The sequence below is a fragment of the Gracilinanus agilis genome, chromosome 1 (assembly GCF_016433145.1).
Source record: "Gracilinanus agilis isolate LMUSP501 chromosome 1, AgileGrace, whole genome shotgun sequence".
Lineage (NCBI taxonomy): Eukaryota > Metazoa > Chordata > Mammalia > Didelphimorphia > Didelphidae > Gracilinanus > Gracilinanus agilis.
The window spans coordinates 544,837,065-544,967,370 of record NC_058130.1 but is presented as its reverse complement, the minus strand read 5'-3'; the positions used below and the strand labels follow the sequence as shown (position 1 = coordinate 544,967,370).

The window sequence follows — 130,306 nt, the reverse complement described above, 5'->3', positions numbered from 1 at the left end:
AGAGAGAGAGAGAGAGAGAGAGAGAGAGAGAGAGAGAGAGAGAGAGAGAGAAACCTGTACCATCTACAGTGTCTAGATCTAAAGGTCATACTGGTTAAAGAGTGCTGAATTTGGATTCAAAAAGACTTGAATTCAAATCTTGCCTCAGACATTTACTAGCTATGTGATTCTGGACAAGTTATTTTCCCTCAGCCTTAGTTTCCTCATCTACAAAATGGACAAAAAAAAAAAAAAAAAGCTTATGAAGTTTAAGAAGCCCCCTACCCTGCTTATTTGTGAATATCAACAGAAGGATATCTTGCTGAAGTAATTAATGAATTCAAAAACTGGAATAATGTTTATATTATAATCCTGGCATGCTGAACAGAATGTTAAAGGTGGACTATAACAGACCTGGTTATATAACAGACTATAAATCCCACCTCTGACACTTGGCTGTATGACCATGGGTATCTGAATGTCCTTGGCTGAATAATGAAAGGCTTGGAATAGATGGCCTCCAGGGGTCCGTGGAGCTCTAAATCTATGATCCTGTAATCTTATAAACTCTTTAGAAAGATATTACTTGTAATGGTGAAAAGAGTTATTGGGGAAAGACCCCAATTGTTGCTGCTGTTGAAAAAGAAATGGTCTTCCAGAAGAAGATATGTATATAGAGGATTTGGATTGGTGGTAAAAAAAATCCAACTAAGGACCTTCCCAGGGTCTTTAGTAATTTTTTTAGCTGTTTTTGACTTTATAATCCCATTTAGGGTTTTCTTGGCAAAAACAATGGAATGATTTGCCATTTCCTTCTCCAGCTCATTTTACAGATAAGGAAACTGAGCAAAGTTAAGTGACTTGACCAGGGTCACAGAGCTAGTAAGTGTCTGGTGACAGATTTGAACTTGAGTCTTCCTTATCAGAGGCTCAACACTCACCAACTGCCCCACCAAACTGTCCACCTACCTGATCTGTACTTTATCTCAAATAAACAAAATTTACATGTATAAAAAAAAATGATGATTGTTTACACAAAGAAAAAAGTCTGTTTACTTGATAACTATGGATTGCTAAACTGATTTAATCAGTCCTAAAAATTCTACTTATGAACCTGGCTCATTAGGTTGTATACATCAGTTAAATGCCTGTAGAATTTCCATCTCATCTTCTTTGAAGAAGACAACCTCAAGTAGGATCTTATTTTAACAAAGAATAATAGCATGTGCATTTAATATACTAAATTATCTTCCAAAATGTGTCATAACTATATTTTATAAGCTAATGCAGTAGTTAACATATAAAATGAGCATTAATGAATATTGCTTTGCAGAATCAGCTGCATAAAACAAATCGTTTGTATGTTTCTGTGTTGTTTTCGGAAATTTCACAATGGTGAGAATTTTTATATTGTTTTAAAATTTTAAGTAATTGATGAAAAAGTGTTTTCCTTAATGTTTGGCACATATTATCACTCTCTTCCATAACCCTCATAACCCCATGGCCACATCTACTTTTAAACAATATTTTCTCCTTCTTGAAACCTCTTTTTCCTTTTGCTTCTATGAATTTGTATTTTATCTAGACTCCTACTTCATTGATAGAGCATAGATAGATATATTTCCTTTGCTATTTGCCTTTCTGTTATTCTCTAAGTCTAGGATCCCATAAGGTTTTGCCATTGATTTTTCCATTCTTTTCTATATACAATATTTACTCATACCTTCAACTATCAACACTTAAAAACTACATATATTTATTGTATATTTCAATTGCACTTATATATTATAAAATAATTATGAATGTAGACTATATGTTATACTATTACATAGTATAATTATAATAAAATATACTCATTATAAGTATATGATATTGTTATATAATAGTTACAAATATACAGTGTTCATTCTTATTCATAATACATAATATTCTAAAAATGTATAATATGCAATTATATAATATAATTAAATATGTGATAATTATAAATGCATTAATTATAGGTTATATAATATTTTAATGATATCTAATTAGTTATGAGTCAAACATATTATATATTATAACCATTGTATTACACATAATATAATTATACTATGTAATAGTTACAAATATTATATGGAAATATAATTGAAATAGTCAATAAATATGTATAGTTTTAAGAGTCATTTTTATAGAGACGATAGTGATATGATATATATGTATAGTGTGTTTTCCTGCTTTCTTAACCTATACTCTGGTCCTATATCATCACTAAAAGACATTTTCATATCATCACCTCAAAATATCCTAAGAGGAACTCATCATCTTCTTTCCATAAAGGACTACCTTATCCCACTACATAATTTATGTCAGTGGTACTATTCTTCCTAGGTAAAAGAAAAAACAAAACAAAACAAAAACACTGATTCTCCCATCTCCTTTATGTCTTCTATTTAAAGTCACTGGTTTTTCTTTCATTGCATACATCTTAAGACTCCTCTCAACCACCATTCCACTGCTATTGTTACTTGTATAGGCATTGGTAAACACATTTCTAGTTTTATCTTTGATTTTCAGACTCTTTTCCCATCCCCAATACATTCTGCACGATAATGCCATGCTGATGTTCCTAAAACATTGTTTTCATCATGCTATTTTCCTTACTCGGGAAGCTAAAGTGACATCTAAACTCCCCTGATTAGTTTCCATGGCCTTTCAGAATCTGATTCTACTCTACCTAGTCACACTTAATTTTCGTTACTTTCATTCTTTGCTCTTTCTACTCCAGGGAGGCGATTTTTAAAAATATCTTTTGTATATGATATACTTAATTCATGTCTGTTATTTGCTCTGTATCTCCCTTTCCTGAAATGTTCTCTCTTCTTTATCATTTTTTTCAAATCTGGTGTTCTTTAAAGCTCCACTCACATTCTGGCCTCTTTCCTTCTCTGCTTCTTGAGCTATACATGATTTTTTCCTTTCTATGAACTCATTTTGAGGTTTCTAGATGACACCGTGGATATCTGGCCAGGTTTGTATTTAGGAAGTCTTGAGTACAAATCTTTTCTCGGGCACTTTAAAAGTTGTGAGACTTTAGGCAAGTCACTTAAACTCTGGTTGTCTCAATTTCTTCATCTGTAAAATGGGGGATAATAAAGCAACAATCTCGTAGCGTTGTTAGGATAAAATGAGATATTTGTGAAATTCTTTGTTAACAATAAAGTACTATATAAATGTCAGTTATCGCGTTATTTTGCACTTAGAGTCTGCACATGGAATTGAACACTTGGAACCAGAAGAAAGCTTGGAGATCCTCATCTAATCCAAACTCTTCCTTCTAAACATGCAGATACTGAGAAAGCGAATGCTAAGGTAAAAGGTCACAGTGGTAGTAACATATACCAGCAGGAGGACAATTTCATCTCAATTCCAAATCCATGGCTCTTTCTATTACAGTTTAATTGTTGTTTCTGTGTTTGCTTTGTCTACTTATGAAAAGACCATTGTTTAAAATCATTTTACTATATGCCCTGTTCTGTTTTCATTCAGTCTTAGACTTGGAGCTAGAAAGAACCTCAGAACACGTTTAATCTAACTTCCTTAATTTACAGATGAAGAAAGTGAATCCCAGGGAACTGAAGGGTCCAAGTTCAATACACAGGTTGTAAACCAGAGTCAGGATTCATATTTCAGGCTCATATTGCAAGAATCTGATTCCAGGTTAATTATTTTTTCATTGTAAAGGTGGGGTAAGTGAATAAAGTAAAGAATAGAAAGAGAAACTAAAACCTGGCTAAAATAGTAGGGATTTATTAAGTAATTAAGTTTTTATTAAGTAATTATATAACTTTCTAATTAAGATTGCTCATATTAGGTATTTCAATATTTACTGAGTTGAATCGAATTAATGGTTGAAGAGTTTAAGTAGTCAGGAACTATTCAAAAAAATTGTCTTTCCATTCAGGTTTGTTTTTTTTTCTTTCCTTTTGACAAAGATTGTGACTCGATTTCCTAGTAGGAACCACCAAAGACTTTTTCCCCTTCAGGTTTGGACCTGCTTAGACAGCTGCCAAAGGCACTTTTAGCGACTTGCCCGTGGTCAGTTGGTGTTTTTCAGAGGCATGATTTACTTGAGCCTGGTCCCTCCGATATCAGCAACAGCTCAAATCTGTCAGTACTCAGATTACTATCTGACACTACCCTGGAAAGGTGCTAAACTGAGTATCAGAAGACATGTTTACTTTTTTTTTTTTTTTTTTTTTTTTTTTTTTTTAAATTTAAAAACCCTTACCTTCCAGTTAGGAGTCAATACTGTGTATTGGTTCCAAGGCAGAAGAGCAGTAAGGGCTAGGCAACGGGGGTGAAGTGACTTGCCCAGGGTCACATAGCTAGGAAGTGTCTGAGGCCAGATTTGATGAGTTTGCTTTAACTTGGAGTCAGCAGAGGCAAGTTTTTTGACCTTTGATTATCAGTTTCCTCTTTTGTAAAATGAGGCTAATACTATCTATTATATTCCCCAGACAGGTTTGTTGTGAAGCTTAAATAAGATAATATACTTTGCCAACCTTAAAGCACCGTGAAAGGCAATGTGGCCCCAGGGAAAGAGCCATAGATTAGTATCAAAAGACCTGAAATTACATACTGCCTTTGCCACTTACTACCAGTACTACCTCTGACCTCTCATTTCATTTCTCTAGGCCTTAATTTCCTTATCTGAAAAAGGAGGGTGTGGAAATATGTCTCTAAATCTATGATTCTGTGAGTCTGAATACATATCAGTTATTATTTCTAGCTGTATGCCAGGTTACTTCACCTTGAAGTCTCAACACACTCATCTGTAAATGTGTTATTCTATCATAAACCTTGCCTCCTACCAAGGGCTACTGTGAGATTCAAATGAGACACTAGATCAAAAAGTGTTTATAAGTTGTAAATCTTATGCAAATATAAGTTTTTATTATGATGGGTTATAGTTTCAACTCCAGATAGATTGGCTCAGTGGGTACAGAGTACTGGAGTTGGAGTTAGGAAAACCTGAATTAAAATCCAATCACAGGCACTTATAAGCTGTGCGATCTTGGGCAAGCCATTAAACCTCTGCCTGCCTTAGTTTCCTCATCTGTAAAATAGAGAGTCACTGAAGTTCCTGCCCACAGGGTTGTTGCAAGGATCAAATGAGATTATAATTACAATTACAAATGAGATTACTTGACAGATCAATTGACTTATATGAAGGGCTGTCCCTTTGCATGTCAACTGATCTGTCAAACCCTGTTAAAGGAACTCAAAAGAAACTTTTGAAGTTATTGTTATAGTAGAATTCTTTTGTACTGAATAGGGTTAGGGATTCAACCAGTGATTTCATGATATCTGGAACTCTTAAGAGGGGTGTGTGTGTGTGTGTGGAGATTCCTGATTCCAATCACTCCAAATCTTTGCAATTTATAGTTGACTATCTAGAGCAGGGGTCAGCAACCTTTTTGGCCTTGAGAGCCATAAATGCCACATATTTTAAAATGTAATTTTGTGAGAGCTGTACAGTGCTCACAGAGCGCACTCCTGTAACAGTGCCTGAAAAAAAAATTGACTTTATGGTTCCTGCAGAAAGAGCCAGATATGGCTCTTGAGCCATATGTTGCCGACCCCTGATCTAGAGCAATGAACAGTCAAATGTTTTTCCCAGGGTCACAAAGGCAGGACCCAGGTCCTTTTGGTTTCCCTTGATAACTAGCTATCCACTGTGCCATGTTGTCTCTCTTTGTAGTGAATATTAACAAAAATAAGAGAATTTTTTTAAGGTTTGAAAAAGCGAATTTATATTTTGTTACATTTGTTGTGGTCTACTTAAGAGTTAGGATATTGTACAGGGCGAGGGAAAGAAGCAAACAAGAAAAAAAGGATTATAAGATTCTAGAGGAAGCTGGGTAAAAGAAGCAAAAAGAGCCACTAAAAATAAGTAGTATGGACAAAAAGAAGGCTAGATCTTTGAGTCTTGGAACCCCAGAGTGGACCTCTCCATTTCTTAACATCTTGTTATATTTGGAAGACAGTGATCCAGAAAACAAAAATAAAATCATACTTTCTTACATGCAATTTTCTGCTTTGGTTCAATTAAAAGTCAGGGCCAAAAAGCCACCGCTCTCTCCTGGAATTTATATTCTAGAACTAATCATGTCCAACTGGACCAGTTACCATCTCTCTCTTTTTTTTTTTTTTTTAAACCCTTACTTTCTCTCTTGGAGGCAGAAAAGTGGTAAGGGTAGGCAAAGCGGGTTAAGTGACTTGCCCAGGGTCACACAGCTGGGAAGCATCTGAGGCCACATTTGAACCTAGGACCTCCCATCTCTAGGCCTGACTCTCAATCTTCTGAGCTACCCAGCTGCCTCTGCTACGATCTTTAATGAAAAACTAAAACAAGAAATTTACACAAATAAAAGTGAAAAGGGGTAGGGAGAAGCCTTAAATCAAGTAATTCACTTGTTATTTTTACTATTTGAAAGGGAAAATCTCATCTGGCTAATTCCCTTTGTTTCTGTGTATGTCTAACTTCTAATCCATTTTATAAACCCATTGAACTGATTTCTTTTTTCAATCTTTGAGCTTTCTTTCCAAGTTCCTAGAATACACTTAGGACTACAATTGGACATTTAGTGTATTTGCTGGCCATTCTTAACTTCACTTTTAAGAAGCACACACAAAGGAAACCAGCAATCCCGCACGATTCTAGATAACCCTGTTTGAGAGGAAATACAAAGAGGAAGTCAATCCTAAAGCCCTACAGGAAGGGCATAATTTCGCTTGAACAAGACACAATATTCATAGAAGGTCGGAGCTGGAAGAGACCCAGAATGGATTCTTAACCTTTTTTGTGTCACAGACCACTTTGGAAGTAGGGAGAAGTTTATGAATCTTTTCTCAGAATAATATTTTTAAGTGCATAAAACAAGCAGGATTACAAAGGAAACTAATTATATTGAAACAGTTCTAAAATATGTATTTTTAAAACAAATTCATGAACGCTGAGTTCCTGCCCTAGAGTTTAACGACTGATTCCACCTCCCTCATTCAACTGGGGAGGAAATTGAAGCACAGGGAGTTTCAGTGACTTAAACAAAGTCACAGTTATTTGTTCAGTTGTTAGAATGGTAGCCGACTCTTCCTGATCCCATTTGGGGTTTTCTTGACAAGGATATTTGGAGTACTTTGCCGTTTCCTTCTTCAGCTTATTTTGCTGATGAGGAAACTGAAGTAAATAAGGTTAAGTGACTTACCCGGGGTCACACGGCTGGTATCACAGTTATAGTAAATGCTTATGCCGGCACTCCAACTCAAGCTCTCCTAAATCCTAGTTTCTAAACTAATTTCTCGGGGCTACTAAAGCGATTAGGAGTCAGAGGAATAGGCGGAGAATCGAATGACCTTGGACGCAAGCCCTTTTGCACCCTTCGATTGTGAAATGTGGCTACAGGTGAGGCTGGATCCCTGCTCAGATCCCTTCTAGAGCTGACCTCCTCTTATGATCCCTACTCTAACCTTGGACGACCTCGGGGAGACACAGGACACCTCCTTCAGGAACCTGCACTTCCCGGGAGCGCCAGGGGAGAATTTAGAACTTCCCGGGCAATTGGCGCGCGGACACGCCAGCAAGCGAGCGAGCGAGCCTCGCGCGAACGCGAGACCCTGAGGAAGGATGGGCCGGGCCGAACCGGTGCCCGGCTTGGGAAGGGGTCGGTCTGAGGCTGGACTGAACCGCACGCAGTGTCGGGGATGGGGGCGCGACGAGTGCTTGGGGAACGTTGGCCGAGGACTCGGACTATAACGCCCATCTGCCTCATCTGGCTGGGCTGAGAAATTTAGCTTCGCGGACAAAGGATGGAAAAGCTTTGGGCCGAAGCGCAGGATGTTCAGGATGCGTTGACTTCAATAAACACCCCCCCCCCCCATCCGGCCCCGCCTCAACCCACCCTCTCACCCCGTGGCGACTTAAAGCTTAGGCTCAGAAGAACCACGAAGCGGCCCAACGAGGGCAAGGGAGGGGCTAAATCAGTTCGCCTCATTTATTTCCCAGCGGTTGCTTAAGGAGCTCAGTCCGTCCATGGGTGCGCGATTAGGGGGCGGGGAAAGAGCGGAGTGGGGAGGGGGGGGGGCTGGAGAGGCACCTCCTTTACTTGGGTTCCTACTCATCCCCCCGGGAAACCGCCCCGGACCCCGCCGCCATGTTTGATCGGGATGTGTGACATGGTTTTGGCCGCGGCAGAGTCCAGGGAATTGCAGGGTGGGGCTGCCAAACAGCCCCAACCCTTGGGGAAGAAGGCGAGAGGCGCGTGACCTCGGCCACTGAGAGGGCACGAGGGGGGGGAGGGGTGTCCTCACGGCGCTGCTGGGGGCCGGAAGGTTGGGGTCCGAGAGCAGGGTGGGGAAGTGCGGGTTCCGGTGTCCTCGAGGCCCCCCTTACCCCCCGCGCGCAGGTAGTCGCCACAGCCGAGGAGAAGGAGGGGCGGGAAGAGAGTAAAGGAGGCGGAGCCGAGGGAGAAGGCGGGTGGCTAAGGGGAGGAGAGAGGAGGTGGAGAGTGAGGGCCAGGGGTGGGGGGAGCCCGGGAATTCCCTCCTCCGTGAAGTAAGGAGTCTGAGTCTGGTTGCTGCAGCCACCGACCGGCGCTCACGGAGGAGGTGGAGGAGGCGGTGAGGGCGGCGGAGGGAGAGGGAGGTCCCGCTGCCCGTCCGGATCCCGCGGCTCTAGCCTCCACCTAGCTTTCCTCTCCTCTTCATCTTCCAACCGTAGCCACCACCGCAGCCGCCACTCATGTGAGCGGACAAGAGCAGGTAAGGACTCAGTAGGGCCTCACACCCCCCAGCTCCCCAAGAGAGAAGGCAACCGAGCCCCGAGAGCGCTAGGCCCCAGCAGCCCTCGGAGGCCGCCTCCTTCCCCTTCCCCCACTCGGCGCCCCCCTCTTTGCTTCGGGCTCCGCGTCGGGAAGTTAAGGAGAAACTTCTCTCCCAGTAGTGCCCCTTCCCCGGTCCGGGCTGGGGGGGAGGGGCCGCGCTACGCTCTGGCCTCTCCCCCGCCGCTCTCCCCTCCCCCAGCGGGTGTGTCTCGCTTCCTTCCAGGTAGACCGGGTCCCCCTCCCTCCCCGGCGCCCGCCGGGTCGGGGCGGAGAGCTTGTCTCCGGCAGTTTATGCCATCGGAGCGGTGTAACCCTTAAACCTTTGCGTGTGCCCTGTGCTGCCAACCTGGCGGACAGAGGAGGGTGTTTTCTAGGCGCTCCTTTCCCACCTTGGTTCCTCGGCCGAGTCGGGGCGGCCAAGAGGGAAGCGGCGCTCCTGACTGTCTTGCCCCCTGGTCGGGGGACCTGTCTGTTGGCTGATGCCTGGTGACAACTGTGCTGGGTTTGGAGCGAGCCTCTCCCATTGCTGGGGTTGATTGAAAACCTCAACATGCAAAAGTTTTCCTTTGTTTTGGGCTGAGGGCTGGCGGCTGTCTTTCGGGAACCAGTTTTCTCAATATTGTGTCCACTTCATTTACTGTTAGTAGTTAACATTCTCTGCACCTATGGGCAGTAGAAAACTTGTCATATTTGGGGGTTTTTTTGTTGTTAATTGTATACTTGGATGTGTTGTTTAGGGGTAGGTGCGAGTGATGTTTTAAGACAATATTCAGAGATCGTGTATGGTTTTTTTTTTGGTTTTAAGTTTTGACCCTTTTATATTTTAGCTGTTTTGATTGGTGGTCAGAATACAGCACAGCTTCGTTCTTGGTTGAATGATCTTTTACGCATATTAATGCTCCCCCACTCCAAAGGCACCTGAACACTACTTTTGAGTTAATAAATTAAGGTAATGAAAAGGTAGAGCTTTAGCTATAAATGTAATTCCAAGAACTTGTGCCATATGCATTGCTTTGGCCGAATACTTGAGAGCAGGGACTGGATCAAATATGATTTATCTCAATTACCTTGTGCACATCCTAGTTCATGGAATATATTAGGGATTTAATGTTCATTGAATGAATACTTATAAAAATAGTCACAGACAGGCATGTTGTACATTATGATAATAGTATTTATATTTCTGTAGGCATTGAAATGTTAAATTGTCATTAAAATGTGAAATGTGTGCATATAAAACTGCAGGCATCTTTAAATGGATATTCACTAAAATGGAAAAAAGATAATTACTTTGGATTGATGCTTTAAGTATTAGGAATATTACTTGGATCATATATAACATTCCCATGCTAAAATTCTCTTATTAATAAACCACATTTGTAAAGAAAGTTCAGACACCTGTCATTAAAGATTAAGGAAAAGTAAATGTTTTTTAAATTTTATTGGATTTTAATTTTTGAATATTAGAGAAATCTCCCTGGGGGTTTTGTCTGCTTGAATGAATAATTCAAAGGGATTCAAATGTGAATTTACCAAAATTAACCTGGAAGAAAGTTTTTGGTCTTCTTTGGATTGAACCTGTGAAATTTTAGCTCATGGGGGGGGGGGGAGAGTGGAGGGGAGGTAGAAGAAAAGTTTGACTTATTACAAAAGTGTATCTTTGGCCAAAATTACCATAATGTTATAACATAGCTTTAAATTTGCACAGTGTTTTTGCTGACTTCATAAACCACAAATTGACTCCTTTCTGCTCAACAGCAGACAATTCCTGAAATGAAATTACAGCTTTGACTTCTTTTTTGGGGGATAGGTGGAATTTGTCTTATGGGTGAAGTATATGCTGTTGTAAAATTGAAAGGAATTTGTCAGTTATAAAGCAGAGTACTGTAATACACTTAATTCTTCCCTATATCTGTAACATTAAAAGGATTCCTGCTGAAATAATTTAACTCTAACCTGTTTTGAGTAAAGCATTCATAATCCATGTTAAAAAAAGACTTGGTTGTTTTACTCTTTCAAAATTGGGAGTTTTTAAGCAGTAATATTTCATTAATGTACATGATTTATTATATAACATAATGTGGCATCTGTTTGGGTGATTTGTTCAAATATTGGTACTCCTAGTGGTGAGGAAACAAAAAGTTGGTCTATTTCTCTGTAATAAAATGACCTTCTTATGTGTATACACATACATATATATGATACTTGCAAATAAAATTGGAGGTCTTTCAAACCTAATATTTTTCTTTAAAGTGGAATTCTCCCTTTTAGACTTAAAGCTGAACAGTTCAACCTTCTGACATCCCATTTTACAGATGAGAAAACAGAGGCCCAGAAAGCTTATATGACTTGCCCAAAGTCAACCTAGTAATAAGGGGCAGAGTCAGAATTTGATCCCAAGCCCTGTGTTTCCAAAATCTAGTACACTTCTTGCCATGAAAGGAGTAGCTTTTTAGAATAGGCTATTTCACTGACAGAGAGAAACAGTTTCCTTTTAAACTAGTGTAAGTAGTAGCATTGGAAAATTACAATTGTCATATGCTTGTCGAATTCTCAAAATTTTGTCTTATGTACCCAGCCCCCCACAAGAAGATACCTGACAGCCCTAAATGGTTAACTGGTTTTCTGCAAATAAGTGTTCATATGCATGTACAACATATATTCGAGAATCAGTGATGTTGTTTTATTGTCAACTTTTGTTTCCCTCGTTGTAGCCATCATGATACCCTATATGGAACATATATAGTAGGTACTTGAATGAATAATCCATAATGAATATATAGCTTCAAATTTTGTTTTCCTTCATTTTTGTAGTATGAGGTGTCATTTGAAAAAATTAAATAGTGTCCACCAGGAATTTTTTTTCTCTTTTAACAGCTGTTTTTATATGAAAGGCAAGTATAACCATTATGTAATCCCTTTAGCCCTAATTTAAAATGTTTGTGTATATATCAACAAGGGTCCCATATACTAATTTTTAGAAAAGTGAGTTGTGTCACAAAAACAAACATAATTATAGAGTGCTTTAACTCTAAAAAGTTGGGGGGAAATTGCATTTGGTTATTGTATACAAAGCTGCCTATGGGAAACTACCTCATTTTACTTATACTACATATGGATCTGACATATTTTTCTTATTTCTCAGTGAAAAAGGCTGGATCATGTGTGTATGTATGTGTATGTGTGCATGCTATATATATGCTGAGAATTATATATGTTGAGTACATTCACACACAACCCAGCCTTTTATGCTGAGAATTAAGAAAAGGTGGTGTAGTTGTCAAATGATCGTGTCTTAGGAATTTAAAATCTTTTTGTGTGTGTGAAGAAGGTGCTGTTTGTGGTACTAGCTTTTTAGTGACTTCTTGCACAATAGAAAATGTAAGTAAATATTTTTAATTTAGTATATTTGATTAAATTTACATAAATAACTATTGATTTCATGTCTTATTAATTCACACTTGAAATTTTTAGCCTATTCTTAGTTTGAACATATATCTGGTTCTTTCCCCCCTCATATGTATTGTATATGTTCCTTTTATCCTTCTTAGCACAGTAACCACATATACTTAATTTCATTTGTATGGCTCACAGCTCTTTTTTCCATGGAATATTTAATAAATGTTTTTCAGTGTTGCAATTATTCTTCATTTGTGTATACTCTGAAATTTTGAATTTACAGAATTTACAAATAGGGAGGAAGTATTATGATAATTTCAGTCTTGTAACTAAATTGTTGTTTGAACTGTAGGTTCCATTGTCCATAGGGCCATTTGCCTCTTATCTCTCTGCTTGGCTGCACTTAGACCAGAGGGTAATTCTATGCTTCCACTCCTTCCCTAAATTTTTTTCCTTTTCAGAAAAAAAAGTTTTTTAAAAGTCTTCATCTTTCTGTTAATTTGGCTAGGTCATTTTTGCAATGTGTATCAATTTCAAAGTATATTTTGTATATTTCTTTTCTCTCCCTCAGCTGCTCTAGGATTGGGGGCCTTCAGTTCAGCTGCAGCTGCTGGATGACTGGGACAATATCTACCTTTCTAATACAGCTCCGAGAAAGATTTAGCCAAAGAAGCTGTAAAAGTAGCAGAAAGGAAAAGGAAACCAGTTGTTTGGGCCTAGTATTGATTTAACTTCTTTATGCCTAAAAAAATCATTGGTTACAATGCCAGTGTTGCTGCTTTAGAAGCATTATATTTTTTAAATAAAATTCTTTTTTATTATGAACCTAACCAACATGAACATTTCAATATACAAAGAACAAAAAAATTGCACATGAAACCAAACGATTTATAAAGTTTTTTAAAGTGTATATTAAATTTGTAAGCATTGCAATCACTTTTTTGGTGTGGTTTCCAAATTACTTTCCAGAATGATTAGACCAATTCATAGCTCCAGCAGTGTATCTTTTTCCATTGTTCTTGCAGCTATTTCGCTTTTCATTTGTTATTTTTGTCTAACCTGTGGGTATGAGGTGTAGACTTTAAGGTCTTCATTTGCATTTCTCTTATTAATGATTTGGGGCAATTGCTTAACTTTCTTTAGAGAATTGCCTTTGTTTCCTTTGGCCACTTATCTTTTTGGAAATGGCTCCTGTTCTTATATATTTGTAGCAATTTCCTAAATATCTTTGATATCAGAACTTTATCAGAGACATTTTCAGAAGCCATGGACTTTCTGGCAATATACCGTGGCCTGAGGTTGGGTGTAGAACTGGTGTGATTCCTTAATCATGCTAAGGAATGAGATAGACACTTATAAGATACATGTGAGTCACAAGTAAATTGAGTTCTGAGGGTTAACTGACTTTACTCTTTATGGACTATTCCTGATACTCCCCCCCCCGCCCCCCCATCTCTCCACCACCTTCTCAAACCCCTCATTCTTTTCTGGTTAGATATATTCTTTAAGTTAGATCTATAGCTGTAACTTATTTATTTTCTCTCTCCCCTTTTGGGAACACTCTCCTACTGAAATGAGCAGTTTTAGGTTTCTTTCATGAAGTCTAGTGGACTTTAGAATGGGGTGGGATGCATGCACAAAAAACCCCCACACATTAGAATTTTTATCTTAAAAAAAATTTTAAGCTTTACTAACCTGATATACAGGTTGACACTGACCCCTTCACTCCTTTATTAAATCTCTTTCAGCCCAGTGATATATTGTAATTTACATGTGCCTAGTTAAGGGAATTCATGGATTATGTTATTAGATTTTAACATAATTAACTGAAAAATGGATAATGGCTTTAAAAAATTCTTGCAAAGAAATGGGATTGAGGGTAATACTAATAATGAAGTAAAATTTCAAATCTAGCAGGAAATCAGCTAAAATAGTTTAAAACCTTAAAATATTTAAACACCAACCTTTTAACATCACCAATAAAAACTCTCGTCTTCACAGTTCAACTGCCCATTGAATCACAGTTTGAGTTCAAGTTCTTCCTCTGACATATACTCACTATGTGACCCTGTACCAGTCATTTAACCAGTCTCTCAGGGCCTCAGCCAAATCTCTAAGACTACGATTTGCCAAAAAATGATACCATTTGCCAGGAAAGCAAGTTCCTTAGCCAGAACCCTCCCCAAATAGAAGTAGCAAATCCTGTTCCCCACCTCCCAAAATGTAAAAAGAGCTTTATAATCTGTACAGAAATGTAAAATTTTGCTAAAAATAAAAATACAACATCTTCCAATTGTAGTTTGCAGGCACTACAACTGATTGGCTTCAGCTAAGGTGGTGTAATTATACTAGCCAGATTGTGACAACAAACCTTTGAGAATTGTTGGATAAAATTGAAAAAAATGAGTATCTGGTTTAGTAAGTACAGCCAATGGTGCACTTTTTAAGTTTTGAGCTATACATTTTGAAACTTATTGATATGGTTTTTAGATTCATAATCCCAGTGAATCATTGAATGCATTTCTTAAACTGACAATCATAGAACCAGACTTTTCAATCTCTGTTAAACCAAAATTTAAAAAATCATTAAACGCATTCAATCATATTGCTCTCAGCTAATATATATATGTATATATACACACATAGAATATAATCATTACAAAAATAACTAAAATATTTATTCATAAAACATTACTACTTTAGTAAGAATAAAAAGGTTTTTTATACTCTTAATGAAATGTTTTAAATATTATTTCACTTTTAGCCCACCCTTTGTTAATATTTTGTATACATTTCATAATGTGCATGATATATTAGTACATTAGTACATGTATAACATTTATAAATAAATGAACAGCTCATGTGTATGCTTGCAAATTTTTGCTGTTGTAGTATCTGAACAAAAAAAATCATTTGAAGTGCTGCCATTGCTATATGGACTGCAAAGTTTATAGATGACAGAACTCTAGTAGCCAACACCTTAAGATTTTCCTAACCACAGCCAAGAAGTGGAAGTCTCCAAGAGATACAGTTCCATTTCCCATCCTGTTGTAAATTCCAGTGCTTGCTCCCATCCCAGCTCCCCTTCTGTGTCCAAATGTTCAAACTCTAACCATAGGCTTTCCCTTTTGTCTCAAAGTCTTAGAGGTAAAGAAAAAAAGAATACTACTAATTTCTTAAAAATAATGGAAGGATAGTAGTAGTATCTTTTGCAAAAGTTCATAATTGTGAAAGCATACATTATATTACATTTTGTAGCATTGTCAAAAGAGAAAAAAAATGTATAATTTAAATACCCCAAAATATAATAATTTGTCTAGTAGACTGTAGGGACAATATTTAGTTTTTGTTTTGCATTCTTATGCTAGGCACTGAAAATACTTATGCGAAATCTATGTTGCAGGTATTTCTTAAATACTGTTCAGTTAAACTGGAGAGTGGAGAGGATGGTCATCATCTCTTTATGGAATGGTGCCAACCATATGGTCAGCTCCAGACTAAAAGATGCCATTGGAAAACTGATACTTTTGAGATGATACTGCTATTAATATTATAAGTGTAGAATCCTTACTATGTGTGAATATCCTAAGTCAACCTCAGCATTAACTCAATCTGTCTTTCTCCTTAAACTTTTTCCTGCTATAATTGACCAGACTATATAGTCCTTTTGACTAAATCTGTCTTTGGGACTAGGTGGAGTGAGAACTTGGGACTAGAGCTGGGCTGGTACAATGTTGAAAGGGGACAATATTTAATCTGGTAAGAGCTGAAAGGAAGGAAGGTACACAGATGAGAACATCACATAGGCATAGTCAGTGTTGGTTTTAAAAGATCTTCCAACTTTAGTGTACATTGACATAAATATAATATATTGATATTGATGCCACAGACATGTTTTATGTAGGGATCCATTTGCCTTTTCATGATTTAAAACTTTCTTTTCATGTAATTTTTCAGGCCAAGTCTGATATATCTAAATTTTAAGAGACTAGACAAATATTGTTTTATTGGCTAAAGTCGAAGCATATTAATAGCCTAGGTTTGCTATAAAAGCTAAATTCTTTGATTTAGAATGAGTTTGCAAAATATATTCAGACATTTTTGAGAGTTTTGAATCTAACAACCATGTTATTGGTATATAGAAATCTAACCTTAAAAAAATCAGTGTGGTTAGTCTTTACTCAGACTTACTTCTGCCCCTTCTCTGTTTCCCCTATAAAGGAAACTTAAAATATTGAAGTATGACCTTTATTTGGTAGTGTAAAAATCTGTCAGTATATTAATAAAGATAAGCCTATACCCTTTTTTTAAAAAAATATTTTTTAGGGGAAGGAAAGGAAGCTTTTTAAATTTTCTTAATGAGGATTAAAGGGGAGTAGATGGAACTAGAAAAGACAGGAAGAACTGGAAGAAAGGATTGATGACTGAAATCTAGAATAAGATTAGTTGTCTGTTCTTTTAAAGCTACCTTATTGAAACCAGTTTTTTTTTTTTAAATCTAGCATTGCTTTCTTCAACTTATACATTAGAAAATTTTATTGGCTAAGGATATGATAGAAGCTTTTACTTTGAAAGTAGATTCTTATAAATGGTTCCATATTATTGACTTCTGACTTTTTAAAACCCTTACCTTCTATCTTAGAATCAATACTGTATATTGGTTCCAAGGGAGAAGAGTGGTAAGGGCTAGGCTGGGGGTGAGGATTGGGGGGAGAGTGACTTGACCAGGGTCACACAACTAGGAAGTGTTTTGAGGCCAAATTTGAACCCAGGATCTCCCCCTCTAGGCCTAACTCTCAATCCACTGAGCCATCCAGCTGCCCCCAAGGCATGTTATTTTTGAAGAGAAACACAAGTTTTTTTTTTGTTTTCCCTTTATAATTTAGCATAAATGAAAATATTTAAAAGTAGGGAAAAAGGCAATATGATGTGAATAGAGGTGGCATTTGGGTTCAGTTTTGTGTCTGCCTTCATCTGACCTCACTTTGTGAAGATGTTCAAAAATACCTTCCAACTTTGAAATCCTATGGCTTCGCATATCAATTTTTTTTTTCCTAAAGCACACTAATAAATGGTATGAGGAGACCTTCAGAAATTTCAGATTCTTTCCAAAGTAGTAAGAAAGTAAGCAAGATGTTATCAAATCTGAAAATTAGGTATCAGATGAGTTAAAATTATAACTAAGAACTTTGATGCATAGAATTGACTTTTTTAGGCAAATAGGTTATCATTTGATATATTTTGGTGGGAGCTGATCTAAATTCTGTAGGTTAATAAACATTTTGGCAGGTTTATAGATTATGTATTATAATGGAAAATCTGCTAGATGGTTGGTAGAGCTGTGAATTGGTTCATCCATTCTAAAAAGCAGCTTAGAATTAGGGAAAGAAATAACTAAAATATCCATTCCATTGACACAGATATTCCATTGCTATGCTTATATAATAACGCTAGAAATATCTTATATATCCAATCCTTACATATCAAAACATTTTGTAGTAGCAAAGGATTGGAAACAAAGCCAATTGCCCATCAGTTATGGAATTGCTAAACAAATTGTGGAACATGAATGAAATGGGGTACTATTCTGTAAGAAATGATGAATTATGAAAAATACAGAGACACATGCTAACTTTAATATAAAATGATGAAATTCTAAGTAAGTACAGTCAGGGAAACTACTTAATGACTAACAATGCAAATTGAAAGAATCACATTGATGCTTTGAAAATATACTTTAAAAGTATAGTGGGGGGGGGGGGGCGGCTGGGTAGCTCAGTGGAGTGAGAGTCAGGCCTAGAGACAGGAGGTCCTAGGTTCAAACCCGGCCTCAGCCACTTCCCAGCTGTGTGACCCTGGGTAAGTCACTTGACCCCCATTGCCCACCCTTACCAATCTTCCACCTATGAGACAATATACCGAAGTACAAGGGTAAAAAAAAAAAAAAAAAAAAAAAAGGATAGTCACATTGAAGAGATTTGAGAAGGTGCACCTCTCTCCTCTTTCTTTGCAAAGGGGTAGAATGATGGGCTTGGAACATTGCCTATGATGTTAAGTTTTTTTTACTATGTAGTTTTGCTTAGCTGGCTCCTTATTATATCTTTTAAAAATTCTTTTAAATAAGGAATGGCTCTCTGTGAAGGAGTGGAGTTTGTAAAGGTACAATGGAAAGTGTGATATAAAAATAAAAAGATCAGCTAAAACTTAAGTTCAAAAATGAATGAATTTGTTGACATTTAATTCTGAGGGAATGTCATTATAAAATTTATATATGTGGTTGTCTAATGTTTATTTAAAATTAAAGCTATTTTCTTTTTTTCTCCCTTAGCAAAATGGTGAAAAATCTCCTTTAGCATATGGCAGCATTTCTATACTGCAAATTATTCTAGGAGGGGAGGGAAAGAGGACTCCTAGTTTACAAATATTGTCAAATGAATATGTATTTCTATATACCACTAAGATGGCCACAGATCCTTTTATGTAAGATTGCCCACAGATATTAGAAAATGCTTTATTTGGCTTCATTTTACAAAGATCATGGTTCTTCTCCAGAAGTTTGCCCCCATCACTTCAGTAATTAACTATCATCATAAAGGATTGCCCATTCAACCTCCCTCCAAATCCAAATGTTTTAAGCAGCTGTATATTTGTAGACACAGTGAACCTAAAGATGCATAAAAAGTTGACCAAGCTTTTGCAAGAGCAGTATCTTTTCTTTGAATGTTTATTGGCAAATATTTGAAAATAACTGAAAAAATAATCATGGCAGTGTGGAGTAGTGGGGGGGAAAAAGAACCTGTTTCAAAGCCAGAAAGACCTAGGCCAAGTGCAATCTCTATCCCATACTGGCTGTGTGATTCTGGACAAGTTATTTAACCTTTCAGTGTTCTAGAAGACTCACTAAGATTATAAATTGCAGAGAAAGTGCTGATCTCCATATAGCAATAGAGTTTCAAAACTTTGAGCCCTGAAATCAAGACCAATCTCTGTCCTTCAAAATCTCATGTTGTTGGATTTACAGATATTTCTCTAAGAGAGCATGTTGTTATATTGAATCTCTGGGAGCTTGAAGATCACTTTTGATTGACAAATAAGTCAGTTGGATGGAATGTTCCCAGGGAGTCATGCGAGAGGCAGGAGGAGGGGCAGTTGAGAATCCTGAAAGGGTTCTGGGTCTTTTGACCTGTGCTGAGGCTGGAGATCGGTGGATCCTGGTCTTGGAGTGAGAGTGTGCTAACATCTCTCTCTGCAAACTCTTCCTGTACTTGAGATACCGTGCCAACCTGTACCTGACCATCGCCTTGGTGTCTACTGCCCCTAGATATTAGGAATTACATCATCTAGATATCTAGGTTTCCCAGGGCCGGGGAGGGATCCGGGAAGTGGGCAAGAGACGAAGGGGGTGGAAAAGGGTGGAAATAACTCAACTGTAAGGCTGAAGATCTATTGAAGAAGAAGTCAAAGATATTCCAATAGTTTACCTACTCTGGTTTAGTCCTGGCCAGGCTGAACCAGAGGGAAGCTACATTGATTCTTCATCTGCCAGCAGTTGAGATTTCATTAGCAACCAGTACAACCAGTAGCAACCTTTACCCTTATCCTTCTTGTTAATATAAATTTTAAAGTACTTTCCTAAAGCAGTGCCAAACTTGTTTTGGGAAGGGAGAAATCGCAGTCAGAATATAAGGCGTTATCCTAGCTAAAGAGCCCAAATCAATATATCAATTAACCCCAGGTGGGTCCTGAAGGGATATACTTCTTAGACCTGAAGGATCCTGCCTGGGCAACTGTTATAAGGGAGAAGGGTCATCTTATTCTCTCTGAACATCAATTTACAATCTCAAACATATCAAGAGACTTCCAATAATTATAACAATATCCCTTTTGGATATGGAATCTGCTAATGTTTATTTCCTGCTTACTATGTACCTAGTACTGTGCTGAGTGCTCCTGTGTGTCCTATAGTGCCTATACATGCATGGAAAGATGCTCAGTAAAATAAATTAGACTTCATGATTATAACTTGACCATTGTTGACAAAAGCAATAAAATAAGTATAAGCTACAGTAGATATTCTTTTTTTTAACCTGTACCTTCCAGATTATTTAACACAACTCCTCTTTAATATAGTCACATTTTGAACTAGAAGCCATTAAATATTTATTAAGCAATTGCAATGTACCAGACACTGTTAAACACTGGCAGTACAAAAAAAGGAAATGGAACAAAACAATTGCACACATAAAAGCAAGCAGCAGTCCCTTTTCTCAATGAGCTCTCATTCTAATGGAGAAGACCACATGAAAACATTTACATATAAACAGGTAATAAATGAGATATCTTGGAAATAACCAATAGTAAGAAGGCACTAGCATTAACAGGATTGGTAAAATCTTGTAGAAAGTGGGCTTTTAAGTAGGACTTGAAGGAAACCAGGGAGGTCAGAAGATACATATGAGGAAGAAAAAGATTCCAAACAGGAAGTATTTAAAATATATCTGTGAATGATAGTTTCAAAACCATAGAATTTAAGAATTGGAACAACCATTTGGTCCAAGTCATGCTCAGTATGAATTTCAACTAAATTGGATCTGATTGAACTTCCAGTGAGTGAATATCTACTGCTTTTCCAAAGTATTTTTTGATAGATTTAATTGTTAAACATTTTTTCTATCTTTCACGAGGCAGTTCTTTAAATACTAGAATAAAACTATCAGCACTTTCTGAGTCTTTTGCAGACTAAGTTGAGTACAGTTCTTCATATGAGGTCTGACTAAGGCATTATACAGAGGTCCTATTGCAACTTTTTTTTCCAAACGCTTACCTTCCATCTTAGAATCAATACTGTGCATTGGTTCCAAGGCAGAAGAATGGTAAGGGTAGGCAATGGGGGTCAAGTGACTTGCCCAGGGTCACACAGCTAGGAAGTTTCTGAGGCCAGATTTGAACCAAAGACCTATCTCTAGTCCTGGCTCTTAATCCAATGAGCCACTTGGCTGCTCTAATATTTGTTTAATATTTCAAAAGATTTTCAATTTTGCGTTGATGCTCACACTACCAATGCAGATTATGCCTTTTTCAAGCCTTACTAGTTGGTTACATGAGTTTTTGTAGGCCCCTTCTCCCCAGAAATTGGTCATCTGGTGGCCAATCCTTTGGGGAGAAGCCCCTTAATTTGTTACTCTTGCAATAGGCACATTGTCAGGCTTGTATTTGAACTTTGTATTTAATAGCTATTGTAGTCGCTATTAAAGCATGCTTCATTGTCATTGTATTTGTGAACCCAACTCATCTCCAGGCTCTCAAAAGACATCAGTAAATCTGTAGAGTATAAGACAAAATCACCAATCACAGATTGGAAGGGAATCATAGTGACATTTCTAGCCTAACTCATTAATGAAAGAAATCTCCATCTAGAGCCTTCTTGAATACCTCCAAGAAGGGGAAACCCATCACCTTCTTTAGGGCCAAATAGAACAAATCTGATCTTTCCTCTCTACAACAGCCCTTCAAATTCTCAGAGATGTTCTTTCTGAATCTTCTGTTCTTTAAGTTAAATACTTTTCCTCCAGGGGCAGCTGGATGGCTTAGTGGATTGAAAGCCATCCCTAGAAACAGAAGGTCCTGGTCCTAGGTTCAAGTCTGGCCCCAGATACTTCTAGCTGTATGACCGTGGGCAAGTAACTTGACCCCCATTGCCTAGTCCTTACCACTCTTCTTCCTTAAAACTAATACACAGTATTGATTCCAAGACAGAACGTAAGGGTTTAAAAAATAAATACTATTCCTCCAACTAATCTTCTGATGTTTAAGATTCTTGGCTGTTAATGTTTGTCTTTCTCTGGACATTCTTCAGCTTTTTTTCTGAATATATCCTAATCTTTCTACATAATATGCAATATATCATAGCATCTTTTGTAAAATGCATAAAGCCCCAGAGAACATACACACAGTAAATTCTCATAAAGCCCTCCATAACCTAACCGTTTCCAGTTTTCATGTGCTTTGCTTGTCCCTACTCACTTTGCCATCTAGTGACACTGGTCTTTTTGCTGTTCCTCTATTAGATACTCTTATCTCCTGACTATGAGCATTTTCTTTAGCTATCCCCATTGCCTGGAATGTTCTCACTCTTTACGTCTTGGCTTCCCTGACTTCAAGTCTCGGCCAATCCCACCCTCTTTCTAGAAGCCTTTTCTAGAAACCTTCTTGAATTCCTAGTACCTTCCTTCTGTTATTTCCAATTTCTCTTGTATGTATCTTGTCTGTACATAGTTTACATGTTGTCTCCCTCATTGGACTGTAAGCTCTTTGAGAACAGAGACTCATCTTTTACATTTCTTGGTATCTTCAACATCTGCCATAGTGTCTAACATGTAGGAGACACTTAGTAAATGTTTGATCGACAAACATATTCCCTGACAAATGTTGGAATTTTTATATGCGTTTTCCAGAAACAATAGTTGAGTGCCAACAGTTATTTTGAACATTTTTAAGCAAAATACTTTAAAATCCCTTTTCTTGATTAATTTTCAGAAGCATTGTGAATCAGTAATGGACTACACAGGAATGATGGATACCAAGAGCTATGAAATTGTTGAAACTACTCTTATACCAAATGTTCCTGGGCTCCAAGCTTTTTTAGTTCTTGGATTTGTTTTTCATTATGTTATTTCATACATTTTTGTTTGAGTGTCTGCCTCAAGCAATCATTTTTATCCTCCCTGAACTTTTTTTATACTCTACTTTTAATCTCATGAGAGCTAGGAAGTCACAAAGTTTATGAGAATTGTGTATAAAATAAAAGCAGCTTTTTCATAAGGGCCTCTATCTTTTCAGTGGACAACCTTGTCTCATACTTAAACCAAAAAAATTTTTGGCCATTTACATATCTCTCTCTTCTCCTTTCTTCATTTCATATCATTCAGGCTTCTTTTGTCACTGCCATCTTTATTCTGGTGCCCAAGACGTAATTTTTCTTCTTGACAAAGCCAGCTTCACTTCATGCACCATTGATCCCATTCTTTACTCTTCTCCAGCAGATAGTCCCCATTATCATTATCTCTCTATCATTATCTCCCAATCTCCTGGCTCCTTCTCTACTGCCTACAAACACTTTTCCCTTCCCTAGTCTGAAAAATCCCTCAATCCCTAGTAGCTATCATCTTTCTCTTTTCCCCTTCCTGGGTAACTCCTTTGAAAATCCTGCTACTCATCATCCGCTTCCTTCCTTTTTTTAAAAAAACCCTTACCTTCCATCTTAGAATCAATACTATGTATTGGTTCTAAGGCAAAAGAGTGATAAGGACTAGGCAATGGGGTGTTAAATGACTTGCCCAAGGTCACACAGCTAGGAAGTGTCTGAGGCCAGATTTTCCTTTCTTCTGAAATGTCTTCCATCTGACTTCTGACCCCATCCAACTGAAATTTGCCCATTCTAGTAGCTTTTTCTCTGTCTCAGCAGCATTAGACATTGTTGATTGCCTCTTCCTGGGTCTCAACTCTATACATTTTAGTGAAATATACAGAATTTACTCTCCTGGTTCTCTCCACATTCTTGTCTGTCTGACCACTCATCTTCGGTCTCCTTTCCTGATTATTCATCTATGTCACTTTCCCTGACCATGGATATCTCTTAAGGGTCTATTCTGGGCCTTCTCTTTCTACGTATGGTCTTATTTGTTGGTCTCCACATCTCCCATGGGTTTAAGTATTATTTTCCAGATCTAGCTCTGCAGCCCTGTTCTCCTGAGGCTCACAACTGCCTTTAGAATATTCAAATTGGATGTTTCATAGGCATCTTAGACTTTGCATATCCAAAACAGAACTCATTCTTTTTCCCCAAACCTTTCCCTCTTCCCAACTTCCCTATTTTTCTTTTCTCACCTAGGCTCATAACCTAGCTGTCCTCCTTACTCGTCATCCTAATCTTACACACCCAATTCATTGCCAAATCTTGTCTCTTCTACCTTTATAACATTTCTTTTACATGTATCAGCCACAACACTAGTTCAGGCTCTCATCATCTGTCATTTTCAGGTTGGTCTTCTTGCCTCAGTTTTTTCTCCATTGCCTTCCATCCTCTATACAACTGCCAAGATAATTTTTCTAAAGTGTTGCTTTGACCATGTCATTTAGTGACCTCCAGTGTTTCACTCTTGCCTCCAGGATCAAATAGAAAATGCTCTCTATTTGGTATAAAGTTCTTCATAACTTGACCCTTTCCCTACCTTTGCAGTCTTGCACTTTTCTCTCCTCCATGCATTCTGCATTCCAGCAATACTGGCCTATAATCCATATCCCGTCTCTGTGCCTTTGTACTAGCTGCCTCCCATTACTTGAATGCTCTGCTGATCCTCACATCCTCCTATTAGTTTTCTAGACTTCCTTTCAGGCTCAGCCTTTCCCTCTTCCCCGAGCTATTAATGCCTTCTCTTTTTAAAGTGCCTTTTATTTCCTCTACATAATTTACATCTACCAAGTTGTTTACATGTTGTTTTCCCATTTGAATGTAAATTCCTTGAGGGCTAGGACTATATTTTTTTCTTTTATATCCCCTGTGCACATTACCTAGCATGTAGTATGGGTTTCATAAATTATTTACTTTTTAGAGACGTGCTTTGTAAACCATAATTGTTTTTTATCAGGGGTATCAAACTCATTCAGTGGGCCTAAGCCAGATTAAAATATAATTGGGAAATATTTAACAATAAAAATATATTAGAGCATAGATAATGCTAATATGTTCTTTTTCCAAGTCAATGTTCAGAATGCAAGGAACCTTATGTACACTTTAGTGACCTGGTTTCCATTTGAGTTTGGCATTACTAATCTACATAAATGTGATCAGTTTTTATTTTTATCAGAACAAGATATTTCAACTTGCCCAGGAAACAAATTCTGAATAAATTTAATTCAAGAAATCTTTATTTCCTGAATTCTTTTAGGTACCTCCTATGACAGAACTGGGGAAATTCAGAAAGTTTAGGTTTATTCCAATTCAACAAATGTTTCACTGTGCTAAACCCTGGGACAAATAAGAAAGACAGTCCTTGCCCTCTGGGAGCTGTTATAGCCTAATGAGGGGAGATAGTTGTGGTGGAGTGGAGGTAAATTTGGGCTTGTTAAGTAAATTCTACTAGATTATAAACTCTGTGAAGGCCAAATAACTTTTCTTATTGCTCTTTGTTTTGTTCACTGTCTCTAACACAGAGCTTTTCTGATAGTAGACATTTAATAGTTGTTTGTTGAGTTAAATTACTGGTTCAAGTGGTGATCATATAGAAGGAACCTCAGAGGTCTATCTAGTTTAATCCTCTTGTTTGAAAGATGAGATTGAGGCCCGTTGAGGTTAAGCAGTCTGCCCAGTGTCATACAGGTAAAATTAGCAGAGCCATATTTTTTTAATGGTCCTCTGATTCTAAATGAAATGCTTTTTTTCTCTAAACCCTGTTGCTGCCTTCAATTTCATTCTAGGTACTTTGCCAATAGTTGTTATAAGCTGTTAACCAGGTTCATTGGCTTCTAATCCTTCTAATCAAATCCTAATGATTTGACTTCCCTTTTATAGACTGAATATATCTATTATAGAATATATCTATTCATTTATTCCTTTACCATAAATTGAAAAAATTCAAACTTCATCATAATAATGAGGCAAAAAGAGGCGAGGAAATAAGCATTAATAATAATAAACCTAGCTAAGATTTAAGTAGCACACTATAGACAGGCATTGTGCTAAGTGTTTTACAGTTATTTTGATACAATTCATTTGATCCTTACAACATCCTTGGAGGTATATGCTATTAACCCCATTTTACAGTTGAGAAAACAGGCAGTTTAAGTGACTTGCATAGGGTCACATATAGTAAGTGACTGAGACTGGATTTGAATTCAGGTCTTCCTGATTCCAGGCTTAATGCATCCACTGAACTACCAGTTGGCATGAACATATTAAGTTAGACAAAGTTCAAGAGGCAAAACTAGTTTCCAGGATAACTGAACCTCACAAATCCTTGATTCAGTGGCAGTTTTTTCATTTGCTTGCTCAGGTGCCCAAATTGACACTACATCCTTAATGATTAGTACCACACCAAAGGGAGCCATGCTGTCTAGCCTATTTGCAAAAAAAAGTGTGCACAGAGTATGGGGCCAATCCAATGCTGAGTCTAGTCTGGAGGCAAAGGAAGAATAAGAACAAGAATGAGAACAGAAGAGCCCTGGGAAACTGGAATCCAAATCTAGTTTTTCCGACTTGGAGGGTAGCTTTCTCTATTAAGCCAGGCTTTCTCTCCTTCTGATAATATCTGCTTTAAACAGGGCTTAAAATTATGAAACCAAACTAAATACAAATGGAACAAAGATATAAAGTGATTTCTTGAGTTATTAAAGAAATTGTTCATTTATGGTAGCAGAAATCTTGTTTGATTTCACTGCTTTCTGGCTGCAGATTGAAATTACATTATAGTAAATCCTCATTGACAAGGATAATGATGAAGTGGATGGAGAACTGACTTCAGAAGTGAGGATAACCTAGGTTAAGGTTCTATCCTCAGGTCAAACACAATATGCTGTTGTGTAACCCTGGACAATTCACATTTCTTCAGGCTACTTTCCAAGACTACTAAATGTAAAACTGTTGATTTTTTTTAAAAGGTAGATGGAATTTCTTAACACTAGTAGGCATTATCCTTACTGATAGTTGGGTCTTCTCTCTCCTCTATCTTGTCTCTCTCCTTTTCCTCCTTTCTTTTTTACCCCCTCTTCCATTTTCCCTCTCCTTCAACTCTTTCTCCTCCTCTTCTCTTTCTCTTCTCCTTGCCACTCTCCAGTAAAAGGAAGGAAATATGCATATAGCACCTACTCTATGTTGGGCACTGTGGTGTGTTAAGCTTTTACAAATATTAACCTCATTTGATAGTAGAAATGCCTGGGTGGGGTCCAGGATGTTACTATATTTGTGATTAGTATGTCCTAACAATAAATTATTTTGGCTGGGACACCATTATACATCATATGCCTTGGAGCATCTAGGTGGCTTAGTAGATTAAGAGCCAGCCCTAGATGGAGGACCTGGTTTCAAATATGGGCTCAGACCCTTTCTAGCTGTGTGACCCTGGACAAATCACTTAACCCAGGGGTTGGCAACCTTTTTGGACGTGAGAGCCATAAACGCCACATTTTTTAATTTGTAATTTTGTGAGAGCTGTATAGTGCTCACAGTGCATGCCTCCTGTAACAGCACCTGAAAAAAATTGACAAAAAAATTGCTCCTGCAGAAAGAACCATATTTGGCCCTCAAAAGAGCCAGATAAGGCTCAAGAGCCATATGTTGCCGAACCCTGACTTAACCCCTATTGCCTAGCCTTTACTTGAGTATATATGTAAAAAATATGAGAAATTAGTTTCTTGCATTGCTGAGGAATTTTAATTAAGAATATAGTGAAGTTAAATTAACTCCATAAATTTAAAATATTTTAGTTATACATAATTTCCCACATACATTCTGTTGTATTACAATGACAGATAACCTGGAATCTGCCTTATTTTGTACTTCTTCACCTATAATAGTTTTTTTCTCATTTAGCTTCAGCACTTATTCAAATCCTCTTAATGTTCTGTATGTGAACATTTTCCAGCTCTTTTCTCTGACCTAAGAAGAAAAAACAAAACTACAAAGAAGCAATAGAAAGAAATAGCCATTCTTTATAGACTTTAAGAAGTCAATTAAGAATCTCAAAGATTTAAGTAGTCACTAATGGATACTTGGGGCAGCTGGGTGGCTCAGGGGATTGAGAGCCAGGCCTAGAGACTGGAGGTCCTAGGTTCAAGTCCGGCCTCGGACACTTCCAGCTGTGTGACCTTGGGCAAGTCACTTGACCCCTATCGCCCACCCTTACCACTCCTGGGCTAGGGATGGTCCCTAGCCAGGATGAAAAAGGAGGAGGGTTGGGCGTGGGGCTAGCAACCCCACCCTGTAAAAACTACATCTGCTAAAGAAACTGCAACCTAAAGTAGGGGCAGCTGGGTTAGCTCAGTGGATTGAGAGCCAGGCCTAGAGACGAAAGGTCCTAGGTTCAAATCCGGGCTCAGACACTTCCCAGCTGGGTGATCCTGAGCGACTGTGTGACCCATTGCCTACTGGTTGTGGCCCTATGCTCCTAGAATGGAGTCCCAGGATAAAAAAAAAAAAATGGATACTTAGTTAAATACCAAGAGACTTGAACCAATGTGCTTTTTTGGATCTGTTTTTAAAGATACTTTAAAGTCTAAATTAGATTTTTGATAAATATACAAGTCAATAGGTGAATATAATACATTACTTCATGTAATCTGAATTTATTCCATCTTTTCCTGGAAGTGAGTTTTCTTGAATACTTTGAAGAAAATATGAATCTTTAAGTGTAGATATTGCACTTAAATGTTTAGGTGCAAAGAGTTATTAAAATTTATCAGAATAACAATATATGTATACTCTTGATGTATAGACATTTTTTTGGTTTTGTCAGTTTGGATAAATTGGCTCTGTGTAGGGGTCCTGTGCTCAAATGAGTTCTCGATCTCATCAATGTGGACTCTCTTTTTAGCAGTGCAGATTGTAACCCATATTACCTCCCTGTCCTGAAGGACTCATGTTTACTCACAATTTCCTGAATGGAGAGCACTTAACATTCAGGGTTACTTGGTCACTTTCTCTCTTTTTTTAATTGGCAAGCCTCAAATATGTGCAAGTACTATTTTTCCAGTTAAGATTTTTCTGCAGTGTTGTATAGTTGTAGTCCTAATAGTTTTCTGTGTTTGTCTTTGGAGATGAACTCCCAAACAGTCCTAGTTATTTTTGAATACAATTTCTCTATCACTTGCCTTTGAATTTGTGACTAGAAAAGCTTATGGTTTATGTGTTTTTTATTTCCTGCTACTCTATTAGAGTTATTGCTTCAGGTAATTTTAGTTGAATCTTTTGAGTACTATAAGTAGACCATATCATCTGCAAAGAATTATAATTGTGTTTCTTCTTTGCTTATGTCCTATTCCCTAAATTCTCTTCTTAGCCTTATTGCTATAGATAGTTTTTCTATATCAAATAATAGTGGTGAAAATGCTTTCCTATTCACTTACAACCTCCACATTCCACTGAGATTGCTCTTTCTAAAGTTACCAATGATTCTTTTTTTTTTTTTTAAACCCTTACCTTCCATCTTAGAATCAATACTGCATATATTAGTTCCAAGGTAGTAGAGTGGTAAGGGCTAGGCAATAGTGGCATAGCTATAAAGTGTCTGAGGCCCACTTGGACCCAGGACCTCCTGTCTCCAAGACCTGGTTCTCAATCCACTGAATCACCTAGCTGCTCCTGGACCAGAGATCTCTTAATTGTGAAATCTAATCTGTTACTCAGTTTTTGAATTTTTTTCCCTGCTCTGGAGCCTTTGATACTGTTTGGTCCCCTGTTTTTTCTTGATACTCCTCTCTTCTTTCTAGGTTTCTTGGACACCAGTCTATCCTGGGGTCTCATAAATATCCAACTAACTTTTTAGGCCACTTTGCCATATCTTCATTTAAATCAAATTTGCAAATCAGGAAGTTTGTCCTGGTTCAAATTCTTTTCACCCTTTAAATTTCTATTTGGACATCTCATTAGCTCCCATTATTTCAGTTATCATCTTTACATGTTGATTCTCAGAACCACTTACTCAGCTCTAACCTCCAGTTTCCTATCTTCTAGCTGCCTAGTACAGGTCCTCATCATCTCACTACTGGACTATTGCAGTAGCCTGCTGGTTGATCTCCCTGTCACAAGTCCCTTCCTACTCCATTTCATCCTCAACTCAGCTTTCATATTGAATTTCCTAAAGCAGAGGTCTGAACATAACAATTTTTAAGATGAAATATAAAATCCTCTGGCATTCAAAGCCCTTCATGGCCAGTTTTCCTGCCACCTTCAAATCCTCTCTTTCCCCCTTCAATTCAGTAACACTAGCTTCCTTACTGTTCCTGGAACAAGGCACACTATCTCCTGACAGTTTCACCTCACCATTGTATTCTTTGGGCTTCTGGGTCTTTCCATTTAACTTGAATCTAAAACTTCTTCCATGTGTTGTTATTCCCAACTGTTGTGAGTTCCTTGAAAGTAAGGAATATCTTGCTTCTTGGCATTTAGTAAGTCCTTTTTAATGTTTTATCATTTGTTCATACATTCAGTTCTCAAAATAAACAGCCACAGTAGACAAAACTACTTTAGAATTCAGACAGTATTTCCATTTTCTTTTTTTGAAAATATATATTTAAACATTTTAGCTTTAAAAGAGAGAATAATGTGGAGTTGTCTTGGTTGTATTTACTAATTTGAGTTTATCCAAATAGCAATATTTTGTTATTATTTAGATACCATTTTATCAAGCATCTGTAACTTTAAAAAATATAACCAGTTCATTTTGTTGTCATTAATATCAAAGGATTCATAAAAACTAAGTTATTGTTTTCAAGTGATGGGTAAATTAAACAGCCAAAATTCTATATATCCAGGGGAACTAATACATTAAAATTTTCTAAACAAAATAATAAGGAATGTTTATTTACCCATACTTAATGAAAATTGTTCATGTGAACATGGAAATAAGGTGGAACAATCAATTATCACTCTTTCTTGGATTCCTGCTTATCGGCTATTTAAAGGCATATACAGGTGTTCAGAAGCTTTTCCTAAAGATAGCTAAAATTCTTGGTTCTTAAAGCTTTTTTCAAAATTTGAACTAAATTAATTACAAAAATCTTAAGATTAAAATCAGTTTAAAATTTCTTCATGATGATGAGACTAAAATGGTTTCTTAAGACTTTAAAAAAGAAGACAAAATGACTTAAAATAGGCGTTTCAACTGCAGGGTATATTGTTAAACAAATGCAATAATATTTATCAAAAGTTATTTCAGTAATGCTAATTATATAGGTCTTTATAAAAAATTGGGAAATGAAAAATGTAGTACAAGGAGGGGTGGCAGCTAAGGTTAACACTAATTTTAGAATAAATATTTCTTAAATGTGACTTTGCTGCAAAAAAGTAGATTTTATTTTCTTATTATTGTAGTGTGTAGAATTATGTATTTTAATAAATGTTTTTCCTTAATAAAAAACCAAGTTTTTGCTTCTACAGCTGCTAGAAAAGCATTGCTTGTTTTTTGTTTTTGCCTTTCTGCCATAGTTATTTTCCTAAAGATTAATCTTTTCAGAGGGAAAAACAGGTTACTTAAATAAGTTGTACTGTACACATCATGAAATTATACTGGCATTGATTTTAGATGAGAATAGAGGTAAGAGAACTTTGTTATATATTAAGTTATGGGCCAACAATAGAGTATGATGATCAACTAAGAGTGACTTGACTATTATCAACAAAGCAAGGATCTAGGACCATTCCAAGGGATTCATGATAAAAAAGGCTATCCACCAAATAGAACAAACAAGATGGATTCTGATGCAGATCAAAGTATACTATTCTTCACTTTGTTTGCTCTGTGAATTTTTTTAGTGTAATTAGTGTAAGCCTATGTGATTTATTTCACAGCATGATAAACATGGAAATATGTATTGTATGATAATACATGTACAACCTATCTCATATTACCTCCTTCCTGGGGGGGGGGTGAATAATAGAGGGTAAGAACATGGATTGCAAAATGTCAGAAAGGAATTAAAAATTATATGGACATATCTGGAAAAAATTAAAATGAAATAAGATAAACTCATGGGTCATCTAATGAAGTCAAACTGATAATCAGAAGTTTCCTAAACTTTGGTTATTTTTTACTATTTGACCCAATTAAGTTTTGGAAACAAATTTCATCTTTAAGTAAAATTTCACCTAAAATGTATTTAGAGAAGTCTTAATTTGCATAGTATAAACAAGAAGCTCACAATTTTTAAATAAAACTTTTTTTTACATTTTACTTTTTTCCTTTTCTTTCCTTTTCCTCTTGGAAATAGTAGGGATGAAAATAAGAATACCCTTAAAGTACTAATACTTATTAAAATAAGAAAACTAGATTGTGGTATAGTATATAAAACATTCTTGAAATCAAAAGACCTGAATTTTAGAACATGAGTTCCGTTACTTTTATGTATGTAGATGCCTGTACTGTGGTGGTTGCAGTGCTAGAGAAAGGAGTAAATCTGAGATATATTAAGAATGTAAATTAGATGGATCCTGGCAGGAGATTGGATATGAGAGGTAAGAGAGAAAGTTGAGTTTAGGGTGATGCCTAAGTTTTGAGCCTGGGTGACTAGGAAGCTGGTGGTACCCTTATCAGTTACAATACAAATGCCAAAACATTGTTTTTTTAGGGGATGGGATTAGATGTTTTAGATAGGGCCTGTATCAGAAGCTTAAACTGTTTTGGGAAGGCCAGCAGAACTAGTGTCAGTAGGTTGAATATGGTGTGACAGGCTACCAGACCCAATCCAGGCAGAGGTAACAAACACAGATCAATATATAACAGGGATGTTTTGGTTTATTATAACAAGGGAAGGTGAAAAAGGGAATTTGGATAACCTAAACTAATTTTTACTACCTAAACCTCCTACAAATCTAAAGTTGTTCCCTCATGGGAAGCCTTCACAGAAACTGAGCTACTCTGATCCTTACCTATCTGTCTAAAGATGCAGTCCCTAATATAGATAAAACCCCAAACCCCCCATTGATGGTAATAGAGGTAGTGAGTTTGGGCACTTAGGCAGGACAGGGCCCAGGAAGAGGTTCTGGATCCACAAGGACCCCAAACCTAATTCTCACAGACAGATGGCCAAAATGGTTCAGGATTACACCAGGAAGCTCAGTAGGTATAGCAACCAGTCAGCAGGGAAACAGGTAGATGAGAATGACAAAGTAGAAAACAGCCACAGGGAAATTGCCAGTCTCTTCTGGTCAAACCCCAGAGAGCAGACTCGGCACCAAAACCCAGTAACTGTCTCCTCTTTCACACCCACAATTCTAGAACCTTTTCTCTGCCTCTGCATCTCCTCTGCTGATCTTGCTCATATGCTCAAATCCTCTCCTTCCTTATAACAGGGAAGTTAAAGAGGGAAGATTTGAAGGCTTTTAACATTAGTTTGTTGTTTTTTTTTATTCTATGTAAACATAAGCCAGAAATTACTTATCTTAAAACCTTGGGCAAAAAATGTTTTTTAAACCATAAGCATATTTATATAGCTTAGTCTCTAAGAAACTACCAGAAGTTCATAGTTAGAAAAATTATTTTCTTTCTTAAATTGGGGGCAGGAAGAAAGTTGTATTCTTCTATTTGCTCAGACATACTTTATAAAAGACTTTAAGGATATTTGTAATATTTCTTGAATACCTACAGTGTACATTGTAGCATTCTGATAGAGATTGTAGCTGACAGACTTCGGGCAAGGCCATGTTTTCCTTCTAACTTTTACTACAATAGATTTACCTATGTTTATCTATTTGGAACTTAATTTGATGTGTGGTGTGAGGAGTTAGTCTAAACCTAATTTCTGCAGTCTGGTCCTGTTTTCCCTGACTTTTAATGAATTCTAACTTTATTAAGTGCTTTTTGCTGTATTTGTTTACCTCTTTATGTGGTGTACCCAATTTCACTGATCTACCTCCCCCATTTTTGACCAATACCAAATCATTTTAGAGATTACTATTTTGTATTATAGTTTTAAATCTAGTACTGATAGGCCAGATCCCCTCCCTTCCTTTATACTTTTTCTCTATTCTTACCCTTGATTCTTGACTTCTAGTCCTATATTTTTATTTCATTATTTTTCTATATCTATAATTCATTCTATGGGGAGTTTGATTGGCATGTTGTTGAATAAATGAATAAATTTAAGTAGTATTGACATTTCTATTATATTGACCTACTCATGAGCATTTCATGTTTCTCTAATTATTTAAGTCTGTTAAATCTTCAAAGAATGTTTCATAGTTTCAAAGAATGATTCATATAATCATTGGGAAAATCTTGTTTTTTCATTTTATAAGGGAGGGCTTTTTGGGAGAGTGGTGAGGGAAGAATATGGGAAGAGTGATTGGGATATGATACTGAGAAGATTAAATTGACTCTATTTTCTTTTATTGATCCTATTTACAGTCAATGGATTTTGTCATATAACAGCCTAAAGTCGTGAATCTTTTTCTCTGAACTTAGTTTAGAAATACAGTTGGCCTATAATGAGTTAAGTTTAGAAACTCAGTTCTTCTGCTAATCACAGTTCTATTTCCTCAAAGGAATCTGCTATCTTTGGGGAATGTAGGTAGACATCAGGGAGTCTGGTCTAGTATATTTACTAGCTATTCTTCAAGCTATCCAAAAGAGGTCTGGATCATTATTTCTAACCTAAGTAGATGAGCTCAAACAATGAACTTTTCTGAGTCACAGAAGGGAAGGAGTGGATTTGTTGCTAGCCCCTCATTCTGTAAGGGAGAAAAATTGGAGTTTAGTTGGATGAATATTAAAATATTTGGTCACCAAGGAATTGAATAAATATCAATTCCTAATGAAAAAACTTCAAGTCAAAATGACTTTTATGATAGTTTATTTACAAATGAGAAGAAAGAAAGTAAGAAAATTAGAGAGGATAAGTTAAGATAATTAACCTAATCCGTACTAAAAATTTTGCTCTGGCCCCTGGCTCAACCCAGGGAGGACTAACTAGTCCTTAGTCAGAGAAGGCTCAGCCCCGAAAGCCAAAGGCCAGGGATGAATGAGGCAAAAGCTTTGGTCTAGAAGCCTCTCTTGAAAGGAGAGTTCCTTCAGAGAAATCCAGGAAAAGCCAGTTTTTGCACTCACCATGTGTAGTTCTAAGAGAGAGATTTAAGAGCAGTCTTACCATGTCCAAAGTCACAGCCAGACAGCCAGAGCTCCTTCAGGTCCAAGACACAAACAGAAAGAAGAGCTACAGGAAGTTGTCACTCCCTTTTTAAGGCACTTTTTTGCACCACTTCCTGTGCATTCCTTCTAATTTACATGCCCAATCTCTTGGGAATACCCTGGGGGCAGTCAGTTAATTCTGATTTGTCACCCACTTTTGCACATGTGGGTTACAGGCTTCCCCACGTGTGAATTAAGTAGTGTTTACATCTTTGGTGATTAAATCTAAGAATGGACAGTGTATATTTAATTTCATTATCACAATTCCCAACCTCCAGCCATGTAACTAGTCTTCTTGTCCTCAACTTCATGTCTCTAACCCTATAGCTAATTGTATAATTTCTTTACCTATACTGTTCTGATCTTTGTTCTAATATTATAAAAAACCAAGTTTCCCTGAGGTAGTCATTGTTGTATTTTATTACAGGTAGTGCCCCTATTAATAAAATATTACATTGCTCAGAGAGAACATGACTCAGTCTGCCTTTTTAATTTCACATGTGATGATACAAGACAAGGTAGCAATAAAATCCATTTTAAAAGGTAAATAGTTTATCTGGAAAATAGGTATTTTAATGTACTTCAAGCTCAATATGAAATAGTATTGTGCTCTGGCAACAAAGAAATCGAATGTGATTTAAGCTGCCTTAAGAGAGGATTAGGGGGACAGCTAGGTGGCTTAGTGGTTTGAGAGCCAGGTCTAAAGAGTGGAGGTCCTGGGTTCAAATCTGGAAGCTAGTTTCTCAGTGGATAAGAATACCAGGTGTGGAGTTAGGAAGACTCTTCTTCCTGCTTTCCAATTTGACCTCAGACACTTTACTAGCTTTGAACCGGGATGAGAAAAATGATTTTTGGAATTACAGGAGGACCAGCTGCCTGCCTGACAGATTAGTCACAGACATCCTCTTGCTGGGCAGTGACAAAGTTTATTGATTTGGGATGCACAATTTATAGGGACTATAACATAGCCTGAAGGATTAGGTAAGCCTTTTGCAGGAACAATGATTGGTAATGATGTACATGATGGAAACAATGGATATAGATTGCCTTTGTGGCTCTAAGCAGTGTTTCCTATAGGATAATAAATCATGTTAACATATCAATATATGGCCCAATACTATATGTTCTTCTCACAGAACTCTTGTATTATTATTTTCTTGGCTGGACATCTAGTATTTGGGGAGAGAGAAAGTTTGTTCTTCTTGTGCTGGGGAGCAGACTACAAGTGCTTTGATTTCTAGCTGTTGGCTCTGATTTTATTAGCCCCTGATCTCACTACTTGGGGCTATGTGACCCTGGGCAAGTCTCTTACTTAATTTCATTATCTGTAAAATAAGATGGAGAAGGAAACAACAAATCATTCCATTATCTCTGCCAAATCCCTAATGGAGTCTCAAAGAGTAAGACTATTGAAAAATGCCTGAATAACTGTTCTTCCATCAGCTAGTTCTTCCATTGTAGTAGGCACTCTTCCAGGTGCTGGGTGCAAAAACAAGAATCACTGCTTTCAAGGAGTTTGCATAGAGATCATCAAAGACCCTGAAATGAACACATGCCATAAAATTATTGGTTGACAGAAAAGACTTAAAGGGTTAGATGAGCCAGTATTGGATATAAGTAATAAGAAAAGTAGGAAAAAAATAGGAAGAATACCATTCAGTTCTTCTGCTTATCACTGTTCTATTTCCATTATGGAGGCCTCAGGAATTTCTCAGGTTCTCTAAAGGCACCTAAGTGATGTGGTATGGAAAGAGCACTGGGCTCTTGGAAGATTGAGTTCAAATCTAGCTTCAGCCACTTAGTTGTGTGACTCTGTACAAGTTACTTAACATCTGTTTGTTTTCAATTTCCTCATATGTAAATTGGGTACAATAATAACAACTAACGGGGTTTTTGTGAGGATCAAATCAGATATTTGTAAAGTGTTAAACTTTCTTTCCACCTTGATAATCCTTTCTATAGGTTTTCAGGATACCACTCTCCCCTGGTTCTCTTCCTACCTATCAGACTGCTACTTCTCAGTCTCCTTTACTGGATCTTCATGTAAATCATGCCATCTTATTATAGGTTCCCACAGGGTTCGGTCTTGGACCTCTTCTCTCTCTATCCTACTTTACTTGGTTAATCTCATCAGCTCCCATGATAACATCATGTTTAATATCATCTTTATGCTGATAGATATATTTATCTATCCCAACTTAATTTTTACTGACCTCAAATCTCACATTTCCAGCTGCCCATTAGATTTCTCCAATTGTCCAGTAGACAACTTAGACTCAGTATTTCCAAAACTGAACTCATTCTTTACCTTTAAATTCCCCTTCCCATCTTCCTTCCCTATTACTACTGTGGGTATAACACTATCCAGTTCCTCCAGCTCTAAACCTGGGTGTCAGCCTCAATTCCTCACTAAATCTTATCCTCCCTTCTGTGATAATTAGATTAAGTCTACACTGCCCATCTTTTGATTTAATCACCAAAGGTGAGAACACCTCTAATTCTGGGAGGTCCTAACCCACTTGTGCTAGAATGACTGACAAATCAGAATCCACTGACCGCCCCCTAGGCGGTCTATGAGAAGAGTATATTGTGATTGGACATGCAGGCTAGGGGAAGGCCCGGGAAGTGGCACATACGTGACCCCTTTAAAAAGAGGGAGATGAGTGAGAAAGCTTCTGGTGAAGAGGGCGGCTGATGAAGGAGCTCTTCTGGTCTGTGAAGGAGTCTTGAGACCTTGGTGAGACTACTTTAAATATCTTCTTTTGAATTCCACCTGGTGAGTTTAAAGACTGACTTAATCTTCCTGAATTTTTCTTAAGAAATTTCCTTTAGCAGACTCTGTGAATGAAGTTTTGCTCTATTCACCTCCTGGCCTCTGGTTTTATTTGCATTTCTCTAATCAGAACCCTTGTTCATGTGCTTATTGATAGTTTTGATTTCTTCATGTGAAACTGCCTATTTCTGTCCTTTATGTGTCAACTTTTTCTTGGCTATTCTTTCCAATACTCATCATATTTTTGCTTGTAATGTCCAGAAAATCATTAGTGGCGGTATAGTGGTAGCATAGTGCTTGGCACACAATAGGCATTTAATAAATGTTTATTGATTGTGGGGAAGTTGAAATATTCCTTGCTCCCCATTGCGATTTACAAATGTTCTTACTACCTCCATCTCTCAATAACTTCATTTTTTATATTCAGTCCTAATTTGTCAGTCAATCAAAATAATGACTGATTCACAGTCTTTTTCTCCTCCTTAACTCCTGTCCTCCTTTAATTCTTACCCATGTACTTAAGGATACACACACAGTCATCCTTTGCTTTATCATGGTTCACTTATTGTGGTTTCACTGTATTTTGTGTGTGTGTGTGTTTAAGTCTAATTCTGTATCGTGGAGTTTTCCCTATACATGGGGTTTTGCGGATGAATACCATACTATACACAATGGAAATGCAGTATGCCACCACCTCTTGTGCAAGTTTACCAATGCAAGATTGTATATGGCACACTATTGGCTGATGGAATGAAAGGCAATCAACCACAGTGCTGTGTTCCATATCCTGGGCACTGATTGACTCAGTTACTGTGTGCTTTCCTGCACTGTTCTCATATGTTCAGCATTTCTCCTTGTCCACTTTACATCAGCATCTGATCACTGTGCATAGAGTTGCTCTGCGGTGTTGTGTTTTTTATAAAGCTTTTGTAAAAGTTTGAATTTATTTCAAGCCCTATGCCACCCAGACATTCTGTGCCGGCTTCTGGCAGTGAGTACCCATATAGAATTTTATATGTTGTTAAAATTACATAGGTTTAGGAGTGTAGAAAGTGTTTAAGAGTGTTAAGAGTATTTATAAGAGTGTTGGAAAGGTTAATAAGAGTGTGGAAAAGATTTATAGGAGAGTGGGAATGGTTTATAAAGCCTTAAATATACATAATTAATAAATACAGGGCCACTACTTCGTGGATTTTTACCTATAATGGGGGTCTCTGGAGTGTAACTCCTTCAATAGATGAATAGGTGAGGAATCAGTGTGTGTGTGTGTGTGTGTGTGTGTGTGTGTGTGTGTGTGTGTGTACATATATTTTTTTTCTCCCTAAAACATTCTTAACTTTTCAGACCCTCAACTTAATCATTTCCCTTGGACCTATTCCTCCATTCCACTTTAGCCACCCTCAGAAGTAGTTATGTCCTTTATTTTATCACCCATAAGTGATCTACTCAGTTCCTGACCTGAATTTCCTTTATTTGATCATAATCTTTTGTCATTTACCTTTCCTTTATAACCCCTACTCCTGTTCTTTGTACTCATGACTTCTGATCTCTTTTTCTCTCAGTTCTTTCCCAAGCTAACACTCCATCCAGTGACTCCATTCTCTAGTTTCCCCTATTTTAACCCTTGAAAAATCAGTCCTCTTCTGTCTAGTCCCTTTTCCCCCTTAGTTATTACTAATCTTGCCCTGCCAAGTCCTAGCCATCCATTATTCTCATTCCTACTAATGTGATACTGAATAGAACTTGAGAAAAATCACAAAACTGTGCTGACTGTCATGGGCACTATGTGTAGACTGCCACGGTTCCTTCTGGGGGTGAGGGGGGGAGAGAGAGAGAAAGAGGGAGGGAGGAAGGGAGGGAGGGAGAGAATGAATTAGATAAATTAAAGAGATATCAAAAACAAAGCAAGGGCCAGATGGGGAGGCATGGTCTCCATGAATTCTGTTTATTGTGACAAAAAGAAAGACTTTTATAGAGAGTAGAATTCTAAGCATTACATCATTATTGGAGGGCGTTACTTTCCAACAGAATATGAAATACCTTCACACAAGAACATTACCAGGGTTCCATTACAAACATAAGCAAATTGAGAAAGAGTGACAGCTAATCTATTCTGCGCAACTTAGGGAAAGGAAAGTCCGGTACTTTCAGTCAAGATATAGTACAAAGACTTCTTTGCTCTTCAGAATGATGAAAGACCCAAAGTTAGATGATGACCATATTAGGGGAGGAATCCTTTCTTATCTGAGTTTCAGCCTAGAGAATAGCTGTGGCTGTGAGACTGGCCTTGCCAAGAATGTCAAACTTTCAGGCATGTCTTTTCTGGCTGTTTTCCCTCAGTGGTCCTGATTTGTCCTAGGTATCTCCATATATCTTCCCTTTTTATTAAAAGACTATTTCATGCACAGTAGTCTTGACATTGAGAACAATAATCATAGGAAAAAGGAAAAGATTATATATATATGTACATATATACATATATATATAATGATTATAACAAAAACAAATGATTTGTTCTAAAATCTGAGACAGGTTTCCAAAAGGATTAAAAGACTTAAAAGTCCTGAGTAAGAATCTGTTATTTTTGTGTTTGCTTTAAGAATCTTGCTATCTTCAACAAAATGTATTACTATAAATAAATCTTGTATATCCTTTGAAATGTTACAGGAGTGCTAGACTCCAAGAATCACTTAATATATCTTCAATAGTTATAGAATGGAGTATGGCAGCAAAAGCTTCTCATACCTTCTAACAGAAAATTTATAAATCTTTCACCATATTTCAGCTACAGGTCTTCTATCACTGACCCTTTTTGCCTTGGGCTTTAAACAAAGTTTTGGTATATATTCTTGTGCAGCTAAGCAAATAGGGGTCCTGGTGACTAAAGGCAATAGATTTTATGTCATAGTAGTCTAGTTATTATGCAATGTATTAACTTGTATTTCTCATAGCAGTAAAGAATTATCAGTCATTATTGTCAAAATATATCAGGGGACTTAACCAAGATGGAAAAAGGTAGGTAAACCCGATGTTGCTTGTGTCCCTGGCATGCTTAACAGCACAACCATTGTCAAAAATACCATTTCAAGTATCACATTAAGTCCTTAAGTCTGTATCATGTGTACAGCTCTTGTGTGCTAGAGCTCTGACTTGGTCCCAGGTGGGCATCTCTGTTTCTCTTGTCCTTTTGCTTGCTGATCTTTGGATCTGTGGCATCTTCTTGCTGGCTGGTAGTCTCTCAGTCTTTCTGTAAGATGAGGCACAGGCTCGGACATTTCTCCAGAGTGCCCACACTGGCTTCTAAGCTGCCTCTGGAAAAATACAGTCAGCCCCCCTGCTCCAGGTTAATAGTGGATTGGAGTCTTGTCATTAAAGTATCCTTCCATATAATATAGTTCTCACTTCTTTTGGAGTCTTGAAAATGAGTCATAGCAACATTTAAATTGTTCTTAAAAAAATTAAACGTGAATATGACATTGCCTTTGGGGGGGATAGTTAAATCTTCCCCCTTTTAACTTTTTTTGAAATATCCCAGTAGTGTGGTTCCCATAAACCTTTTTTCTTAAATGACCAAAAAAAAAAATCTTACACATTACAATTGAGAGAAAACCTGTTCTTATGTTCTGATTTCATTCATATAAAATCCATAATCTCAAACAACCTTTCTGTTTTTAGCTTACTTATTCTGATCTGCTTTAAGTGACTGTATTCTCCTTCAGCTTCTATATAATAAATGTCTATTCTGTATTCTTTTTATTCTATATCTTATTTATTTTTACCTTACCATGGTAATCAAAAAAACTTTGTCTTCCTGTCTTAAATTCTTATTAAAATTATTTTATTCCTACCTATTACTTCACAAACTTCTGCCAGAGCTCGGATCTTTTTTGCTATGACTGTGAAAAAGGGAGGGGTAGGGTTTTGGGGAGAGACTCTGATCTCCAGTTTTTTGGCTTATTATCAAGTTCTCTTTCTTTATACATTTAAACAATTCATTAGTAGGTACTACTTCAGTTTTATTTTTTGTCAAATCCTGCCTTATCCCTCATTTTACTCTGTAGATTATTCTGTAAAAAAACAAACTAAAACTACTTTATAGTTTTATCTAACTCTTTAAAACATTTCAAAAAGTTTTCCCTTATTTCATTACCTCTTTTGCTATTTTAGTTCTTGCATTTCAGCAAAAAATAATTATAGTCAGGAAAGAGTTATAGTCTTTATCTTTGGTTTTGTTTATATTACTGAGGAATCAGAAAAAAATGCTTTACAAACAACCTTCTCTTTTTTAACTCTTTTTACTTATAGAACCTATGTGTTTCAAAACCTTCACACTACATTTCTCCTAATGGATTTCAATTAAAAAAAACACCTCACAACTTTTGAAATATATTTTGTTAATATCTGTAATAATCTATATCCTTGATTTTTCAATGTAATATTCTCTCACTGACTTGTGCTTGCTTTTAAATTTAATATCAAAATATTTACTCTTTTCCCCTTCAAATTTCTGCTTCAAGCCAAATCAATATTGTGTATTCTTTCTTTCTTTCTGCTTATACTATACCTCTTTCACATTCTATGAGTTACTTTTGCCATCACTCAACTTAACTTCTGTAAGTATTGTTACCTGCTATATTATCAATCTCTTTATCAATCGTAGCATCATTTACATCATTTACTCTTCATGTTTTTACATATTGTATTGTCCCATTCACCTTAAGAATTAGTTTTCTTCATATTACACATTCATAAACCATTTGTGTTTACTCTATTACATTCTAACAAATTATATTTGAATACATGTTTACCCCTAAGCCATGAAATCATTATTATCCAGAGTATAGACTTTGATAGCAATTCACATATCCCAATCCATTGCAACTGTTTAGAAATTCAGAAATTCCCTTTTGCTATATTTCTTCTAGGATTATCTGCTATATTTACTTTTTCTTGGCACGGAGTTTTGTTTGTTTTTTAAAATTTCTCTAAGTATCTCTCTTGGCTTAAGCTTTCACTAGTTCTTTTAGATTCTGTCCAAATTTAGGGCTCAGGCCCTTAAAATTTTTTAGCCGGTTTCAAGTGTATGGAGGAGTTTTTGTCTTGAAAATAAAAGCTTTCTGCTCTGTTCTTCTGTTTGTTATCCTGAGGTTTTCATGCTTATTTAATTCTGTTCTTGTTTTCTTGCAATCTTTGTTTAAATGAAATGTAACAATCTCTGTGTATAACCCTTTTTGTCCTTTGTCTTTAATGTCTGGTGAGAGAGAGTTTGGTGCTGACCCTTTTTGATTGTAATTTGCAAGCACTGAAGTCTGTTGTGTTGCTTGGCAGGAGAGTGAGTGGCCTGTCTCAGGCACCATGTGTCATGGGCACTGTATGCAGAGTGCCAGTGTTCCATTGTTGAGAGAGAGAGAGACACACAGAGACACAGACAGATATTCTCTTTCCTCCAGGATTTTGCAGCACTTTTTCCTGGTTCTCCTCTACAGTGTCTGACTACTCAGTCCCCTTTGCTGATTGTGCCTGCTAACCAGGAGTGTTCCTCTTAACTCTTTCCTGCACTCTCTTCTCCCTCTTTGCTGAATGCTTTTATCAGCTCCCAGGTTAATCTTTATCTCTATGCAGATAATTTACTTATCAAACCAGTCTTCTCTCCTGACCTCAAGGCTCAAGTCTCTGACCACTTATTAGACATCTCTAACTGGAAGTCCTGTAGAACATCTTAAGCACAGTATGTTCAAAACAGAACTTTAAATCTTTTCTCTGAAACCTTCTCTTCTTCCTAATGTACTTAATACTGTCAAGTATAACATTTTCATAAAACCTAGGCTCATAACCTAGGGGTCCTTATTGACTCCTCACTCTCATTCCTCATAGCCAATCTGTTCATGGCCTGGAGTTTTTATCTTCATATCTCTTGTAAATACCCCTTTCCTCTGACTCTGCAACTATCCTACTGCATGTACTCATCATTTCATGCTTGGGTTATTACATTGATCTGCTTGTCTCAAGTTTCTCCCCTCCTGTCCATCCTCCACTCAGCTGTCAAATTGAACTTCCTAAAGAACATATTTGAACATATCAACTCCTTTTTCAATTGTAAAATAGTGTTTAGTTTTTAAAGTCTTATTCATAACTTGGCCATTCCCCACTACCACCTGGGTTTCAGTGAATGGGAATAAATGGATACGCAAAAAAAAATAAAATGCCCACTAATAATGCAAATTATTAGTGGGCATTTTACTTGTAAAAATTAATTTTATCTAAAGGTATCAGAGCAAATTCTTTTGACTTTATTGATCTTAATCCTGTTTGTCATAAGTTGTAAAATAAAGATATAAATTAATTTGGAAAGGGAACCTAGTTTGGATGTATGATTATATGATTTCAGATTTGGGCATGTTGAATTTGAATAAATAAGTTTTCTGAATAAAAATATTCTGGAACTTAGTTCAGAGATAATTAGCTGATAGATTTGAGAATAGTCTGTATAAGGTAATGGCTGGAAGTATGCATGAGAAAAAATATAGAGGGGAAAGAGGGAGAAAAATGCTACATTTAGAGATTGAGAAAGGGAACTGTGAGTGTATAGTGGATTACCAAGATATATAGCACATGGAACCTGAAGGAAGAGAGTTACAAGGAAGAAGAACAACAAAAAGATCTTTTTGGATTTGGCAAGAACAAAGTCATTAGTGACCTATGAAAAATAAATTTCAATCCTTTTGTGTGGAAGAAGCCAGACTGTCTTTAAAAAGACAAAAGGAATTGAGGCAAAAGTAAAAGGGGACTGATTCAAGTAGTTTAACAGCCTTATGCACCAATCATTGGATCAATAAGCAGGAGAAGCAGGAAGGTCAGGTAAAGGGCACTTTATTGGGTTTTTTTACTGTAGGACAGACCCATGTACTTTTTGAAGGCATCAAAGCTGGTGGTGAAGGAAAGACTAGAGATTTTAGAGAAAAGAAGGGATAATTGTAGAAACATTGGTTCTTTAGGTGATAGAAAGGAGTATGGTTAAAATTACAATTAAAGGGGTTAGTTTTAGAAATGAGGGTATATTTTTTCCTTTTTTAAAATATTTTTTCTATATTATATGCTGATATAATTTTTAATAATCACTTTATGACATTTTGTGATCCACATTCTCTCCTTTCTCAATCCTCCCCAAGATGGCAGGTAATGATATAGATTGTACATGTATTATCATAATATATATCATAATCATTATATTATGAAAGATACATATTGATTACACTAGAGAAAAATTCATGAAGGACAGATAAGATTATTAAATAATTTCAATTTTCCCATTTTATCAGTTAAGATTAACTTTTTTTTTGCAAATATATTTTTCATGCTGGGTGGCGAGATGCCACTTGCAGTTTTTTGTTTCTGAGTGGAAGCTACATATCTCAGCAATAGTATTTTCTACTCCCTTTTATAAGCACCATCAGTTGTGGAAATGATTGTGAAGCCGATACAGAATACAAGCAGATGTGGTTGAAGATTCAACAAGTGAGCCTTACTCATCCACTTGGTGTTTGTTCATCATGGAGAAATAGGGAACTTTCCCTGTAGGGAAATTAACTTTTCAGAATTTCACTTTCCAGCAACATTTTATATGTACCTATTCTGTACCTGGGAACTTTGGGTACTTTGATAATGGGTACAGTAACCACTGAAGATGTATTGTTAATAAAAGCTAAGCTTGTTTTTAAAAAACAGATAAATCATAGGATGATTGTCATGTTACAAGATAATTCTTTCTGTTATTTAAAAAAATTTTTTTGACAGCCAAATTTTTAAAAAATATTGAATTTCCCCTAGCATTTAGAATGTAGCTAAATTCATTTGTAGGTGGTTAACAGACTTTCAACCATACTGATTACTATATTTTATAAATTGATACCATCTGGGGTTCCATATGGTTTTAAAACCAAGAAAAACTTTCTAGGAATTAACCATTGACATATTTTAAGTAGAGATTTTCCAATAGGATTTGAGAATTTCAATAATAATTGAATACCATAGCTATATTGCACAGGGAATAAATCAAGTTCATATTCAGAGTGCTATTGATGTCAAAGTTTTATTATCAGTTTCAAATGTGGGACAGAGGTGTTTGCTACTATCAAAGAGACTGTCCACCATAGCTTCTTATAAGAAATTAATTCTCTATCATAAAGATTTCCTAATGTTCTTGTTGATGACATTAATCCTCATTATACTACAGTGCCTCAGTGAGTTCCATGATCCTTTTAAGAGATTTTGGACCAGTGATTCTATAGTATAACAATACTGGCCCACTTGCTATTTCTTAAACAGTATACTTCATTCTGTCATTGTACCTTTGTACTAGTTCCTTCTGCAACTGGCCTTGGCATCTTAGAATCTCAGGCTTCCTTTCAGATTTAGCTCAAAAACCATTTTATGCTAAAGGCCCTTCATAATCCCCTTTATTTTCTAGAACCTCACCTACTGATGTTACCATCCTTCTATGTTGTATATGATCATTTTGGTGGCACAACTTGATAGAGTCCTGAACTTCGAATCAGGAAGCTCTGGGTTCAAATTCTGCCTTAAATACTACCTAGCTATGTGACTCTAGGCAAATAAGTTCTGTCTCAGCTGCAGTTTCCACATATACAAAATGGGGATAATAATAGCACTTGACTTCACCGGGTTGTTGTGAGTATGAAATTAGATAACGTAAAATACTTTGCAAACTTCAAAGTACTAGTAGCAGTAGAAGTAGAAGCAGTGATGGCAGGAACTGTTTTTGACTTACCACAATACATAGAGCAAACTCAAATGCTTTTTGGCTAACTAGTTTCCAAGAGAAATTGCAGAAGATCAACAATACTTAAGACTAGACTTTTGGAGAATGATACAAGGAGGAAGATAAAGACAATTAAGAAATTTGTAGTCTAGGTAATATGAAGACTAGCAGTTCCATTAACAGGAGAAACAACTCATAAAGATCTGGTTAGTTTACATTCTTAGGAGAGTAAGTTCAAACCTTGGGAATAGAGGAAATTGCCAGGGTACCAATGATAAAACAATAGGGAAAGGAGAGAAGGTATATTTTCTGAATTATCATATTCTTTCTCAACTGAAAAAAGCTTATTTTTTAAATAATGCTTTATGGCACGATCACTGTTAATCTCAATTAAGCTTTTATTGAATATTATGTCTTAGGTTTGCAAAATATCTTTGTGGGGAGGGAATTATCCTGATATGTTACTTTGTTAACCTGTGAACAATACCTGTAGATGTGCATAGCCACGGAATATAGTATCTCTTGGCAAAGGTATACAAGATACCTCATCTGAATTTTCCTGTTTCATCTCTTATAAAACCCTTAGTTTTTTCTACTTTCCAAACCTTTCTCTTTCTTGGCTCTTATGATGCCTCGGGAATAAAAGAGGCATCCCAACCGAGTTTCTTTTTCTTCTGGTATTAAATTTTCAATAACCAAACTGTAGAGATCTTTTGTGAGTTAATCTGGGAACTGTGAATTTTTGCTACTTAACTGACTTGTGATTTCTTCTTTCCTGCTTTCAGCCATTTACAAAGGTAAATGCCTGACAACAATAGATCTGAAGAGGCAAAAAAAGGGGGGTTGATTAAAGCTTAATGGTATTATAACTGATTATGAGACTAAAGCCCCCATTTAATCTACAGAATTTACAAATTTAATGGATTTGTCATGGTTTTTTTAAAAAGCTAATTTCATGCTTTTACAGATAGAGCCTAGCAATATAGTTATAAGACTTAAGTGAAGATTGAATTATGTGTGCATAGTAAAAAGAAAAAAGTTGATTTGATAGCTCTAATTTTTAAAAGTAGCAGAATCTCATGTAATCTTCTGTTTGATTGATTGATAGATGTCATGACCATTGCTAACAATTAATGAAGCAGAAATTTATGTAGCATGAGCAAATGTTTCATAATTTAATTTTTAGTTAGTGTTTCATTTTTCTGTACCTTAATTATAACTCTGCTTTCCACAGCTTGTTCTCAATCTAAATAACTTGACCTCTGCTTTCTCAGATTCCTTTTGTTGTTGACTTTTATGTCACATTGTTTCTCTTTTTTTCCTCAACCAATTTGATGGTATGAGGTAAAGCCTCAAAGTTTTTTTGTTTTTTTGTTTTTGTTTTTTTACATTTTTTTCCTCAGGTAATTTAGAGCATTTCCCCACATAGTTACTAATAGTTTAGATTTCTTTTGAGAACTATTCATATCTTTTGTCCACTTTGATATTGAGAAATGACTCAGAATGTAGGATATTTATCAATTTCTTATACATTTTGTAAATAAGACTTTTATTAGATGAGTTTGTTATCAATATTTCCTGTTAAATTTTTTCTATTACTGGTTTAATTCATGCTAAAATCTTTTATATAATCAATGCTGTTTACTTTTTTCTCCTTTATTACTTAGCCAATATTTACCAAAGATGCCTCTTTCTAGTCTCCTAATTTGTAATGACTTAAAACAAGTTTAGATTAAGTATTCATCCTAGGGTTGTATGTATGTTTGTCTAAATATATTTTATTTCCTTTGATATCATCCACATTTTGATCCTACAGATGGAATTTTTATATTATTTTGTCTAGTCTATAAAGTAGCCTTTCAAATTATTTTATTTAGGTAGTGTTATTGTTTTTATTATATTGGCATGGTTATCTTTCCATTTATTTGTTTCCTCATGAATTCTGAGGTTGACTTTCATTTCATATCAATTTTGATTAGAATTTACTCTGTGTGTGTGTGTGTGTGTGTGTGTGTGTGTGTGTATAAAAGCAAAAGACTTTGTAAACTCCTACTTTACTGAAATTATTTATATTTTTTGTTGAGCCACTGAAGTTCTCTTAAATTAACCTTCATTATGCTACAGGATGCACTGAATAGACCACTGGGCATGGAATCAGGGAGATCCAAATTCAGCCTTAGACACTTGTGTGATCTTTGTGTCTAAACATTTAGATCATTTGTGTGAAGCTTTTTTCAGTTGAGAAAGAATATGATAATTCAGAAAATATACCTTCTCTCCTTTCCCTATTGTTTTATCATTGGTACCCTGGCAATTTCCTCTATTCCCAAGGTGTGAGCAAGTCAGTTAACCTTCATCTGCCTCAGTTTTCTCAGCTGTAAAATGAAGATAGCACCTACTTCAGGAGATTGTTGTGATGATCAAATGAGATTATATTTGTAAAGCACTCCAAACTTTTTTTTTTTTTTTAAATCCTTAACTTCTGTGTATTGGCTCCTTGGTGGAAGAGTGGTAAGGGTGGACAATGGGGGTCAAATGACTTGCCCAGAGTCACATAGCTGGGAAGTATCTGAGGCCAGATTTGAACCTAGGACCTCCCATCTCTAGGCCTGACTCTCAATCCACTGAGCTACCCAGCTACCCCTATAAAGTGTCATTTAAATACTATGTTATTAGAGATCATTTCCCCTCTTTTGTTTATTATTCATTTAGGTAACATTTCTAGCACTAGATCAAGTAATCAAGTATAGACTTGAGCTGGCAAACTTTTAAGCAATTTTGCAAAACTGCTGAATAAGGCAAATCAGACTAAAATATAATTGTTTAAACAAAATAAAAATACAACATCAATTGGGTTTATTTGTGATGTTCTAAGTTACAAATGTGGGGGTCAGGGACCTGTATACAATATACATACTTATTCTACCTCTGATCTTATTGGAAAAGTTCCAGTGTTTCTCCATTGCAGTTTTAATTATTGATTTTAGATAATTTAAATCATTTTAAGGAAAGGCCCTTTTGTGCTTATGAATTAAGGAGGTGCTGCATTTTGTCAGATTTTCTGCATCTATTAATATAATTTATGCTATTTTAGTATTAATATAATTTGTTAGGAGCAGCTAGGTGGCTCAGTGGATAGAGCTCTAGGACTGGAAGGAAGAAGACCTGTGCTCAAATTTGGCCTCACACGTTGACACTGTGACACCTTGGACAAGTCACTTAATCTGTTTACCTTAATCCATTGGAGAAGGAAATGGCAAACTGTTCCAGCATCTTTGAAGTATCCTATGGACACCAGATGGTTTCACAAGTGAATTCTATCAAACATTTAAAGAACAATTTATCCTAATGCTATATATAACCTATTTGGGGAAAGATGCAAAAATGGAGTCCCACCAAATTCTTTTCATGACACAAATATGGTGCCTGATGCCTAAGCCATGTATTAAGTGTAATGTATAGAAAATGGTCAGCCATTTTTGCAAGTGCAAAAGAGCAGTTTACACTTTCAAAATAGAGAACTTGGCAAGGCAGCCCCAGGCATGTGTCAGTCTCGAAGTTGGGAAAGGGGTTCACTTCTCAGCCTTTCCGGGGAGGTGGGAGGGAAGTGAGAGGGCTCAGGGTGGTGGTTAGTTTCAGTAGGCAGGTAGGATTATCCACTGTCAATTCAATTTATTGACCATCCTCTTGACAACATCTTCTGTTAGATTCAAAGTTTTATCTACCTATAATCCCTGTATTTTCTGATGCTAATCTGGATTTGGAGAGGCCCTCAAGGTCTTCAAATTCCAGCACCTAGGCCATTTTATCCATAGCCTGGATACTTAGCTATCCTTAGCTTAGATCTACTGGGTTACTTTTCCCACTCTCTCATTTCTTTTACCTTCCCTTAATTATTAATTAAATACTTGTTACAACTATCATAAGTCATCAGTTTATAGCCTAGCTTTGAGAAGATATTCCCAAAACTTACCACAGTCAGAACATTGTCATCAAGCTTAATTGCTGAGCAACCTAATTCAACCTAGGGCTTGGTTTACTAGGATTAGATCTCAAGAAGGACTGGTTTGTGTCCATAACAGGCAAGCCTTCCTGGTTCAAAATATTCCTGGTCAAGGCTGATAAGACCTCAAGTCTCTGCTGCCAGCTGGAAATTAGCAGAAGCAACAGCTGATTCCAGCTTCACTATCAGGGCAGCTGTTTCAACTTCTGGTGGATTATAGACCACTGGTCTTCAAATACTGGCTTAATTATATTCCTTTGCAGCAAGAGGGTTTATATTAACCCACTATCATAACAGTTCCAATACCACCATAACAAGGGGGTGTATTAAGAGTGGGGGGAATTTTAGCTGGGAATAAGGTGGAGTCTGTATAGCAATCCCTTTCTCACTCACACCTCTAAACAGCAGGTGGTCAGGCTTAAGATGGAGCATAGCCTGACTAAGCTGTTACACTCCCTCCCTAAACGGTCTCCCAAATGGGTCTAAACGCAACCTGATCTTTCTCTTGTTTATTGAAACACAGGGTTAAAGGAATGGGTGCAGGATAATGAAGGACAGAGGGTGCAGGAGACCCTAAGATTTTGCCCCTAGCAGGTCCTTCACCCAGTCTTGTCTCAATCCTGAGTTTAACCTGCCCTTCCCCTTTAATCCTATTGCCTATAATTCTATTCAGTTTGTTAAAATTATATGTGGGACACTATATGGCAAGGTCCAAGAAGTGAGGAGTCCAGGATCCCTAACCACTGGAAGGCACTTCTAGTAAATAGGAGATGGCAGGCTGTTGTTGAATATCAGGTAGCAGGTCTTCTTTATTGGTCAGGAACCTCAAAGTTGTCCTCAGGTGGCCACAGAACTGAACTCCACGTCCTCCCTCACGAGCTCAGACTCCAAAAGGGGACCCTCTCTTAGATCCAAAACCCCCAGAAGTCTTTGCTCTTCCAACTGTCATTTGCACTCCCCTTCTGGCCAACATTCCCTGCCTCTTGTAAGAATTCCATGCCTTGCCTTAATTCTCATAGCCAAGAAGACAGAAAACATAGAAAGAAAATTATAGACCAGTTTTCTTAATGAATGCAGATGCAAAAAATTTAAATATAATACTAGCAAGGAGACTAGGGCAATATATTACAAGCTTCATCAACTCTGACAAGAAAGGGTTTATACCAGGAATGCTGGGCTGGGTTTAATATTGGCATAATTGACCTTATCAATAACCAAACCAATAGAAATCATATGATTATCTCAATATCAATGAAGAAAAAGCCTTTGACAAAATACAACACATTCCTATTAAAAAACACTATAAAGCATAGGAATAAATGTTTTCCTTAAAATAATAAATAACCATCAGCAAGTGTCATCTGCTGTGGGGATGTTAGAAACTTTCTCAATAAGGTCAGGAGTGAAGCAAGGATGCTCATCACTACTATTATTACCAGAAATTTTAGCTTTAGCAATAAGAGAAGGAAAAGAAATCAAAGGAGTTAAAAGTAGACAATGAGGAAACTAAACTATCACACTTTGTGAATGATATGATGAGATACTTAGAGGATCCTAGAGAATCAACTAAAAAACTAGTTGAAATAATAACTTTAGCAAAGTTGCTAGATACAAAATAAACTCACACAAATCAACAGCATTTCTATATATTTCCAACAAAGTGAACAGAGTTAGAAAGAGAAATTCCATTTAAAATCACTCTAGACAATATAAAATACTTAGGAATCTATTTGCCAAGGCAAACACAGGAATTATATGAACTGTGCATTTTGAAGTGGACCTAAGCCCCAGGACTCTGTGTTGCAACTTTCTCTGTGGGAGGTGTCAGAGGAAAAGAGGAGAGAAACGGGGATTTTGGTGCCCTTTCCCCCCAAACTTAGGTGGAGAACTTTTTGGTCCCTGCCTAGCTACCAGAGATCTAACTTTCCCTGGCTTTCCTAACTTTCCCTTCCTAAACCTCTAAATAAACCTACCTAACTTTCCCTGGAGTCTAGCTTGATTTAATCTGCTCCTTAGCCTACCTGGAAACAGAACTGGGAAAACATTGAATACAGTAACAGCAATATTGTGGAATGTTCAAATGTGATAGGCTTAGCTATTCTCAACAATACAATGATCCAAGGATAAAGAATGCTTTCTACATTCAAAGAAAGAATTGTTGGAATTGGACTATAGATGAAAACACAGAAAGAATATTATAGACCAATATCTTAATGAATGCAGATGCAAAAAATTTAAATGTAATACATATGATTTTTCACTTGTTTGGATTTTTGTTTGGGAGTTTTGATTTAATATGATTATACCTTTACAAAAATGAATAATATGGAAATGCTTGGAATGATGTATAACCCAAATTGAATTGCTGGCCAGCTCCAGGAGAGGGGAAGGAAAGGAAGAGAGGCAAGAAGACGATATGGATCATAAAACTACCAAAATTTATTTTACATGCAGTTGGTAAAAAAAAAAATTATGTGTTACTTTGTATTAGGATTGTATTTGGATTAGAGGAAAATTTATTTAAAATTTAAAATTTTGCTTTAAAACAGTTATGAAGCTTGACGTATACTATAGTGCATTAGTTTCATTACGTAATTACTTGTTCCATGCTATAGATAAGGAAACTAAGGCATGAATAGTTAATTTGCTAAAGACCAGACAATAAAATTATCATATTAACAGTCTTTAATGCTATGTAAGCAGCAAACTCTGTAGAAGTAATAGCACAAGGGAAATAATAACCTCAGGAATGAATGAGCAGCAACACTTACCAAACTCTTCTGTTTTCTAATCTTAATTGTATCATTATTTTAAGAATATAGACAGGATATGGATGTCATTCATGATTCTCTTTTGATATTATTTCAATGCATGTATGAATATTTGGTCTTCATCTATGTGGACTCTCCCTCTGAAGATATAGATCACAACTAATCCATACCTCCTCTCCCTCTTCAATTCCAGGTCATCTTCTATTAGTCTTTCATAAAAAAATCTACCCAATATACTTGAAACCCTCCTAAAGGCCTTTGAACATTCCCTGGGTATCATTTAAAATTCCAGCTATCAATTATCACTGCCAATCATTATAGGACAAACTCACTTTATTTTCTAATCATACATATCCTAGATGATCAATTGATCAAATCAGTGGGCACTGTTATGTAATAGTGACATACAAATCTGATCTTGGTATCAGACTTGGGTTCAAGTCCTGGGACTGACATATTCTGGCTGTTTGATCCAGGACTAAGCCATATAACCTTTCATTGCCCCTTTGCCAAGTTGCTGAGTTAATATGTTAGATTCCATTAGGTTGTGAGCTTCTCGAGAGCACAGACTACCTTTTGTTTTTTTGTATATCCCCAGTGCTTAGCACAGTGCCTAGCAGTAGTAGGTTAATAATTATTTATTGATTTTGATTAATAGACCTGTATTGAAAGAGGGAATTTTCTTACTGAACATTCTTTTTGTACTGTATGACAGCACTGGCATAACCTACCTACATCAGACTCTTTACTTCAGGAATTTGAGGAGAGGGAAAGAGAGAGAGAATCTGAATCGCAAAATGTCAGGAAACAATTGTTAAAGATTGTTTCTACATATAATTGAAAAACTTTTTAATTAAAAGAAAAAAGCTTTACCCTCAATAAACTTTCATTCTATTGGGAAGAGGATACATCATATACAAAGATTAAGTACAAAATGTTCTGCTCCTAGGTCTCATTGTATTAGTGTGACTCAAGGTACTCCAAGGCTATTCCAGCAGATCTCAAATCTGAAAGAATATACCTTGCTGGAAAGGTTTTAGTGCATTGCTAGCAATAGATTACTTCTATTTTCTTAGTATTGGCCTAGTTTAGTATAGACATATTCTTTGCCAGTAGGCTGGCCACTTGGTGATTAAATGATAAAAATTCATGGCAACCAATGAAATAGAAAAATACAAAATGACCATCAGCCTCATAGACTCCTGCCATTTCTGCAACAATAGTCAAAAATTGGCAGCAAAGCAAACAAAGAATTTACACAGTTTTGAGATCATTTATCAACATTGGCTTGGATATTAGTAATCTTGTGAGATTTTTGTCTAGCAACCTATATTATTGGAAAACCTGAACAATATTAGAAATTAAACCAGATTACTAAAGGAAGTTGTGGCTAAAAAGATGACTAACATCTCCTTGCAGAGGTGATCAAAGACATTGACACAGTTGGCTTAATCATTTGTCCAAGGTCAAAAAGAAATATTCCATTGGAAATTTTGACCATCTCCTATACCAGTGCGTATGATAAATATTTGCAAGAAGACCACCATGAAGACATACACCAACATCTATTGCAGGTAGAAGTAGAAAAATTCTGTAAAGAACTTAAGATCCTTTCAGTTGTTTTAACATATGTAACTCAGCAGCTTCACTACAGAAGAGGACTTAGCAAGGGCCATGAAAAAGTATGATGGTAAAGATTCATAAGGAAACATGTTCATAAGGAAACAAGAAAGGCCAAAGTAGAATATGTTGAATATGTAAAGCCTATATGTCATGAACACTTTTTTAAACAAAGTAAGCACTTAATGCTATCACAAACAAACCAAAGAAATTTTTCATAAGAAAATGCTAGTTTAGATAGTATAATAATTTTGGCATTAATTGTCTATATATAGTCAGGCCACTGAACTATTAAAGAAATTATTGCCAAATTAAAGGAATAAAATTGGGAAAACATGGCACCCAACTAAGCCAACTCTAACCTGTTTTTATGCAAGTTGATTTGAAAAATGGAAAGCGAATAAAAGTAGATCAAATGCAGACTATTATATTTTCAAAAGAAGTTTAACCAATGGAAATTTATCACCACAAGAATTATCAAAAGGGCCTAAAACTTCTTTGATTATGTTATCAGCTAGAGGAATTTGGCAGCCAAAGGAAACATTGACAAGATTATGAATTTCTTTGTAAAAACTTACACAAAGGAGGGTAATGGGTGATTATAAGCATTATCTCCTAGTAAACCAGAAAAAAGTATGAGGAAAAAAAGCATTCAGAAAGATAGGCAGGAACCCATCTAAGCCATATCATCTCAAGGACATTTAAGGTTGAAAATGAGAGGAGAACAATGAGCAAATAAGATGGAAAATATCTATTATGATTACTGAACTTTTCTCTATCAGTTATAATGTAACTACCATACTGTGGATTCTCACATCAGTGTCCTAAGTGTGCCACATCAGAAAGAAAAATAGCACTAAAAAGAATGATAGGTTGTCAGAAAAGTTGACCTAATTAGACCAAACATACAAATGAATAAAACTGTGCCAAAGGCAACAGTATTGTGAGCTAATTCTCAAGATAGATCAAAGAAGGAATGATAAAATAATTTTTTTTTAATGATGAATTTCATCATAACCAAATCAAGGAGATACAGAAATTCCCAGCTCATTATTCCAACTTTCCTGGCTTTTTAACTTAATTTATACCTATATCAAGGTATCCTAAATGAAGTTAGAAAAAAGGAATAAGTCAACTTAGCCAAATAATATTCTATAGCGGACCATGTCTTTATAGGCACACAATTGCTTGAAAGACAGAGAACTTAAACTCTTATGCTCTTATTTGTTGACTTAATTAATTTAGTAATATTAAATGCCAATTTAAAGACTCAGTTTCAACAAGATGTCTCTCATGCAAGTGCCAAAATAATACAAAGTTCCTTGGAAAATGCTATAGAGAAAACTTTATTCAACAAATTTGATTATTAATATCAAGCAAGGCATAAAAATAGAGACAAGCTTGACAAATGCGTTTGTTTGCTACTATTGTAGCATGACCAGTATTGTAGAGTGATCAGCACAGAGTTCATATTGAAATAGAATTTCCTAGAGATTGTGAGATCCACTAGCTGTGTAATCAGAACAATATATTCCACAAACAAAAGCATCAAGCCTATTGATTGAAATCTATTGCACTATTTCTTCAGTGAAAATTTTCATCACTCCAAAATGGAGTGAAGAATGAAAGAGGGAAGAGTGGCAGAGGACTGGTGAAAACAGCAAACAAGTGGAATGCTTATTATCCAGATTGTGATGTGCAGCTGTATGAATAAAACTGATACAAATATTTTAAACAGATAAGAGGACAGATTATTATATATTGAGGCCCCAAATGAATAGAAGCAGAACACGTTGTACTGCTTTTGAGACATTTTGCAGTGTTTTTAATGAGGTTTATCTCCTTGCTATTTTGTAAACCTTCTATTTGTGCCCTTAATCTTAATTCCTTCAGTCAACCCTGGCAGCATTCCCATTTGGGACATTTCTTCTCACTCTCTAATTTTCAATTTCTCCTTAGACTCTTTTCTTGGTACCTTCAAATATGCTTAAAATTTCTCTGTCCTTAAAAAAAAAACTTTCATTTGTAGTTATGGTCCCCTATTGTATTATCCTATATTCTGTTTTTATCTTTTTTTTTTTAACATTTATTAATATTCATTTTTTAGAAAAGTTAACATGGTTACATGATTCGTGCTCCTACTTTCCCCTTCACCCCTAGCCCTCCCCCAACCCCTGGCTGATGCGCATTTCCACTGGTTTTAACGCGTCATTGATCAAGACCTATTTCCAAAGTTTCGAATCAAAATCCCCAATCATGTCTGCCTCAACCCATGTGTTCACTGTCTTTATCTTTTAAAGAGAGCCACACTGCTATAAAAAAAAGAAAAGAAAGAAAAAAGTATTAATATTCATTGCTTCTACTTCTTCGTTTCTTATTTTTCAACCCCTTGCAATATGGCTTCTAACTTACCCAGGGATTTCTATTGCTAAATCAACTGACTTTCTCAATCCTTATCCTTTTTGACTTGTTTGTAGCCATTGATACCATTGTCACCATTCTACTACACACATCAGGCTTCCCAAGGTTTTTTTGACATTACTTTGTCAGGATTCTCTTTCTTGCTGTGAGATTTATCCTTCTTAATCTTCTTTACTGGATCATCATAAGTATCCCAGCCTCTTTGTGCAAGTATACTTAAAAGCTTTGCTCTGGGCTCTTTTTTTTCCCTGTTATTTCAGGGGTTCCTTTTCTCTCTTGATCTCTAATCTCATGTCTCTCATTCTCTGCTAGATATCTGTCCTAGAATGTCTCTTAGACATCTCAGACTCAACAGGTTCCCCCAAAAGAACTCATTCTACTCCTCCCCCCAACCCACTCCTCCTAACTTCTTCATTTCTGTCAAAGTTACTACCATTTTTCTGACATCCAGGTTCTCAATTTAGGAGTTAATCCTAATTCTTTACTCACCTTTTCATATTCAGTTGCCAAATCTTATTCTCTCTTCTGCATCTCAGCCATCCTAGCTTACCTTCTCTTGCTAGGACTGCTATTATTTTATTTTCTTTATTGGTCTCTCCTCTCTAATCCATCTTCCACATAATACTCAAGAGTAATTGTTCAAGAACACCTCAAGCAATCATTCTTTTGCTTAAAAAAATCTTGTGCCTCCCCATTGCCTTTAAGACAAAATATCAAAACTCTGATTAGCATTTATGACTCTTCTTCAGACACTTTGTTCTTGAGCCAGAGTGGCCTGTTTACTGTCGCTTATAAAAGGCATTCCAACTACCATAATTTTGCTTTTGCACAGTCTTTGCCACATATCTGGAAGCCTATACAAATTTATGTTATGTAATTGGATCCTCACTGCTGCTAGGCCCTCACTACTATAACTACCTATCAATTTACTATCCAATTCTCTACAACAGATCTTACAAACCTTTTCATCCTTCCTCTTAACTTCCCATGGCTCCTCTACCATCCATTCTCCCAAAGGAAAATCTTGATTCATTTTATAAAAAAATATTGAGGCTATTCATCATAAATTCTATTTTCTCCTCTCTTCCTCATCTCCTATCTTCCAAGAACCTTCTGCCACCATCTTTTGTTCTCACATGCTGAAGTGACACTTCACTTTCCAAGGCTATCCTTCTACCTCTTCAAGGAATGCCATCCCATTTCATCCCATTACCTCTAACAGATTGCTGCTTCTGTCATTTCCACTCTTTCACTTATTTTCAGTCTCTTCCTGTCTACTAGATTCCCCTCCACTTAAAACTTGCCCATGCTTTTCCTTATCCCCTCACTTTTATCCTTCAGTCCCTTTTAAATATTATCTTGTTTCTTTTCTGCCCCTTGTAACTAAACTTCTTGAAGAGGCTTTTACAATAGGTGACTCCTTTTCTTCTCACTCTTCTTAACCCTTTACAGTCTTCTGACATTATTATGATCTTTTAGTTGCTAGATCCATTGTTTTTTTCCTCAGTCCTCATTCTCCTTGACCTCTCTGCAGGCTTTGACATTGCTGATCACACCCTTCTTGATATTCTCTTCTCTGACCAGTCTTCTGGTTTTCTGCCTACTTATATGACTACTCTCTTCTATGCTGGAATCTCATCCAGATCACACCCATGCCTTTTAACTGTAGATGGCCCTCAAGATTCTGTCCTGGATCCTCTTCTTCTTTACTATTTCACTTGGTGGTCTTATCAGCCCCCATTGATTTAAATATCACCTTCACATCGATAATTTTCATATCTACCTTTCCTACCCAAGTATCCCTGATTTCCAATCTCTTATCTCCAACCTCCTTTTACACATCTAAAATTAGATTTACAGTAGGCATCTTAAACTCAGTATGTCCAAAACAGAATTCAATATCTTTCCTCCAAAATTTCCCTTTGCCTTCTGTTGTCTGTCTTATTATTGTAGATGTATTATTACATCCTCCCAGTCCCCTCAGGTTTGCAACCTAGGAATCATTATAGACTACTCATTCTCTCATACTCCTTACCCAAACTATGGCCAAAGCTTGTTGATTTCATCTTTGCAACATCTCTCAATAAACTCCAGGGATTTCTTTTTGCCTCCAGGAACATATTCAAAATGTTCTTTTTGGGGCAGCTGGGTAGCTCAGTGGAGTGAGAGTCAGGCCTAGAGACAGGAGGTCCTAGGTTCAAACCCGGCCTCAGCCACTTCCCAGCTGTGTGACCCTGGGCAAGTCACTTGACCCCCATTGCCCACCCTTACCAATCTTCCACCTATGAGACAATACACAGAAGTACAAGGGTTTAAAAAAATATGTTCTTTTTGGCCTTCAAAACTCTTCATAATCTAATCCCCTTCATGCCTTCCTGGGCTTCTTATACCTCACTATCTGTCATGTACTCTTTAAACCAATGACACTGGTCTCCTGGCTGTTTCTAAACAAGACACTCCCATCTTTCTACTCTGTACATTTTTTTGTGGCTGCCCTCCCATCTTCTACCAGAAACCTTCCATAACCCCTCCTAATTTCAATGCCTTCTCTCTTTTGTTTCTGATTTATCCTGTATGTAGCTTGCTTTATACATATTTGCATTTTGTCTTCCCCAGGAGATTGTAAATTCTTTGAGGGCAGGGACCATCTTTTGCCTCTTTGTACACCTAGCACTTGGCACAGTGTCTAGCACATAATAGATACTTAATATTCATTGAAGTGAATGAATCTTAGAAATTCTACTTCCTTTGAAGGCTAAAAGGCTTACAGGTGACCATGCTTAAAAGACTTGTCTGGTTCCTTCAATTGGGTTACATATATCATCCTCAAAATTACCATATATTTATTTTGTTACACTGTATTTTCTTAACTATTGAACATGGATCTTTCCAATAGTGTTGGCCCATTGAGGGCAGGAACTTTTTCACTTGTGTATTCCCAGAGCCTAGCACAAATGCATCAAATATATAAAATACTTAATAATTGCTTGTTGATAGGAGCAAGATAACTGTTATTTAAAAAGAAGATTTTTGTGTTAGGGAGCATTTGAGATGATGGGAAGTGCAATACAGTTTCTGAGGTACAATCTAGGTTGACTCCCCTGTTCTGTTCTGCATCCAAACATTCCTAAAAGATAAATTTATTCAAATAAAAAGTTTAAAAATACTTGATTTTTCATCCATTTAAAACACAAGCTTAGAACTAAGTCAGATGTGAATAATCATTTTGATATTTTATTATACCATATTCTGTCATGTGTTATGCATATTAAAATAGAATATATAATACTTTATGCCTTCTCCAGAATAAATTTTTATTGGTTATTCTTCAAAGACTAATTTTTTTAGTGTCAATATAACTTTTATTCACTCTTAGAAAAAGTTTTTTACTAATGTCTTCTGTACCTTATGTCATCATAGTTATTCCCAGTATCCAATTCCTTACACCCCTCCCAGAGAGCTATCTCATAACAAATAGTATTTTTTTAAAGAGGAAAAAAAGCAGCCATTTGATACATTGAAAAAGTCTTAAAAATATTCGATGTTTAACACTTGTGAGACCTCCCTCCTGCATTAAGAGGTGAGTTGAAGTTGACTTCTCATACCGTTTCACTCCAGTCTTACTTCATCTTTAAAAATTTTCATCATGTTCTTTTAAAAAAATTTTTCTTTGGAGTATAGTTCTTTTGATTTACATTATTATTTTTAATGGTGTGTATTTTCTTGGCTCTGCTTTACTCTACATCCTATAGGTCTTTCCATGCTTCTCCATATTCATCACTTATATCAGTTCTTAGAACATTTCCATTACATTCATGAACTACAATGTATTTAGCTATACCCCAATCTAAAGTCATCTATTTTGTTTCCAATTTTTTGCTATTAGTGTTGTTATAAATATTTTGGTGCATATGGGGACTTTTTTTCTTAATTTATTTTCTTTGGGATCTTGTTTAGTCTTTTTCAGTTATATCCAACTCTTTATTTGGGGTTTTCTTGGCAAAGATACAGGAGTGGTTTTGCCATTTCCCTTTCCAATTCATTTTGCCAGTGAAGAACCTGAGGCAAACAGTGTTAAGTGACTTGCCCAGGGTCACAGGCTTGTCCTGAGGCTGGATTTAAACTCGGGAAGAAGAGTCTAACTGACTCAAGGTTCAGAACTATCCACTGTGCCTCCTACCTTTGAATATAAGAGATATAAGCCCAGAATGGAATCTCTTGTTCATAGCATATGGACATTTTTTAGTCATTTTATTTGCTTAATTCCATATTGCTTTCCAAAATGGGGATACCATTTCACAGCACCTCCAACACTGCATATTGTCTTTCTTTTTGTCAGCTTTGCAGATTTGCAGGGTGTGAGGTAAAACCTCAGGGTTTTGATATGCATTTCTCTTATTAGTGATTCAGAGCATTCTTTCATGTAGTTGTGAATATTTTTAATTCTTTTGAGAATGGTTCATAGTCTTTGACAACTTAACTATTTGAGTATATGCATATATTAGATATAATATAAGAAATCCATCTATCTAACAAACCTTCATAAGAGAAGTTTAATAGAAAAAAAATTTCCCATTTCCTTTATTAATTTTGCCTATGCAGAGACTTTACACTTTCATGTAATCAAAGTTATCTGCTTTATCTTTTATAATTACCTATGTGTCTTCTTTTGGTTAACACATTTTACTCAATTGTAAAAATTATATGTTCTTTTCTAATTCTTTTCAACATTCTATAAGCTCTGAACATTTTCTTTGGCTGGCTCTCATGCCTGGAATGAGCTTCTCTTCTCCAGTCTATTGACCATCCTTGCTTCCTTTAAGTCACTACTAAAATCCTATCTTTTACAAGAAACCTCCCCCAAACCCCCTCTTAATTTAGTGCCTTCTCTTTGTTAATTCTTTCCTATTCTGTATATAACTTGCTTTGTATGTGTTTGTTTGCATGCTATTGCCTATTAGATCTCCTAAAACCGTGATGGTGAACCTATGGCACTTCATGCCAAAAAAAGGGCATGCAGTGTCCTCTCTGTGGGCATACCACTGTAGTCCTCCAGAGTTCCTTATTGAAAGCTGGAGGCACTCACAGCAGTTCTTCCCCCTCCCTCTCTCCACACATTGAGGACATTCTTCATTTCCCCTGCCCCTCTGCCCAGCAACCAATTGGAGTCCTGACTCTCCTTGGCTTGGATAAAGCGCTAGGCAGGGGAGAGGGGACCACATGCTGAATAAGGGGTATAAATTTCTTTAATGGGGGACCTGGAGATCCTCTTATCATATAGCGGTGATGGCAAACCTATGACACATGTGTCAGTAGCCATTTTTGATGACACACAGCCACATATAGAGAAGGTACGGAGCCACATGCTAAGGCTGAAACATTTCTGTAGTGTAGTGTAGACACACTATACACTAGATGACAATTCTACCTATATTAATTTACCTATTTTGGTTTATTAAATACAGTTATATATTACAGTTATACATTTTTGTTATTTATTTTTTAAATAAACCCTTACCTTCCGTCTTGGAGTCAATACTGTGTATTGGCTCCAAGGCAGAAGAGTGGTAAGGGCTAGGCAATATGGGGGTTAAGTGACTTGCCCAAAGTCACACAGCTGGGAAGTGTCTAAGGTCAAATTTGAACCTAGGACCTTCTATCTCTAGGCCTTGCTCTCAATCCACTGAGCTACCCAGCTGCCCCCCATTTTTGTTATTTAAACTAAATATCATGAAATTATGGGTTTTTTTCCCAGAAGTGACACACCACCCGAGTTATGCTTTTTTTTGGGGGGGGAGGCAAAATTTGAGACACCAAGCTCAAAAGGTTGTCCATCACTGTCATAGAGGATTAACCAGCCCACGGTGACAAGAAGTAGAGCTCCCTGCTGAGCTAGTTTCAGTTGCAGGCTATGAGTTGCTGACAGGGTTGGCAGTTGTGGGGAAGTTGGCTGCTGGGCATGAGTTAGTTGTTGTGGGGGAGAGTTGGTTGAGGGAATATAAAGGCAGGCCTGAGCTTACTGAGAGGGCTATTTATTGGCTTTAGCCTTAAAGGGCTTTTTGCCTCTGGGATCTCTAGAGAATAGGAGATCTGTCTCATAGGCAAAGGTCTGCTGTCAGTTGGCTATTGACAGTTGGGCTGCTATCGAAAGCAGATTGATTGAAGGAGTGAGTGAGTAGTAGCTATCTATTATTTTAGGGAGTTAGGTAGTTAGTGAATCATTTATAGATAGAGTAAGTTAGATTAGGCCTGGGTTGTACCAGGCAGAAGAAACTGTCCTCAGAAGACAGAGGTAGTATTAGGAATTTTAGGTATATTTATAGAGTATATGTTTAGTAATCTCTCTTTCCTCTTTTCTCTCTTTCCTCTTTTCTGTCTTTCTATTTGTGCTTTTTTCTTAAACAAAGTTTTTTATTAAGCTGCTCTCCTCACTTTGTCAAACTCCTACTTTTACTATCTCTATTTTAATCAAACTAAATTGTTAATTTTTAAAAGCTGCCAGTTTTCTTTTCTCTGGCTTAAAGGGATAATATTAATTTACAACTCTACTATATTCTCATTAAAAGTTAAATTATTAAAAACTGTTCTCTTATATTGTCAAAACCTCTATTTTAACCCTTATGGGGGCAGCATAGAGAGCAGCCTGTTCAGTTTGTGGTGAAGGTGATTCCCCTAGTGGGGGAAAAGGAGCTAGGTTGGAGAGGAGCATAGCTCAGAGCATAGCACATAGCAGGAGGGGGGGGCAGGATGCTGGGTCCACTCCCCTTCCCCTCTCCACATGTGCCTCTCATCACCTACTCCGTTGCCCCAACAGCCCAATAGGAGCGCTTCCTCCCTCCCCTGTCTAGGGTAAGAGAAGGGGCACAGCACTGGATCTCTGAGGGGGGCAGGCATGGCACTTGGTCTGGGGAGTGGAATGGGAATGGAGCTTGGCACTCAGTTACCTTCCTGGTGGTTGTCTTTTGAGGATTTAATGTAGAGGATGATCTATGGACTCTTTCAGTGTCTATTTTGCCCTCTCGTTGAAGAACAACAGGGCAGTTTTTTTGGATAATTTATTGTAGTATGATGTCAAAATTTCTGTTTATTTCCAGGGTTTCAGGTAGGGCTATGACTCTCAAATTGTTGCTCCTAGATCTCCAAGTCAATCACACTCTCGATGAGATATTTTGTTTTTCCTTCTAATCTGTCATACTTTTGACTTTGCTTTATTAATTCTTGCTGTCTTGTGAGATCATTGGCTTCTATTTGCCCAATTCTTGTTTTTAATGACTTGTTTTCAGCTAAGATCTTTTGATTTTTCTTTTCGGTTTGATTTATCCTGTTTTTCATCGTTTCCAGCAGGTCATTTCTGGTCTTCAGTTTGCTTATTATTTCATTTGATTTCTGGGCTTCATTTTACAAGCAAGAGATTCTGTCTTTTAAATTTATTTTCTTTTTGAACTATTTCCGCCTTTTCTTGCCAAATCTCTTCCATCTTTCTCATAATCTCAGATTTAATTCTTCAAGAGCTTATGACCAGTTTCTTTTCTTTTCTTTTCTTTCTTTCTTTTTTTTTTTTTGGAAGGTTTGGGTGTGTTTACTTGTTTGTCATCTTCTGTTGACTCCTTTAGTCTGGATTTTTTCTGCATTATTGAGGGGTAAGGTTTTCTTCTTGTGTTTTTTTTTTGTGGTTGTGGATTGTAGTTCTTGGGAGTTGGTGGCCATTGTCTTGTTCCTTCCAGGTCAGAAGTCTAAGTGAGGAAGGTGGGCGATCTTTGTATTGAGCTCCAGATAGGTTTTTGCCCTGAGGCTATTTTTTGAATTGCCATAGTGTGTGTTGTGAGCCACCTCTCTCTGCCCATTCTCCATGCCCTATCTCCACATTTCCTCTGCCTCCTGGGGTCCCAACTCTATTCTAGTCTTCTTCCCAAGTTCTTTTAGGGGTAAGGCTGTGTTGACCTCAGCCAACCTACCCTCTCGAGAATCTAGACATTGCCCCACGCTTGCTCTGACTCTGGCACCATAGGTGGAGTAGAGGAGGGGTGATGAGCTCGCCCCTTAGTGGGAGTAATTTTGCCCCCCTTTAGCATGGAAATGCCCAAACTTTGCCTACCTTCTGTGCTGCACCCTCCAGTGGAACTCCTTCACTCAACTGACTGGTTTAATTCTTTTGAGGCACTATTTCTCAGTCAATGGAGAGGAGAAGAACCCTTCTTCTACTCTGGGGCCATCTTAACCAAGAAGCTAATTCCTTGTCTCTATTTTTTGAGAATAATTTGTGAACTCTTAGTACTAATTGTTCTTTTAAAGTTTGCTAGAATTCTCCAGCAAATTCATCAATCTAGGTGTGTTTTTTTAATAGTTCTTTCATAATTATATGTTTATAGTTATATGTTTCCTTTTGACTTTCTGGCTTTCTTTTAGTTTGGTTATATTATACTTTTGAAAGTATTGTTTTAATTTATGTTCTAAGTTTTGTTAGCTTATGTCCATATAATATATATTTAGCATGATGCCTGATTACGTACTTATTAAATATCAATTGAATGAGTATTCTGATTATTCTTTTTTACTTCTGTTTTTTGTTGTGATTTTATCTTGCTCATTTGATTTTCCAACCTTTTTTATCAGGTTAGTTAAAGGTTTATCAATTTTATTAGTCTTCAGAACCGGCTTTTGGGGTTTCTAATTTATCATTTCTGGGGTATTTTCCAATTTATGTATTTCCCCCCTAATTTTAATATTTTATTTCTTGTGCTTATTTTAGGTTTGTTTATTTGTTTGCTCTTTTTTTAATCCATATTCAGCTTATGAATCCTCTGTTTTTCAGTTTCATTAATGTGTGTGTTAATATATCTAGGGATGCAATTTTTCCCCTGTTGACTGCTCAGGGAACTTCTTTATCCAGATATTTTGGTTTATAGTTCCATTTTCATCTGGAGATAATAGTTCAAGTACAAGTATAGATTTGTAAGTCATGTTACTGATGAATCAAAAATGTGTTTGTATGATATCAAAGATTTACATATAGGTCAGGCAGACCTGAACCACAAAGTTTTATTATGTCCAATAACAGTAGTAGTATTCAATGTATTGAAATAGTGTTCAACTGAGTGAACAGTTTTACACAGATCTAGAAATGTACAAGAGTTCTTTGTTATATGGTAATTATTGGTACCTGAAGACTACTTAGATGAATTAACTAAAAACAGGAGTCAGTATTTCATAGAATGTGGTAAAAACCAATTCAATTGGGACTTAATCTTGGGATAGGAAACTAAAATTTATGAAATTTTTATGAAAACCTCTTCTGTATTAGAATCAATCCTAAATATTGGTGGCAAGGCAGAAGTGTGGTAAGGCCTAGATCTGTGTTGGTAAATCTATGGCACATGATATGGAGAGAACTGCTCCTCCCTCCCTCTCCATCATGCCTCTCCCAATAGCCTAATGGGAGTGCTTCCTTTAAAAGTTATTATTTAACCAGTATGGGAACCTCTATATAATATACTTTATAACACTGAAATATTCACTAATGAACTGTTGACATAAATAATTACTCTCTACTCAACTACCCTCTCTTATTTACTATAACTCTTTTATCAGCCCTTTTTTATTAATGGCCTTTGTTGGCCTTTCTCACAAGTTATGATTTAGGCATTATTATTTTAAATATCAAAGAAATAAGATCCCTTGGAAAAAATGGGTAAATCTTCAAATATTTTGGGGACAATGCTTTTATTTAGAGTTGAGATGGGGAAAATCAAACGAGAAGGGAAAAATTATATTGTACTATCATGATTTTGTGGCAAATGTATACTCAAATTTTTTTTGATTCATTTTTTGTTCGAAGAATTAGTTCACAATGACAAATTAAGGGGCAGCTAGGTAGCATAGCAGATAAAGCACTAGGCCTGGAATCATAAGGATCTAGGTTCCAATCTAGCCCCAAATAAATTGCTAACTGTGTGACTCTAGGCAAGTCACTTAACCCAAATGCCTAGCCCAGTGATGGCAAAACTTTTAGTTCATTTTTTATTTAATATTATTCATTGAAGTGTGATTACATAGTAATTTCATTTTGGAGTGATCATAACTTGAATTTAGCATTTTAGGGTTTGCAAAGAGAATTCCATTCATTTTCTCATTTGATCCTCATAATAATTGGGTTAAGTAGGAGCTTTTACTCTTCTCATTGCAGATAAGTAAATTAGGTCACATTAGTAAAAATGACTTGACCAAAGTTGTGTCGTTAATAAGTATAATAATAAAAAGCAGGCTTTGAGTCCATGTCATCCTGACTTCAGATCTGACTTCTTAAAATCAAGTTGATAAGAGTATTTTTATTTGTTGTTTTTTTTTGTGTTTGTTTTTCCTTTGTCTTTGTAGAATCAGCAATGGGGTGTGTTAAAAGTAAGGAAGACAAAGATCCAGCTATGAAATATGGAACCGAAAGCAATTCAGAGCCTATTAGTATAAATGTTGGTCATTTTGGATCAGAACTTACCTTAGGGTGCCAGTCATCTTCAGTAAAGGGATCAACTGTTAATTTTTCCAGTCATTCCATGGCACCATTTGGAGGTTCAGCAGGAATGACACCTTTTGGAGGTGCTACTTCTGCCTTTTCATCTATGCCAAGTCCACATTCTACTGGTCTAACAGGTGAGAATTAAGTGAACACTTTTCATTTTTCACTTTTTGCCTCTGGCCTTAGAAAGGTATACTGTTACATACTTCCATATCCACTGGAATAAGTTTTCCTTATTTTAGTTGATAAAGTCTCTAATATAAAACTATACTTTCTAGAACAAATTTGAATAATTTTGACACTAGTGAAAATAATTAGATGATGCTTTAGTTAAAACCAATGCTCTGCCCATCCTTGTTTCTTTTTTTCTCATAAAGTTTAAAAAATTAGCTGCCTATCTGATCTATCCAATGTATTACTATAGTGTTCTCCTAGATTGTTGAAACTACATGTGATACATACAAAAATTACTTAGAAACATGCATATGATGTATAGTTTACTGCATATATAGCTTAACCTGTGCATGTATACAAGGAGGAAGAAAATGTCTAATGTCATGTCTAAGACAAGATTAAAGCAAGGCATTTTTTAAGATTGTTTTGGTAATGTGAAATGAACCTGTTAATTTCATTAAGTCAGTACTCATGTGTATGTGCATATATGAGAAGTACTGAAAATACAGTTCAGAATTCCATCTCAACTAGAGGACCACTCCCATAACTTTCACAAAATTGGAGCCCACAAAATTTTAGGCACCCTAATGATAAAGAAAGAATTCTCTGTTTACTATTTGATATCATTTGATAATTTTGATCTTGAAACATTCCAGCCACATCCTTATTCAACATCAGTGCCTTTTTAACCCTTTGAGCTTAAAAACTGGAGAAGACAGAAGGAAAATATACTCAGAAATAAATATTGTGGCATTTTTGAGCGACATATCTAGATGATTGTACCAACTGTTTTCCTGAAATTTATTTAGTATAAAATGCTATACTTGTAGAAACAAAAAAAAATGAAGAAAACTTCTTTCAATTAGCAGAGCAAAAATAAATTCATAGAAAAGTTAGAGTAATTTTTTGTAGGATATTGGAAATCTCAAATAAGGAATACATATATCTTATACCTTTCCAGTGTCTCCAACTTTGAAGAATGAGATTCTTTTATAATAAAATGTGGCTTAAACTCAAAGATTTCTTAGCCTATTAGACCTTCAGTATTTTTACTTTATTATTGGTATAGTATGATCTGAAAATCTATTTGAGATGTTAATCTTTTCACCAAGAAATGTAGGTTGAAATCAGAAATCACATGTGGGTTTTTCTTATTCCAAGTCTTATTTGATTTTCATTGTGTCCTTTGAATTAGAGAATTTCCCCATAGTAGTGTAAAATTTACTATCACTGAGTTCAGAAGTTGGCCATTGAGGAATATAATTCTCATCCTCAATAACTCTCAAAAACCATTTAAAAAATTAAAGGGGGAGAAGGGCACACAATCTATATTTCAAGAGAGAGTACTCACACCAACTTACAGATTCTTGAAAGAAGAACTGTTTAAATAACTTACCATATCTTTTCAAGCAAATTAGAGAGGAGGGGATTATATGATTACTAAAAAGCATGCATATTATAACTAATGAAAAATATTTATCACTTTGAAAATATATTGTTCTAAAATATTTAATGCCCTAAAATATTAATAAAATGTTTACAGACGGAGATTACATTGATTTTTGCCTTAAGGAATAAATAAAATTTTAATTGGAATTAACATCATTTACCAATAATTAATGTACTATATCTTCTTATAATTTTTCTGTTTTAAATCAGAAATGGAACCAATGATTATGTAGCAAATTTTCTCACCACAACTCCATAAGGTGTAGGTAGATCCAAGTGTTATTTTTGTCCCCAATTAGTTTATGAGGAAATTGAGTCCAGGAGACATTAAGTCTATATATCTAGTAATGATTAAGGTAAAATTTGAACCTAACATTGTTTATCCTACATTACTTCTGTGATCTTGTGATCTTGTTTATATGATTCCATTGCCTGAAAAATCCTAAGTTAAATGATGTCAAAGCTCTTCTTCATAACAAATTATAAATTCCATGTTACTAAAGTGTGACAATAATTTTAAAGTTAAATAATTGTTATCATTCATTTTACTCAGATACTTAAATGGATGCGTGATATCATCAATTATAGGGATGTCTGCCTGTCCTGTGTCACACTGGTCACAGAAGATTCTCTACCACCTAAAACAAATTTGCCTTTCTTGTGGATACATTTCTTTTTTTTATTTTTGTTAATGACTTACTGATTTTATTGTATTTTTAAAAAATTTCCATGGAAAACCAATGAAGAATGGTTTTCTTTTTAACCTTAATTTCTGTCTTAGAATCAAAACCAAGTATTATTTCCAAGTCAGAAGAGGGTTAGGACTAGGCAATTGGGGTTACTTGCCTAGGATCAGAAATGTCTAGGGCCAGATTTGAACCCAGGACTTCCCATCTTCAGGCCTGGCTGACTATTCACCTTGCCACCCTAATGTTTTTATTTTATTTGTTTGTTTAGGATATTTTTCCGTGGTTTCATGTTCTTTCCGTGATTTATGTTCTTTCCCTCCCCTCTTTTCTCCCTGCTCCCAGAGCTGACAAGCAATTCCACTGGGTTATACGTGTATCATTGTTCAAAATCTATTTCCATATTATTCATACTTGCAATAGAGTGATTTAATATCAAAACCCAATCATATCCCCATAAAACTGCATGATTGATCATGTTTTTCTTTTGCTTTCTACTCGCCTTGTGGATACAGTTTAATTATTTAATTAGTTTGGGGTATTTTCCCCATGGTTACATGATTCATGTTCTTTCCCTCTTCTCCTCCCACCCCTCTCCACTAGCCAACAAGCAATTCCATTGGGTTTTACAATATCAATGATCAAGACCTATTTCCATATTATTAATATTTGCACTAGAGTGATCATTTAGAGCAGTAGTTCCAAAACTTTTTTGGCCTTCCACCCCTTTTCCAGAAAAAAAAAATATTACTTAGCCCCCTGGAAATTAATTTTTTAAAAAAATTTTAATAGCAATTAATAGGAAAGATAAATGCATTTGTGGCATCACTGCTCCCCTGGATCGCTGCAGCACCCACCAGGAAGCGGTAGCGCCCACTTTGGGAATCACTGATTTAGAGTCTACATCCCCAATCATATCTGTGGATACATTTCTAACAAGATTGATTAGTAGCTTTTCCAGTCCACAGGTTATTATTGTTTAGTCATTTCAGGCACGTCCAACTCTTTGTCACCACATTTAGGATTTTCTTACCAAAGATATTAGAATGGTTTATCATTTCCTTCTCCGGTTCATTTTACAGAGCAGGTAATTGAGGCAACTAGGACTACGTGACTGAGGCCAGAATATGATTGTTTGTCAGGAATGACTACCTTTGGAGTCAGTATTAGATTGGCAGTAGTAAGAACTTATGTCCAGAAGTGTAACAGAAAAGATTTTAAATCTTTTAAAAAATCACTACAGACAGATTTTTTAAAAATCCAACAAATAAGGCCACACTTTTTAATAGCCTTGAAAGTATAACAGAGCAATAGAATAATGAGAGTCAGAATGTGTAAGAGAGAAAAATGGGTTTCTTTTGTTTAGATATTAATATTAAAAGGTTTGGTTGCCAGGGAATTGAATAATTATCAATCCCTAATTAAAGAATAACCTCAAGTCAAAATGACTTTTATGGAAGTTTATTTACAAATGAGGATAGAGAGAAAAAGTAAGAAAATTAGAGAGAGAATAAGATAGGATAAGTGATCTAACACATTGAGTAATTTTCTCTGGCCCCTGGTTCAACCCAGGCAGATTTAACTAGTCTTTAATTGGAGATCTGAGAGTCCCTGAGACCTAAGGGCCAGGGATGAATGAATCAAAAACTTTAGTCTCTGGTCCTCTTCTTGAAAGGAGAGTTCCTTCACAGAATCCAGGAAGATTTAGTCTTTATACTCACCACATGTAGTTTTAAGGGAAAGATTTAAGAACAGTCTCACCAAGGTCTCAGGGTCCCAGGTCCAGGGCTCCTCCAGGTCCAAGCCACAAACAAGAAGTCCTTCAGGTCCAATACATGACGGAGAAGAGATGCTGAGCTCACTGAACTCTCTTTTAAAGGGGCTTCTTTTGCATCACTTCCTGTGCCTTCCTCTTAGTTTACGTGTCCAATCACAATAGACACTTTTCTTAGGACTGCCCAGGTGGCAGTCAGTAAATTCTGATTTGTCACTCGCTCTAGCACATTTGGGGTCACAGACCTCACAACTTGTGAGTTAAGTGGAGTTGTTTATGCTTTTGCTGATTAGATTAAGGATGGGCAGGGCAGATTTAATCTCATAACAAATGTTGGTGTAGAAACATGAAATAGCTAAATTTTCCTCTATGTAATTTGTTAAAGAAGTTTTGAAAATGTGTAATACATTTTAGAAAGCTTTCCATCCAAATTGATTATAACAAATGTTTTGACATTTAAAGTAGTAATCTTTAGCTATCTAGAAAATTCACTTCATGTGGAACATACAGTTTCTTTATAGTGACAGATAAGTGTGTGTTACTATGTGTTTATTTTTCTACCCCATCTTTAGACACATTTCTGTTTTGAGAACAGGAAGCAGAAATCAAAAAGGAAAAGAAAAACTTATGGAAACTCATGCAGCTTCAAAATATTTTAAAATTCTCTACTTTTTATAGTATTTTTATTGATAGTGATAGTTGTCCTTTTAACTTTTTCACTATCATTGATTTTTTACAGTTTCAAAATATGCTCCAAAATACCAGCAAACTGACCTAGCATGCTAATTAAAATATATTAAGTATAGTATTTTAATATATGACAGGTTGAAAATTCCAGATTTTGAGGCAAAATACTTACTTTTTTTAAAAGTATTTTTATTTTGAATTCATTTGAACTTAAACTTTTTCCTGGCTATGCTTCCTTCTGAACTTCTGTGCATCCCCAAAAATTGTTTGTCATCTTTTTTTCCCCTTGGATTCACTATCACTGATCATTCTTCCCCTCCAACCCCACTTCCTTAATTAAAAGCCAAGAAGGAAAGGAAAAAAGCCAACCAAATCCTTATTAATCAATAAGGATATTTAAGAAAAATAAATTCCACACGGTGGCCTTGCCCAAAAATGTATGTCTCTTTCTTGTGTCCATCACCTCTATAATATGACACCATCATAAGTCCTCTGTAGACATGGTTGGTCATTGGGTTAATCAGAGTTTTAAAGTCTTTAAAAGCTGAATTTTCTTTATAGTGTGATTTCTTCATATAAATTGTTCTACTGATTCTGTGAAATTATCTTTTTCATCATTTCTTATGGTGTAGTAATAATCCATTACATTCATATTCTATAATTTGTTCAGCCATTCACTCATTTTGTGGGCAACCCCTTGCATTCTGGTTCTTATCTTTTCTCACCTCTGTGTATCTCACCTTTTTGTCATTTTAATTCCTAGTTCATGACCATAAGGTTTGTTTTGCTTGTCACGTCTCTTGTCGTTATTATCTTCCCTTTTAACTGCCCTCTATTCACTTTCCTTGCTTTTTCCATGTAGTCTGTATTTCTACACCCTACTAAGGTATATATGTTCAACCCTTCTTTGTACATTTCAAATTTGAATAGCTGAATTTGTTTGATACTCTCTCCCCACTTCTTAATGACTGCATACTTTTTCTCATGTAGCCATCTATGAAGATGGGATTAACTCTACCATGCCCATTTTTTAGATTTATTCACCAAAAGTGTAAACATCCCACTTAATCCTCAAGTGGGGGACGTCTGTGACCCACGTGTGCAATAGTGTGCCCCTGGGTAGTCCTAAGCAAAGCTTTAGCTATAATTCGTACACGTAAAATAGGAGGAAGGCATAGGAAGTGACAAATGAAATGGTCTTTATAAATTGCAAGAACCTCCTGTGAAAAGGGTCTTTTTCCTTGAACTGAACCCTGGAGGAGCTCCAGCTGAGAACCTTGGATTGCTTTATATTTCTCCTTAGAACTGTCACATGAGTGAGTGAAAAAGGCTGACTCCCTTCCTTGGCTTTTTCCTGGAGGTACTAGCCTCCTGAGAGGCCCCTCATCTGGAGGAGGCCTTTTGGCTAAAACCCTTGTTAATTGACCCCTTAGGCCCTCCGATTGGGGCTACTGGAGCCCAGCCAGAATAAGCCAGGGTTTGAGCACATAGTCTACAGTGTTTAAGTTGGATCTCTTACTTTGCCCTCTTCTCATTTCTCTACTTTTACTCTTTCCCTCTGTTTTATAAATAAATTGCTAAAAAGTTCATTTGGAATTAATTAATTCCTGGTGATCCTACTCTTAAATAATTTAGCCCAACCTTACTTTTACCCTTTACACATTCCAGTTATGAAAAATAGCAACCTCTACCCATCTTCTCTTTCCTTTCTTCAAACCCACAGAACAGAGCCAGTCTATCCCCAGGACCAGTTTTTCTAAGTTAACTCCTTTCATATCTTTTGAAGACATTAAGATTCTGAAAGGATATATGTTTCAGTTTCTTTTCCTTCTATTATAATGTTAACACTACATCATCTTTTAGATCCTTCCAATTGCTTGAATAAATTTGCGTTTCTAGGTTTCTCTGGACTCTTATGCTCATATTTCTGTAGTTTCTTATTGAGTTTCTTGATCATTATTCAGTCTAGTTCAAACTTCAGAATTTAGCTACAGTTGATACATGGGAGGTAGGAGATGTTCATCTCATTGACAACCATCTATCAACTAGAATCAACTAGAATCAACTAGAAGTGGCGGAATACTTATTTTCAGTTAATATTTTGATATTGAACTAATATATTTGTAGCACAAATATGTTATAATGCTCTGTTGTCCTAATGTTTTAGTAATTCATTTATGATAGTTGACTCTTAAGCACAGAATCCTGAAATGACATTTTTTTACAATTATAAATTGTTAACCTGTATATATTAGAATTAGCTTATTTTATTTTTAAAGCATGCTATATAATAAGTAAGTTAATATTATATGTTAATTTAATAATTTCTTATCCATGTTGCTAAAATTAGGCCTATTTGGTGCCAAAATATTAAGCTATGGCATCTGTGAAATTAGGAATATAGGGCAACATTAGTATATAAAGCTCCTGATTGAGTTTTTATTCCCAGTTGTCGGGTTTTTTTTTTAAGCCTTTATCTTTGTCTTAGAATCATTACTGTGTTTTGGTTCTAAGGCAGAAGAGTGGTAAGGGCTAGACAGAGAGCAATGGGGATTAAGTGCCTTGCCCAGGGTCACACAACTAGGAAGTGTCTGAGGTCATTTTTGAACCCAAGACCTCCAAGTCTCTAGATCTGACACTTAGTCTACCAAAACACCTAGCTAACCCCTGCCCAGATTATTTTAAGAAAACTTTGCCCTCTTCTCAGAGTAGAAATTTTGCTACAACTGACTGGAGACACCTGTCGATTTTGAATTTGATTCTCATTTCATAGAGTTTAGTTCACAAAGTACCATTCTTCCCCCCCTCCCCCCATAACCTAGCTTTGGTCAATCTAATCAGTGTGGGTACTCCCTGCCCTTGTGCACACTGTAACCCTCAACATTCTATCCTGGTGAGATTGATTCTTGTTTTCCTACAGGATCTCCCCAACATACTGGAAGTTATCTATGACTGTTTACATTGCTTGGGTGTTATTGTAACACTCAGGTTTTCTAGCTCTTCTCCTGAGCCCTCTCTTTCTTCTTCCCCCCTTTATATGACTACATCCTTTTGTAACCATCCATTTCCTGGATGATATCTTTTATATGTAGCCAGTTCTTAGTCACCACTTAATAATATACTGAAGATTATTTACACTCATTATCTCTCCATTGCCCTTTGAGCTCTTTGCAGTTTTTATTCTTTTGGAGAGCCTAGTGTTTCATTGTAGGCAGCCATATAACATCAGCAGGAAAATATTGATATTTTTAAATAGAAGCAGACTGGAATCATTGAAAGTACTATGCAATTTCCCACAGGCATCTTGGACTGTACTCTTCTTCCTATTCAATTCTGGCCCCACAGTTCCAAAATATATATACTAATGGAACTGTAACTTATAATCTTTTATATATAAAATTGTAACTTTTAACCTTTTATAATCTTCAAACCATTGCTATAATAGTTTACTTCCAGCAAGCATTTGTGCACTAGGTTCTGACAAAACAAAGACAAAAACAAAACATTCTCAGCTCTTGAAGAACTTCTAGTTCTAAATTGGTGAGGAATCACTATGTGGTTGAGTAAAAATTTTAACCAAGACAAATATAAAGTAAAATTGGAAGGAGGCATTAGTAAATGATGGTTTCAGGAATGTCATATGGTCATAGATTAAGAGTTGGAAAGAGCCTCAGACACCTGAATCCAACTGCCTCATTTTACAACAGGAATACTGAGTCTTAGAAAGTTTGACATACACTCACACATGTAGTAAATAAGCAGCAAGATTTGAGCTCCTTTTCCCCAGACTCTAAACTCAGCATGCACCACTTTGCTGCTTCCAATTGTTGGGGCTTTGAGCTGAATCCTGAAGGGAAATAAGAATTCCAGGTGAAGTTGAGGAAGGAATTCTTTCCAGTAAAACCTGGGAAATGGAATGTTGTATACTACAAGCATTCAACCTGACTGGGATGGAGGAACTATGAGGAAGACTTATTATTATAATATCCTGATTATGAAAGATCTTCAAGGTCAGCAAAAGTTTGTATATTGTCCTTGTGGCAGTTGGGAGCTCCTGAAACTTTTTGAATAGGGATTGATTTAATTATGCCTGCATTATTTCCAGTATCTTGAGGGTAATCTCTTTTCAATTTTGAGATTCAACTCAATGGCCATAATGTCATCAGCAAACAAGCCCTTATTAAGTACTTCCTTTGTGTCTATTGCTAAGTGGTTCAGTGGATAAGAGTGCTGGACCTAGAATAAGGAAATTGCCTTTTTTAGTCCTTTCTGTAGTAGACTCTTAACAAGCTTTAGAAGAGAGACTTCAGGCCTGGTACTTTTTTTTAGACTGCCCCACCTAGCTGCCTTCAGTCAGCTAAGTTCAAATCCAGCCTCAGACACTTAACTGGCTGTGTCACCCTAGGTAAGTTACTGAGCTTCTGTATCAATCCATTGGAGAAAGAAATAGCAAAGGATTCCATTTCTTTGACAAAAAACCTTCATGGACAGAGTGGCCCATGGAGTCACAAAGAGTCAGACATGGCTGAACAGTAGCAGTAAATATGCTAGATATTGGGGATACAAAATACAAAGCATGAAATAATCCCTACCAGAAAACAGTTTACATTTTAATTGAGGAGCTTATAAACAGAAACATATAGAAGACTTCCAAGGGTATAGAAATTCCATTTCCATTTATACATTAGATATAGTTTGGTCCTCTATATCTAATATCTAAATATTAGATTTAGATAGAGATTCTGAATTAACTTTAAGATGGTCACTTCAGTTTTTTTTTTGTTCTCCATTCCCTCCTTATCTGTAAAACAAGGAGACTGGATTAGGCTTTGTTCTAAGGACTCTTCCAGCTCTAAGAATGTTTTCCTGTTTTTGCCCCATTTGATATTAACTATCAGTCATTGAAAGCTATCTCTGGCTGACAGAGAATTTTGTAGGACATTAAAATCAGGGAGACATCTTAATGAAGGCAAGCCTTTTATTATATTTTACTATGCTGAATCAGATGTTTTTGTTTGATTATTTGTTCATAATCAACTAAAAATAAACATAGGATTTTGTATTAAAAAAACAGATCTTTTTTGATGAGGCTTTCTGATGTCCTTTTATACAATTTGTCCACATCATTTTTTTTCCTGTTAGGTGGTGTTACTATATTTGTGGCCTTATATGATTATGAAGCTAGAACTACAGAAGATCTTTCTTTTAAGAAGAGTGAAAGATTTCAAATAATTAATAATACGTGAGTATTATAAATGTTTTATAGGGAAATACTACTAAATCGGTTTGTGATTATCAGTATTAACTGTAGTAATAGTCTGTAAACTAGGAATTAACCATTAGGCTAAATCTCAATTTCTTTCCTTCCTTCCTTCCTTCCTTCCTTCCTTCCTTCCTTCCTTCCTTCCTTCCTTCCTTCCTTCCTTCCTTCCTTCTTTCCTTCCTTCCTTCCTTCCTTCCTTCCGTCCGTCTATCTCTGAGTCAATACTGTGTATTAGCTCCAAGGCAGAAAAGTAATAAGGGCTAGGCTATGGGGGTTAAGTGACTTGCCCAGGGTCATACATCTGGGAAGTGTCTGAGGACAGATTTGAACCTAGGACCTACTGTCTCTATGTCTGGCTCTCAATCCACTGAGCTGGCCCAGCTGCCCCCCTTTACTAACCTAAATTAAACTAAATTTCAACCATTATTGTGGTAGCTGGGTCTAGTCTATTCAAAATAGAATTCAAAAAAATTAAGGCTAAAATAATATTATAAAGCTACAAATTTTAATTAATGAGATTATAATTTCAGAGATGGTATGTATAATAACGTGAAGCCCACAGCTCCAGGAAACTATAAGGTTTAATGGGAACAATTCATGTCTCTAATAATACTAGCTCAGTTTACTGATAGCTTCTGGTTAAACCTCCTCTGTTTGCTTTGTATCTCTTCTCACTTTAAACAAAATTCATTATGTAAATTTTAAATATTGGTTTGTTGTTTTTTCTTTTTGTCTTCCTCTCAATCCCCAATTCTCCTACCATTAAACCATAATATGGATTTGAAATATATTTTAAAATATTTAAGAAAGATGATGTTTTATATTCCTTATTAATTTTTAAACCATTTAGTTCAAATTTTTATATTTTTATTTTTCCCTAAAAACAAAAACTCAGTCTTCAAAACTAATTAAATTGGTTTTACTTGTGTGGCACTTAATTGTTCTCTCTTCTCCTTGTTCACCTGACTTTTTTAATGTTCTAAAAGTTCTTAGTGAATACTATAATTTATATCTATGATTCAAGAATAACAACCAAGTTACTTCAGAAATTCTTCAGAAAGGGATTTATTGTCTTTTTATTGAGATATTTTATATCTATTTTTGGTATTTTATTTTTTTAATAACATAAAAACAACTTTAACATTCATTTTTTAAATTGAGTTCCAAATTTTCTTCCTCTCATACCCGTCTCCCTTTTTTTTTTTTTTATTTTAAGATTTTTTTTTTTTTTTTATTTTAAACCCTTAACTTCTGTGTATTGACTTATAGGTGGAAGAGTGGTAAGGGTAGGCAATGGAGGTCAAGTGACTTGCCCAGGATCACACAGCTGGGAAGTGTCTGAGGCCGGATTTGAACCTAGGACCTCCCGTCTCTAGGCATGGCTCTCAATCCACTGAGCTACCCAGCTGCCCCCCCCCGTCTCCCTTTTTGAGAAGTTTTATATATACCTTAAGATGTTTTCATCAAGAAAATATCTGATAATTTGGTGTTTGGTATAAAACTTTTGATTTCTTAAATATTTTAACTTACACATTTAATTGTATTGCTGTTGTGAAGTGTATTTTTTCCCTATTTTGTCTGCCCTGCTTAGAGAAAAGAAATACATTGATATGAATTGTGAAACAAATATTAGGTGATAACTTTTTATATTGCCAAAGGAGGCATAGCGTTTCAGAGAACAAGCTCCTCTACAGTAGGATTTGCTCTACAAATATTTATCATTTCTAAAATGACAGACTTATCTATAAACTTAGTGGAATCCTTTTTATCTTGGTACATAATTGCAAGGTTGGTGAGAAATGCATTTAGACCTTATATTCTTGCGTTTTTTTTTTTTTTTTGCAAAATTCTAAGCATATTTTAGGAAATATTGAACATATAGATCCCTTAATCTAATTGTTGAATGTTAACATCTTGCTTGGGTATCCCAGGCTTTTTCTAAAATGAATAAAAGGAGCAGTGAAATTTAATGTAATGCTAAAAAGGGAATCATCTATCAAAAACTGAGTAATTAGTAAAAGTTTATCACTCTTCCTTGGGTGACTTAATTTTAAGCATTTTTTTTGTTGCTTTTCTAGTTTTGAAAGAATTACACAGAAGAGAGAGCCTTTTATGTTCTTATATTTCTTTGATAGTTTAATGGCTCTGTGATTGATCAAATAGGCAATTCTTTCACAAGTGCAGATAATAATTACCACTACCTTATGTTTTTAAGCTACATATCTTGTGCAGTTTTTTGTCTGTCATCCCATAAATCCCGTATATAGAGGATCTTCCCTGTGTTTCATGAAGCCTTTCTCCATTATCTTCTTTTAATATTTTCAGAGTACCAACATAGCAGATGGCATTACTAATTGTTATGTCACTCTTGCATGTTTGAGTGGCTCACCTTTTTTTCCTAGTTATACAAGTCAAATCAACTCATTAAACCTTTATTAATCAACTGCTATATTCAGGGCATCAAAATAACTCTCAAATTAACAAAATGTTTCTTGACCTAGTGGAATTTTCATACTACTGAAAAATATGTAAAGAAATAAGTAAATAAAAACAAGGCAATTTCAAAAGAAAGTATTGAGAAAATCAAAGGAGCTGGCTCCTGAGCCTTGTTTACTTTGTTACAGCAGTTCTCAAAAATTCTCACTTGCTATTTTTTTTACTGAACTAAAAATGATATTTCTAGTTTGGAATGGCAAAATATAAAGATTCATCATGTATCAGATTTTACTTGATTTGTATGTAATTTTAGTATGTCAAAGTCCAAATAATGTTCATGTTAACAGAAATAATAAACCCAACAAAAATTGCAGTATACTCCTTCCTAATTTAAAATGTAAAATAACATTGCATATATTATATTTTGGTTAACATGTCTTCTTTGTAGTAATTGCTATTATATTTGTTACAGGGAAGGAGACTGGTGGGAAGCAAGATCTATAGCTACAGGAAAGACAGGATATATCCCTAGCAATTATGTAGCTCCTGCCGACTCCATTCAGGCAGAAGAGTAAGGAATTACTTCATATTTTATTTATGCTTTTTTCAAATGTGTTTCAACATGCATCTTACTTAACCAATGATGTAATAACCACAAAATTTTATGCCAATATTAATACTTCTAATGTATCTTATTAATAGAAGATGTGATATGAAACTCAATTCAGTGATATCCACTTAGAGAGTAAGATCATAAATCGTGAATATTCAGCAAAAAATTATTTTAAAGGTTACATGAAGTCATGGATCCTTTGAGATTCCAGTAGTGAAGCACTCCTTTCCTCCTTTATTTTAGAATAAGAACCATTTTCATTTTCTCCAGTTTTACTCATTTCAAAGTGATTTTACTCTTTACACCAGATAATGATTGGCAGTAATAACTCAATTGAACTGTTATGTGAACTTAAATCATGCATTTTTATTGTAATTTATTCTTTGTAAAATAATAGGAAAAAATTTTGTGAAGTTACTTAATTTTTCAAAATCTTATTTTCCTTCTCTGTGAAATAAGGGGTTAGATTATATGGATTCTGACTCTCCTGTGTGTGGCATTTATATGTATACATTTTAGAGGAGGCATTAGAGTGCAGATGATAAAGTGCTGGACTTTGATTCAGATCCCTCCGTGAACACTACTGAGTCATGAAAATACAGGCTAGTTACATAATCTCTCTGAACTGAGTTTCTTCATTTGTAAAATGGGAGTGAAAACAATGTAACATAACTGCCACATAAGGTTGTTATAAAAAAAAATCAAATGAGGTCAAGCATATAAAATGCTTTATAAACTTTGAAATGCAATATAAAATTCAACTCTACTTACACTATTATATATACTTTTCATTTTAGCCATTTTATAAAAATATTCAGTTTATTAGCAATAAAATCTCAGTAATTGAGCTCTTAATGAAAATCCCCAGTAATTTGAATAGTATACCTTGATTGCTGCATATTAGATTTATGGATATAACACGGACACTATTGTTATTTCTAGAACATCTGTGTAATATCTCCTGCCACATTCTCATTATTTTCACTTGATAATTTGCCATTATCACAGATGATCCAGAGTTAATCTTTTCTGCCGTCACTATTCACTACTGTACTATAGATATTTTTACAAATGGAATTTCTATTTATATTGCTCCTTTTTACTTAGATTTGTTTGTGACAGTAGTCTCTTTTGCTGTGATAAGTTGTAGCATGCCATGGCAAAGTCAGACCTATACATGGATTTGCATGTGTGGGTTCAATGCAATTTGTAGCATAATCTTGCTAAATACCCCATAGCACACAATTTGAATACCACTCTTCAGATGATCAGCTATAAGATCATTTTTAAAGTAGTTTCACTTGTACCAAAAATTACAGGAAAAATTTAGTATCACTTTCTATATATAATGGTTTATCCTTTTCTTGTGATTTTTTTTCAGCCCCCGAATTCTTTTTTTCTAACCAGATACCTTAATGACTTAAGCCATTTAATGTGGATAAATAAAACAGTAGTTATTACATCTCACTATCATTCTTTTTTTTTTTTTTTTTTTTTTTTTTTTTTTTTTTTTACTGTTGCATCTTTTTATTACCTATCCCTTATTCATCTTTACATCCAACACATCATTTTCCCCATAGATGGTATTTTGGCAAAATGGGCAGAAAAGATGCTGAGAGACTACTTCTAAATCCTGGGAACCAACGAGGTATCTTCTTAGTAAGAGAAAGTGAAACCACCAAAGGTATAGTCCTTGCTAAATTAATACATTTTCACAGCCAAACTAGTTGTATTTTCTATAATGGTATTTCAAGAAAGATGACAAAGGAATTCGTTTTTCTAGGTGCTTTTTCCCTTTCTATTCGTGACTGGGATGAGATAAGGGGTGACAATGTTAAACACTACAAAATTCGGAAACTTGACAATGGTGGATATTATATCACAACCAGAGCACAATTTGATACTTTACAAAAACTAGTCAAACACTACACAGGTAGGTGAATACTTTAAAGTGAATAAGTATGGCTAGTTGAATAACTATAAATTTAAATTATAAGATTATTAATGTGCCTTTAATAATAAACATCCTTAACTGGGCCCTCTCTGAAGTAAGGCAGTTCTTTTATTACTCCCTAAATGATTCCCTACCTCCATTTCCACAGAAACTATTACAGACCTTCTCATCCCTCTTTTAAGCCTCCCACACCTTCTCCTTTTCTTCAACCCCTCAGCACTTTCCATTTTATGTCACTGTGAAAAAATTTAAGCCATTTGATAGTAACTACCATTCTCTATATTCTCCCTTTTTCCACCTTTCTCCTTGTGTCTAACAAAGAACTAATCCATCTCATTGTCAAAGCCAACTCCTCTACACTTGATCTACTGATTCCTTCTTTACTGTTTTCAGACAGACATAAATCTTCTCCATCCTAAGAAGACCTTCACTAGACTCTACCATCTCCTCATCACATAACTCTCCTTCCTTTCTTAGTCAGATTCTTAAAAAAGTTATCTACCTTTGCTGCATCTGTTTCCTCTTTTCTCACTAAGTTCTCTTATGTAATGTAGTCTGGCTTCCTATCTCATGCTGCAACTGAAACTGCTTTCTTCAAAATTATTAACAATGTCATCACTGCCCAATCTGATTGTCTTCATATTTCTTGACCAGTCTTCATTGGATGCTAATCACACTCTGTTATTGCATACTTTCTTCTCACTAATTTCTCCAGATTTGCTTCTTACTTGCTTGACTCTTCTTTCTCATTTTCCTTTGCTTTCTTATCATCTCCATTGTACTCCTTAACTAATTTGCTACTCAAAATCCTGTCCTAGGCCACCTGCTCTCTCTCATGACCTTATAAGCTCTTAGGTTATCATGTTTTGGCAAATGAATCCCAAATCTACATGTATCACCCATACATTTAAGTCCCATATATATCACTCATTGCATCTGACATTCACGTGTCTAAAACTAAACTCATCTTTATCCTTTTAGCTTTTGCTCTTCTAAACTTCCCAATTTCCATTGAAGACAAGTCTTGTAGATTTTAATCTTGGCATTATCCTGATTCCTCTCATCATTGCTTGCATCTTAACTCCTCTCCATATACACACAGACAGCTACAACCTTAATTCAGGCTCTATCACCTAGATAGATTTTTTTTTTAAACCCTTAACTTCTGTGTATTGGCTCATAGATGGAAGAGTGGTAAGGGTGGGCAATGCGGGTCAAGTGACCTGCCCAGGGTCACACAGCTGGGAAGTGTCTGGGGCCAGATTTGAACCTAGGACCTCTCATCTCTAGGCCCAACTCTCAATCCACTGAGCTAACCAGCCCAGCTGCTCATCCTAGATAGATTATTGAAACAGCCTCTAAACTGGTCTCCCTGCCTGAAATCTCTCAGTGTTACAGCTGCTCCTGTTCATTGCTGCCAAAATAATTTTTCTGCCACATAGATCTGATCATGTGATTCTCCTATTCATTCAACTTCAGTGACTTCCTTTAGGAGAGGTTCTCATCCTTAGATTTGTGAACATATATATATATATAATTTATTTTTAATGCTACCTATATTTCAATATAATTTTTTTACCTTTGAAAATTTTAAGTGCACTTATATTTAATTCTCCAGAACATGCTGATGGCTTGTGCCATAAGTTAACAACTGTGTGTCCTACTGTGAAACCTCAGACTCAAGGTTTGGCAAAAGATGCTTGGGAAATTCCTCGAGAATCGTTACGTCTAGAAGTTAAGCTAGGACAAGGATGTTTTGGTGAAGTATGGATGGGTAAGAAGAAATGACTTAAAACATCTTTGGCTCTAGACCAGTGGTTCCCAAATTTTTTTGGCCTACCGCCCCCTTTCCAGAAAAAAATATTACTTAGCCCCCTGGAAATTAAATTTTTAAAAATTTTAATAGCAATTACTAGGAAAGATAAATGCACCTGTGGCCATCACCGCCTCCTGGATCGCTGCACCCACCAGGGAGTGGTGGTGCCCACTTTGGGAATCACTGCTCTAGATCTATGATTTCTTTGGTGAGGTCAATTCCTCCAAATGAAGACCCTTGCAATTAACATTGAATCACCCAATAGAATCATTCTATTTGTGATATTAAGATATGAATTAAAAGTGTAACAACTGAAAGATAATTTTAACATAAACATTGAAAACTGACCATACTGGCTGATCATATAGAGTATAGCAGTATCCTAAGTAGATGGAAGATACTGATTCATAATGACCTGGTATATGTATAAATTAAGAAGGTTAGCTAATGCCAGGGCTGCTTACATCAGAAGGAGAATGTTCCCTCAGTACTAAGAGAGAAAGGTATGAAATTTCTCTGGCTGAGCAAAGCTAACAATAATAGATAACATTTATGCCAAGCACTATGCTAAGTGCTTTATGGTAATTATCTCATTTGGTGCTCACAACTATTCTAGAAGGAAGGTGATGTTAATATCTCCCTTTTACAGAGGAGGAAACTGAGGCAAGCAGTGGTTAAGTGGCTTGCCCAGGGCAATATAGATAGCAAGTGTCTGAGATAGGAGTTTAACTCCAGTCATCCTGACTCCAGTCTTAGTGCCTTCAGCACTCGTATGAAATATTTGCTAAAGAAGAAAGTGAGAATAACATGAGAGTTTTTTATTGCAGCAGAGAATCAACAACTTGGAGTTGGAGAGTCCTGTGAAGGATCTAGATGTTATTTGTCAGTTTGTCAGGAAACTATAATTTTGTCAGTGTATCCTCTCTGCTGACACAGATCACCATCTTTCTATAACCTAATAGATGCTCTTAAACAACTCTGTGACCGAGATTTATTATATGAAAGCCACTAGGTAATAAGATTTTCTGAGGACTTAGTGTCCTCAGATAAGGAACATCCTTTAGTGGATCTGTTCTTGAGCTTCTTCCAGCTTGGTAGATCCTGCCGGAGCTTACTCTGCTATCATGGTCTTTGAGAACCCAGGGTCTTTCTGAGAATACAAAGATGAAGCATTGGGATAGGATTTGAGTGGAGGAGTACAGTTTTTAATAACACAACTTAGAGGCATTTTTTCCATTTCATCTGCTTCATAAGTTGAGATAGTTCAGTGTGTTATGTATGTGATAGCTACTCTTTTGCATAATTAGTAACATTTCCATACTTTTTTTCTCCCAAACACCAAACTTCTCAATAAGATTCATGACCTATAACATTTGTAACTGTTGTTTTTTTCTGCTACTCAAATTTTACTTTTGCTACTGTTTTCATCATTAAACTTGAAATTTGGCACAAATGGCTTTAGTTGAAAATCCTCCAAAACTCACTAAAATAACAAAAGTTGTTGTTTCCCTAGGAACGTGGAATGGGACGACAAAGGTAGCAATCAAAACACTAAAGCCTGGTACAATGATGCCAGAAGCTTTTCTTCAGGAAGCTCAGATCATGAAGAAACTAAGACATGACAAACTTGTTCCGTTATATGCTGTTGTTTCTGAGGAACCAATTTATATTGTCACTGAATTTATGTCAAAAGGTATGTATTTCTGAACAGATGAGTAGAAATGGAGGTATTTTTGACCCTAAAAATATTTTTGAAAGACTGTTTTGGGATAATTTTATTTAAATGTATTAGATTTTTATCCTGTTTCAAAAAAACAATGTTTTCAGCAAAGCAGATTTTTCCCCCCTCAGAATCTGAAACTTTGATGGTTTTTCTAATTAGAAAGTAAGAGTTTTTCATTTGGGAAAAGTATGAAAGAAAAGTAAAAATTTTGAATGGGAATATAGAATGAAAAGGTGAAGGAGTTTATGTGACTATAGGAAGGGAATGAATAGAAAAAAAGGTGATAAAAAGAAAGATAATCAGAGTAAAGGTGTATAAGAATGAAAAATTAAGACAACAAAGGGAAAATACTCATGTGTTTAGAGCTTAAGACAAATCAATTTGTATCTCAAACCAGAGAAAATTCAATGAAATGTGCAGGTAGCCCTTAATTCAAGTACATTTAATTTGCATATATCCAAATATACAAATGTCTGCCTCATTCACATGACAGTTGGAACACTACCCCACCCTCCCCCCTTCTCATCATCATATAGAATGCCTCCTCCCATCCATCTCTAACTTAGACCCCGCTTTTCACTTTATCCCCTAACATGGATCTAGGGAAATGTCTTTAATAACAAGAACAGGTAATAATAGAAAAAAAGTTGAATAAATTCCTAGGGTTACTACTCATATTCTCTCTCCTCCTGCCCAGTACAATTCTATAATTTGTTTAGACTCTTCCCAATAGGAGGACCTCCCCTCATTAGTTTTCCATTTTTTGGCTACCATGAATTAATCAGTCAATATGCATTTATTAAGAGCTTACTGTGTCCCAGATACTTGCTTTGATCTGGGGATATAATGAGAGGCAAAAGGCAGGGAGTTCTCAGTCTAATGAGGGAGACAATGTGCAAATAAATATATTCAAACAAACTATATACTAGATAAATAATCAGCAAAGGGAAAGCACGGGAATTAAGAAAGTGGGAAGGCTTCATGTAGGAGGTATGATTTTTGTTGGAACCTATAGGAAGCTAGAGAGGTCAGTAGTTGGGAGAGCATTGCAGGCAATGAGGCACATTCAAAGAAAATATCCAGAGCTGACAGATGGAAGGTCTTGTTCATGGATCAACCAGGAGGATAGTGTCTGGATCAGAGTTTGGGATGGGGAGTAAGGTGTGAGAAATCTGGCAAGGATGGGTGGAGAGGATAGCAAGGAGAGAGAAAGGCTTTGAATGTAAAGCAGAACATTTTTATTTGATCTTGGAGGCAATAAGGAGCCACTGAAGTAAAGGTGGAGTGGGGTGATAATATCAGACCTTTGCTTTAGGAAAATTACTTTGCCAGCAAAATGAAGAGTGTTTTACAATAAAAAAAGCTGCTATAAATATTTTTCCTCTTTTATTTCTTTGAGGTATAGGCTTAGTTAGGAGTTGAAAGAAAAAGTGTGTAGTTTCATAACTTTCTGGGCATAGTTCCAAATTGTTTTCCATAATGGCTGGACCATTTAGTGTACTTGTTTTCTCACAGACTCTTTAATATTTATCGTTTTTGTCTTTTGTTGCCTTCTAGTTTTGTTGGGTATAAAGTAGAAATTCAAAAGTTGCTTTATGGGGGCAAACTAGGTGGCTCAGTGAATTGAGAACCAGGCCTAGAGATGGGAGGTCCTGGGTTCAAATCTGGCCTTAGACATTTCCTAGCTATGTGACCCTGGGCAAGTCACTTAACCCCCATTGCCTAGCCCAGCCCTTATTGCTCTTCTGCCTTAGAACCAATACATAGTATTGATTCTAAGATGGAAGTAAGGGTTAAAAAAAAAGTTGTTTATTTGAAGATTATCTTTTTATATACTTATTTTTTTTAAACCCTTAACTTCTATGTATGGGCTCATAGGTGGAAGAGTGGTAAGGGTGGGCAATGGGGGTCAAGTGACTTGCTCAGGGTCACACAGCTGGGAAGTGTCTGAAGCCGGATTTGAACCTAGGACCTCCCGTCTCTAGGCTTGACTCTCAATCCACTGAGCTACCCAGCTGCCCCCTTTTTATATACTTATTGATGGCTTGGCTTTCTTTTTTTGAAAACTGCCTGTTTCTGTCTTTTGCTATTTTATCTATTGGGACAGTAAGTGATGCTAACCATTACTTCCCTTTATATAGATAAGGACACAGAGGCAGTCATAGGTTAAGTGACTTACCCAGGATTACTCAGCTTGGTGGTGTCTGAGGTCAGATTTGAATTCCAGTCTTCCTAAGTACAGGTCCAGCAACCTATCCACTGAGCTACCTACTTGCTGATTATAAGTAAACCACAAACACTAAGAAAACACTTAGCTGCCACTGAGGAGTTTAGAAGTCATCAAATCCAAACTAGATCCCAAGGTATTGTAAGAACTGTGCTATAAGTGCATAACCTACTGCCAATGATTTCTGAAAGTCATTTGAGAGTATGAAGGAAGTCTATGATCTGGTATTCAGCAAATATTATCCCAATGATCTTGACTTTAATTTCATATAATAAAACAGTTACAGAAAGATAAATTTTTGTTTCATCAGATAGAGTTATAATCACTTAAAATATCCATATAAACCTAAAGAATCATTTTTTCCTAAAACCATTCAGTAATCTCTAATTATTTTCTCTCAGGATTTTTCTTTCCACCTGGTCAAATACAAACTCTAGAGCTACTTCTGTTAGTTGAATTTAATCACAGTTTTGTTTTTTTTCCTTCTCTCTGTCTTATCATTGTCCTAATCACTTTAGGGAAGAGTCCTACATCTGCTGAATTTTCAGTTGTCTGACTCTTTGTGACCCTATTTGGGATTCTCTTAGCAAACATTCTGGAGTAGTTTGCTTTTTCCTTCTCCTCATTCTATAGATGGGGAAATTGAGGTAGGCAGGATTTAGTGATTTGCCCAGGGTCATACACCTTAGTGTCTGAAGTCAGATTTGAACTCTGTAAGATGAGTCTTCCTTATTTCAAGGCTGGTACTCTATCCACTGCACCACCTAGTGGCTCATCTTCCAAAAAGACCTCTTTAGAACCTGGTTAGACCCCTTGATAGAAATGATTAAGTATAGTTAAGGTCACCAACTGCTAAATTTGATCTTTTTTTTTTTAAAGTTCTCAAACTTTTCGCTCTCTTTACATCTTTTGATACTGTTAACTACTCAGTTAATAGAATTTTTAATAATTCATTTTAATTCAACAAGAATTCAGTAAGTGCCTCACTAGAGACTATAGTAAGTGCTAGGTTATGAAGATAAAAATAAAAATAGTCCCCGCCTGCAAGGAATTTATAGGCAGCTGGGTGGTACAGTGGATAGAGTGCTAGGCCTAGAGTCAGGAAGTCATCCCATATTCTTGAGTTCAAATGTAGCATTAGGCACTAACTAGCTTTGTGACCCTGGGCAAGTCACTTAACCCCCATTGCCTCGCTCTTACCACTCTTTGCCTTGGAACCAATGCATAGTATTGATTCTAAGATGAAGGTAAGGGTTGGGGCTGGGGGAGGGATGTTAAAGCTCGAAAATGTTGTTTGTTTTGTAGTTTATCTTTTATATTTTGCTTCTCTTCATAAAATGTTTCTGTTATAGGAAGCTTATTAGATTTCCTTAAGGAAGGAGATGGAAAGCATTTGAAGCTCCCACAACTGGTCGATATGGCAGCACAGGTATGTTTGTATGTGCACACATGCATATATGTGTGCATTTATAGCTATCTAAATGGCTTGAAAAGATACATAAAAATTAAGAAAAATATTTTAAAATGTTGTATTTTTTTAATCATAGAATTGAGTAGGAAGACCATAGATAATACCTAGATCAAGCCTTCTCCTCACTAGGCAGGAATTTAAGGCCCAGAAAGATTAAGTGATTTGGCTAAGATCATGGGATCTAGCTGGCTAATAGTAGAGCTAGAACTTGGAACCCAGGATTTCTCATTTCTAGTCATTTGTGTTTTCCACTACATCACTGACTGCTTAATTCCTAAAGAAGAGAGTTTGATTATCAGCTATTAAAAGAAAGAGAAGGATGTGCCCTTCACCTTTGATAGTGTGTGCCTTGACAACATATTTGATCAGATGCATTACCTTGAATTTATTTAGATTTTTGTAATCTTGTATATTTTTGCCTCCCTTGGTTACTCATGAAATTTTAATTCAGCCCATAAGACATTGAATTTTCCTATTTTGTAGTTTTGAATTTCATCAGATAAATTACAAAAAATCAGTTATCTTGCTATATTTATACAGGCGCACTGTATAAATTATATTGGATTTTGGACTCTACTAAAATAGGCCAATACAGTAACTTAAGGGGTTATTAAAGAGGCCAGTGAAATATAGTAGAATGAACACTGGTTTTGGAGTTGGAAGACTTGTTCAAGGCCAAGTTTTGCAACTTAATAACTTTGACATTTTGAACAAATTGATTAATCTCTCTAGGCTAGATTTCTTCTGTATAATGGAAATGATAATACAGCCATTCTCGGTTTCTGTGAAGATCGAATGAAATTATGTATGTGAAAGTAAAGTGTAATAACTTAGGTCATGCTTACATGCTTTACTGCTTTCGAAGCATTTTCAAACTAGAAAGCAGTGTAACAAGTCTAAAGTAGTACCATCTTATATACTTTACAGATTGGGGATTTTTATCAATGTGATCTTTCCTTTAATGATACAGATGAGAATTCCACTAATCACTCATTCAATTAGCAAACATTTATTAAACACTGTGATTGGCTCTAGGGATTAAAAAAATAGATTTGTGGTCTTTGAGAATTCTTGTAGCCAAAAAATTATTGCTCTGTGACCAACCTAGTTAGTGATGAACTTAGTTGGGCTCATCCTTGAAAAACAGATATTCAGTTTTATTTGGGAGCTCGTATTCAAAGTCTTTCCATCATGGTAAAGGGACTGTCAGAGCTTGCACTCTGTTGGCAAATCCTTCGAGAATCCATAGTCACTTCATGGCTATGCAACAAAATAGGACTTTTATGGAGAATTTTTCTGCAATTTAGCTCATATATATGTTGTATATTTTCATTTGCCTGTCTTTTGGTTTAACAGAAATTATTTTCTGTTGGAAGATTTTATTCTATAGAATTTAGTAATAAATTTGAAGTTAAAAAGAATATAGCCAATATTTACATTTATGGACAAATTTTTCGTCTACCTGGTATCTGAATTATAGCAGTTTAATTTAAGGAATCTGGTATTCATTGGTATGTTAGTATTCTGACACATAGCCAAACCTTTAGGGATTCTGGACCCATTCCAATACTCTCATAATCCTTGCTATTTGGAAGATTGTGGACTACCTTATCATACACATATTCCCAGGGCAGATTATCTTCACTGTCAATGCTTATGAATGCATATGATGACTCAATATATTAGTTTACTTAAAACATTTGGCCCGGAATGTACTGATGGGCATCCATACCAATGTTCTTTCAAATTCCTATCATCCCCTTTTTCCTTGAACTAATGCTAGTATAGTCAAGTGGCAACTAGAAATAGTAGGATCATAGAAATAATGTATTCCTAAATCGAGAACAGAGCAAAAACTCACTACAACAGATTCAAACCCAAATTTTTTTATTTCAATTTTAACCTGATTTCATTATCATTAAATCAATATTTCTCTCATCTGTTAGAAACACATTGACAGCAATTTGCAATTCTAATCTTGCAAAATGTGTCATTTTGATAGTTATCTAACTTGTATCTAAAGTAGTCTCTAAATGGTTCTATTTGGATTTCTTCTCAAGATTGCTGATGGTATGGCATATATTGAAAGAATGAACTATATCCACCGAGATCTTCGAGCAGCTAACATCCTTGTAGGAGATAATCTTGTTTGTAAAATAGCAGATTTTGGATTAGCCAGGCTAATTGAAGATAATGAATACACTGCAAGACAAGGTAAAACTGTTGTTTTTTGTTGTTGTGTCTTATCTGACTTTTTGACCCACTTGGGGTTTTCTTGGCAAAGATACTGGCTTGGTTTGCCATGTTCTTCTTCAGTGGATTAAGATAAAGAAGATTAAGTGACTTACTCATAGTCACACAGCTAAGGAGTGTCTTGAGACCAGGTTCCAATGCATGTCTCCCTAACTCCATACCTAGCACTCTGTCCAGTGAGCTAGTTAGGTACCTTAAGGTAAAACTACTATTTGTTAAGTGGTCATTATCTTATTTTAGAATGAATTTTCTTATTTAACAGTTTATTTGAACATGCAAGCAAAATACAGTTAGAAAGAGGCAATCTGTCTAGCATATTTCCTTGGGAATAGCTGTTTCTAAAGTCAGCAATAACCTCTTTTTAAAAAAAATTTTATCTACTTTTTTAAATTGCCTAAGTACCCATTTGATTTGCCCCCCCCCCCATCTTCTTTGTCTCAAAAAAAAAAACCTTCAAAACAAAGAATTACTTTTAGTGAATAAGAAAGGAGAGAAAAAAATGATAAAAGACCATTAAGTTCTCAAAGTCTGACCATACAGGCTGTGTTTTCCACACCCATGAACTGACTACCCTCACCCTCCTGCTATTCACCACTTCTGCAGAAAAGTGGGAATTGTATTTTTATATATCTCTTCTTTGGGAGCCAAGTTTGTTCTTTGTTATTTTGTAACATTTCTTTTCTATATTTCTCATATTCATCATCTTTTTCATTTTTAAAAAATAAATTCAGATTTTTTTAAAGCATTGCTTAAATTTCTCCTATGTTCCTTCCTCTTTTCTCTCCCAGAAAGCATAAAGAATTAAAAATAAAATAAAATAAAAACCCTTACCTTATTTACTGTACACAATACTGTATATTGGCTCTCAGGCAAAAAAGTGGTAAGGATAGGCAATGGGGGATAAGTGACTTGCCCAGCATCATACACACAGGAAGTGTCTGAGGCAAGATTTGAACCTAGGAACTCGTGTCTCTAGGCCTGGCTCTCAATCCACTGAGCCACCTAGCTGCCCCCAAGAATTTTTTTTTTTTAATGAAAAAGGAAAAAAAGTAAGTGATCAATAGATTAAAAAAATGAAACTAAGTTTTTCTTCATCTTCTTGATTTTTAAAAAATCACCAACATTTCCCTTAGTATCCTTTCAGCTCCTCATTCCCAGAGAGCTATCCTTTATTTTGAAAAATATTTTAAGGCCCCGCCCCCCAAAAAATAAGAGGTGGAAATCAGAAAAAATGTTACATTTAGTATCTATGAAGACGTTCTTCTTATTGGTGGGCTCCTTAGCATATAAACATAGTAGTGAATCACTAAGTCACAATGTATGGACATTTTATATCTTAGATTCGAAATCCCTTTCAGAGAAATTTGATAACAAAAGTCTTGGGGTTTTTTCCATTTCTGGAAAAAAGCTTCCTTTTTCTAGATGCTAATTTTTTTTTATATTATTATTTCCTCTATCCCTCATTTGGTTAGGAATGCTTCTAATACCCATAACTGTGAAAGGTATATAATCTTCTACTTTTCCAATTTTGTTATGTTATGATACTTAATATTAAGGACGTATATTTATTAAGGACATATTGAGTAATATAGTGTAGGGTATTGTTCTAAGCCTTATTTCTGTCAAATTGCTTTCTAGTTTTCCAAGCAATTTTTCCTAATTAATTTAGATTTTCCAGTTTTTCAAATTTAAGAGATTATCATTTGTCTTTTTTTATCCCCAGTATTTAACATAGTTCCCAAAATATAGTAGGCACTTAATTTTTGGTTGATTGATGAATAAAACTAAAAGCTGATTCTCTAAAAGATCTTTGTTAACATAATTAGTAGAGGAGAAAAATCAAATCAAAACAGCAAAGTGAAATCACAACAAAAAAATAAAAAAGATTGATCAGATTTTGCTTATGCAGACTTATGTTACTAAAACTGAGAAAAGAATTAGAGGGAATGCCTTCAAAAATAAAAGATAACAAAACGTAACAGAAGATGAAATAGAAATCTCTAAATTATAAATTCTCAACTTTAAAAAGAAATGGAACTAACTATAAAGGAACTACCAAAGAATGAAACTCTTGGCCCTAATGGATTCATAGTACATTTTCATCAAACTTTTAAATAATAGCTAATACTAATGCTACTGAAACTAAAGTCTTTTTTTTTTTTAACTCCTTAACTTTCATTTTAGAATCAGTGTTGTTGTTTCTAAGGCAGAAGGGCAGTAAGGGCTAGGCCAGTGATGGAGAATCTATGGCACAGGTGCCAAAGATGGCACACAGAATGCTGTCTGTGGGCATTCAGCTACCCTCCCTCCTCCAAAGTTCATTACTAGAAAGGCAGAAAAACTCAGTCTGAGCTGCTCCCCTCCTCCTCTCCTCTGCATCTGACAGCATTTTTTCATATACCCCACTTCTCTGTCTAGCAGTTGAGTGGGAGCGCACAGGAGGGTAAGGTGGGTGGCACATAGGCGGCAGCACTCAGGCCACTCCCCTCCCCCTCTCTCTACTCGATGGGAACATTCTTCACTTCACCCACCTCTCCACCCAGCAGCCCAGTGGGAGAGCTTTCTCCCTCCCCTATGTGGAATAAGGAGATTGGAGGGGGTGGCACTTGGTGAGGGGGAAGGATACCACATGCAGTCTGGAGGGTGGGGTGGAAGTGGGGCCTGGCACTCCATCTCTAAAAGATTCATGATCACTGGGCTAGGCAATGCGGGTTAAGCAGCTTACCCAGGATCACACAGCTAGAAAATGTCTGAGACTGGATTCAAACCTAGAACCTCCTATCTCTCAGCCTGACTCTCAAACCATTGAACCACCTAGCTGCCTCCTAAAATATAGTCTTGATATATAAACGTGAAAAAAATAAAAAATATTCTGTTTCTTTTGATGATGAATTTTCTGTCATCTAGATCTAAATCCTTGAAGTAATTTTAACTGTCCTTTCTCAGTTCCCAAATCCAGTCCTGTCTATCCTACCTTCATAATGTCACATACATTTCTTTCTTCATTTCTACTTCCATTTAAAATCAGGCCTTATGTCAATATTTACCAGGACTAATATAACAGCTTTATTCCTGGTCTCTCTGCTTCTAGCTTCCTTTCTGTTCCAATCTGTTCTGTCCACCATTGCCAGGTTTCCTAATGTATAGCTCTGATAATTAACTCCCATACTCAGAAATCTTCAGTGACTTCCCATTGCTTAATAAACATATAGTACTAGCCAATAGTTGCCATCATTTATGTAGTCCTTTAATATTTGTAAAGAGTTTTTATGTATTATCCCATTCCACCCTCATAACAACCCTGAACTGGTTCTGTCATTTTAATAAGGAAAGCAGATGAAAAGAAATTAAGTAATTTGCCTACAGACATGTAGCTATTATGTCTGAGACATGATTTGAATCCATGACTTACCAGCTCTTTACATCAGGGCTCTGTTTAACTCCACCACTCTTTTACCTGGTATTTTATAGGTTTCCATAATCTTGTTCTAACCTACCTTTCTAACCTTACTGTATACATCTGTTAAATTCTATATTCCACTTAAATTAGATTTTTCTCTGTTCCCTGATTTTTGTTGTGACCTATACCAGCTCTCTGCTTCTGTACATGCTTTCTCTCAGGCCTATAATGGTCTTCCTCTTTATCTCTTATCTACTGAGATACTTCTTTTCCTTTTAAGCATATACAGTGCCCCCTATGAAATTCTTTATGCTTCCTCTAGTGAGAAGTGGTCATTTCAATTGTTGAATGTCACATACTGTTTTGGTTCACTTTTCTGCCCTTAGAATTTAATAATTTTTATTATAATTATCTGTAAGTTATTTCACTCACATACACAAAATCATGAGTTCTTAACTTTATTTTTGTTAAATTTTTGGAGTTCTTTTTTTATTGTTTTTTTAAACCCTTAACTTCTGTGTATTGGCTCCAAGGCAGAAGAGTGGTAAGGGTAGGCAATGGGGGTCAAGTGACTTGCCCAGGGTCACATAGCTAGGAAGTGTCTAAGGCCAGATTTGAACCTAGGATCTCCATCTCTAGGCCTGACTCTCAATCCACTGAGCTACCCAGCTGCCCCTTTTTTTTCTTTTCTTTTCTTTTTTTTTTTTTTTTTTAAACCCTTAACCTCTGTGCACTGACTCATAGGTGGAAGAGTGGCAAGGGTAGGCAATGGGGGTCAAGTGACTTGCCCAGAGTCACACAGCTGGGAAGTGTCTGAGGCCGGATTTGAACCTAGGACCTCCCGTCTCTAGGCCTGGCTCTCAATCCACTGAGCTACCCAGCTGCCCCTGGATTTTTGGAGTTCTGACAAAGGCTATGGATTTCTTCTTAGAATAATGTTTTTAAATACATAAAACACAGTACACAAATTACAATAGAAACAGAGTTAACCAAAATAAAAAAAGAACAAGTTCAATGACCCCATGTTGAAAATCCTTGCTAGATTATAAATTCCCTGAGGAACTTTGTCATGTTTTATTTTTGAACATAAGCACTTGATGTGGTTATTCAAAGAACTAATGTTTATTGATAATTAAGGTTTGTTGAACTGAATGCTCACACAGAGATCAGTCAGTCAGTAAACATTTATTAAGCACCTATTGTGTGCCAAGCACTATGCCAAGTGCTGGAAATACAAATATGAAAAAAGAAAGTCCCTGTCCCCAAGGAGCTTACATGAAACGGAGGAAGGCCACATACAAAAGAAAACTGAAAAGTTGGGGTGTCGAGCCAGGGGAGGCTTGGTAGAAAAGTCAAGAGAAGTCCCAAAGCAGTGCAGCCAGGTAAGAAATGAGGATAGAGGGTGGTGATGAGGTATATAGTACTACCCAAGGCTGAGAGGATCCATCTATGGATGAGTAGGTGAAGGCAATAAGCATTTATGTGCCAGACACTGTGATAAAGTGCTTTATAAAGATTGTTTCATTTGATCCTCGTAACAGCCCTGCAAGATAGGTGCTATTATCTCCATTTTACAGATGAGGAAACTAAGACATACAGGTTAAATGAATAGCCTTGGTTCAGAAGCTAGTAAATGTCAGGCCAGATTTTGAATTCAAGTCTTCTTGACTCCAGACCCAGTATTCTATTTACTATATAACAATTAACTCTTATAACTACCATATGTTACCCCACAAATGTTTTCTTTAACCATGGTTTATTATTATTTTTATTTTTCAAAAAAAGTAAAACAAAATTTTATTATTTTTCAAGAATGTGATTGTGTCCTCTCAATACACATGGTAAGAGTAGAGCTTTTAATGTTTAGTTTGTCATCAACTAACAAACATTTGGGCTTCATACCTTCCCCTTTTAAAGATTGAGCCTAACCAGCTCAATGAAAAACAAGGAACAAAAGCTTCAGACTTAGGCAGAGGAACATGGTATTTTGCTAGATACCGTTTTCTCTTCCTTAGTCTGCCATTCAGAAAACTTCTTCAAGAGAAGACAGCTCCTTTTTTTAAAGGAGCAATACATTGGTGATGTGGTTTTCCTTAATGTATTTCTTTTAGCAAAGTATCATTTTTTGCAATATCCCATGGAAATTGATAAAAGTGGTTTTTACTTATGTCTTATGTTTTATGACTCAGTAATAATAGTTAGTTTCAATATGTTGTTCAGTCAAGCCATCAACATTTATCAAGCACTTACTGTGTTCCAGGCACTGTGCTAAGCACTGGAAATGCAAAAAGAGGCAAAAGACATTCCCTGCTCTCAAGGACTTCACAATCTCTTCTCAAAGAGATCAAAGACAACATTCAGACAACTATGTACATACAAGCTCCATGCTGGATAAATTGGAAATAATCACCAGAAGGAAGGCACTAGAACTTTAAAGAGGATCAGGAAAGGCTTCATGTAGAAGATAGGATTCTAGCTGGGACTTGAAGGAAGCCAAAGAAACCACAAGGCAGAGATGAGGAGGGAGAACATTCTAGGCAGGCAGGACAACCAGTGAAAGTGTTTGGAGTTGGGATATTCAAGGAACAGCAAGAAGGTCAGTGTCATTGAATTACAGAGTACATTGATGAGGTATCACATATAAAAAGGTGTGGGGGAGGCAGGGAAGGAATTATAGAGGGTTTTGAATGCCAAATAGAAGAATTTTTATTTGATTCTGGAAGCAATAGGGAGCCATTAGAGGGGTATGTGTGGGTGTGGGTGTGACACATGAGCAGATCTATTCTTTACAAGGAACAGATAACTGATAGCTGAGTGAAAGATGGCCAGAGTTGGGAAGAGACTTGTGGCAGCTAAACCAACCAGCTTGCTATTGCAGTAGTTAAGGAAGATGAAGACCTGCACCATGTTGATGGCAGTGTCAGGAAAAGGGCCATATATGAGGGATGGTTTGAAGATAAAATCAACAGGCATGGGTTGGTAACAAATTAGATATGGAAGGGAGAGAGGGGAGAAAGTGAAGGGTGGAGATTGACACTAGGTTGGCAACAATAGGGAAAATCAGAATAGGGGAAAGTTTGGAAAGAAAAATAATGAATTCAGTTTTGGACATGTTGAAGTCTACTGTATATCCAGTTCAAAATATCTGAAAAGCAATTGGAGATGCAAACCTAGAGTTCAATGTTTAGATGATAATTATATCCATCAGAGCTGATAAGATCACCAAACGAAATATGGAACAAGGATAAGGGTACATTACAGCCTGAGGGCCATTGGCACACCTGTTTTTATACTGCAGAGAGCTCAGAATGGCTTTTATACTTTTTAAATTTCTATTATATTTAATTCAGTGTAAAAATTATTAGCTTATCAGTCACAGCTAGCTAGATTTGGTCTTACTCCATAGTTTGTTGACACCTGGCATAAAAAGAGAAGAGAGGAGAGACAGGATGGAGTCTTGTTTGACACCTATTGTTATCATATGTGACCTGGATGAAGATCCAGCAGAAGAGACTGAGAAGCCTCAGACACTTCCCAGCTGTGTGACCCTGGGCAAGTCACTTGACCCCCTTTACCTACCATTACCACTCTTCCACCTAGGAGCCAATACACAGAAGTTAAGGATTAAGAAAGAGAGAGTATGAGAGTATGAGAATAAGAAGGAGTCATATTGTGAGGAGAGGAATTCGGAGAATAGTGTCATGAAAACCTAAGAAGCGAGTAATTGAGTGTTAGAGGCCACAGAGAAGTGCGGAAGGATGATGATTAAGAAAAGGCCATTGGATTTGGTGATCCAGAAATCATTAGTAACATTGGAGAGAGCAGTTTTAATTGAATGATGAATTCAGAAGCCAAACTGTATAATGTTAAAAAGAAATTAAGAGGGGCAGCTGGGTAGCTCAGTGGATTGAGAGCCAGGCCTAGAGACGGGAGGTCCTAGGTTCAAGTCCGGCCTCAGCCACTTCCCAGCTGTGTGACCCTGGGCAAGTCACTTGACCCCCATTGCCTACCCTTACCACTCTTCCACCTATAAGTCAATACACAGAAGTTAAGGGTTTAAAAAAAAAATTAAAAAAAAAAAAAAGAAAAGAAAAGAAAAAGAAATTAAGGAGAAAGAAAGTGGAGGCATTGACTTTTGATCGCCTTTTCAAGGAGTTTCGCCACAAAAGGGAGGAGAAATATAATATGATAACAGGATAGATAAATCAAGTGAAAGTTTTTTGAGGATTGAGGATATATGAACATCTTTATAGGTAGCAGGGAAACAATCATTAGACAAAGTGGGTAGTCTGTTGGAGAAGATGGGTTCAAATGTGATCATTTGCAGGTAGAAGAGTTTTAGCTTTGATAATATTAAGTTTTATTTATTTATTATTTACTAGAGGAAACTACGTAGCTTAGTGAATCAGGTGGATAGCCCTGTTTGAATCCTGCCTCTCTGTCACTACTGACAGTGTCAACCTGAGCAAATAAATCTTAGCCCCAGTTTCCTTATTTATAAAATAGAAATGGGGGAAGACGAACTGGAGTAGAGAGAGACTTGTGGCAGGTAAACCAACCAGTAGGCTATTCCAATAGTCAAGACAAGTACATTGATGTACTTACTACCTATATCACAGGGTTATTATGACCATCAAATGAAATAATATATGTAAGGTGCTTATCAAACCCTTGCAGCAAATGTTTTAATTATTATTGTTACCATGTATCGTGTACTGTTTTACATATTGGGAAAATTGTCTTTATGTAACAGGAGCTTATAATTTATACACATAATAATTATAGGAGAATGGTTAATAATAAATGCTAGTGGACTCCCCAGAAGGAGAGAGAATTGTTACTGACTGGGATTAATTGGAGAATTCACAATTGAGATGGCATTGAAGTTGATTCTTAAAAGGATTAGTGGAATTTAAACAGGTAATTTGGCAGTAAGGCATTCCACAATTAGGAAGCAACTTGAGTAATAAGACATTGGAGGTATGGTGGTATGGAATATGTATTGGGAGTGAGGAATGACCAACTTCAGCTATGACCTAATTTGATTCATAAGGAAAATGAAATATAAAGCAGAAAAGGTAGGGTGGTGGCACATTACATATGGCTTTAAATGTCCAAGTAAAGAGTTTCGTTCAACTTTATTAAATGTACAATATATAGCTATAAAAGGATTTTTTAAATTATAAAATCATATTTATTGCAAGCATATAATGAGAAGTGGGACTCTGACTTGATTCAGATAGCAGGGGAAGAGTGCTGGTATCTTCTCTATCAACTCCTAATAATCAAACCATTTTTTTAATGGTTTTGAATTTAATTCCATTTTTTTTCAATTAACAGAGACCTATTTTCTCTCCCATCTATTCCCATTGAAAAAGAAATAAAAACAAAACCTCATAACAAATGTGCATAATCAAAGAAAACAGATTCCTAAACAGACGATATCTATATATGTGTGTCTCATAAAATATATGTGTCCCATTCTCCTTTTTGTATCTGTCACCTCTCATCAGGAGATGGGTGATGAGTAATTGCACAAGTAATATCCTGTGTCCTCTAGAATCATGATAGGTGTTAATTGATGTTAATTGTGTTGATCAGAATTCTTAGTTTTTCAAAGTTTGTGTCTTTTTTAAATTAATTTTATTTTTTTTTATCCAATTACATGTAAAAAACAGTTTCCAGCATTTTTCAGAGACTATTAAGTCCTGAATTCTCTCTTCCCCCCTCTTCACATCCTCTACCCTTTCCCCTTGAGATGGTAATCAATCTTAAATAGATTTTATATGTGCAGTCATGTAAAACATTTTCCTATATTAATCCTTTTGTAGAAGGAATTTAAAATTTTAAAAAAATTAAGAGAGTAAATGAAAAGTTTACTTTGGTCCAGGTTCAGACTCTATTGATTTTTTTTCCCCTCTGGAAGCAGATGATATTTTTTATCATGAATCCTTTGGGATAATTTTGGATCATTGTATTCCTTCAAAATAGCTAAGTTATTCACAATTGTCCTTTGTGTAGTATTCCAATCATTGCGTACAATGTTCTGCTGGTTCTGCTTATTTCACTCTGGTTCAGTTCAGTGTAAGTTTTTCCAGGTTTTTCTGAGCTCCTCCTGCTTGTCATTTCTTACAGAACAATAATGCCCCATTACAATCATATACTGTAACTTACTAAGCCCTTCCCCAATTTATGGATACCCTCCCACTTTCCAATTCTTTGCCTCCACAAAAAGATCTGCTTTAAATATTTTGGTACATATAATTCCCTCTCCTTTTGTTTTTTATCTCTTTGGGATTCAAACACAGTAACAGTATTGCTTGGTCAAAGGTTATGTACTGTTTTTTAGCCCTTTGAGACATAGGCCCTAATTGTTCACTAAAAGGATCAAATCAGTTTACAACTCCCCAAACAGTGCATTTATGTCCCAATTTTACCACATTCCTTCCAAGTTTTGTCCTTTTCTTTTTCCATCACAAAGCCTATCTGATAGGTGTGGGCTGGTAGCTTAGAGTTGTTTTAATTTGCATTTCTCTAATTGTGATTTAGAGCATTTTTTGCTAAAGGGAGTTACTTTGTCTGAGAACCACCTTTTTGTATCCTTTGACCATTTACTAGATGGGGAATGACTTGTATTCTTATATATTTGACTCATTTCTCTATGTATTTGAGAAATGAAGCCTTTATTATAGCAACAAAAAAATTTGCACCATTATGATTGCTATATTTCCATCCTATTCCCCTCATTTCGTTTCTGCCCACCACCTCCCCCAGTTTGCCCTTTTTCTGGCAGCTCCACTATCCTTTTCATATCCCCTTCCCCTCCTGCTTTCCTATAGAATAAAATAGATTTCTATATCTTATTGATTGTATATGTTCTTCCCTCATTGAGCAAATTCTAATGAGTTAAGGTTCATATGTTCCCCTCCCCCATCTTTCCCTCTACTGTAAAAGTTCTTTCATGTCTCTTTTCTGTGAAATAATTTACCCCAATCTATTTTTGCCTTTCTCTTCCTCCCAATATATACCTGTTTCCCATGCATTAATTTTATTGTTTTTATATCGCCCCATCATATCCAACTCACACCCTTGCCCTCCACGTATACTCCTATTAAATTCTCTAATAATGATATAGTTCTTTGGAGTTACAAGAATCATTTCCCCATTTTAGTATGTACACATTTAATCTTATTGAATGTCTTTTGGTTTCTCTTTCCTGTTTACCTTTTTATACTTCTCTTGAGTCTTGTATTTGAGAGTCAGATTTTCCTTTTAGCCTCTAATCTTTTCATCAGGAATGTTTGAATGTCCTGTCTTTCATTGAATAGCTATTTTTCCCCCTGAAGGATTATGCTCTGTTTTTGTGGGCTAAGTGAATTTTGGTTGAAGTCCTAGCTCCTTTGCCTTCAGGAATATCATATCCCTGTCCCTCTGATTCTTTAATATAGAACAACAGTCGGCAACCTTTTTGGCCGTGAGAGCCATAAATGCTTGTGGAAGGAGGAGGATGGAGGTGGAAGGCTCTGGAATATGGGGCGGGGCTGAAGGGTCCCCTGGGGCACATCCTGGGGCTCTGCCTGGATTGGTTGGGAGGTGGAGCCAGATAAGGCTTGAGAGCCATACGTTGCCGACCCCTGATATAGACGCTGCTAAATCTTGTGTTATCTTGACTGTGGCTCCACAATATTTGAATTGTTTCTTTTTGACCAATTGTAAAGTTTTCTACTTGACCTGAGAGTTCTGGAATTTGGCTATTATATTCCTGGGAGTTATCCTTTTGGGATCTCTTTCAGGAGGGATCAGTGGATTCTTTCAATTTCTATGTTAACCTCTGGTTCTAGAAAATCAGGACAGTTTTCCTTAATGATTTCTTGAAAGATGACATCTAAGACTTTTTCTTGAACATGACTTTCAGGTAGTCCAGTAATACTTAGGTTATCCCTCCTGGATTTATTTTCCAGGTCATTTGGTTTTCCAATTCTTCTGACTTTGATTGTTTATATTGATGTCATGGAGTAATTAGTTTCCATTTGCCCAATTCCAATTTTTAAGACATGATTTTCTTGAATGAGCTTTTGTACCTCCTTTTTCATTTGGCTGATTCTACTTTGTAAAAATTTATTTTACTCAATGAATTTGTGTACCTCTTTTTTCCATATGGCCAATTCTCCCTGTTAAGAAGTCCTTCTCTTCAGTATTTTTTTGTATGTCTTTTTCTGTTTGACCAGTTCTGCTTTTTAAGAAATTCCTTTCTTCAGCAGATTTTTTATTCTCTTTTACCAATTGATCACTTCTGTTTTTTAAGATAGTCTTTTCTTTGGTACATTTTTGTGCCTCCTTTACCAAACTATTGACTCTTTTTTCAAGATTTTCCTGTATCATTCTCATTTCTTTACCCAAATTTTCTACTGTCTCTTATTTGACCTCTAAAATCCTGTTTGAGATTCTTCATTGATTCTTTTTGGGTATGAGAGCAACTCCTATTTTTCTTGGAGGTTCTGGTTGCACAGCCTTTTTTTCTTTTAATTTAAAAAAACTCCTAAAAGTTGTGCTCTGTAATTGTAATTGTTCCAAGCTTCAGATTCTTTGTGAGGTTTCCTTCAGAAGTAACTCTGGGTATTTAGCCTACTTACAGTTCTTCCAAGGTGGTTTGATGTAAGGAGAGGAGTGTTTAATACTCTTCTGGCCAATGAATAACACAAGCACTCTTCTCCCCCTTAGAACTATGATCAGTTCCTAATCCACTGTGGATTTAAATGCTGTTGTGTGCTAATGTTCCTCCTCAATATAAAACCTCACCCCAGAATTGTTACCTAGATCTGCAAATGGGCAATGCAACAAGAGACTTGCACCCAGAGCCAATAAAGGGACCTCTCTAATGTCCTAATGAGCATTTGTCACCCTGTGGCTGAGAGCTCTGGAAGGCTTTGCTGCTGCTTCAGTTGTACCCAGGACCCATTAGCAGGGTGGGGCTTGCCCTAGTGTGCTGTTTTGTGTTCCACCTCTGCTTCAGTAGATTGGATCCTTCATGTCAGTCTTCTAAATTGTTTTGGGCTGAAAAATTACTTAATCCTATCTTTTGTGGGTTATGCTGCTCCAGAATTCATTCTGAGGCATCATAATAATTTTTTAGAGGATAATTTGGTAAATATCAAATGAGTCCATGAACCTTCTCCACCATCTTGGACTCCACCCCAAAAGTTAGTGTCTTTACATTGTTATTACTATATAAATTGTTCTAGTTTTTCCAGTTCAGCAATACTGTGTGTGTGTGTGTGTGTGTGTGTGTGTGTGTGTGTGTGATACCTGTACCAAAATTTAGTCACATTGCCACCATAAAAAGAAGTATAATAAATGTTTTTGTTGCTAGAGGTCCATTTCCTTGTCTTTGAACTTTGGAGTATAGTCTAGAAGTGGTATTCCTGGATCAAAGAGTATGCACATTTGATAACTTTCTGGACATAGTTTCAAATTGCTTTCCAAAAGCTTTATTTAAGGAGGCACCCAGGCCAGCCATCTCTTCATTTCCTACCAGACCACACTTCTCTGGACTTCCCCTTCCTTCTCTTTTAGTCTCTTTTGAGCTTCCTCATTTTTGTATTGTCTTCCTCAGAATGCAAACTTCTTGAGGGTATGGATTGTCTTTTGTGCACATAAGCACTTAAAATGCAAACTCCTTAGTTTGGCATTTGGGGCCTCTCTACAAGATCCCAGTTGACTTCAAGGCTTAATATCTCCCATTCCCATATATTCCCATATATGACCATCAGCAAAGTTGAACCACTTGCCATTCTCAAAATAGGCCTTAATGCTTCTCACCACAGGACATTTATTTCAGCAATTAATTCAGCCACTTTATTGCCTAACCCAATCCCCTACCCCCACCTCTAGCCTATTCCTTCTGAGTTCAACTCAGCTCTTAACTCCTTTATGAAGAAGTCTTTCCTCATCACCTCAGCCAGGAATAATCCTCCTCTTTCAAATTATTTAAGCATTTATTTATATAGGACCCTTGTGGAATTGATCATGTTACTTTTGTATGATAGTTATTTGTGTGCATTTAATATTTCCCAGGCTAGAGTATAAACTCTTTGAGTGCAAAGATTCTATCTTTCTATACTCTTCAAGCATATATAACACATTGTCTTAGACATAGCAAGTAGTTATTAAATATTTATGGAGTTAATATCTACCTTTTAAATAAATAAGTAAAATATTTTCTTGGTGATTTAAGGATTTTACTCATTTTAGGAGCCAAATTTCCAATCAAGTGGACAGCTCCTGAGGCTGCATTATATGGTCGTTTCACAATTAAATCTGATGTTTGGTCATTTGGAATTCTACTAACAGAACTTGTAACAAAGGGTAGAGTGCCATATCCAGGTAAGCATTCTTTTAAAGTCTTAGTTGTTCCATCACTTTTTGTTACTCTGTTTGTGTGTGTATGTGTATGTACATACATACATAACTAAAGTTAAAAAATGAACTAAATTTAAATATTGCTTATATTTTTATTATATACTGTATCCCTTTAGGGACTTTACATACCAAGAATTTTCTCACACCAGGGAAATCCTAGTCTATAAACAAAAAGTCAAGTGAAATTGATCAGTCTTGTATTTTTTATTCTTTTGCATTTAATTCTCTTTTTGGTTTATTTTGAAAATATCGATACTGTTTTTTCAAAATAACTAAATACTACTTTCAGGGTCAAATTCAGGGCCTTCCATTTGACATTTAAGACCCTTTGTAATACCTGAACTCAACGTACTTTTTTCCTCCTTATACATTATTTACCTTCACATATTCACTGACCTCTTTGTTGTTCCTCACACACAACATTCCTTCTCCCATCTCTCTGCCTTTGACAAGTTCTCTTCTGTATCTGGAATGCAGTCCTTTTTTATCTACACTTCTTTTTTTGGTTCCTTTCAGATCTCTAGTTAAATACCACACCAGGCCTTCTACTGATGCCCCTAGTTTTAGTCAAGCATTTACGTGAAGTTACAGAAAGATAGACTAGCAAGTAAACAGAAATTTCTATTCTCCTCTTTACCCCCTAATACCTTTGCCTCCCACCTCAAAATGACTTTTGTTTTTATGTTTCTAGCAATTAGCATAGTGCCTAGCATATAGTAAGTACTCAATAAATGCTTGTTCATTTGATTGCTTGAGTTTCTTTTCTCTTGGAAAACTTTATTCCTTACTTACTGTGACAAAGAATTAAACTCCTGGTCTCTGATGAGTGTTTTCTTATCTCCATTATATACATAATAATCCTCTGTATTCCTGTTTCACCTCTTTATAGAAATGTAATTTTTTTGTTTCCAAAGCTTTTCTATAATGTCCCTTTCCTTTTTCAGCATCTAATCAACTCCTTTACTGTCTCCATTTGTATGGTTCTAACCCAATATATTATTTCTATGTTCTGTATAACCAGAGATAAGGAGGAAGGAAAGAAAAGGGAGAAAGGAATAAGCATTTATTTATATAGCACCTACTATATGCCCAGCACTATGCTAAACACTTTTATAATTGTTGCCTTATTTGACCCTCATAACAACCTTGAGAGGTAGGTGCTATTATTTATCTGTTTTATAGTTGGGGAAACTGAGGCAGACGGGTTAAATGACTTGCCCTTTGTCACATAGCTGATAAGCATCTGAAGCTATATTTAAAACTTAGGACTTCTTGACTCTGTTTCAGTGCTCAATCCATTTTACCACCAACTGCCTGGTTACTGAAATAATTTACCTATTCCGTCATTTTCTGTCTCTACCATTCCCTTTTATGAAATGAAAAACGCTATAGAATTTACCAAGATTCCAAGTGACATTTGTCATTTTTCAAAACACAACCCCACACCTTCATCTTAGGTCTTAGGTGCCTGAGAAAGTACTTCTCTTCATTTTCAACTTAGAGAATGATTTTTATTGCTATAATTTCAGCATTAAATTAGAGCATTCCAGTAGCAAAGCACATAGTTCTAACAATAGCCTATTTACTTACAGAAAATTCCCAAAGTTAGGTTTGTTTTTGTCAAGTATTCATGTGAAGTTGCAGAAAGATAGTCTGTATATCAGACTTATTCCTAGCAAGTAACCAAAAATTTCCATTCTCCTCTTAGCCATTGAAAACCCAACAGTCTCATGAACTAACCAGGCTCATTTCTAAATCTCTACTAAATCTAAAATCTAAAAAAAACTAAAAATCTCTTCTAAACCTTAATCTAGTGCTTTAACATGATTAGAAGATCTGGTTTCTCAAAAGGCATCAGTGAGGCACAAGCTTTGGCAGATCTTACTGCGCTGTAAATTTTCCAAATACCGTATCTGTTGTATTTGAATCTAAGTCTGTTGATCACAGAACAATAAATTTTAGCACAACAGCTCTTAAAGATAATCTGCCAAGTTATAAACAATTTGGCATCTTTGTCTATAGAAGGAAAACTATACCAAAAGTCTCAGATCCTGAAGTGTCCTATTACACACTTTACACACTTCCAATAATCTCACACACACACACACCCCTCAATAAACTGTATAATGTCTAGCATGGTTAATTAAACATTGGGACATTTGACCTGATTCAGGTAATGTAGCTGACATTATACAGATCTCCTTCATGAGCAATTTTCAAGAAATTAGACTGTAATTGTCTTTATTAACACTTTAATACATAAAGTAGAGCCACTAAAATATTTTAGACTCATAAAAATATTTTTAAGTAAAAGGTTATTTGCTTATTGAGCCTAGTGTTTAAAAGAAAATCATGATCTAGAAAATATAATTTGTAATGATTGCAAAATCTTGTCAAAGTATTTTAAAATTTTACTCTGGGGTCATAAATAGAGATATCTCATCCTTTAGCTTTCTTGTTTGTAACTGAAAAAAGCAAATTAATTTCTTTTCAGAAAAGAGGATAGTGGAATCTTATTTTGAAATCAGTAAGGCCCATAGCATTCCACAAAATTGTGCATCTTACCTTTGCTTAAAAGACATCCCTTGAATAGGAACTCACTGCCCCAAGGTAGCCAATCTCATTCATGTTTCTCCTCGTTAAATATACTTTTAGAAGACAATTGTTTTAAAAACTGGGAGTTTAGAAAATGACTTAAGAGAAATAGGAATGATGGACTTAAAAAAGTGATAGACAGTATACAGAATGAGACATTCACTTTTGATCATGACTAACAAATTTATTTTATTTCTTTTCTAAAAAATGGAAAGTAATATTGTATTGTATTGTAAAACTAAACATTCAGTCATTTTAAATAATTTTGTTTCAACTACATAAATTCTATGTCTCTTTTTAAAACCCTATTCTGGTACTTTGTCATGGAATGGAGCTGACCCTGAATTCTCAAAGCCATTACCAATAAGAAGCATAAACTGTAGAAGGCCCTACCAAACGAAAGTATGTAAGAAGGCTACCTTATTCTTTTGTCTGAGGCACCTCAAGATTAGGGTATTAATAAGTGTTAGATATACGTTATAGATTTAAAAAATTAATATGTTGGAGATAAAACAGTATTTATAATCACATCTTCAATATTGCATCTATTAGCTTCATAAAGACTTAGTAGTATTAAAAAATAAACTTTCTCATAGTACAGGTTAACATGTTAATAAAATTTTTTGCCTTGGTACATCAAGACTTCCTTATTTGGTGATTTTTCATATTTCAGTTTTGTTGGATTTTTAAAAGTTATTCTTTTTCCCAAATAAATATACTTGACAGCATAATCTACTGCATACTCCTACCCTAATACTACTATTTGCTGCTTTAAACTTTTTTGTACCAGGGATGGTAAATCGTGAAGTCTTGGAACAGGTAGAACGGGGATACAGGATGCCTTGTCCTCAGGGCTGCCCAGAATCTCTCCATGAGCTGATGAACCTTTGTTGGAAGAAGGATCCTGATGAAAGACCAACATTTGAATATATTCAGTCCTTCTTAGAAGACTACTTTACTGCTACAGAACCACAGTACCAGCCAGGTGACAATTTATAAGTCACAACCCTACACTATATGCACAAATTTGCCAAAATGTAAAAGAACTTGTGTAGAGTTTCCTCACTTACGTAAAGGAATCTAAAGAAGAAAATCTTCTCCACTCTGCATGCTTTTCATGGCAAACTGGAATTCCAGATACAGTTGCACAAAACCACTTTTTAAGTGTTAAACTCTAAAGAACCAATGATGCAATTTTCCAATTTATTTCAGGGTCCAAAGGAAGTTTAACTAAGATACTAATGACAGTATGAGTGTTGGCATGATAATGAATAGCAACAAGGCTACTATTTGTAAATCCCTTCTTTTCTTTATTTCCCCCAAACTCAGAATTTTGACATTAGGGGAAACTGTTTAGCATTATGTATAAACCTGGGAGATAAACACAAATGCAAAATGACACTTTCAGTATAATTTTAAACCAAGGAACTTTTTGGTATTGGACCAAACATTTCCATTCCAGTTGTGTAAAATTTTCTCCATTCATAATTTTAATAAAATTTTATCATTTGATAGATAAATCTATAACATTGATTTAATTTTCCTTTTGCATGAGATAATCCAGGTTTTGGAAAGAAGAAAAATAAATCTAAACAGTATATAACTTGATTAAGTGTTAGGTGTCAGGCAATGAAATTGGAAAGCATAATGCACTGTTAATACTTATTTTAATGTAACTGGAAAATAGCATGAGAGATTTTTCTTTTTTAATTATGTTTTGACTAGCTCAAATTAGAATAATGAGGTATCTAGGAAATGTGCTAATATTTTATAAGATTATGATCATAAAAGCTGACAATTTTTGACTTGAAATCATAGTCTACAATCTGAGGGAATAATTGTTAATCTTTAGTTCTGAAGAAGAAAAAAAGGCCAATCTTTAGACAGTGCATATTTAAAAAATGAAATTGGTACTGTGAGATGTAACTATGTGCTCATGGTGATGGGTGCCACAAATGTAAAATGTCACTAGTTCAGGGATTTGTATGATTGCACTTTTGCTTTTCTTGAAAATAACGTTTGACAGAAGATGTATTTAAGAGGAAAATGGGAAAAGAGAATTTGAAAAAATATAGGTAGAGGGACAAAGTGTTTAATGTTGACCTAATATAGTGACAACATGGCTTTTCTGGCATTCAAAACATCCAACACTGTAACTATTTTCTGTGATTTCAGACATAAGTAATGTGACTTAAGATCATGAGGCTCTATGGGGTTTATTTTTGGAAATATACATCCAACTCTTTGTCATCCCCCTCAAAGTAGTCATCATGGAAGGCTTATATACCCTTTATTCCAAACAATGCTGTCATTGCCCAAAACATTTTTAGAACCTGTTTGGAATTGCCTTCAAAACTTATTCTTTTAAGTGTTCCCAGTAATGACAGATCTTAGTCATTTGTAGATGGATTTGCTTTTTGGAAATAGCCCAAAATTCATTAAGTATTGTGAACAAACAGGGTTGAAGATCAAGTGGTATAACTTTTTAAACCTAAATCTTAGGTTTAGAAAAGAGAGGTTTTGACTGTAAGTAATTTTTCTTGTTTGACTTACAAGCTGGTTTTGAAGGTAATTCCATAAAAAGAGTTCCCTTGCAATAAATATAGTTTTTGAAGGAGACATCTTTGAAGGGTTATCACTTATGTTATTTTTTTAAGCTTCTCTTTGCAGTTATACCTTGTATTAAGCAATAACATCATATGTCTCTGCAGTTCGGGAATGAAGTTTAATTCATTTACCTGAATGAATCATGAAAAACTTTAATTTATCCTACAGTATCTGCTAAAATTCAAGCCATTTTTAAAAAATGTGATGGAAAACCTTAATGCAAGTGGGCAATAGAATTCTGGTACTAAAAATTATGATTTTTCATGTTTACATTACCTACTTAGTATTGAATCCTCCCTCTATCAAATGGATCTTTCTAAAAATAGTGCCATCATATTATTTTCCCTTACCTTCTATAAACCTGTGATATCAGATTTTTAAAGGGCTTTATGTAAACTATGAAATTGTAATTTTTCTAAGCATTTAAAAGGGGTAACACAATTATATGTTTATGTACTAATATCGTTAAAGAAAAAAGCCAGAAAATGATGCTGGTATTCATTAGGTTTTAACTGAATGGAAACAGTTCCTTGTAATAACATTTGTATAGTAAAGAAATTAAACACTAACTTAATATGTATTCATTTTAAATGGTTATGTATTTTTAAACTTGTTGAGAAAATCAACTTTATACATTTAAAGCTTTTTTTTCCAACAACTTTTCATCTCTAAAATCTTAATGTGGAACCATTACCCTAACCAAAAATGAAAGTTGGCAGAAAAAAAAATCCTCTAGCACAAACACTTTTTAAAACTAAAAAATGGTAGCCTAAAACTTAATATTTTTATAAAATATTGTAATATTGACTTGTTTTGTGGATACACTTGAAAATAAAAGTTTTCCTTGAATGCATCTGTTGCTGTTCAAATTCTCTTTATAAGAAAAATTTCATGAGTATAAAAGATTTTTTTCTGTATTAATCAAAAGTTATTTTTTGAACTTAATTTACTTCATCTAAAACATTTTCCATTATTTGGAATTGAGGGAATTTTTTGTTATTTCTTGATTTAATTTGTAACATTTAAAACAATTTGCAATTTCTTTATCTCTCAGAAGTCTGATCACATAGTTGTTTTTTCATGATTATTTCTTCACAAACAGATATCCCCTTCTCATAAGGAGTCACTGTTTTGTGTGTTTTATTATGTAGGACAAATTGAGAAAAATAAAATATCTCTAGATTGGATGAAGTTTTAAATACCTATAATGGTTGAAGAAATTAATGTATGGTATTATGTACAATAACAACTTTCTGTCTATGAAGAACTTAATAGTATATTCTGAAAGTTTAAAAAGTACTCAAAAAGCTGTTTAGGAGTGTGTGTGTGTGAAAATTACTTAAATAATATCCATGCTGAAAATTGCATTGTTATTTTATCTGGTTTCATGTGACCAATTAGTTATTTATTATTTTTAAATTTTATAGATAATATTCTTACTATTACTGAGTAATTTAAGAAAAGTAATGTTTTTTTTTTAAGTGTTTTGTTGATGTTTTTTTCTTTAACATTCCTCTTCATATTGACTCTCTTTCCCCTTCCCCCCTGTGCTCCATTAGAAGCTCTACGTAAAGCAAGTAAGTAGAATTAAGAAAAACAAATTAGCTCATTGGCCATATATGTTTTATTCTGTAGCTATAGTTTATCACCTTTCTGCTAGTTCTTAGAGGTCATGATTAGATACTGAATTGATCATAGTACTGAAGTCTTTCAGTGTTGACAAAGGTAATTTTTAAATGTAATTACTGTTAACAAATGGATAAACATTTGGATTTAGCAAATATCATCTGATTAGAATTATGTGCTTCCTGTTTCTTACCATATTTTGTTCTTAAATTTTCTTCAATCATGACAATTTTATTTATAGTCATTACAAAATGGATCTCTGATTTCATCGATATGGACATTCCCTCCAGTGATGTGATATGTTACTCTTACCTATAGCTTCTCAAAAATTTTACCACAGAACATCCAGGTGGACTTTTTACATTCTCTTGTCATTGCAAGAATATTAATGGAATGGACCGTCTTTTGGTTTTCCCTTATTCTTGCCATGTAACCAGCCCATCTTTTTCTCTTCCATCCCTTCATACATTTTTTTAATCATCCTTTACCCTAGTAACCATCACTTTTCTTTTGTAATTCTTTATTTGCATTGTGTTACACAGCCCGCTTATTCCCAAAGTACACCTCTTAGTGGCCCTCTGGGTGTTCTTCAGTTTCAGTTCTTCAGAGATTTCCAGCTTCCATGACTCACATTAACACTGGAAGTGAATATATATATATATTCACTTCCAGTGAATATTTTTTTTATGAACTTTTGTTTTAGGGAAGAGGTTAGGTTCAAAAAGAAATCTCAACCTTCTATAAGCAATCCAACACATACTCTTCCTTCTCTTGCCTTCTGGGCCCAATTCAGTATCTGTCTAAAATGAATGAAAGAATGAATGTTTTTTATAAAAATAAGTGTTTTGTATGTACATATATGGCTGATAGATGAGCATACATAGTCCATACAACTATATCTCATAATCTATCTAGACCAGTGCTTCAATTCTTAACAAGTACAATAAATCCAAGGCAGAAGAGTGGTAAGAATGTAAGCTCTTTGAAGACAAGAGATGGTTTCATCATTATTTTCATATTTCCAGAATGTAGAACAGTGATTTGCACATAGCAAATGTTTGTTTAATGTCTGCTTAATGAATTAATTTGGGAAAAAAAGATGGAAAATAGCCAGAGATTTTGCAGTAGGCAAAAGGGTGAAATAGATACATTTCTATAGCAAACTTTTCATATGTAAATATATGATGTTATTAAAAGATCCACTTAGGCATCTGTGTGTATACCTAGAACAAAAGTTTTTGTTTCAGCCAAAAAAGGTAGACTAGGCAACAGCAGAAATAGACTTGATTAAACTAGGAAACAAACAGCTAATAGATACCATAGACAAGGAATTAATAGCAACCAATGAACATGGAAATAGTTAGGTGGCTCAATGGATAGAGTCAGGCCTTGAAATGGGAGGTCCTGGGTTCAAATGTGGTCTCAGATATTTCCTAGCTGTATGACCCTGGGCAAGTCACTTAACCCCAATTGCTTAGCCTTTATTTCTCTTTTGCATCGGAACTGATACTTAGTATCAATTCTAAGACAGAAGGTAAGGATAAAAAAAAAAAATAAAGTATATGCTGAAAGGCATAGTGTATCTAAATACTTAAATACAAATTACATGAATTACAAAAATTGACCATGGGCGTAAAAACTTCACAAGAAAATGCAGAAAAGCACAAATTTTGAACACACTTTACTAACCACAGTGCAATAAAATTATATTCAATAAAGGGGCATTGAAGAAATTATTAAAAATTCATTAGAAAACAATAATCCTAAAGAATTATTGTGTTCAAAATAAATGATCATGGAATATGCAAAACTTAAAGTTCTATATAAATGCTAATTATTATTATTAACATGAAAGATGATGACAACAATGAGAAAAGATTACATTTCTGGAATATCAGTCTTTGGAAAAATAGGTCTTTAAGAAAGGAGTTCTTAACCCAGAGAACAGGGACCCACGGATACATTCCAAAGGGTCTGTGAAGTTGGATGGGGAAAAATATATATCTATTTCAATATAATTGGTTTTCTATGTAACCCTATGTGTTTTTTTTACATATTTATAAACATTATTAGAAGGGGCCCATGATACCCAACTGTTAGAAGCCCTGTCTTAGGGGAAAATTTATATCTAAATAATATTTATCAGTAAAAGTTAAAAAAAAAAAAAGAACAGATCAGTGAATTGGGCATGTAATTAAAAAAAAATTGAAAACCAGTAAATTCTAAAAAAGAAGAGATTAGCAAAATTCAAAACACAAAAAATTGTATTTAAAACTTAAGAGGTAGGCTTTTTATTTTTTATGAAATAGATAAGCTAGTCTATTAAACATTCACACAATTATTCCCAGTATCATGAAAACTTTGCAAAAAATAGGAAAAGACAGAATTCTACTAAGTTATTTCTATGATGCAAATATGATCTTGCCATCAAAACCAATGAGAGACAAAACAAGAAACATTTTTAAAAATGAAATAAAATATCCTTATGGAACAGTGTGCTGAAATTGAAATGAACATTGACCCAGAAGTTTGAAGTCAAATATTAGTAAAGATAGTATATAATCAAAAAGATCATATCAGGTTGGGTTTATATCGGGAATGCAGGATTGCTTCAAAATTTGGCAAACTATAAGCATGCTATATTAAGAACAAAACGATGCAGAAAAACCTTTTGATAAATTACAACCTCCATTTCTGTTAAAATGCAAGAAAATACTAAATGACCTTTTATGTGGTGAAAAGTATCTGTAAAATTAAGGGCCATTATTATATGTAATGCAGATAAACTAAAGTTTAAATAGCTATAAGTATTCAACTCTAGAGGCATCAAGGTAAGTAGTGGATAGAATACTGGACCTAGAATTGGTAAGATTTGAGTTCATATCCAGTCTCAGTCACATAACCTCTTTGCCTAGGAAGTAGCTAGGTGGCTCAGGAGGCAGAGCACTATACCCGAAGTCAGGAAGACCTGAGTTCAAATTTTATCTTCGATATTTACTAGTTGGATGACCCTAGGCAAGTCATTTAACCTCTGTTTACCTTAATTCACTAGAGAAGGAAATGACAAACTATGCAAGTATCTTTGCCAAGAAAACCTCATGGACAACATTGGTACACTGGTCTATGAGGTCAAAGAGAATTGGATACATTTGAACAACAACAAATTCAGTTCTCTTGCTCATCTGATGCCATCTCATACTATCCCTCTTCTTTGATGTTCCTATGCTCCTCTCATGCCCCCTAATTATGAAAAATATCAAGTTTCTGCCCCCTTCTTCCTCCTTCAGCACTTTTATTGCTTTTACACTCCTTTTTCCTCTTTTAAAATCCTCAAAATAGAATCAGTCCATCCCCAGGTCCTCTTTTTCATAATTCTATCCCTGTTTTGAAATATTAGCATTAAATTATTATAAAGCTTTTTGTTCACATAAATTTAGCTTCCTAGCTTTCTCAGAACTCTTGTTCTTGCATTTCAAATTCCTAGTCAACTTTGGTACTTTCATCTAAAATGCATGAAATCATTCCATTAAAGATCCAAACTTTTGCCCAGTGTAGGTTACTTTTGATTGTAAGCATATATCTTTTGCCTTTTGGAATGGTATTCCAAAATCTCTTTAAAGTATGTTTCCAAATCTTATATGATCCTGACCAGTTTTTTTGTTACTTAAACATTGGAGTTTGGCCATGACATTCCTGAGACTTTTCCTTTTGGGGTTTCTTTCAATCAGTGGTTTCCCTCTTCATTTTGTCTTCTGATTCTAATAGATATGGGTAATTTTCATTTGCAATTGATCCAGATAGTTTCCAGTCTTTTTAATTTTCCCAGCTGTGGTTTTTAGGGAATCCAATAATTCCTAAATTATTTGCCCTTGATATATTTTCCATATCAGTTGTTTTTGATACTAGCTATCTTATTTTCTTCTATTTTTCAATCCTTTGATTTTGTTCTAGTATTTCTTGCCTCATAGAGTCATGGATGATTTCTGTTCGGTATGTTTCAGTTTTTAGGAAGTCCATCAGTGAGTTTGCCATTTTCTATTTCTAAATTGGGGCTTTATGCCAGCCATGTCCCTCCCTTTGCTTTGCTTTGGAGTGGTATGGTTAGCTCTATTAGGTCTGGTTCTGGATTCTCTGAGTTCCTGGGTTGATTTCCATTTCCCAAGGATTGGCTTCCCACAATCTTTGAAATTCAGAGTGCTGGATCTTCAATTAACTTTTAATTCTATTGACTTTTCACTCTAGTCCTTAATCTTCTTAGACTCTCAGAAGTGTCAACACTTGAACATCCCCTTCTCCTGGATGCTCCCTTCCCTGAGTTTTTGTTAGAGTGCTGTTTATACCTGTTTCTTCTATAACAAGATTCTGATCTCAATTCTCCTATATATGTATATATATATATTTTTAACCCTTCCCTTCCATTTTAGGATCAATACAGTGTAATGCTAAGAAATGGGGGTTAAGTGACTTGTGCAGGGTCACACAGTTGGGAAGTATCTGTGGCCAAAACTGAACCTAGGACCTCTCATCTCTAGGCCTGACTCTCAATCCATTAAGTCCTCCAGCGGCCTCCATCTCCTGTATTTTGCACTTTCTCACTAATCTTAACTCCCAAGAATTTATACTTTATGGTGAGGACTTCCAAACCAATACAGGAATAGGGACAGGGACTGTATCTGTGATTTCATTGGTACAGGAAACTTCAAGATGGAGAAACTCCCTCTTCCAATGCAGGTTGGCACCTTTGTAATTTGAGTTGCTCACATCTATAAAACTAGCCATAATTTCTCTCCTGTTCTCTCTTCTACTTGAATATCCTATACGCATCTTGAACACATGTCTAAAATGAAACTCCCCTTTCCTCCCTAAACCCACCTTGAGAACCATCATCCTTTTAGTTACCTAAATTTGAAGGCTGAAGTCACTCTTGAATCTTCATTCTTCCTCATACATCCACATCCAACTTAAAGCAGCTTAAGTACCAAAAAACTACAATTGGTATCACATAAGACTTAGAAGCTTCTACTATAAGAGATTTTAGAAAACCACATTCCAAATGGCAAAAGATAGAGGTTATAGATTAGTTACAAACAGTAACAACCTCAAGGGGGGAAAAGTGAATCTTGAATGTAATAGAGAACTTTCAAGTTTTATAGATTTTACTACCATAACATTTCAACATCTATCCCCTTTTCTCCATTCATATGGCTACCATCCTAACTCAGGCTCTTTTTAATCCTCACTTGGTCTATTACAATAACTTCCTATTTGGCCTCTTGCCACCAAAATCATCTTTCTATTCTGTCCTTCATATAAGCCGTCAAAATCTTTTTCCAAAGCAGGGGTCTTATTTTGTTAACTAACCTGCTTTTGAATCTTCAGTGGCTTGTTGTTGCCTTTAGTATAAAATAAAATTCCTCAAAGCCCTCTATTGTCTGGCTTCAGTTTATTTTTCCATGTGTGGACATTTCTCTCCTTCATATATTCTTGTGCCATCTGAACTGTCCTAATTGCTGTTCTACATACCCCACATTTCAACTTATCTGTACTTTTTCACAAACTGCCCTCCATGCCTGGAATCTACCTCTTCCATATTTCTACCTCTTCAAATCTTCAACTACTTTGAACATTGAACTCAGGTACTGTCTTCTATAAGCAGTTACTGAGTCAATAAACATTAAGTATCTATGTGCCAGGCACTATACTAAGCTCTGGAAATAAAACTAGAAAAAGAGGCTCAAAATCTAATAATTTAGAAAGGAGCACAAAAAATGCTTGAAAGGAGAGAGGTGGGAGAGGAGGCGGTGGAAAGGTACCCAAACCTGGGTGGGGCGTGGCAGAGAAGTCCCAAAGTCATGCAGAAAACAGGGCATATCTGAGCTGAACATTCTCCTTAAATGGAGGTTTGAAGTTTATGGTCCGACTCTAGTCAGAGAGACGGAGGGTAATGTTGAGTTAAAGCAGGCGAGATCTCACTGGCTCAGAAAAATATCTCAATAATGAGCTTTCTGGAACGTGAAGTCAGAAGTTTCAAAGTAATGAAGCCAGGTGAGAAATGAGGATCCTAATCCCAGCAGTGGGCTCTCCATCCTCAAATAATACTGTACAAATTTCTCTTAAAGGATTGTATTTCCTCAGTACAATTTAAACTCCTTAAGAGCAGAGGTTAGTTTTTTGTATTGTCTTTGAATTCTCGGTGCCTGATTGCCTTACACAATAAATAGTAAATGTACGAAAATAATTTTAAAAGCTACTGCAAAACGAGCAGGGAATAACTGAAACAACTCAATGTATTAACTCTTCAGGGGTATGATATGCCTTTTAATAGAAGACAAAACTCATTGAGCCAAGGGAACGCCGATCTCTGAAACTTCACGCATCGCTGGGGATCAGGAATGGAGAGGAGAGAACTGAAGCTTTCTCCCTACTAGGAAGTAGGAGGTGAACGTTCCCAGCCTCTGTGGGTAATAGAACTACATTTCCCAGGTGTTTGTGAGCGGACAGCTCCCATCATGCTTCTGGATATTTCATAATAACCTCTTCTACACTATACACATAACTAATAGAGAGGGGAAAGGGGGCGGGGACAGCAGCGTGGGCGGTGCGACTTTGGACAGGGCTCCAGCCAATCAATACGGTAAGCCCTTCCCTGAGCTCATAGGCTCTAGGGCTGGAGTTTCCTTTCCCCCCTTTGGGGGAGTTGAAAAACTTTTCTATCGCTCCAGGGGAAGAAGGGGAACTGAAGAAAGATGGTTGGGGGCCGTATCATCAGGCTGTTGGTCCACGACGTGCGTTTTCCAACCTCTTTTGGAGGCCACGGGTCCGATGCCATGGTAAGAGCGGAGGCTGCCGACGTCTCCTGGCCCTAGCCCTATGCACTCTTTAGTACGAGTCAAGCCAGAGAGAGCCAGAGGGCCGTCGGTATTCCAGGGAGGTGGACCGCGAAGCGTAGATGGAACGCCACGGGAGACTTTGACCCGCGTAGTTCCAATCTGGATAGAGCCACTGAAGCGGGATGTATGGTTAGGACAATGCCAGAAGGTCTAGGGCGCAGCGCTGCCCCGATAGCCAGACCTCGGCAGCATTCCCCGAGCATTTTCTTACCTTTATGATGCTTACGATGAAGTATCAGTGCCGCAGTTGCCCAACTTTCGGGAACTTTGCGGCTCTGCTTTTTCAGAAAATCTAATTTGAAGCCCTGCCTGAGTCCCAAATCTCTGCTACATTTGCCCCACCAGGTGGTCGACAGATCCTCAAACCTCTCCTTCGGTATCCGCTGGCTCTATGTGTGGGCTGTTTCACTGGAGACAACTGCAGGAAATTCTTCCTCCTATCGAACCAAAATGTGTCCCGGAAACTTCCCTAAGTTGGTCTTCCTTTGAAAAATGAATTATTATTGTATTTTACTTATCTTTAATTTTAGTGATGTAGGGAACTCTCGGTGAGGAAGCTTCCTCTACCAATGCAAATCAATGCAATTTAGTTTATTCTAAGGGGTTAGGTGGCTTGCTTAGGTCTCACACAGCTGTTACAAAGTGTCAGAGGAAGGACTCAAACTCAGGGCTTCCTTTCTCCCAGGCTAACTCTTTTACCAGCGTGGCCACAGTATCTCTGTTTAAAATGTGAATAAAATATAAACAGAGGGGTAAGGACCCTTACTTGAAATTTTTTTTTTTTGAGCAGAAAAAAACGTTAAGGACTGACTGCCTCTAAGAACATTTTAAAGTTGGAAAGGATTTGAGGGGTCATTTAGTTCTCATTTTAAATATGAGAAAACTGAATCCCAGAGGTCCACAGCTGGATCAAGATCCCACACTTAGTCTTTGATATTCAAATATACGTGGGGGTTTTTTTTGTTGTTGTTGTTGTTGTTCTTTGTTTTAGGGCAATTAAGAATTTTGGCCTTTCCCTCCCTTATCTTATTGTTTCTGATAGTTCTTGAGGCTTGGAGATACTTCAAAAATCAAACTATCTAACTAGTAGAATCCCTTCCCAACTCTTGACATTTTTTTGTCCAAATCTCTCTATTTGCTGGGGGGAAAAAAGCCAGGGAAATTTATGGGACTTGCCCTAAGTCACATAGGATTATAAAATAAAGAGGCAAAGGTGTTTTTTTGTTTGTTTTTTCTTTGTTGCTTTTTAAGGATGATATAGACCCAAGAATATTTATAAGATATGGAGAATGAGTGTGTGTAGATTGGGAGAGATAAGACTGAGAGACTGAGAAGAGATATATGACTTTCGAGGTATAGTCCTAGATGAGACAAAATCCCCATGCAGGTGGGAGAATGACTTCAAGTGTACAAGATAAATTAAGTAAGCATCAGAAAGGAAATGAACACCCATTCTCAAGCAAAGGAGGTTAGGGTCAGTTATTGTTTTTAGTAAGTTGAAGAGAAGCTAGAAGCAGGACTTAAGTTTTCTTACTTCCCTGTCTTTTAAAATTTGACTTTAAAATTCCAGGTTTTCACATCTGTTTACACATTTCTGTAGAAAGCCAACATACAATTTTTCTTCTGTAATTTTCGCAAATTAAGTTCTTAACCAAAGTGCTTACATTTTAAATTTAATGAGTAATTAATAGATGATACAATGTAAACAACATTAGACCCAAGGCCAGACGGTCTGGATTCTAATATCAGATTTTCAACAAACTTATTGTGTAACCTTGGGCAGGACCTCAGTTTCTTTATTGGTGAAATGAGGGAGTTGATCAAGATGGCCTTTTGAACCAATATTCATTAATCCCACGCTTGAAGGAAATTTGGTTAGTCACTTTGCCCACATACCCCCAACTCAGCAAATGTTATGTTCATATAACATATTCAGGTATTTTCCAATCATAGGTACTCTTTTAATTCTAGTTCTTATTAAAACAGTTTTGTACATATGAATAGCTTTCCCCCCACCTTTTTTTTTTTAGTCTCTTTAGTGTATATGCCTAGTCTTAGAAATTGCAGGATAAAAATGTATATATACAGTTTAATGACTTTTAGTGTATAGTCTTAGTTTGTCTTCCAATATGGCTAGACCTATTCACCTCACTACTGTGTGAAGTGGAAATTGAGGGGACCTTGAAAGTTTCAAAGTACACCCTCTTTAACTTTAATATTAAAAAATATGACTGGGGAAACCCGTCACTTCAGATATAGTGCTTTATTGTGAAGGAGAGAGAAATGGGGGGTAAAGGGGCACTGCCTCAAGTCATTGACAGCTGCCCAAAAAGTCATAGAAAAATCCCTTATTAATAAAGGAATCTTGATACAATCAAGCCTCCCTAAAGAGTATAACATTTTTGCAATGGTTGGAGACTGAATGCTTTACTATGGACTTGCCCTAGGTCACTTGGGATTATCAAGCATTTTAATGTTTTAAAGAAATGATTAGGAAGTTGGAGACAGATTCAAAGAGAAGAGTTCTGGACTGGTTTAATTTTAATTTGGCAAATTCCCAAACAAATTCAAAAGATCCAGCCCAAATTTGTCCTGCTTGAAGGAGGGGGCAGGGTAACCTTATAAAAGAAATGGATGGGGTAGGGTAGGGGGGACCAACTTTTAGGTATTAACAACTCTTAATAACTTGAGAATAACATGCTAATTTCTCACTCCACACACTTCCAACAAGTTTCTTAGTGTCTTCCCACAGAACCTCTGATAATTGTAACTTTACTTTTTTGTTATTTTTGCCAGTCTGATGAGTGTGAGATGCAACCCTCAGAGTTGTTTTCATTTGCAATTATATCTCTTATTATTGGTTTTTTTAAGCTTTTTTCCCATATAGTTGTTTATAGCTTGCCTCTCTACTTTCTGAACAATCTGTTCAAATCCTATGGTCATTTATCTCTTGGTGAATGGCTTTTGTTCTTACTTATACATCTGAATCAATTCCCAATATATATTGGATAAGATGTCATTATCCGTTTACATTTGAGTCATATCAATTTGAAGTTTATTGTGGAATCTTATCTTCTGCCTTAAAACTGATACTTAGTATTGATTCTAAGACAGAAGGTAAGGTTTTTTTTTAAAAATAGAGAAAGCCATATAGTAAAAACAAACAAACAAAATCAGGCCTGAATCTTTTTTTTTTTTTTTTAAACCTCACCTTCCATCTTAGAATCAATACTCTGTATTAGTTGCAAGGCATAAGAGTGGTAAGGGCTAGGCAATGGGGGTCAAGTGACTTGCCCAGGGTCACACAGCTGGGAAGTGTCTGAGGTCAGATTTAAACCCAGGACCTCCTGTCTTTGGACCTCTCAATCCACTGAGCTACCCAGCTGCCCCCAGGCGTGAATCTTAAAAGAGATTCTAAGACAGTGATGGCAAACCTTTTAGGGACAGAGTGCCAGCCCTCTCCCCACAGACCTAGTGCCATGCCAGGTCTCCCTCAGAGACCCAGTGTTGAGTTCACTCCCTGCCCCTCCTTACCCCAGATAGGGGAGGGAGGAAGCACTCCCATTGACTGCTGGGCAGAGGGGTGGGGGGAGTGAGAAATGTCCTCAGACACATGGAGAAGGGAAGGGGAACAGAGTGCCTCTGGCTTTCTAGTAACAATTTCTGGCAGGCCACAGCAAGTGTGCCCACAGAGAGGGCTCTGCGTGCCCTTTTTGGCACAAGTGCCATAAGTTCACCATCATGATTCTAAGAGGTGAAGAGGAGGAAGGAGTTCAAGCAAGGCATGATCAACAATCAGTGCATAGGCACAGAAATAGGAACCAGACTGCCATGTGTGAGGAATATTAAGAAGGCCAGTTGAACTAGATTGTAGAGTCCACAAAGGACAATGTGTAAGAATGGAGCCAACTTGCGAAGGCATCATAGAATCTTAGGTCTTTAGCTGGAAGAGACCATAAAGACCATTTGTCCACCCAAAACTTCAATTAAATGACTTGGCCATTGTTACCCAGCCAGTATAGGAAGTGAAATATGACCCCTGATCTTTCTGACTCTAGGTCCAGCACTAATATGTCCTGCTACCTTAGGGTTTTAAATGCCAAACAGAAGAGTGCATTTGATCCTCAGGAGCTACTGAAGTTTATTGAGCAACATGTAAAACCCAGTGGAATTGTGCAGGTTAGAGGGTTTTGGAGGAAAGGGAAAGAACATGAAACATGTAACTATGGGAAAATATTCAAAATTAAAATAAAAAAAATAAATAAAAATGAAGTTTATTGAGCAGGAAAGTAACATAGACTTACATCAAGTATGGTTTGAACTCAGGTACTCTTGATATTTAAAAAAAAACAACAACCAAAAACCATAGTTCCTATCAGTGTATTTACTTTTCTAAGTCAACCTGAGTACCTGATGAGTTCAAATTAAAAGTATTCAATGAAATAGCAGAGTGAGCTAAGTAACACTAAGACAAGATCATACAGGTATTAGTGCTGGGATTCTAAGCTGAATCTCCCAACTCCATGTCTAGCTTTTTCCCCCACCCTGCCTTGAAGGTTTTTTATGACCCATGAGAGTTTGGAATAATATAATTTGAAGAATAGTACTTGTCTTTGTGTATAAATTGTTCAGGTTTTGAGGGACAGAATGGGTTTTTACAGTGAATATCAGAGTTTTGGATTTGGAGTTAGGAAGCATGCTCTCCCACAAATACACACACCAGGACTGTGCCTAGGGAACATATAAGGAACATATGACCAGAGCACATTCATGGAAGGGCAGCTTCTTGACTCCATTGCTGTGCAGCCACTGCTGTCATCTCATGACTTTTTTTTTTTTTAACCCTTACCTTCTGTTTTAGAGTTAATACTAGGTATCATTTCCAAGGCAGAAAAGTGGTAAGGGTGAGGCAGTTGGGGTTGTCACTAGCCTAAAGTTTGATGTTTTCACACAGTTCATAATTGGCCTGCTTTCCACTGCACATAGTTTTTGTCAGGCACATGGTCACTGATGAATATTACAGTGCCAGGCAGAGCAGTATCAGATTGGGGAAAACCTTTAGCTCTCTTTCCATAAGGAACATCCCAAGGTCTTAGCTTTGTATAGCTTTTTTTCTAGGAAAATATTCCTTCCAGAGACCATGGGATTTTTAGGTGTAATAGCCAGCTAGCTAAGCAGAACCTACAGGCATGTAGTCACCCTTTGAACATACTTCCTCTTGCTCATCAAGAGCAATATTTCTATCCCAAGCCTCTTTTATGAGATAAAATTAGTAATTCTCTTTAATTTTCATCATTTCCTCATTGCCAACCTTCACTCTGCTGAAATCATCTTAGGGGATTTCTTTCATCACTCCACCATTGTTTGGACCTTAGTCTTCATGGTTTTCTTAGTCTCTCAAGATCCTTTGGTCTCCTGTGGGAAGGAAAGGGAGAGAGAAACAGCCTGTGAGGTTTCTCCTTCTGCCTCTCAGACTTTGAGTTATTTTTCATGTTCATATTATCAATCCACATTCTTCTCCACATTACCAATGCTAAACATGCACCACCTCCCTTTCCCAATATGCTCTTGGGCTCTTGGTTGCCTTTTTATTATTTTTTTCCTCTTATCAGTGCTGTCTAAATGTTCATTTAATCTGATTTCAAAGTCCTATTCCAGTGTCTCATCTTAATGCAGAGGGAGCAACAGATTCTCTAAGACTATTCAATTCATGAACAAGTCCTACCAGGTTCTGCCATAATACAGATGCTTTAGGGGCTCTGATGATGGGCTACATTCCAAAGATCAGACAATTTAAATAGACTAAGGTCATTTTTTTTTATCAAGTATACTCAGAAAAAGGGGGTTGCCATTGTATCAGTAGAGGAAGTAACCACACTGGTAAAATCATGGATCTGTCGGGTTTTTTAAATTAAATCATAGTGTAGAGAAGGTTTGTGTGGCTTTTCCTGTTCTTTCAATTTTGAGATTCATTGTGTCCTTTAATAGCAATGTACTTTATATTTCTGGACCCTGGCTTATATAAGATCTTGGGAGATTTAGACCTATTGCTGAGATATATCAATTTCACATCTTTATAGTGCTTTACAGTTTAATAATTTGGGGGGGTATAGCCCCAGTTGGCTTTTTTCCCCCATACATCATCTCCAAAATATAGGTAATACAAGCTTTTACTCTCTTTACAAGTAAAGATCCAGAGATTAAGAGGTTAAGTGACTTAGCAAGGGTCATATAGGTGTTAGACCTGGGATTCCAAGCCAAATCTCCCAATTCCATGCCTACCTTTTTCCCCACTCTGCCTTGCAGATTTTTATGAACCATTAGAGTTCAGAATGGTATAATTTGAAGCATAGTATTTGTCTTGTGTGTAAATTGTTCAGGATTTGAGGCCTGGGCTGATGGTACAGTGAAGAGCATATTGAATCTGGAATCAGGAAGATACAAGTTAAAATCCTTCCTCACACAAAGTATGGCTCTGGTCAAGTCACTTAACCTCCATGAGACTTAGTTTCCTTTTTTTGTAAAATGGGGTTAATAAAATGGCACCTCCCTCACAAGGTTGTTGTGTAAACCTTAAAGCACTACCTGCTTATTTGGTAGTAGTAGTAGCAGCTGCAACAGCAGTTGCAGTAGAAAATGACATATTATTTGACCTCTAATCTTTAGTCTCAGAATTTGAAAATTGATCTCTAAAGTATATATCTCTTATATACTTTAGATATGGTCTGAGCTCATCAAACCCTTTTTTAACTGAATGTACTGTTTTTCCATTATTATAGATACTACATACTATTCTCCTCGTTACATCCTAATAGCTGATATCTGATGGTCATCAGGACTCTGTAGGTGGCCACTCCTAGTATTCCAAAACAGCCTAGAACACAGCTAACTTTCCTTGATTCATAGAGAACTGGAAAGAGAGGATCCTGAATATGTTAATGCCATTACCCTCACCAAGATTTCCCAGGAGGCCACATAGAGGAAGTTGAAACAGGCAGGCCACTTGTATTTTCATTGTGTGGCTCCATATTCCTCAATTTCAGAAAGCCCAATTTAATAAATGTCTTGTTCATGCTTATGGCCATTGAAATATCAAAGATGGCAGTGGACTTTCTTAGAGCTCTAGGCTATGGGACACCATATTCATTTCTTGCAGTATACTGCAAAGCCAATGGAGGGAAAAGTGGGTGAGAGTCTATGCAGGACAATACTAAGTTCCTTTCTAAGTACATAGTATGGAATGTATTTTCTCCCAAAATACAATATTCTTAATGGTGATTAGGTTCCTAGGCTAGCTTATTTAGTTCCTAAGATAGTCAAACCATAGTAGTATTTATGCTGGCCTATACTACTGTTTTATTAGTAGTACCAGTAGTACTATTATTACTTTAGCTCTACTTCTTTCTTTCTATTAATTGTCAAACATCTCAAGTGAATGTTTTTTTATCCATTGCCTTTCTTTCCTTGCCACCTCTGGGATCTAGCATATAATTTTAGCACTCTGTTGAAAGGTAGCTATTGACTTTATTATTCATTTTGATTTCTCGGCAGCATCTGACACTGGTGAATACTTCATCTTCCTTGAAACTCTTGAACTGTCTTAATCTCTCAACATCTCTTGGCCTTTGTTTTTTCTCTGGCTCTTCCTTCCCCATCTTCCCCAGATGTTCCAAAAGATGTAGTTATTTTGTTTAGTTTTTAGACCTTTGCTCATATCTTGCAGGCTATCTTTTGGAGAGCCTTCAATTTATTATATTATTTTATTGTCCTATCTCTTTGTGCTTATGATTCTTATACTTCTATTTCCAGTACAGGTGCCTCTGGTGCAGTTCTTACCTTTATATCAAACACACTATTTCCAAAACAAAATTCTTATAATTAACACCCCCCCCAAAAAATGCTCCTTTCTAACTTTCTTATATCAGTTGCATCATGATTTTTTCCAGTCATACTGGCTTAAAAGCTTGGCATTATCTTTGTCTTACCCTAGTCTTCACATTTTATATCTAATCAAACTCTAAGATTTAGCTATATTGCCATAAAAATTACCTTTTTCAATGATTTCCTTTTGAAATAATCATATTGATTCTGTCTCTTTTAATTGATCCTACTTATAGTTAATTGATTTTATCTTGTAACTGCCTAAGTCATGATTCTTTATCTCTGACTTAGAAATGTCTTAGAAATACAGCTAGCCTGTAATGAGGTAAGTTTAGAAATCCAGTTTTCCTGCTAATTGCTGTCCCATTTTTGCCCAAGGAAATCTGTTGACCTTGAGGGATACAGATGAACACCAGGGAGTCTGGTCTAGTATCTTTATACCACCAAGCTTTCCTTCAAGGATGTCTGCTTTGTTATCCAAAAAAGTCTGGTCCACTATCTCTAACCTTGTAGATGGATTCAAACAATGAACATTTCTTAGTCACAGAAGGGAAGAAGTGGGTTGTTGTTAGCCCCTCATTCCCAATTTCCAAACAATCATATTATCCCCCATGCCTCAGCTCTGTAACCAATTATATTGATTTCACCATTCATGATATTGAACTCTTTTAACCAATTATAAATTGTTCCCCACCTACAAAGTCTCTTTGTTTTGTACTCCCTAAAACTATAAAAGAGTACTTATGCCCCTCATTTGGGGTCTTATCTTTGCTGAGGAAGCTGAAATCCTATTTATTTGCAAATTCAGGCTTTACTACTAAATTGATTATTGTCTGAACTTTGTGCCTCTCCCTACCTTAGTTTTTAACTGTTACAATTTCCATTCCTATTATCACATTAGTCTAAATAAGAGGTGTCAAACATTCGGCCTTCAGGACTCCTGAGTGCTACCAAAATGATTAAAATGTAATTGAGAAATATTTAACAAATAGAAGTACAATAGAACATAGATGATATTAATGTATGGTTCTCTATGTCAATATGCTGATCCCACAGATCCATATATATAATGGCTAGTGGGCCTCATATCTATTTGAGTTTGTCTTCTCTGGTTTAGATCACATCTTACCTTCATTACTACAATTAGGTTTTATTTCTTCCAGTTTTTCATATTGACACCACTTTTGTGTCCCTTTGCTTAATAAAGCTTCAGTGGTTCCTTATTTCCTATCATATCAAATATAATTTCTTATTCCTGGTTTTCCCGTCTTATCTATCCAAACTTATTCCCATTCCATATGCTGTTTTTATCAGTTAGTTGCCTTTTTGTCCTAAAAGCAGTGTTCCTCCTCTTATGTTCTTCTTGCCTCCAGACTGGACTGTCTCATCTACTTCTGTTTACATCCTACTAACCCTTTAAAGGTACATCTCAAGTCCACCTCCTCCAGAACTTCTCTCTGTCTCTCTCTTTCTCTCTGACTCTTCTTTCACTGTTTCTCTGTGTTTCTGTGTGTCTCTGTCTTTCTCTGTCTGTCTCTCTTTTTTTCTCTCCCACTCCCCATAGATCTTCCACAAAAAATCTTCCTGAACTACTTACTGATAGCCCTCTCTCTGCCTTCCTGCCTCCTCTTATTCTTTTTATGTCTTAGTTGGACTTCAGTGGCCTAACCAAAAGGTTTTTTTTAATAGAATTTTATTGATCTCTTTTGTTTTTATATCATCTACATTTCCCAATATATTTCTCCCACTCTTTTCCAGAAAGATGTCCTTATTATAACAAGGAAGAAAAAAGAGGGAAAAATTCAGCAAAATTCATCAACACTTTGAAAAAAGTCGGAAGTTGTATTTTAGACTCATAGCACCTCTACCCCTGGCTAGGAGAAAGAGAGATGTTTTCTTATAACTTCTTTGGGGCTGGCCTGGAATATTATAATTTCAGAGCTTTCCATTCCCATCATGCTATTATTGTTGCTTTTCCCCATTTTCATTGTTATAATCATTTTGCATATTGGTTTTCTGATTCTGCTTGCTCCATTTTGAAGCAGTTCATATAAGTCTTCCCATGCTTTTTTGTATTCATTGTTTCTTACAGTACAGTAGTATTCCATTACATTCATGCACTACCATTTATTTAGCCATTCCCCAATTATAAGCATCAACTTTATTTCCAGTTTTTGGTGCTTCAAAGAGAGTTGAGAGATACATAAAACATAAATACTGATATGTTTATGCATACATATGTGTATATATACATGTGTGTGTATTGCATTAAAGCTTCAGCTTTTTACATATTTCTCTTCCTAATTTCCTTTGGAGTTTGGTACTTCTACCTTTGGTTCCAGGTAAAAACA

The 130,306-nt window shown here is 36.0% G+C and overlaps 2 protein-coding genes across 6 annotated transcripts in view; both read left to right on the top strand.

Moving 5' to 3' along the window:
• Nucleotides 1-8,653: 8,653 nt before the first annotated feature.
• Nucleotides 8,654-109,950, top strand: YES1 (YES proto-oncogene 1, Src family tyrosine kinase). The gene is made up of 12 exons (XM_044666707.1): nucleotides 8,654-8,778; nucleotides 67,873-68,145; nucleotides 77,924-78,023; nucleotides 80,953-81,051; nucleotides 82,674-82,777; nucleotides 82,877-83,026; nucleotides 84,666-84,821; nucleotides 86,377-86,556; nucleotides 90,166-90,242; nucleotides 92,345-92,498; nucleotides 106,189-106,320; nucleotides 109,742-109,950. The coding sequence occupies exons 2-12, from the start codon at nucleotides 67,881-67,883 to the stop codon at nucleotides 109,948-109,950; spliced, it is 1,626 nt and encodes a 541-aa protein (XP_044522642.1). The 5' UTR covers nucleotides 8,654-8,778; nucleotides 67,873-67,880.
• Nucleotides 109,951-119,892: 9,942 nt separating this feature from the next.
• Nucleotides 119,893-130,306, top strand: part of ENOSF1 (enolase superfamily member 1) — a 54,859-nt gene continuing 44,445 nt past the window's right edge. For all 5 annotated transcript variants that reach the window (XM_044666678.1, XM_044666662.1, XM_044666670.1 and 2 more), the window contains exon 1: nucleotides 119,893-120,014. In XM_044666678.1, coding sequence (XP_044522613.1) covers nucleotides 119,931-120,014 — 84 coding nt within the window. In that variant the 5' untranslated portion in view covers nucleotides 119,893-119,930. The remainder of the gene's footprint in view (nucleotides 120,015-130,306) is intronic.

What these genes read in the sequence shown, in the direction of transcription:
- YES1 (XM_044666707.1), top strand. Translation starts at nt 67,881, where the DNA reads ATGGGGTGTGTTAAAAGTAAGGAAGACAAAGATCCAGCTATGAAATAT. An exon ending in ACATTCTACTGGTCTAACAG is followed by an intron (nt 68,146 to 77,923) that starts GTGAGAATTAAG and finishes TTTTCCTGTTAG; the next exon opens with GTGGTGTTACTATATTTGTG. An exon ending in CACTGAATTTATGTCAAAAG is followed by an intron (nt 86,557 to 90,165) that starts GTATGTATTTCT and finishes TTTCTGTTATAG; the next exon opens with GAAGCTTATTAGATTTCCTT.